Here is a 144,179-nt window from a genome sequence, read left to right as displayed (position 1 = left end):
AGCACACACATATCTGCCCCTGGCATAAAGCAAATCAGGATTCTCAGGAAGGGATAAGGTTAAATTACTCTAATGGCAAAGGGAAAAACATCTAAAAGAGAGCTAATCTAAAGTGATGGTTTGCTTCTTGCACAGGAGAGATATTTAACTGCTGCACACAGAACTGCATGCTTCTCTGATCCTATAAAAGATGTAACTTCCTTCTAACCAGAAAAAACTCAGAAGTCTTTCCCCAACCAAGATTCCCACCGAAGGAGTTGCAGAATGAAGATTTGTTTCTCACTGCATGAGGCAAATAACCCATATAATTCTCTAAGCAAGGCAAGCATGCATGAAGTAAGTAAGACTCTTCCCAGGATTCAGTTGTTCTCCTAGATTCCTGGAAATGTTGGTGCTTTGTCATCATGTAATAGCAGAGCATAAAGATATGCAGATTCCGAGCAGTGACCACACCTAATGCTGGGAGTAAATATGAGAGTATGTGTTATAAAACACCCACATCGCTGCTAATGGCTCCTCTGTATTTTTAGAGAAAGCACCAATCCATATTGTTTCAGTTCTATGTTGTTAGTGTATCTATAGACAATGAGAGAATATCTATCAGCTCTGGAAAAAAGGAAATTGCTTTGCACCCAACACCTCCCTGCACAAAACATCCTCAATTTCTAGATCAAACAGATCAAGTTTGCTTGTATCCCAGCCAAAAGGGCAGTGTTGCCTTAAAGATATTGCTTGGGTAAAATATTAGGATGTGACCTAGTACAAAGGTAAATATCCAGGACTACATGGTTCTCTTCAGGTTAAGGATTTTGAACAAGTAGACATGTAGTTGATTTCACACAGTCTCACTATGTTCTCCTATGAATGTAAGAAAAAAACATATATAAAAGTAAACTTCCATACTTACAGCCATGAAAAAGTACAGAAAAAACATGAGTTTCACTGATTCCATGCAAGAGAGGAGCCAACAAAAATTATCAAGGGTAAGAGATAATTGCAGAATAGTTGCTTTAACATTTATGAATCAATATGTGACATCACCCACATACTCACATAGTTCTATGTGTAGAGTCCCAAATATCAGTGAAACATTCAGTTTAAAGTATTTGTTCTGCACATGAAAACTGAATGGTTGTGTGGACTTGAGCAGCTTGCAACAGGAGAGCTAAGATTTTATTTAACCTGGTCAGAGATGGATGGCTCATCTGGGGTAAGCTAAGACATAAAATTAGAGTTTAAGAATTAATTTCAGGTTTTCTCCACTTCCATGTGAGATCAGTCATCAAAAAGAATAATTTTCTATCACATTTCTGGATGCATTAGAAGTCTGAAAAGTAAAAATTTTCACTACTTAGCCTGTAAGTACCTGATTAGAATAGACAGATATCTCAGAGGCAGACCCTAAATGAAGCTGCTGGCAGAGAAGGAAAAGGAGTCTGTATAAGAATTTCCCTCTGTCATCCTCGTGGCACTTAGGAGGGTGTTTCAAAGTAGGGGTGGTCTTTTTTCTTTCACCTCAGAGAAAAACTAACATCCATTTCCAGGTATTTTATCTTTCACCACAGGTGGTACGCTGCCTCTCCCAGTCCCAGGACTCGGTGCTTCCTTGCTCATCTCCAGATGCTCAGGTCACACTATCACCCAGCCAATAGGTTTTCTGGTAAGTCTACCCCTTATAACTAACTTGCTAACACACAAACCCAGAGATAAACGTAGGAAAAAAATCCTGACTATTCTGCCCTGTAAGAGTCATGAGGAACAGGAATTTTATTGCAGTGGTGGGAAATAACTAATTTTAGGAGCTCTAAACTTCCCATAGAAGTATTACAAGATAAAGCTGCACATTACTTGTTATCATAAGGATTTAGCACACCTATTAAATTCTCCACTAACTTAATCCAACCACCCAGAGTGAATGCTACAGCTTGGTCTGAACACCTCGGGTGGACCCAGCTATAAAAGTTGACTTAGATACAGACTTGAATAGCCTGCTTAGCACCACAGGAGAGCCCAGCTTTGCCCATGGCAACAAAATGCCTGACTTGCAGTTGCCTCAATGGGGGGGTGAATGCAAGACTCATTTTGAAAAGTAAAAACAAAAAATCCATTTGCAAAGTAAAAAGCAAGAGGTGTGAAAAAGGAGAGAGCAGCAACAACATCCCTCCCATGCACACTGATGCCTCTCCAGGAAGGCAAGGTGCCCCTGCAGTCCTCATCCCCAGGCTAGGCTGGGTCCCACCCAACCCACACTTTAGTGGATGCAGGGCTGGGTCCCACCCAACTGGCACTTTGGGGGATGCATATGGCCGGGCAGGAGCCATTCCAGCCCCAAGGTCAGAAGTAGGGTCTGAGCAGTTCCCCTTATGCCCACTCACCACAGGCACAATTTACAGGCAACACGCACTTGAGGTTTATGGGTTGTCAGACTCTATGGAGTGCCAAATCACAGCTCAAAAGCATTTTCTATCACCATGAGCCTTGCAAGGTACTTGCAATATCTGTGTTTGCTCATGTAAAAACCATAGTGGAGCCCAGCTCTGCCCTGGTTGCAGACTTTCTCTTTTGCAGGTAGGTGACACCAATCTTACCAATAATGCACTGAGTACCTCTCTCCCCATTCCCATCATCTTTGCCATGCTGTGGGCACCTGCCCCGTCTGTAGCCAAGCTACCTTTGTATGTCCACAGACCTCTGGGTGGACAGCAAGGGGATCTCTGTTGCAAGTACAGCTGAGGATGGCAGGGATAGAGAGGTTCAGTGATGGTGAGAGACAGGCTTTGGTCTGGAGGGTGTTTGGTGAGGAAAGAAGCATATGGATGCTTGTCCAGAGAGAGGGGAGAGCTCTCCACACTCCTTCTGCCACAGAGGGCTGAATCCTCATGTGAGGATCTGCAGGCTCATTTTAATTCAGATGTGAAATGTGATGAAGAGCAACTTTACTCCTCGGCCCCTGCCATGATCCCCCACAGCACATTAGCACATGAAAGCAGAGAGAAGGAGAGCAGCCGGAAAGCCAGGAGAGATTGCTTGAACAGTTATGCAGCCTTTCCTGAGACAACAGGGAGAAACTAATGTAGGAAGATTTCCCCAGCAGATAACAAAGGCAATCTGGCCATAAAAAGGTACAGTTTCTACACATTAAAGGCAGTTTACAATTGCAGGCTTTTCGGCAGCCTTCCACAGATGCAAAGAGTTGCTCATATACATGAATATGTGCGGAATCAGAGCCCTACTCCTGTTCACACACCAAACCATAAGATACCTGCATAGGCTTATTTTGTCAGGGCTTGCAAGAGCTTGGCCAATACCAAGAAAATATTTGGCAGAAAATTTGCTTGTCTGCTGTGCTCTGCATTGGGTCCCAGTTTCTCTATAAGATTCTTTATTTCTTGCCTTTTTATTTGCAGCGCTGCTCCTAATTTAGGCAAATAGGTTTTATAAGGAAAGAGAGAGACTTTATATGGAAATCTCAAAAAAATCAGTGAAGTGGGGGAAGTGGTGAGGCAGAAAGGCAGGGCAGCTCCCCACTCCTGCAGAGGTGCAGCAGTGAGAGGCAGGGAGGGTTAGAGGTACTACTTAAAAATCTGCTGCTACATCCATGTGAGAAATTGCTCAGCCATCACATTCACTCTGAGCACTCTGTTCCCCACTTGTGATAAGTGGAGGTCTCAGGCTGTTTCCATGCTCTAAGGTGCACCATGGCAAAGCACAGGCCACAGGCAAGCTGAGATCTGCCAAGAGAGATAAAGGCATCAGTTAAGAAGCAAGGCTGCACCAGCCCAGTGTAATAAAGAACAAGAGCATCTCTGAACAATGCTCCTAGATCAGGCCTCTCCAAAAAGCAATCCTCTTGGGCTTGACTGAGCTCTCCCTTATGCAGGCACCTTCTAGTTGCTCTTCAACTTTTATTTCAATACACAGAGGCTTTTCACATGTGCCTTTAAATAAAACATCAATGGCTGTATATAAACAATCAGGTGCCTGGTAGGCCAGAATAATTCCTTTGTTGCTTTTTAAAAAATTATTAAAAGCATAAGTTGTAATGGAGCTGAGAATTGCAAATGTTCAGGCTCTAAAATCCTAAAACACTTCACAATAAGCAGCTCACACTGAATCACTCTACCGTGTGATTATTTTATTGGGGTTTTGTTTCATTTCTACTGAAACTGTTCATGGACCTGTAAATAATTTTATCCAATCTGTTATTTACTGAAATTAATTAAATGCAGTCTTTAGACACAGATAAAGTCTACCTTATACTTACTACTAATTTCATTTCCACTTGTATATCAATACTTTGGGGACTCAAATTTTTTCTCTTAGTGGGATATTTGCACTGACTCTGTTCCGTTTAAAATGTAAAAGGTGTCTGTGACTAAAGCCTGCCAGTTTCCCTGGAATAAAGTTTAAAAATCCTTAAAAAGACTGCAAAAAAAAAAAAAAAATCCTTCACAGGTTACAGATGAAGACGGTTACCAGTCATTGTCTCCACAATTAAAGCCAACAGCTGTCTTTTGTTTGCATAGTGACTTAGAATAAATAAATATTTCTGCGAACTGTGACTCTTGTTCTACTTTTCTGTGCCACTCTTCGAAGTTCCAGCTCCGTCCCTCTCCTTTCAGTCAGCTTTGCACTTCCTCTTCTTGCCCTCAGCTGGATGGTTTTTTTAAAGCAGTCACCCAGAGTGAGGAAAGTCTTTGAGCAATCACTGAAAAAGAGTAGGAGTATGTGCTCTTTAGCCTTCAGAGAGAGGAAAAGGACATTACTAAAACATAAGGACCAGACAACAGCTATGCAAGCTTATGCTGTCAGGAGGGAATTGGCTTCATCTAAATTTATCCTTTCAGAAGTTTCTGCCTGCTCTAAAACAGTCAGCTGGCATCCGTCTGCAGCCAACAAGGCATAGCTGGAGAAGAATTCCTCTGCAATCAGCATCTGAGACTGCTAGAAGGATTCCCCACTCCCAAGTGTGTTTATCTCTACCCACTGATTTAGAAGAAGTCTTGTTTTAGGAGGTCCAGGGTTTGACTGTGGACACAAAGCTCTGTTGTCATGCTGGGTGAGTTTCCCTTCCACTGTCCCTGATGTACGAGGTTCCCTTCCACTGTCCCTGATGTATGAGGTTGTAGGCCAGGTCCAACCATCCTCCTCAGAGGGTAGTAAAAGAACAGAGTGAGCAGAAAGGTTGGACATTAAAACAGCATGCAGCAGCACTGCCCTTTGTACCCATGCAGATGGCAAAAATCACATTGTCTGCACCTCTCTTCAAGACCCTATTCAAGGAAGCCAGTGGGTACACAGCCACACTGCTGGCTCCACATGTCCCCAGTCCCCTGCGAGACAGGTGGAGGTCACCTGTCAGAGGTGGTCATCTCCACCCTGCCCACTGGGACGTGAGCTTGGCAGCATTCTGTCAACTCTACCTTGCCTGCCCATGTACTGGAGGACAGTCCAAACGCAGCTCAGCCTCAAAACATTCCCTTAGCAAAGAACAAGCTCCCTCTGCCTGCTGGGCAACTGCCTGTAAGGCTTCTCCAAGCTGCCCCCATCCAACCCCACTGGTTAGACCCAACAGCCTGGGGAGTGCATGGGCACACCCAGGGGTCTTCTCTGTCCTTGAGAAATGATATCAGCCCAAACCAGGTGTAAGCATAAAGAGGCCAGGCTGAGCACTGGGAAGGAAGGCTGTGGCTCCTGCCAGCATTTCAGCTGCAGCACTTTGAACGGGCCAGCCACCCTGGCACCACCTCATGGCTGCACATGCCAGCAAGTGTCTTGGGCTCTTCCCCAGTGGAACAGGAAACTCTTGTCTTAATGTTCTGACAATTGCCAGCAGAGCTCACCTCAGGATACAGGATTTTCAAAGACACCCTGAGCCATCCTAACCATGATGCCCAACTGCTTCTGCAGCTCCTTCTTCAGAAGGACACTGCTTGTTGTCCAGATATTTGCATTCAGTATGGGCAAAAGGTAAAGCCTGAAATTTGTCTTCAAATCTCTCAAAGACTGAAAAGGAATCACACTTCACCATCTAACCACTTGGGAGCTGGACGGCCATTGGGCAGAGATATCTCCTCCGATCCAGTTGTTGTCATGGGGCTGCAGAGGAAGAGTGTTGTATGACATCCTGACCTATTGTCCCATAAAAGCAAAGTTCTCCTCAAATTAACTGCTCCTCTGTAAAAAGCCAGTACCATCACTGTAAACAAAGAAGAAATATTGTCTGACTTTCTCAGCAGCAATTTTTCTCTTTTTCTCAGACAGTAACCTGAGGAAACATTGAGGCTTTTAATCAGTCATCCTGGTGGGCCATGCATTGATCAAAGACTGCAAAATATCTTCTCCACTGAAACCCTTCTGTGAAGAAGCTATTTATTCATAAGAGGTTGCAGCTCATAAACATTTGAAGGAAGAAACTATTTGGTGCCTTGCAACTAAATTGTACTAAAGATTAGGGGACCCAGAGCTCTTGAGACAACAATGACTTGAAAGTAAGATTGAGTGCAGAAATAACCCAGAAATGACTGGGCAAATTATAGTGTTCCCTTACTTTCTATGACATCACTGGCACTTCATTTCTCAAGGAATGATTAAGACTTAAGGGGTTGCATCCTACTTTCCTGCACCAGCGGAGATACTTTTTCCCAGTGGAATGCAGTGTGAATTTCCTCTCTTTCTGAGAAAGACTACACATGCCCCAAGGGCTGCCTTTATCCTCACCACATCTCGGAGTGCAAGCAGTGGCTGGACTTAGGCCTGCACTCCCAGTGCCAGACACAGTTTGGCTAAGATGAGTTGATGATACTTTTAGCTGCAGGTAAGTGTGGATGTGGATGGTGCTGTGGGCATGCCAGGGACTGCTGGTAGCTCTGTGCACACTTATATTGCATGGTGGAGTTTGGGACAGAGATCCTTAGGCATAACACAGCCAGCATGAAGGGAGTAAGGTTTTTTCATGGTGCTATGTACTACGTCAGAGAGACACCACTTGAGGTAATCTTGGCTGCTCTTCCCCGTGTGGCACTATACAGTGTGTACACTTGCTGTCAGGCATGCCTTCACATTTCTGCCTACCCCAGATGCTCACACTACAGGCTTGAACTGATTTTTTTATACATTTCTGGGTTGTGTAATTTTCTTTCGCTCAGCAACTTCACCAGCCAGAATCCAGAGAAAAGGCTGGAGAAACACAGAGGGTAATAGACTAAAAATAATTGCAGTATCAGCTGTAGTACTTACACTACAGAACTGTGGAGACCATGTGCTATATTTTTAGGAGCACAAAACACTGAAAAACGCATGTGTTTTCCAGGATAACCAGCTCCCCACCGCCCAGAGTGGACCACAACTACACGGGAGACAGTGGGGTCTTCAGAGGGTGAAGCACAGGTTTGGGTCTCAAAGGAAGGTGTCTGGGTTCTGCCCATGGCTTTATCAGCCAGTGTACAACACACATAGGTCACGTGCAAGCTTCTCTCTGCTCAGTAACTTCTGTCAGTGAAACACAGATGCTCATAATTTTTAGCAAAACTCTTTCTTACATACTGGTGGATAGCCTTCTCCAAGACCAAGATGTTAATGTGCTACTTCTGTTCTGGGAGAGACATCACTCTGGTGATCCCTCTAGAAAGTGTCTTACTGGTTTTGAGAAAGACTGCTTAGTTTAGGTTTTGTGTGCCATATCTAAGGCAGTACACAAACAAGAGCAACACAAGGGTCTCAGTGCTGCTCCTGAGACAGCTCATCCACACCCATTTCCTCCCAGAAGCAATGCCACTGCAGCACTGAACAAGAATTTTTTGGGAAGGCTTCAGTCCAACGCAGTCTGCAGCTGCTGAATGACAAGTGACAACCAAGTGAGGACTGCTACCTGCAGTAGCAGTTTGGGAGAATCACAGCATCGCTTCCATTTTTTTTCTCCTACCCTCTCATTCTGCCTGCTGTTACTCTGTACCCAGACATTGAAGTTCTGAATCTGCTGGGATTTTACTTCACATTTTTAAAGAAATCAGGTTTTTGGACTTCTGCCTCTTTGTTGGCTGATGAAGGTGGATGAAGAAGTATGGGATCCTTTGCAGCATGTCAGACAGTGCTGCAAGCCTTTGCTTGGACAGCTGTCACTTGAGGTTGACAATCTGGCAAAGACAGACTTGCACAAACTTCCATATTGTGGTTAAGGCTGTGATGTATTAGAAAAGCTTGATGTTCTCATTTAGTTGGCTTCAGCTTTGCTTACATCCCTGAGATTACACAGATGGCTCTGGCTTGCAATCTGCTCCAGGCTGTATCCGCGAATGAGCTCCCAAAGTGGTATCTGTAGAGCTCCCTGATGACTTTGGCATCTTTGATCACCAGGTGCCATCACCTGTCTGCCTTCCCCTGAGCAGGGATGCCTTGCTAGGACAGTTGGGGTTGTTCCTCAGAGACCCCAAAAGGCCATGAGGGATACAACCAGATTTAAAATTTTCAAAGTTGACAAAGATGCTCAGTCAAGCAAACACCATTCATTTCAGCTGGGAGCTGCTATTAAAATCCCAATTCACACTAAACCATCAGGGCTGTTTAAGTAACAAATTATTCTGAAATATACTTTAACACACTAGGCTCCTAAAATGGAATGTGGCTGGATTTTTCTTACTATAACAGGTCCCTGCATCGTCATATCACTGTGTTGCAAGAAATACACTGAATCCATACTTGCAGTGGTTAAGGGGTTTTTCCACTCTTGGAAACAACACTGTGTTAAGTATTAAATATGGTTGTGTGTGAATGTACACACACACACAAATAATACATACATACATATATATATATCCTGTCTAAAATGGGTTCACCCTGATTTTCCTGATTTTTTTAATCCAATCAACTCTAAAATGCTGCAACATAAAAAAGCAATCACTTAACAGACAGAGCTGTAAAAAAAACCTACAGACACTTTGAGATCAGATGGCACCAATGTGCGCAAGTTAAAACTTTATGTACTATGCAGTATTAGGAGAAGAGTGGGAATAAAAATATGAGAGAAATCTGTAGCTTAAAGATAATGGTGTGTCATTTTTTTATTTTTAACAAGGTAAAAAAACAGTGCCCATATGGGCAGAATGGCATATTGATGTACTAGCCTTTTGTTTTCCAAAATAACTGTTTTCTCAAAGAGCACTAAAGACTTAAATATATAAGTTCTGGTAATGCACATATATATCTGTATGCTACAGAAACTAGGGGGCATTGATTTTACTATGTATATTATTAGAATCTCTATGGCAAGTCTTGCCAAAACAAAAGAAAAAATATGAAAACATTGGAGTGGTTTTGCTGTTTTGGCACTATCCAAGATAATAAAAGCACATTAACTGAAAGCTGGGGCCCAACACAATTTAAACAATTCACACCCTTTTCTTTAAAGCCATGTTGGGCAGCTCAGTAGTCTCCCTGCATGTTCCCTCTGAAATGGCATTTTCTCTTCCACCCAGCAGCTGACACTTGAATCCTTTTAGGGATCCAAGAGAGCTGCAAAAATCCCAGAGAAATTGCACCTTATTGCCCAGTTTTGAGGCACCTCATTTCATGTGGTAGTTGTTCCAATGCCCAAGATTCCAGCACACTTCTTTAGGGAGCACACCAATCCAATACAGGGAGGCTGACCACACTGCTTTGGCACTTTTCTGGATTCCCATTTTCCCATGCAATTACAGTAAACAATTCCAGGAGGGCCTCACATACCCAGTTAGCAGGAGCGGTGCTGCTGTGCGCTATAAGTAACAAACATCCTTTACACTACTTGTTCAAAGATGCTTGTGTTTGCCACTGGTAGACTCTCACTCTGATCCCAGAGACTAGGCTGTTGCCTTCAATTTCATGTTTTCTTGACCAAGCCTGCAGGTAGGACACAGGTCTGTTATGAGGTTCCTAAAGTTCATGGCTCACAGAGAACTCAGAATTAGTCAACCATCTTTAAAAAACAAAGTGACTGAATCAGTAACGAAGTAATTTCTACAGTTTGGCTTCCCACTGCAGACCAACTAAGCAACAACATTTGTTTCTCATTAAGTTTCTGTGGTTTATTTTTCTTAGCTCAATGGATAACCAGGCAGAGGAGGGTACAGAAGGGAACTGTAGTCTCTGAATGAATCACAATCTCAGATATCAAATTGTTATCCTGTACTAAGTCTCCTGCTACCCAGACCTCAGCTGCAACAAACTGAAGCCATTGTTTTCAATCTGCAATCCTCAACAGTTATTCCTGTGAAGATAGAATACCATTATAAAATTCACAGATGGGCTGCTGTAGAACTGATGTATTTATTTATTTTTCATTTTAAACAGGCCCTTCAGCAGTAAATTCACAAATAACAAGAACTGAGGTTTCTAAACTGTGAACTGGAGCCAGGTGCTTCTGGTGGCAGACAGATGAAGAGGTCATCAGCTCTCTCAGCATAGAATCATAGAACTGTTATGTTGGAAAAGATCTTTAAGATCATTGAATCCAATGGTATCATCAAAGATGGCAACAAGGTAGGAACTGTTTTCAGCATTTAGAAAAGACCACTCCTGAAGTCGATAAGCACATATGGCAAGAAGGCAGAACAACATAAAAATCTTCTCTTAGATCATGCTTATTTTCAACACTATTATTCCTTCACTATAGTAGACATGGAAAGCATCTTACACCAATGGGTATATCCAAGGTTTGCTTACATGGAATCTCTGTACACTTTGCTGGAGATTAGAATTTATCTTATTAGCTGATATGGCCAACTGCCTGGATCTTGCCAATCAAGGTTTATTGACAAAGGCATTTGAGTCTGTTTGGCCCCAGCTAGTCTGACCTAGAGTTTACTTCCAATCTACTTCAGTGCCAGGTTGGTTATTGATGAGAGCCTATTTACAAGAGTGCGTAGTGAGAGGAGAAGGGGGGATGTTTTTAAACTCAGAGTAGGTTTAGATCAGATATGAGGAAAACATTCTTTACTGTGAAGGTGATGAGGCACTGGAACACGTAGCTCAGAGAAGTTCTGAATGCCCCTCTTCTGGAAGTGTTCAAGGCCAGGATGGATGGTGCTCTGAAGTGGTAGGCATCCCTACCCATGGCAGAGGCATTGGAACTAGATGATCTTTAGAGTCCCTTTCAACCCAAACCGTTCCATGATTCTCTGATTCTATTATATCAGAAATCACTCTAAGTTATGGAGACATGCTTTAAAGCAAGCCACAGACACTGTTTTACACCACCCCCAATCAAAATGTTATTGACTAATTTGGTTAAGTTCAGAGAGCCTAAAATCAGAGTTGAAAATTATATTTTTTCATTCAGGTTCTGTTGTGTTCTAAAACAACATTGTATTAAAGCACTTAACATTCCCTTCCATGCTGAAGGGAACCACCCTGTTCACTGTGTGGCTGCACTTCATGCTACACAAATTTGCTCTTCCTTGTTTGCTTTGGAAACTCGTTGGCAGGAAGCCATCTCCAACTGTATGAGGCATCTGGAGCTCAGGCTTTGATTCAGGGAGTTTGTCTCACACTACTCTGGATGAAAAGGGCAGCTCAGTCAAGCAGGTATTTTCTTCTTCAGTTCCCAGTGCCATGGCAGCAGCCTCCTTCCCTTGTTCAAAACATATAATTTAAAGATGCACTTTCAGATTTCTATGATGCAAAGGAGGAGGCAGTTAAACTCACCTCCTTTACCAAACTCCAGAAAAAAAAAACCTTAATGCAAAACAAATAATGACATGCAGCATCTGCACACTTTTTGGGTGCTACTCTTAATTTTTTATTCAATCTCTAGTAACTGAATCAAAATAAAAAATGCCAGGAATCTAGAAATAATGTTCTTTCAGAGCTTGCTGCTATCTATTTTTTTCAGCCTCCTTTCTAAAGGAAAAAAAAATCTGCAATTTTATTGTATTACACTGTTTGGTCCTGGGTATCCCCTTGTTCCTCACCTCCACTATACCTCCCTCCAACACACCAAACCTTAAATAATTTAGTTATTTCCATCAAATTTTATATGAAGATCAAAACTGCAGTAATACTAAGACCCAACCAGTTTTTATGGGACTAGCCTAACAAGTAAAGGGAGAGATTGTTAAAAACACACTAACCAAGGAGAGGCCCCTGGCAGTAGCTCAACCCATCAACCACAGGAAATTGCACCTGATAAATATTATGAATAGCCCACCCCAGAGAAAAAACCTCAGATCACTGCTTCAACTTTATTAGACACCTGAGAATCCAGCCGTGAGATGCAAGTCCTCTGGCAAAGCACGCTTTGCTGCTTCTCCTGCTGCTAGAGCTGCTCATTTGAAAACAAGCATTAAGAAAATATCTCACTCCTTTCTTCCATCCATGTGACTTCTTTGACCTCACTGAATTCCAGCATCTGCACCTATCCTTCACTCTTTCAGGCTCATTTCTTTACCTGATGCCAGCTGATAATGGTTAGGCGGGTAGAAAACCAGATAAGGCTCATTTCTTTCCCCAGCACTTACCACTTAATGAGGGACAAACCAGACAAAAAAATATTCAACAGAACCTATGTTCACAAGTTCTGCACTCAGCTATCCTATGTAAAGAAAAAGTGCTATATGTTTTTTGTGGGTGGGTGAAGCCTTTCCCATTTAATGGTTTGGATTTTTTACAGGATTTTTCTAAATGAGCATGCCTTTCTGAGGACAATAACATAATTAAATGTTAAGGAGAGTATTTTCTTTGCCTTCCGCCTTCCCCATACATTTTTCATTATTTCTGAGTACCTTACCTAAGACTTGTTTTGTTACTATCTTCTATTCTCTTGCACATTCTTTGGCTGCTTTTCATGCTTGTTATTTACATTTTGACTTCAAACTAACCAATCTGTCCTGCTCTTAATTCCTGGGAAACTCCAGTGACACAGCTGAGCTTGTCATGCAAAGATTTCATTTCTGGGCAGCTCCTGACTCATTGGGCCTCAGGAGTACACCTACACTGGCAGTTCAGATCCAAACTGTGCTTTTTGTGCTGATCTCCTGGCTATCTCCTCCACCCATGTTTTTCCTTGGCCTCTAATGGAAAAACATTAGAGGCCAAGGAAAAACGTAGTGCCCATTAATGGGCATCCAGACGGTGGGACAAAGGTAGAACTAGTTCAAAGAAAAAATTCCCAGCAATGCATCCTGTGTGGCTGTCATTTCCTGAGGACCAACTGTTTTGTTCTACAAATTCATTTTAACACAACCTCTTCCAGTGATAGTACACACCACTGGATGCAAGAGGAGAAATTGTCCTAGAATTTCCAAGGAGCATTTATATAATTTTAAAACATCAGTGTTTATAACTAACCCAGGTGTACCCTCAGCATATTTTTGCTGTTCATTTGACTTGTTTGCTGTACATGAGGGTGAGTTTGCTGCTTCCTGAGCCCATTTTGTGACTACATTGCTCTCCAAGTTCAAGTTCATTAATAATCGTCAGATTTTAATCCAGCTGAATGGGATGTAGTCAGTCTGGCAGGGTTAAAGCTATATTGCCTCCAGGGAAATAAAATATAGAAAGCAAAATACAGAGAAAGATTTCAAAACTGAGGTTAGTTCTGTGGCTTGGGAATGTAAAAATGACATCCTTGTTCCCTGTATCAAATTGACTGGCTAAAGGAAAGGTTGAGCTGGGTTTTTTAGTCTGCTTGATCTTGCAGCAACTTCGATGATCACATGCATCAAGTTACACAAAATAATTTAAAAAGGACTGTCAGAGGCCAAGCTGTGATACCAGTAGGCTAGGTTACTGTTACACTTGTGATACATTGAGACCTATATTCTCTTGATTTCACTATTACTGATTCTGACACTCATAGAACTACAGTGATAGCTAAGTAAATAAAATAAATGGCAGTAATTTCTCAGGGTATTCTTGGGTGTGGTGTTTTTATTATTTATCAGTGTGTCATATTTCTGTGTAATGATATTTATGAAGTTACAATGCTGAAGACAAGATATAAAGAGACATCAGCGTTCCTCAGTGCTACTGCACAGAAAAAACCAAACTCCTAAAAGCACTTACTGTGGTTACTTTTCTGAGGTTTATTCTCTTTTGTATGGAACTAGAGTCTGTAAATAAAAATTCAGAATATCAAATTAATGACATTGAAAGGAATTACAGAGGCATCTGGGTTACACATTTATCTAACCATATATGAGTTCCCCTTAAATGGCACTTTACATTTTTGCAAATTGAATTAGACACAATCTCATGGTGTACATTAGCAGAAATTAAATACTGAACTAGTTCCAGAGAAGCTACATTCACCACATGTCCCCCAAACCATTTTATTGATGAGCATGAAACAGTTTATGCAGGTTCAACAATAGCCATGCATCTTTATTAAGATGAGTGAATTTTACACAAGAAACAAATCACAATTACAGGAAACATGAATTCCCATCATTATCTGACCTTGTCAGCCTGACCTCCCCAAGGGCCCACAAGGTTAGCTCTGGGTTTCCACTGAGCTTCACATAATGTAAAACCTGTGGAGCAAAGACATTTTTCTTCATGGCTTCAATCACAATAGCACACAGCTGTGGCCTGAGAGCCAGGGAGATAGCTGCAGGACAGAAACACTCACCACAGGTCCTTCTCCCCAAAGCTCTGCATGCTCAGTTTGGGGCTTATGACAGCTTGGCAAAGAGTTGCCATAATTAGTTTGCACTGATTTAGAGTATAAACTTTCTGTTATGGCTTTTTTTTTTTTTTTGTTGTTTGGTTGCTCTAGGGGTGGATTTGAGGTTTGTTTGTTCTCCAGAATTTATCCCAGTAGTCTATGTTTACAATCCTTAACATTGACCAAGAAGCATGGAAGGGCAAGAAGCACACAGCAGCTGACATACCCTCCTGCTTTTAACCTCTGGTCACATGCTCACTATAACTGTGCTCCAAAGTTTAAAAAACTACAGTTTGATAAGACTGTGAATGTACTGAAGTGAGTGCCTGCCTCCCAGCAGATGACAGTTATTAAGAGAAGGGTAGGGAATTTTTCCATGAAAAAAGTCCCTTGGATATAATTAATGCTCCTTATATTGAAGCCCTCTGTTCCTCCATTCCTGTTTATTCATTTTGCCTTGTTCTGGATTGTGAAGCGATGACCACTGCAAGGAAATACTTAAGCTGGAAAAAGAAAGAGCACAGAGAAAAGGGGGTTTCAGCCAAGATGTACTAGTCAAGGTATTACCTGAACTGAAACTGGAAGGTAACAAGAAGCATCTGGCATTTAATGCAGCCACAGAACAACTGCTCCTGATGTAAATATCAAGGCACACTGGTCAACTTCTTGCTCTAAATCGCAGACTACTGCCAAGCTGTAGTGGCAAAGCTAAATGGACCTCAATGATAACAAAACAGCATGTGTCAGCATGCACTCACTTTGATAGAGGTGTCTGACAGAAGTGGAGGTGCAGGCAGGAGAAAAAAAAGGCAAATACTGATACAGAATAGAGATTTCTTCACCTTAGTCACTCTCTGCAAGACTACGAGAGCTTGAGGGCTTCCCAAGTGCAAGAGTTTGTTTCTCGAATGGCATTTTTTCCTTCTAGTGTCTCAAATGTGGACATAAAATATTTGAATGAAGTGGGAATTCTAATAATGTCCTGTCAGACCTGTCTTAAAACCAACATGGTCAATTCCCTGTTGTTTATCTAAAGGAATTCAAATCAACACAAGTCTGACAGCTTTTCCTCCCAAACCTTGTTAATGGGAATCTGCTTCAAATGAGGCCATTCATGCTACACTGCCTCTTACATGGATAGCTTTGAATTTTAAATGCTTTATTCTCCTTTGTATTCTTCCACATTGCAGCTAACATTTTGCACAAAGCCAGCCATATTCCTGCATTACCAAGCAGATCCTCAGTGATGTATTGGGGGAATAGTTAGCTTTGTCCACTCTTATCAATGGATTAGGTTCATACACATCTCTTGGCAGCATTTCTCTATAAATGTAGCTTTCTGAATGTTTTTTGGTTTTTTTTTCCTATCTTTGGACCACTCTGCTGTATGCTTCACTGTTCTCCCACTGCTGCTCACTGAATCACCATGTAATGTACTACTTGTAGGACTATCAGTACTATTTTGAAGCCAGTGGTCCATGTGCACCCAAGAGGTGTAAAATAGGAGAAAAAGCAGAACCATTTTGCCTTAAGTATCTGTAGTGGTTTCTCTGGACAACTGTGTAAGTTGTGATTCTCCCTGGTTTTCTCCTGGGTTCTCAGCTGCCTCTGTTCTCTCCTGTTACTTTTCTTCTTATGTTTACAGGTGACAAACCATTGGTTTGCATGAGCCAGAAGCAGATGTGCTGCTGTAGCTGCATGAAGCTCTGAAGCTCTGCTGCTCCATGTGCTGCCTCCGGACTGAGTGCAGAACAGACACTGATGAAAGCTATTTCATAGAGCTCAGGTAACAGACAGATGTAGCTCCCTCAGGTGTTCCCACCCCATCTTGTCACCAGTGCTTGAAACCACCTCTGCTCAGACTGGTTAGCAGAAGAAAGCACCAAAATGTTCCCTGATACATTAAGGAAAAGGCAGCTGCTGCATGGGGGGCTGAGTTACAGGCTTCTGCTAAAGCTCACCTGCACTACTCAGCCATCTCAGTTTTGGGGAAGGTGACCTACAGCAAAGCAACAGGGATAAGGGGCTGGGGAAGGAAGGAAGGAAGAAGCAGCACAAATGTCACAGATGAGTGCCATGTAACAACATGAGTGCCCACAGGGTCCAGCAATAACCACATTTTTGTCTTAAACTCTCAGGCTGGTGGTACTCAAACACAAACTGGTGAATACAAATACATACTGAAGAAGATTAAGGACTCTTTGTGCAATATCCTGTCACATTCAACCACCGTGAGGGGTGGTCCCCATGCCAGGTAACACCTAAGAAGCTAATTAGGAACAAGATAAAGTCAAGAAATGGTGGGACAGGAAGATGATGCATCCCTGGTAGACCCTGTCAGTAGTGACAGAGCAAGGACATCTATCCTCAGAGAGATCCATAAAGAAAACAAGGAAAAAAACTCTTATGAATTGTTCTACAAAACCTTGTCCACTATTGTGTGCGGGTAGGATTAGGTTCAGAATGTGAAAGGCAGAGTACCACCACTGGAGTACCACCTAGTGAGCAGGCTTTGGTTAAAAGCAGATTTCATGGAAACTTCCTTGACCAGAAGTATCCAACCACGATCCAGAATACTCCCTTTTTTGGTGAAGGCCATGCAATATCCTGCTGTCCTTGAGACAGGCAGGTTGCTTGCAAAGCTTGATCTCATATCTGGGGCAGCCAATAAATTGAACAACGATTTCTCTTTTTAAATTCTACATGCATGTAACTCACTTGGTCACTAACCTGATTTTTAAAAATCACATGCATTTTTTTCAAGTGAAAGAAATGTTTAAAAAGAAATATCATAAAATGAGGCAGTTTTACTGTCAGATTTGCCACACTGGATCCAAGAAAGATAAGAAAGCTGTACTTTCAATTCTATGTATAATGTCACTTGCTGATTCCATTCCAAATACCATTTATGTTCACTCTTCATTCAAAAAAGGGAGCAAAACTTTAAATATTCACTATACATACTATTCTCTGCATTACTAGTTTTCAAAATAATGCTGTATTTATAGGGATTTATATCTAACAGCAAATTCAACTATAACGTAGGAAATATGCATAAGCAGTCTTTTTGTACTAAAATAAGAACTAATCCTTAGAAGCCTACCAAAAATATGCTGAATTGTCCAAACTTGCAAACAATGGAGTTACTAGAAATGGAAACATTTTTTATTACTGAAATCTTTAAAAAGAACATTCTGCCACATGAGACATAGGCAATGAGGATGAATGAGCTGTGTAGCTGGACCAAGTGCACATCTATTCTGGATGGTTATTTTAAATGGGAAACAGACAATTTAGACTAATTTTTTCCAGGGTATAAATCTATTAGCATTAATGGTGTTTTGACTTCTTGTACCAAAATCAAACTTGTCCATATCTTTCAAAGACGGAACTAGTTAACTATGATTTTTAAAGTTGTAACCTGAGCTAGCAGCATTAGGAAGAATAAGTGTGCAGGTACAACTTGTCAGGAGCTTTTTCTTCTGAAAAGGAGGAACAAAGTGAACTCCCTTGAGTGCAAGATAAACAGGAACCATGAGAAAGCAAAGGAGGCCAGATGCTTACAGCCTTCAGCGAGAAGCAAACTACCCATGGCTAGGGTTGAATTGAGAAGGGTGAGTGAAGTGACTACGGTACACGGTAAGTAAAACAAGGGAGCTGGAAGGAAGAAATGGAAGAGAAAAAAGCCTGCTCAGGGAAGGTTGAATGTGTTCAGGGGTAGAAGCCATGCCTGCAGCCCTTGAGGACCAGGATGCCAGTGCAGCCAGCAGAGATGCATATCTAAGGAACAGGGAAAGGCCCTTCCACTTTGGAACAAGGCCAAGCAGCTCCTAGCCCAGGCTATGCTGGCTGAAATACAGAAATGGGTCTGCATCTGGGCATATCCAAGGAAAGTTCTGTATTGAACACAATGGGGAGGATAAAGTAAGCACAATATGAAATCTTCCTTCCCTAAGAAAAATTACCCCAAAGCCAGATAAGCAGTTACTGAATCTGAAACTTGCTAGGGCTGCAGAATGGTGTTGTTTGTGGGGTCTGCACCCACCTTCCTAACAGCAGAGTCAGGAAGGAGGACTCTCAGAAGGAGGAATGATGGTTTTGAGCAAGTATATTTCAACTTGACTACAGGTCCTTCAATCTGTCATACTGTGACTGGCTGGTTTGGATGCTAATGATGCAGACATTTATAGGACTTTGTCCTAAATTTTCAGCAGCTTTTTCCAGCCTGTCACAAAATTAAGATTTTGCCTTTGTAGAAGAAATATCTGATAGTGTGGATGAGTATTTCATTTTTAATAAAGGTAACAGAAGACCTTCAGTTAATGAACTCTTCTGGAACAGCCCTGCAACAGCCCCCCTCAGCCATATGTTTGTTAGTGGGCAGTATTTCACAGTCACAGAATGTTTGAGGTTGGAAAGGACCCCTGGAAATCATTTAGTCATTTGCTCCTTAGCAAAAGGATGACAAGTTCTGCAGCAGTTCACTGGAGGCAACTAGAAACTCATGTTTCTTTCAATATAATGTGCTAATAATCCTGACAGATTTCCCAATTAAGTAAAACCATTTCAGGGAACACAGTGTTAAACTCCCATTTAGATAGCAGCAATGCCAGGTCTCTTCCATCTGCACATTTTTCGAGTCTTTTGAAGAAATGATGTCTGGAGTAAGATAACCACCTTAACCATAGTGCTACTTACTCATTTTTCTTGCATCTTCTCCTATGCATGGCTTCTGTCACAGGAAGCATGACCGGTGATAAAAGACATTTATAGCACAGCATTTGTCCAAGGCAGTTTTTGGCTGCAATTTTGCTTCTAAACACTTCATCTGCATTCAGACACCCTGCACTGTTTTAAAGCAGACAAAATGGTTCAAGACTATGGAACTGGCAAATGGCTGTAGGCAGGTCTAAAGTATACTGTTTTTAAGAAGCTCCTTGCTCAGAATGGAAAATGACATCAGTTATTCAAGTGTAAGCCAAAATAAATCCATTTTTAAATGGTGATGTCTCTCACTGAATAAAAATTGAAGGACTATACTCTGACAATGGAGAACAGCCACCTACTTATGGCATGTCAGGACAGCAATAAGTGACTCACTCACCCACCTACATTCCAAGGACACCAGGGCCTGATGTCTCTATCACAAAGTTGTCACAACACTGAATTTAGACAAACAGTTTTTCCTACTGCCCACAGTCTGTACAGTACTTACCGCTTGCTCACTTTTCCAGGTCATCAATTCCTAAAATACCTCAAGGTGAAAATAAGTGGGAGTGACACTACACAAACACTTCCCTTTTATTAGTAAGCCTGTACTAATATTTGCTTTAAAATCTGTTTGTTGATAAATGCTAATTAAATACCAGCTCAAAGCTTTATTTTGACCTTCTCCTGGGGTCTTTTGGACTCCTTAATTTGCAGGGCAAACAACAAATCTCACCTAAAGTTTTCTGTAAGGTGAATAAAACCACCAATAGAGGGGAAGAAAAAAAAAAAAGAATTTTATATAGTGGGAATAAAGTGGAGAGAAACATCTGGAGCTGAGAGATGAGTTCCCAGCTGTGCCACAGTTTGTTGGGGATGTGAAAATGAAGTACAGCCATGGCTCTTTTGTGTGATGGTCGATGATCTGCAAAGAATATTCTATCTGCAAAGAGATTCAATGACTGGTTTGTCCAACAAAAAATCAGCCAATGCTTCTTTTATTCTTTGAGAGGCAGGTATCTGCCAGGAGTTAGTGCGCTACCTAATTATGCTGAGTGTTATATGGATGTGAGAATTAGAGTGAAAGTTTTATGCAGGTAAGAAAAATTAGGTTTTTTGTTCACTGTGTGGACAAAGAAAATTAGGTGAAGAAGAGAATATAAATGAAAGACATAAAACTCATGGGTTAAACAGAAGTGTGAAAGGACAGAAATTCAGCCTCAGAGGCTACTTGTATAATAATCAATAAAATACACCAGGCCCAATCTCTGCAGGCTATTAGGACAGTGGTACTCACTTTTGAAGAGCTAAACTGTCTCTTTCATAATTCCCTCCCAAAAATCTGGTACACATTATGGTCCAAATAATTGGCCAAATATAGCCTGAAAGACTGGTAGGTGGCATCAACCAAAACAATATTTGGGACCAAAAACTGAGCTAAAAATTAAGCATTCCAGGTGATCATATGCCCACGGTTTATTTCTGCTTTGTTTTTAAGCATGGAGGAGTCAAGGAAGACAGACTTCTGCACCAAGGATTGCATCAGTCAAACTGAGTCATGTGATATTTACATAACATACTCTCATGTAAGTTCCCAGTTTCCCAGAAAAACCTCATAGCTTCATGCATACCTGCTAAAAGGTAGGATTTCAGGCCTGGCAGCCAGTGACCACTACTTCATGACAATAGATGAAGCCCCTTTTATGAAGCACTCTTTACCTTCTGTGTTCTTAGATCCTCACTCAGATGTTAAATCCTCAGTATACCAGCACAAGTGTAACCCCTCAGGCTCACCCTGCATGCACAGCAGAAGCAGAAGCTTCTCTGTCCCTCTGACAGAGTGAGACATCTTTTCCATCCCAAATCAGCTCCCTTGTGGTGAAGCTGGAGGGTAACTCTTCAGCTCCAGGGGCATTGTCTAAATTGTTGATCATTTCAGTATAAACAGGCACCAGCAGTGGAACTGCAGCTCGAGTCCGGCTGTCTCCTCTTGCCACTCTCTCCCCCCACTGACATAGCTTTGGAATCTGAAGAGGGATTAGGTAGTTTTCATGGTTTTAGGCAGAGAACAAATACGTGCTATAGGATTTGAACCAGTTTGTTCTGACAGGTGATGAAAAATAATAATCCTTAAGCCCCCAAATACTCAGATTGTGTTATTACTTGAGAATATCAGTTTTCATATAAATACTAAAGCAGGAATTTAGAACTGATTGCATGAAAATAAGTCCCAACATTCCAAATACAAGTAAAAAAGCCCCACATATGCTATTTTTCTTCTGTACGTTATGGGAGCTTAGGGAACAAAAAGATTCACTTTTATACGCCTTGCATTAGCAGTCTGATACAAAAATGCTCGTATCTAGGAAATCGGAAAATAATTTTCTAAGGGCAGGCAGGAGGTACCAAAAAGTGTGTGGAGAGTGTGACAAAAAAGATCAGAGTACATAGAATAAATGGTGGTGAGGTGAAATTCAAAAATATGGATGAGTTTGAGAGAAATTATAGAGGCCAAAGCAGGAGAGTGGGTGAGGAGGAGTGCAGAGAGCCATGGTATAAGTTTAGGAGATATTCTAATTAGCCTCCAAAGTGCAGAAAGCCAAATTTATGCCAAGAGCTGTATGAGGTAGCTCGGTGTTGATAGCCTACATTTGGGAACAGTGATCATACACCAGATGCACATTAGACTGAGAAAACTCCACTTCTGCTGATAGAACTTGTTGCTGACCTTACGAGAAAAAAAAATCATTCTGTAAAAGAGCACTTTTGCTGATATGTCTTAATCCATACTAGAGGGTTCTGCTGGCACAGCTGTGCTGGCTGCAGATCACACTTCAGCACTCCCCTGATTGATGCACATACCTTGCAACAGTTTGTCATGCTGCTGGCCAAGGCCTGTGTTAGAAAAAAGGGAGCTAGAGGAGCAGGAAAGGAGGGTCAGAAAGCAGAAGAGCAGAGAGATTTTCATATTGTAACCAAGCAGAGAGTGAATAATAGTGGATAAAAAAATCAACAAATCAAGAATAAACAGAATAAGCAGTACTCACCAGGGTTTGTTTTTTTTTTTTTTTTTTAAAAAAAAGTCTTGTTTTCATTGCTGTGTTAGCTATCTGGTGTTTTGTTGAAAGAGAATGATAAACTTGAAAGCCTGTGGCTGTTGAATACACAGGTCTTTAAAAATTGTGGGCTAGTGCTTCATTATACATAAAAATTGCTTTATTTTGATCAAAACATTGTGTTGCCATTGTAATTCTCCTACACCCTTTAAACATATTATGCTGGCTGCTCTTCAAATTTCTCCTAACTACTGTTGATACACCACCCTTTCATTGGCATACCTTGTGGTTTCCCACATCTTATTTATTTAAAAATTAGTTATCTCAAGTCCACTGCTTTTTGCAAGCAAGGCATACAGGAGCTTGAGTTGCAGTTTGAAATAATAGTCTTTGCTTAATGAATGTAACTAAATTACTAGAAGAAAGCAATGGTCTATAGAAATCTCTCAGATTACAATATCTTAACTACACACAGCAGATTACTACATCTATGAACAACATCAGAAGTCACCCTGTACATCTTGCAGAAATTGGTCCAGTGTGTGTCCACACAGACTGTGTATGCATACAATAGGTGCACGTGTGTGTTTTCATATTGTGCACATATGGTGGGTGCTGTATATTACATATAGAGACTATTTATGGTCACTCTCATTCAGGTAGGGATTAGTAGTGTTACCTGGTAATATAAAAACACAGACAATAAAAACCTGTTTAAATAAGGCCAGGAAGAGTAAGCAGGGAAAGGAAAGAAACATGGATCACTGACACAGCTGACAAAGCAGAAGCAGCAATTTCCCGAGTCAATAAACCAGCACAGCACCATGGAAGCGCTGTTATGGGGAAGTGGTTGGAACTTTCAGCTTCTGGAGAACAGGGTGGAAGGAATATCAATTTTTTCCACCACTGACAGTTACTTCCGGATCAGACGAGAGCCAGCACTAATCCTCTGTTTTCCAAACACAGCAAAAGCTAGTTGATTACAAAAAGCCTTCCCTCCCATTTAAATATACTGTCTTCTGCCTTATATACAAATCTTATACAGTCTTAATATTCACTGCATTAGTGAATGCTGAATTAGAAGTCATTTTTCAGCTGTTTCTGTGATATACATTTCCTGATATAACTGATGCTTACATACACACTCTACACCTTGACTAGCTATTGCTTGCTACATCATGGAGATGTCTACAGAAGTCACTACACACAGAGGATTGCACCAGGAAAAAGACCCAAACAAACCACCAAAAACCAAATAATGAGTCTCTCTGAATCTTTATAGATTTTCAATCTGTTGGGAAATTATAGTGAATTTGTAAGTTAGAATTGGTCTCTCTACCCACTTCAGTAGAAGTCAGAGCAGATCTGTTCTAGTACTGCAGAAACATCTGCTTAGTTGTTAAAAGCAAGTCTCCACTGAAGTTCATTCGTTTTAGTAGGCCAAAAGGATGAGTTGTTCTTATGGTCAGTGGCATATAATATAAACAGAAACAGTAAGTTTGACATACACCCCAGTGTTCTTAAAGTATGTAGCAAACAAATGTATATTTGGATCTTGGCATTTAGACATGAATTTGGACACAAGGATTAAAAACAGGACTAGTCAGAAGCTTGTGTTGCTCTACTACGATTTTCTACCCTGGACTATATTATTTTATAGATAGCCTGAACTAGTCCCAAAGCACTGCTTTAGATGAAATATTTTTCAGGATGCAAATCGTTAAAATACTGCATTTGCTAGTTTCTCTGGTGATAGTAGCAGACACATAAGAAGCCTGCAAGCTTCCAGACCAGCTAGAATGGCCCCAGCTACCAAGATGAGTGCTGCAGAGTCAGGGATCCCATAATTTAGGGTATCCTTTGCTGCCGGGGCAAGTGGAAAAGCAGACTGGGCAAACCTCCCCCTAAGCAGTATCACAAGACTCGTGACAAACCCAGCAGGTACCACTGAAAATGCTGCCTTAATTTCAGCAAAAGCTCTCCAGGCTACTAGATTTCAAACAGTAGTTATGCTCAATGAACCAGATTTTTTCCCAATCAGTTCTACTTACAGATGAGCTCCCCAAAGGCGGGAAAGTCACCCTTTCACTCGCCTGCTGTTGAGGTTTTTTCTTCCTTTTCTTTTCAAATTTGGTTGTTTACAGCCCATTTACACCATTTTGTACTAAGCCTGGCCATTTTGAGCCAGCTCTAGGCAAGAGACAATCAATCAGTGATGCCCTAGACCCTCAGCAGACTGAAAGAAACACTCGCCTTCCCAGAAGGAGTAAGAGCCTGCAGCTACCTCTTTGCATCTGAGCTGAATAGAAGTCTTGTTTTGCCGTGCAGAGTCACAAAATCCAGAGGAAAATCTGGCTCTAGTGACTAGCCAGCAAGAAAACATTGGCTTGCACAACTTTCTCTTCAAGAAATCCTGACTAACAATCAAACAGCAAAAGAGCCCCAGCCTCCCTTTGTTAATTCTCCAGTGAAGGCACAGCAAGCTCTCCTCAGACAAATTCTTGTAAAAACTCATTCAAGCATCTTTAATTACCTTTTTTGGGCTAAGTTTTTTTAAGAAATCTAGATATAGAAAAATATAAGCATGAGGAGTCACTAAACATCTCTTAATTTGAAGAGACACCCAATTTGGCATTCAGGAACAATATCATGAGTCAGTATTTTCTTTCTAGAGAGATGTGAAATATGTTTTGACTCCACGCATACAGGAAATCCCACAGCAGCTCCTATACAAAGACAATCACTTCAAGTGCTTGGTGTTAAAATTACCAAGATTTTTAAAAGTCATAGGATTGCTTTAAGAATCACAGTGTTTCCAAAAACATTAACTTAAGTCTTTTTATATTATCTTCTTTATTTTCTGCTTCTTTTATCCAACCATATTTTTTTGCCTTAGCAAGCTGAGCTTGTTGCAAGATCCCATTATGCAAGGATTTTCAGCTTTAAGAACAGCAACAAATACTGTGAGACTCACCATGAAATAGCAAGAGTTGGCAGCTCCACAGTAAGGATATTAACTTTCATTTCCTCACAAACTGCAGTTTCTATAAATAGCATGTCTACTTTGACTCCTGCAGTTAATTACATAGGTTTTCCTGCATTTCCTCTTCTGCAGTGCCCCTGTGTATGAGTATGTTAGTTAGTTGACGGACTGAAGCAATGCTTGGGGATTTCCCCCTGTAAATGCCTTGGGCATTAAAAACAAAAAAAAAAGCATTTCTGTGAGTGGCAATGTTAAGTAGGTAAAGAGCTGTCTCTGATTTTCCACTGCTTAAGGGGACAACTTGCCACTGTGTATTATATTTTTTGGCTGGTGTGCCAGGCACAGCTGAGTGGCCACAGGATTCTTACACGGCTGGGGTTTCTCCTGCACTCATATTGTGAGTGCCCCATCCAATTCAACCTTGTATTTTACAGTGGAGTGTTGGTTACTCTGCTGTGTACTGGCTTGGGCAAGATATAAAGGAGCAAGTTTACTTTGCCTAGCTTTGGATACCACCAAGGAAACACCTTCCTCTGCACTAATCACTTATGACTTCTGCAGTCAGTGGAAAGTGAAGTGTTTTTTTGAGCGTGGGCTTCACTGATCCATTTACCTACTGACACATTTTGGGATGTTCTTGATGCCCTAGAAGTGGCAGTCTTTCTCCACCAACTGTGGCAGCACTTTTTCAGTTGAGATTACTAGAGGAAACTTCCAGATCTGAAAGCTCTAAATGCTGATCAGTGGCTCTGTATGGCCACTTATTCCTTACATCTCAAATATTACTTGTTATTAAGCATTTGCAAAATGGTATTTTTCATGCCAACAAGCTAACTACAGATATCTGAATGCTTCATGTCTTCAATTTACAGCTGTCCTACACCTTGACTAGTTTTTTATGTAGTTTATTATACCATACTACCAATTTCCAAATCTGCCATTCCTGAGGCTTAACAGGCCAGTTAGCTCATTTCCCAGGAGTCTCCATGTGAGTAGAATGGACATGGCTGTTCAGGTGGTGGAGGAAAGGACATAGCATCCCTCTACTCTCTGAACAGGCTTCTTTCCACACAAGACACCAATCAAAGGCATGCATTCTACAGTGTTGTAGCCTCCTTCCCCCTCCAGCCCCTTGCACACCAGACAGCCTCTATGAATCCATCATCTGATGGAACAGCTGGGTGTGGTGGAGCAGATCCTGCAACATGTAGCTGGCAGGATGCAAGATGCCGGTGCCCTTGGAGCATGGTAGATGGGAAAGACATTTCAGTGAAATGTATGCAGAATGTGAGAGGCTTGCAAAGCAGCACTGCTCTCCCTTCCAAAAGCTAGAAGCTGTTCCTCAGTAATGTCTTACCTTTGCACTGAAAAGGTCCAGCAAGGCTGCTCAGGCCCTGAACAAGATTGACTTCCCTTAGTGCTCCAACACTGAACACACCTCTGTCACATGGCTCCTGCTCACCTTGGGATACAAATCTCCCCTCTCTGCCCATTGAGAAACAAAGGAGTGGGATTTCTCTGGATGTAGACAGAGTTGTTCTCAACGGCTCTATGTCCAGGTGGAGGTCAGTGATGGGTGGTGTCCCTCAGGGCTCTGTCTCAGGACCAATATTCTTCAATACCTTCATCAATTACATGGATAGTGAGATTGAGTTGCCAAGGTGACACAAAGTTATGCAGTACAGTTGACAAGACTGAAGGAGCGGATGCCATCCTGAGAGACCTGGAAAACCTTGAGAAGTGGGCCCACAAGAACCTCATGAGGCTCAACAAGATCAAGTGAAATGTGCTGCATCAGAGTCAGAGCAATCCCAGAGATGAGTACAGATTGGAAGAATTTATTGAAGGCAGCCCTGCAGAGAATGACTAGGGGGTTCTGGTGGAGTTAAAAACTGGACATGACCTGTCAATATGCACCTGACAAGTCAACCACATTCTGGGCTGAACCAAAGGAGGTGTGGCCAGCAGGTCAAGGGAGGTGATTCTGCCCCTCCACTCTTGTGAGACTCCACCTGGAGGATTGCGTCCAGCTCTGGACTGAGTCCTCAGCACAAGAAAGACAGGGACATGTTTAAACAGGACCATAGGAGGGGCATGAAGATGATCAGAGGGCTGAAACACCTCTTCTAAAAAGTCAGGATAAGACAACTGGGGTTGATCAGTCTGGAGAAGAGAATGCTCTAGGGAGACCTCATTGTATTCTTCCAGTACTTAAAGGGGGTTTATAAAAAAGAGGGACAGTGACTTTTTACATGGCCAAATATTGAAAGAACATGGGGTAATGGTTCTAAACTAAAAAACAAGAGATTGGGTGTTAGGAAGAAATTCTTCTTAGGCGCTGGGACAGGTTGTCCAGAGAAGCTGTGGATGCCCCATCCCTGGCAGGATGCTCAGGATCAATTTGAATGGAGCAACCTCTTCTTGTGGGTGGCATCCCTGCCCATGATGGTGAGATTAGAACTAGATGATCTTTAAGGTCCCTTCCAATCCAAGCCATTCTGTGAGACTGCTTGTGGTGTATATATACATAAACACACACACACATATAGGTTCTGGATGTGCATGTGTGTGTATCTATGTATCTCCTGCAGACTAGAAGGAAATGAGGAAAAATGCCATTTTGGCTGCTGTCTCGCCTCATCAAATTCTGGCATTTTCAGCAGGCTGTTCACACTGAAAGCCTCTTGCCTTTTTTCTGCTTGTTCAAAACATGTATGCCTGTCCCCTTTACAGAAAGCCAGATGGGATACGTCTCATCTGCAAAGGGCAGAACAGATTTTGTCTGATGTGTGGTACCATGTCTTTACAGTTATTTTTATAGTTCTTAAAGTCCTAGTTCCAACTAAGGCCTCTGGGTGGTTCCATAATATTAAGCATGTTAATATTAAAACAACTTCTCTGGACCAAAGGAGAATCACAAGTAATTTGACAGATGTTTCTGGCAATATCCAACATGGGAAATCTTTATTTTAGGATCATATAAATATTACAAACGTGGTCTAGTAAATTACAGTATGTTAAAATTAGGTTTGCTTCACTTTCGTATGATAGGAAGAAGCTAATTGTTAAAATAGAATAATGGTAACTCCAAGCTTTCAAAAACAATGACAAGTCAAATCAGGAGTTACTATATCAGTAATGTATATATGATCTTATCTCTGTGTCTACGGTGTTTTCATCCTTAGCATCCAGCATTGTAGATGACAATTTCAAACTGTTTCACACAACCATCAGGATAAAGGCATTTTTTGGTTGACGTTATGATTCTTGCATACTGACAAAACCCCATGCCATAAAAAATAGTTCAAACGTAATCAAGGCTGAGGACCCTCAGAAGAGGAATAAAACTGGTTATCTGGTCTCTGAGCAACCAGTCTGTTCACATAATAGTTCAATAATGATTTCAAGCTCTAGCACGTGTGGCATCTAAAAGGCCAAGTTAATACAGTATCTTGGGCTAGAAAATCCTGTAGTTCCTTCTAGCTTTAAAGGCAGTGCCATACCTTAAGGCTCAGCTTTTAGTGGCCCAGGCTATCAAACAGCTCACTATTATCATCATAAGTGATGCTTACAACATCTCTCCTTTTTCAATTTTAGTCTTTGATCTGAAGAAAATGCGCACAGTTGACAAAAAGAGTCAGGCACTGGGAAAGGCTCTGGAGAGAGCTTGAAATTCAAGAGATATTGGGCATCAGAGGCTGGAATCAGGTTAATGGCAGAAGAAATAAGAGAGCAGATACCAATCAAAATGCAGTGAGATTAAGGATGCTGAGAATAAGCCATGTGACAACAAAGGAAGAGCTCTGGACAGGAAGGAGACATCAATGGGTGCAGGGAGCAATTAGAGCACAGAGCAATCTCCAGACATCACCTTGGCTGAGTGCTTCACTCCAATGACCCTGAAAAACAGTGAAGTGTCCACTCTTGGCTCCTCTGGCTTTTCAAAAGAGTTTACTTCTGTTTCTTGAGGGTGATACTTTGTAGGATCCATGCATCATCCAGAATGATTTAAAGCCAATTTCTTTTCACCTCCTTTCCTCCAGAAGACTCCATAAAAAGGAGATGCAGGTGTACTGCAGTTGACAACAAAAGCAACATACTTGTCCTTTTGTACTCAAAAGCTAAAGCCAGACTAGTGCATGTGTTTTTTGTACCAGTTGTAAGCTGAATTTGCTGCCTGCCTGCCTCTTATTTCCAACCTCACATACTTGAACTGTGTGGGTAGGGAGAGGTCAGATATGAGTTTAGATACAAATATTTGTGCTTTCTTAAACCCTTTCTGCACAGTTTTATTTCCAAATGGAAAGGAAGGACTAAATTATTGGGAGTGTCTACATTGACAAAATTTTTGGCTAGAAAAACCTAACAAACATTAGGCTTAAAACACTTTTTAAAGTAAGGTTAACTCTTGTTTTTATTTTTATTATGGATTACATTTTGTCAGGTTTTAGTATAAATATCCAGAATTTTGGATTCCTCATGTGACTACACAGAACACAGAGAGGTGCCACATCCTTTCCACGTGGCACTGCCTTGCAATACTTTAGCTTGCCTGTGTCATTAAAAAGCAATTTACTAGCAACAAAGAAAGTCCTGGTCAATGATATGAGAAGAGCTTTTTAGCTCTTGACTAGTAGGGTGTGGCATACTTTCTACTTTTTTTTATAGTGAAACTTTCCAAGGGTGGCACTTAACTCTGTCAATACATACTCAAATACAAAGGCTTTAAATTGCTTTTAAATAAACAATTTAGCAAACAAATGCATAATTTTTCAGAGGCTCCCACCCAACTGTTTGTTATCTTTCTGCTGCTATATCTGTTTGTAAAACTCAGCTCATAGGAATTACATAAAAACTTTCAGCTTCTGTTCAATATCTTTAAGTTTCTCTCCTGTTATTCTGTTCCAAAAAAAATCTTGTTAATGTGAATCCTGACCACTCCAAAACTATGCAAGTAAAACAGGTTTTAAAGTCTAGCCCACTGACTTATAGACAATTTCTTGTAATTGTGGGATTATAAGTGTCAATTTTGGGATATCTGGTGTCACAGGTTTGGCCAATACCACTACGTATAAGCACAATTCATTCCAGGTTAGGCTCTCCAAACTTGCACAGGTGTTTTCCTTAAACAAGCAGCTTAAAGGGAATGTGAGAATTGTCTTTTCTTACATTGCCTTGAGCACTCTGAAAGTTTAATGTTACTACACATCTAACCCTTAATTTACTTTCAGTTACAGAAAGTTTGCTGAATATGCACTGCTAGACCTGATCTAGACACCATTTTTTGATGATTTACACATCATTTTTATGTGGTGGACTCAGTGACTGAGCAACTGGCGTACTTCTCCTGCCAGCACAGGCTTTCACTACTCCACAACACTTTTGTGTGCACCATCTTTCCACTCAGATGTGCTATGCTCAAGCCATTTGAGTACACCTGGAATGCCACATGAGTCACCTGGCATTGATAAGGATATGAACAGTTTATTCTAAGAGGTGCTGTGCTTTGGCAAGAGAAAGGAACAATATTACTGTTGCTTCTCCTCTAATCTGTGTAAACAAGTTGGTGGGCCGCTTAGAGGAAAAATGAAGCCTGAACAGTGCTTCAGCTCCTGGAGGCCTGGGATGAACCAGAGACCTACAAAACAGTGGCCTGCAGTGGCTGGCAGGCCAGTGGCAAAAATCCCAGCAATTCACTTTTTGGAGTATCCGCTGCTGCCTGCAAAGAACCCTTGGATGGGTGAAGCTCAGTTTATGGGAATATTGCACAATGATAAAATGTCCTCCTCATTCCACTTCAGCATTTCCAAAGCACAGAAAAAGGATGTTTGTTCATTCCAGCTTCCCCTTTAAGTTAACCCAAGTGTAAGCAAACAAAGAAACAAAGAAACAAACAAACAAACAAACAAAACCAAAAAACCCACATAAAGTTGAAATTAGGAGGGATTTTTAAATTTGTCTTGTTTTTTTTTTCTCTTAACATTTTGTTCTTTATCCTTTTTTCCTTATCAACAAAGGAACAGACTTTGCAAAAAAAAAAAAAAAAAAAAAACCCCCCCAAAACAGGCCAATTTTGCCTTTTTCCCATGCACTAACTAAAACCTTGTTGTGTCTATATTCCAAGAGCTGAGAAACCCAGGAAATCCCTGCTAAGTTTAAAGTAGCATCAGAAGAGTAGACAGCAGATTAGTAAAGGTTTTGTGGCTTCACAGTACCAGGTCATGGGCTGAACTAGCACTCACATAGTGCCTCAGGGGCTGAAATGGGCTCCTAATTAACTGGACATTTCAAAGAGCAATTACAAACATACTGCAAATGGGAGAAGGAAGGATGAAAACACAGCAGCACATACAATCTGTGAGGTAATGGCTTTCACTGCTTGGTCTTTATGGAATTTGCCATGGCAGCACCTGAGTTGTGGGACTGGGTACTTTCCCAGAAAATGCCAGGTCAGTCAGTACTGTCCTGACCTGACCTCATATCAAAACTAGATGTTTATACTCTATGCCTATTTTCTGTGACAACAAGAAACATGCTGACAGGTATGAAAGGCTAGCTTTTGTACTCAGTATGATCCCACCTTGGGATATCATGGGATCAGGACCAATAAAATGCATCTGTACTACAAGTTAGACACAGCCTGGAGTGATTTGTGGTAGCTTTTCACGCTGCCTGCGGAATCCCATATCCAAAGGGTCTGCTCTTAAATCCCAGCCTAAAGCGATGCAGTAAAGACTCATGCCACCTAGCAGCAAAAATTTAATTATTCTCTTATTATGTGTTTTTTAAATCTCTGCATTTATTCACTACATTTGTTCACTTGAGATTTTAGACTAAATCTTTCAATCTAAATTATCTTCTCTTCTGCATTTCTTGTCTATCCATCATGACCCATAACTGTATCTTTCTCTAGAAAGTGCAGAGCGTAAACCACAGAGCAAGAGATTGGCATTTTCCAGTCCTCGCTGGTGAGACCTGCCCTACCACAAGGGAAGAGGAAAATCCACAGAGGCGAACGTGCGCTAGAACACACCACTGCCAGGGCGTGTGCGGAGGTGGCAGTGCCTAATGCTTTCCATCGGAAACCTCATTTTTCTGGTTCCCACCTGTGGGGCTGTCCCAGGCACCAAGGCCGCCACAACAGAGCCGGCGTACCCGACAGACGTGAAGAGCCGGGAGATGTTGTGCTCTAGCTTCCAGGCTAAGCACGGGGATGGGTATCAACGTGGCACACGGATTCAGGCAGAAAGTGGAGTGTTTCGCCGTGAGTCAGCTGGTAAAAACTCCCACCAGCTGCTGCTGGGGCACCGTGGCTAAAGGCCAGTGCGCAGCGCCGACGCTTCAGTGGGAATTTTCTCTTTCCCCGCTCGAACCTCTTTCCCCGTCCCACACGTAACTCAAAGTCAAAAGCCGCCGCCGAAGTGTCCTGCCGGGTGTGTCCGGCGGGGCGGACGGCGCTCGGGGCAGGCTGTGCGCGGAAGGGCCGCTCCCGTTTCCCGCTCCCCGGCCCTGCCCGCGCCCGGCCGCGGGACGGCGGCCCCGCATCCCCCGCGCCTGGGACGGGGAGAGGCCCGCGGGAGGAGGGCTCGGCTCCCCGCCTGCCCACGTCCCCTCCCCGGCCTGGAGGAGGAGGAGAAAGCGAGAGAGGTCCCGGCAGAGCGGCTAGGAGCGGGTTCGAGAGAGCCCTCCTCCCCCCGCCCGCCCCCGGAGGGGAAGAGGAAAGGAGAGCCGTGGCGGGCGGCGGAGGATGATAACTTAGGGCCGTGCCTGCCCGTGGGAGCTGCCCGCCCTGCCCGGGCGAGGACACCGGGGCGGCAGCGATGTCCCAGGGCACGGCAGGAGGAGAGGGAGCGCCCCAGGTGCTGCCGGAGGGAAAGGAGAGGCAGAGGAAGAGGAGGCGGAGGAAGAAGAAGGAGAGTAAGACACGGCTGGTGCGCTCCAGCCTGCTGTTACCTGAGGCCGAGCCGGAGAAGTCCAAGGGGACGGTCCTGGCCTGCAACCGGCTCAAGACCACCAAGTACACGGCATTGTCCTTCCTGCCCAAGAACCTCTTCGAGCAGTTCCACCGCCTGGCCAACGTCTACTTTGTGTTCATCGCCCTCCTCAACTTCGTGCCAGCCGTCAATGCCTTCCAGCCGGAGCTGGCCTTGGCCCCCGTGCTCTTCATCCTGGCGGTCACCGCCATCAAGGACCTCTGGGAGGATTACAGCCGCTACCGCTCCGACAAGGAGATCAACCACATGGAGTGCCTGGTGTACAGCAGGTGAGGCAGGGCGGGTGAGGGCACGGGACGGCAGCGCCCTGGGGCAGACAGCGCTGGGGTCCCGCCTGCCACCAGCTCTCAGAGGATGCAGGGCACCGAGCAGGTCCATTGTGGAGGGCTTTCGTTTCTACTTTAAGTGCAAAGAAACTTCCAGTTCTCGTGGAGCTAGTGTCTCCCAACTCTTAGCTCAGAACTGCCGGAGTTCAAACAGTCCTGTACCTACAGGTGAAAGTGAATCCGCTCTGACCAGTGGGGTCTGGCAGTAAATCACTTTATGCAAACACTTCCCAGTATGCAGTAAATTACACTCGTGTATAATTTCAGGCATTAATTTCATTATAATTACATGAGAAGTCATGCAGTCTGCTATTAAATCTTCAATGAGTGAAGGAAAGGTAGAGGCTAGAGGCTTCTGAATTTCAGTTAGGTGTGAGATTTCATTACATGAAATTAGTGAACCCAAACTTTGCCTTTCTAAAGAATGAGCCAGCCTTTCCATTGAACACTTACTTTTAAGCGAATGTTTCTTATATATAATTTCAAGTGTCATCATTCCCTGTGACTGCTATTTCCCAGTGCTTGTGATGGAGCATTAGGTCATTTATGTCTCTCAGAATTAGTTTTTCTAATGATCTGGGCAATACATTTAGAGCACTGCCTTACTGTTTGTAAATCAGACTGAAATGATTTTGCATCAACATTTATGTGCTTAGAAGCCAGCTTTACAAAATTTTTTGTTTTGCTTTCCTCCAAGTGCCTGTCATCTCCTAGTAGTCTCAGGCTAAGGTTTCCTGCGGAATGAGAGAAGAATATATTTTCTGAGAAAGCAGATTTAGTTTCATTTCTGATGCTTCTAAGTCTAAAAGAAATGAAACACGTGCCAAGAAACTTACACTCAGATTCCACAGTCTGTCTGGGAGGGTCTTCTGGGCTGACGTAAGCATGAGACAGAGAGCAACTCTCCTATTGCAAGAAAGGCATGAGAAAAAAAATACACTGAAAAAGAACTCGGAAGAGGCTGCATTTTCAACATCAGCAGGCTCAACTTATTTCACAAACAGGTATCATGTAAGAAATCTCACCCAGAGATATTCCTCCACCAGTAGATATGCATGCATGAAAACATAAGTAAAATGGCCCTATTTCTGTAAACTAAACCAAAAACAACACAGTCAAGTCACACACATAGTTACTGCTAACCTGTGCCTGTGCCTAGTGCCTTGCTTGTCTGTAGAACTCTGAACACTTCTGCTGTTGAGGAAGATTGATTGCTGAAGGTCTTCTAAGGAACTATTCATGTAGAAAATAAAAGAGTGATAATAAGGATGGTTAAACAAAATCAGTTTAGAAATAAGCTCTTGTGTCTCCTGGATTGAAAAGCACTAAGTGCCCAGTGCAGAAGATGTTCAAAATATTAACAAATACCAGTACTAGGATATTAATCCTGGAATGTTTTTCCCCCAGCAATTTTCCAATCCCTCCCTGCTGCCAAAAAGTAAATGTATGACTATGAGAAAAGGTGTACCTTTGATGTTAGTATCACTTGAGGTCTTTTGTGAGTCCCAGCTAAGTGCACTACCCTTTGTCATGCTTGTGCTTTTACAGAGTAAGTCAGAATTGTTCCTTTTACTGCAGAGTTCAGATTGCTGCTGAGTGACACTTACACAGATTAATTTGGGAGTGGTTTTCCTTTGCATTGGCATCAAAGGCCCATGTGAGCCAAATCCCTGTGGGGCAGCAAACATGGAAGTGTGAGAGCTCTGTCACCTATTCAGACACAGCTTTCTGGCTGGCTGCAGAGCTGAATGGTGTGTGCTCACGGCCCACAGCAGAAGCGTGGTCTCCAGCAGCAGCTCACCTATTTTCACCTTCCAGCAGTTCCTAGGGAAGGCTTCCCTCTCACAATTAAAAAATACAGTCAAAACATGTGGTTAAAGTAATTTGCTAGCGCATTTTTAATCTGCCCACTTTTTGTTCTTTTGTAGCTTTTTATAAACTTTACCAAGTTACCTTTTTAAACACCCTCCAGCTCCAGTGAGCGAGATGAAACTAGAAACTTGCTACTTCTGCAGATAAGAGCTCAGATTCTTGCTAACTCCTGTGAAGGGGTACCAAGATTGAGAGATTTGTATCAAGGTCATTGAAGTTGCTGGGCGTGAGTTTAGAAAAGCTGTTTTCTTAGAGAGGTGTCATGCCAGGAGAAACACGAGGGATTGATCCTGACTTTTACTTTGTTTCCGTAGTCTCTTTGTTTCTGGAAAAATGTTGAAGCGTGTCACATAAGGAAGTAATAAATGACAGCTTTCTCCTCAGATGGATTTAATGCTGATCCCTTATCAGTTTCACTACCTTTCAAGCAAACCAGACTGTCTCTCCCTCCCCCTACTTGCCGCTTCCTGTGGTAGGGGCAGACTTTGATGCAAATGCTGTCCTCGATAGAAATGCTACTGTAAGTTAATGAACGCTGCTGTAGTCCTGTGTTCCCCTAGGACTGTCAGGGAGCAGTAACTCTTGCTGGTGAGTTGTTCATAGCTTGGAAAGAGGCCTTCTGCAAGATGGGATGTATCTGCGTTCCAGGACTCTGTGCTGTGGTGGGCTCCCTTTCCTGCCAGCCTTCCATACAGCTGCTACAGCCACCTCAAATACAGACTACAGTGTTCAACCACACTGCAGCAAAATAACATTGAATTATAAGTCAGCAAATGGAAACAGGGACTTTTGCTTCAGTAGTAGAGAAAAGTCCTCTGTCTCATGTTCCATGTTGTTTAGTCACCAAGTAAAGATTCAGGTTGGATACTGTGTGTTTTGCCATGTATCCTTTTTATGTATAATCCATACATGGTTTCTGGCTGCTGAAGTACCCGTCCTCTGTTAGATTCAGGCAGCATTTAGTGATGCAAAAGGTTCAGGACAGAAAGAATGCAGGGATAAGCAGAGCCTAGGGCAGCTCATCAGGAGGAGGTTCTACACAACTCCATCAGTGTCCACTGTCTGGTACTCTGGCACAGCCTGCACAGGCAGATCATGTCAAGAACTGTTCTGGGGGAAAATACTGTTCTCTGCTCTGCTGACTGCTTGACAGCTGGCCTTCTTCCTCCTGCCTGCCCAGTGGACTCAGATGACCCATTCTCATACAGCCACTGCAGAATCAATGACTCTGTGGCTCAGAGTTGGCAACACTTATGAGACAACAAAACAGTGAAGGATGATGCAATCTAAAGTAAGAAGTTGAAGAGCAATGCAGCTTGTTTTGACAGAAACAAGACAGTTTTCATTTAGGAATCCTGGATGTTGTGGAGAGTGGAAAATACCTGAGAAGATTATTGCTTTCTAGAGTAGGATGGAAAAGGAAAAGACCTGATTCTTTGAATAAATTGAAAGAAGCTATTGAGTTTGAATTGGTAGCTTATGTAGAGGAGAGGAAACACACAGGAGAATTGCAGACTTGTGTTGCTCTGTGATGGACTTTGCAGGTCTGTCTATAAGAGCAGGCAGGATTTTGAGGAAGATTTCTTAGCCAAGAGGAGCTAATAGGGCCTCTCTCCAGAGGCCTTTGGGCACCTCTCATTTGGCGATACAGAGGAAATGAGGCACTTACTTTAGGAGGATGGCTTCACAGGTCACCTAGAATTTCAATTCTGTACAGGTGCTTAAGCTAGCAATGCTGGATGACAGCCAAAACTCTTAGTAGATTTAAATGGAGATTTCTTAGAGCCTAGCCTGCAGAAAATTGTTTTTGCAAACCTGTGATTACCTTAGTCTCCTCTTTTTGTTCCTCTTCCTCATTTCTATCACCCATTGATTGAGGTTGAAGACTGGAGATTACAAATTTGCAATCCTAACAGTGAAATCTGTGTTACTATCTTGGACTTGGGAGGATGGAAGTGTGATGTTTTTCTTTGCAGTTTCTGTCCTCCAGTGCTCACCGGCTCTCACTGGAGTTGTGGATGGCACATGTAAATGTCGGCTGTTAAATATTTGATAGAACTAAATTTGTCACTGGGGCAGAAGCTTTGATTTCAGTGTGCTGTTACAAAATATGGTATATGTTTACCTGACATGGAAATAGAAAATGAATAGTGATAACTACAATCACGACAAATAATGGCACTTGTCCATCATGGAATTACTTTTTATGGCTGTCTCAGGGCTGTGCTGGTGAAATAATCTCTGCTAACATTTTCCTAGGAGCCATATGTTCAAAACCAAAGGGCTTTGCTTTTTAAATCTATTCTTTAACTCTTGCTGTGTCCATCGAAGAGTACTGCTAAAGAGTGCAATACCTCTACACACTGATCAGAGAGTGATAACTGCTTCTTGTGTCAACCTGTGACTTAGAAAAGCCATGAAAAATTGCAATTTATGACCAGATACTTGTCACCCCTGAGGTGTGAAAAATGTTTAATGGGGCATTCAGACAGCTATCAAAGCAGGCTGTTTTACATTAAGTGTTAATTTCTTTCTGCAAAACTGAAGGGGCTGAGAGAAGAGAGTTTGATGTGGGGAATATTTCCTATAATTTCAAAAATACAGTCCCTTCTTCCCTTTGCCAACCCACCTGTGAAAGCAATTCCAGCCTTGGAGGAAAAAGATACAGTGGTATTACCAGATACTCATGAAGGCACAGTAGATCCCACTCATGGCCTCAAAAATAGCCAGATGATAACTTGCTTGCAACCACTTCACCTCTTAGGTGCCTTATTTTGTTGGCAACACCAGTCAAATTAGGTTGCATCTGCCACTACTACCATAGTCAAGACCAGCTTCTTGTCCCAAAACGTGCTGGCAGATAAGACATTTCTCAGTAGAAGAAACAAGCTTGTCCCCCTTCCAAAACGCAAATGTCACTAGATGTGATTCAAAAGGAAACTACCTGGGATTACTCAGTTTCCTTTTGTGAGTGAATTCAGTGCACAAAGAGCTGAAAGCAGGAAGTAGTGACCTGAATCTGTTGAAGTCGGTGTTCCTTCCTTGAGTTTCAGAAAGATGCATCTCTGTTCATCTTACTGTATCTTTGTGCTTCACTTCAGTTTGAGCCAGGATGGCAGTGAATGAACTCAGTGAGTGATGTAGTAGAGGCTCCTCTGTTAGACTGGTAGGGAGCAGTTTTATTCTGCAGTAGAGTTTGTCCAAGTAGCAAGGGATGTCTGTGCTAATCTTCTGAGATGTAGCCAGCTGGAATGCACAGGAGAGCCCATCTCTCTGTCCAACTGTATGCATGCAGTTTATTTGCTGTTCAGTGTAGGGTAAATTTTCTAAGTGCCTGAGCTTCTTTTTTAGAAAAGAAAAATGCTTGACTCTTGTTGCTAAGCTCTTTCATTTGTATTGGATGTCATGAGAGCCGTTGTAGGCTGTTTCACATGCCTCTGGCTGACTGCCAAAGAAGATGCTGTTAATCTCCACTGAAAGACCTGGTGATGTCCCCAAATAAATTTTTGTTGTTACACACTGCCCCTCCAGAGAGACACCATAATCTCTTCTGCTAAGCAGACCACAGCCCAGAATAATAGGTGACCACCTTGTGTGCAGATCTTCTTGCTGTTGTGTGTCTTTATTAACTTGAGACCGTGATTATTGTTAGAGGTGGCCAGAAGAATAACAGCTCTATTTGATTCTGTCAGAGTGCTTTTCCAAAGAAAATACACAAGAGAAAAAAATTGCATGTACTGTTAAACTCTGCCTGGTATTGTGATTCCACCTTCCATGTGTCACGTCGTCAGCAGAACTGAAAACCAGAATTGAAACCCTTGACAGCCATGCAAAAATCAATATTTATGGAACTGCTTACTAGCTAGCATGGCATAATTTAGCCAGGACATTCCTCTCACAAGCAGATCAGAAGTACTAATTAGAGAAAGAAAGGTCCCCGTCACTGGGCAGGACTTTTACAGGTACCTGCTCCAGGCTTACACAACCCTCATGGATAGGCAGGTTGCTTACCTTGACACAGCACCAGGAGAAGTCCAAGTGCCTCATCTTCCTGCTATGTGATCCAGCATGCTTCCAATTTGTGGGGTAGTTATCTATGCAAGAGCAGCCTCAGGGGTACTTCTCCTGTTTCCCTGCAGCACCAGGCCTTTTAGGAATGTGGTGCTTTTGTGTATGGACACAGTAAGGTCAATACAACTGGGAAGCCAAAAGCATAGCTTCAGAATTACATCCAGTTTGCAGGATTTATGCTGTACAGGCTTGGTTTTAGCAATTGCATATATTGAAAGCAATTAAGTAAGTGAAAAGCAGAACAATTTCTTTCACTTCACATAATTGTGGAGGTGAACCAGTTTCCATGGCTTACCTTCAGACTTAGTGTTCTTACTTTGGGAGTTGTCACTAATGTGGCTGTGCTAGCATCCAGTCATGTTTGTACCCAGAAGACATCCACAGCAGGAACTTGAGGCACTGCCTCACTTTGTCTCACCAGAATGTGGAAACAAGACATTCTCCATGCAGTGGACCAGGGAGAGTGCATTTCAGTGGATGGCATAAAGTGAGGAGCCTGCTAAAAACCAGGCAGTTGCCTCTATAGGTAAATTTGGTAGTTATGGGCAGCAGCTTCCTCTGTTGCACATCAAGCACAAAAGTTGACTCACTGCCAAAATTCAGCCACAATGCATACTTGTGAAAGATGCTAGCTTATAGCTTCTCCTAAGGTGCTAGTGGTGGTGTGCAGGGGAGAAGAAGTGCAAAGGAAGAGCCTGAATAGCCCTAACATTGAGATCAGCTGAGAAAATGTACATTTCCAAATGTATCCTTGATTCAGAAAAAATTAGATAAAGCAAACCTCAGATTTAGTTGGGGATGACCTGCATGTTTCTGAGCATATTGGTTTAATCTTTTGTCTGTACAGGAAGTGGGAGTGAGGGGGCTTCAAAGTAAGAGCTTACAGTGCCTGTCAGATGTGAGCTGAGAGGAACATCTTTCTCTTTTTTAGTCTTTCAAGGACACAGATACACAACCTGTCCATAATAGGCTAGCCACCCAGCTGATAGGGTGTTCTGTCCTGTGGGCTGCTGGGGATGATCTAACCCTTTGGAGCTGTCAAACTACCATCTAGTTCTTTGCTCCAACAGGAGCAATATTTTAACTCTGTTTTGGTACAGTTGCAGGTGAGCATCTGTGCCATGGTTAGCCCACATTCTTCAGGCCACACTGGTTAAAGGACAGTCCTGATCTGGCAAGGCGTGCGTTTTCAGGGGTGGGAAACATCTTCCATCTCCAGTGCTATTTTGTTACAATTTTATTCTTGTCTGACCACAATTTCTCAAGAGTGACAAGCAGGCCACTCTTCTTCTGTCTTCAGTGGCCAACATTTGCATCATGCCCAGTCATTTTATAAACCCACACTCTGCTGAAGATTTATTTTAACAGGCATGGAGGTCACTTTTTTTTTTTTTACATTCTGGTTGTCTGGAAGTACTGACCTACTTCAAGGAAGAGTTTAACTCCTTGAGTGATAACTGACTTCAGTTCTGACATGTTTGTGCTGCCACCTCAACACTGAGTATGTGAACACTATTGCGGAATATTTTGTATTTCTGTATTTCCACGGAGGTTTTACTTTTGACTTTTTCAATAGTCCAAGAGAAAGTCCATTATGAAGTGACAGCTTTTGTAAGCAGAGGTCTTTTATCTTTGTGTATTACCTTATGCTTCCTGGGCTTTTTCTGGGTCTCACAGCCATGTACCTATATCCTCAGATCCTGTCTTTTCACCTTCCCACCTTCCAGCAGCAACCTGAATATGCCTGTTTTGGCCATGTTAGCTGATTTTGTGTGTTCACTAGCAAGTCACTGGGAAGCTTGTTGTGAAATCTCCCAAAATATTGATGCCAACACCGGAAGGTCAGAACAGCAGTCACCTTAATACATCTGTGAGTATGTTCTCAATATCTAGACATGGAATAAGATGCCTCAGAAAATATTCTAGTAAACAAATTTTTAAATTTTAGCAGGCAGATTAGCAGCCAAATCCTTAGAGATGCAGAAAGTTCATTAACTATGTTAGAAAGATGTAACCTGTTTTGGGCAAATGTAGATTAAAAGAAATCAATTATGATTCCACAGTTGTAGTGCATTATTTTTGCATTGGCCTACACTTATATTTGGAGGTTAGGATGGTTCTTGTATTTTTTTTCCCTCCCTTTTTAGGATTCCCATATTCTCATTGTCAGCTTCCCCTTGCTATACTTCGCTCTGCTGTATAACTGCAGAGCTGTGAAGCTAAAGCTTGATCTTACACCATTTACCAGAATAAAGACATACATTGGTTTTATCTGCATGTTTGAGAGCATGTAGATCTTTCTTCCTTCACAGTCCTAGGTTCCAGTTTTATCAGAGAAGCATGGACTGGCGTACCTGTTTCTCAAGAGAGCCACTGATTTGCATCTTGACTCTTCTGCAAATGCCAGTAGTTGCTTCCCCTGTAAACAGTAGTGAGCCAATGAGTGTACCTTACTTTCAAGAAGCCCTCTTAAATGCTACTTAGGTTCTCTCTTACCTGACAAGGGAATCTTGATATTTTGGGGATCTTACTTGTTCTTTAACTTCTAAAATGCCGAGCACAGTTATGTGTTTGACATAATTATGATACAAGATGCTACAAGAATGAAAGTGGGGCTTCATTGTCAGGTGTCTCATAAATATCAGATAATGGACTGAACAATCCATTATGTATCTTCTGTTTGAGGAATACCACAGTGGACTGATACCTGCCAGCTCATTCCACAAAAATGTGTGTGAGACCAGTAAGAGCCATCTGTAAAGAATATTGCAGTGTAGGATGCCCAGACTGACATTGTATCTCTGCATGTAGAGCTAACGAAGCTAGCACTGAACTGCAGTCTAGGTTGGAAACCCAACAACCAGTGGATTTTTTTTTATATTTGCAAAGTGTTTGGTTGTTAATGTGGTTTTTATTTTGTTGGTTTTGTGTGTGTGTGTGTGTGTTTGTTTTTTCTTCCAGTTAATAAAAAGTAGAAATTATCATTTAATACCCCAATTTCAAAACTGTTGAAGAATCAGCCTGATCTTTACCAATTCCACTAAAGATAAAACTAATGAGAAAACTTATGTCCAAAATACTTATTTCCTTTTAAACTGAAGAAGTAAAGTACTGAAGAAGAATCTAGAATGATTAATAGTGTCTTTGAAGCACATACAGTCTTTAACTTTTAAAGCATTTGCTCTGCATTTAAGTGTAAGATTTCTCTAAAATTCCCTATGGTTGTTCTAAATTCAATCCTCCTTGGAATGCAGGGAGCAGAAAAGGGGGAGAGTTCCTGAGTTTATTTTCAATGGCATTTGGTTTGGCTCAGAGGATTTTTATAATGCTAATTTGGTCCTTCCATATTAATTCATGTTCTTCCTCTACTACTCCTAAATTGGAAACTTTCCATTTTACATCTGGCAGTCTTGTCCTCAGTTGTTTAACCTTTATGCTTTATCACTAGAAATAGCTGTTTTGTGCATGGAATTCAGCCTCTTAGTCATAATAACATTCCCTTCAGCTATCCTATCTGGCAACTTCTAGAAAGGTTTTCAAGTTTGGGTGCTTTTTTTTTGTTTTGGTTTGGTTTTTTAACCATTATTTGCATTCTCAGAAAGCATGCCTGAGTTGATGATGCTGCACCCTAGCAAAAAGTTTCAAGCAAGAAAACTACAAAGGATACTCTTTACTACTGGTAGGAAGTATAGAAAGACAAATGTAGACACAGAAGTGGTCAAGACCTGGGATCCATCATCCCTGGTACGTGAGCAGTATTCAAATTAGATGCAAACCTGATTGATGAGCACTTGGGAGCACAGTTTTTATTTTTTCTGTTACTGAGCATACATCCCATATGCCCAAGACATCTCTGGGATGTGTCCTCACTGATGTCTAACTCCTTTCTGACCTGTACTTGTAACTCATGAGCTCCAGTTAGATTCCACAGCAGTTCATTCCACTGAGAGCATAAGACAATATGAAAACACAGTCTGTGAAGAAGAGGTTCCCAGGCAGTGTCTTCTGTTACTTTTATTACTGTGCTGTAATTACTTTACACCTGTACATAGTTAATGGGACCTGTAAAGTGGTATGCAATATACACCAGGTAATTAGAAAGCTTAATCTTTGCATCTCTTTGCCCAGGTGTAACTCAAATAAGAGGCAAAACCCAGAAGAAGAAGTTTGTAAGTTCTTTTAAGTGTGACTTCTTACACAGCTGGTTACATGAGTGCCAGTTCTTAAAACTGTCAGCTGTGAAAGGTGTGTTTAAGCAGCACACAGTGAGCACGAATCACGGCTGTCTCAGCTGGTGTATCTCACCCTGAGAGCCCCATGCCGAGGTGCTTGCTGCTCTGGAAGCAATTTGGGTCATTACTGCTGTCCTGTCTCTTAGCAGGGTTTGTCAGCTCAAACACAGCCAAGTTCACATGACTAACATTTTCTCTGTGTGGGTGGGGCACAGCTGGTGGGGACAACCCTGAACCCTCCTCTAATTTATTGTCCTTAGACTGATAAAACCCAGTAAGAAAAAAATGTTCAGTAAATGCATATGCACATTACATGACTCTGCTTAATTTGGGGGAGGGTTATTTCAGTTTATCTGTGACCAAATGGATAGTAAACCATGTATCTGGCAGTTAATGCAGCACTGTTTCCTTAATAACTTTGGATCAGAAAGTAAATTTTATGAAATAAAATCCTGTCAAACACTCCTTTTCTTTTTAAGACATGCACAGATAATGAGTGTGATTTGCTACATCAGCACATACCAAATTACCAGGAGACTGATGATTAAGGGTTGAAAAGCAAATTAAACAAGCTGGCTGTAAGTTTAAGGTATTCAAGTGAAGCATATGTAAGCAAGTGCAACTGCAAGTTGTTATCCTTATATCATATTTCTGCCATCTTAATTCATTTTTACTGAGAACTTAAGTGGAAAAGCTGCTGTTAAATTCTTAGGAATGCAGCACAACATTCTTAGGAGTTTTATGAAGCTTCAAAAAAGTCGCCTGATCGTGTCACAGCAGCGTAGGCAGCGCATGTTCCAGAGTAATGTTTACCCTGCAAGAAGTCTTCAGGAGAACTCTATTTGAGCCATGACTTTTCACCTGGCTTTCAGAAACAAGACACTTTTTGCAAGTCAGACCTTCCTTATGATTTACAGGGCCACCTCCCATGGCCTTAAACATCACTGGCTTTCATACTTGACGTCTGTGTGAATCTGTCTCTGTTGTAGGGACAGTCCCTGGTGATTTGTGTGGGGAACTCAGAGGCACATTCATTCCACCTTGCAGGTCTGGATGGGCACTGCAGCAGGCTGCCGTGTTGGTGTGGGCACAACCCTGCACAGAATGCCTCTGATGAGCATCTCTGAGCTGCTCAGTAAATACTGACAGCCAGCGTGAGGCACGGAACGCCTTGGCACAGTCACACTGCTTGGAGAGAAGAGCTTGCTGTTCAGAAGTCTCCAACTGGAGTTTCAGGATTATTTTGCACCTCAGAAGACTCTCTGAGTCTGGTTTACAAACACCAATCAAGTAGAAATATTGAGGTTACAATGTTTACAGCTGTATATAGCACCATGAAATCAACAGCCCTTGGACTGAGAAAGTATTGAAAATATGATTGGGAGTTTAATAAGTCTTTAAATGAATATAAGTGTAGTGATAGTTTTTTCTCTGTAAGGAAGGAGAGGGTGTTTTTCAAACATCAGTCAGGTGCATTACAACAGGGTAGGTACAAGAGAAAATGGTCAGGGTGACAGTTTTGCTGTCTTGTTAAGAGAAAGTGTGGCTTCACACATAGCAAGTTAGCAGTTTGTATGCTGGGACAGCTGTCTTTTTTTCATAACTGTGCTGTATCAAGAAATCTCTGAGTAATAAACAGCAAACAGCCACTTTTGGGGAGCTATGATAAAATAGCAGAGGTAGGTCTTTTTCCACAGGCCTTCAGTGTCCAGAAACTGATGGCTGGAATAACCAGTGTTTTCATGGTATTGAAAATAGGCAACACACAACAGCCAAGAAATTGGAAATCCAGTATTTTTGTCATATCCCAGGATTATTCTTTGGCCAGCTCAAGCATTTGATCCTGATTTTACATTTCCAAGAGAGGCACTTTACTTCTGAAGTTGTGTTTTGAACTCTTTTGGCACAGAGAGGGCTGATAGTTAACAAAGAGATCAGTCTGAAAGGGTGGTACGGGCAGTCCTTAATTCAACCTGCTTGGAGAAGGAAGAACAGAGCCAAACTTCATGCATCAGTAGCACTGACTCTGTCTCCTGTTTCAAGTTATTAAAATAACACTTCAGTGTTTTTTTTAAAAGGCATTTTCCTAAATGCTCTCTAATACCCATAACAATTTTAGATGCTGGGAAGTAAATATTTTTTTTGCTACTGGTAGGTTTGTTTTCTTTTCTTTTGTTTTTCCACCACTTGGCAAGCACTGGTATTTGGGGGGTTTTGTATTTTGTTTTGGTTGTTCTTCTCCAATATTTTGGGTGAACTAGAAATTAGCTTTGCTACCAACACCTTGCAGGTACACACGCACAAAATACTTTAACTTGCCAAAACAAGTTATTTTTTGCATCAGAATTCTTGAGTTTATTTTCTGCTTGCATGTTTTCACAAACAGAATGCTTATTCCCAGCTGCTGTGGGAAGAACAAGACATTGTATCTGCAAGATTGAAAAACCAGTGGCTTTTTAGTTAGTACTGTAGACATCAGCTATGGAAGTTGAAGAAAAATAATGCAAAATTTGATTATTATAAGGCCCCTTAAGACCGATGTTAAGATAAACTAAAAGCTAAGGAAAAGACAAATGTGGTTCCAGCCTCTAATATCAGTAAAATTAATTCTTAATGCTTTATATCTGGGTCTTGAAATGAGCCCTGGGAGTAAACTAGGGCTCTGGGGTTTTGATTTACATCCAACCCTTGATTTCTTTTTTGACAGACACTTTTCTATATCATGACAAATTAATTTCACCTCACAAGCACATGAACTCTCCTTGCAGCCAGGTGGGAACATCACCTGTATGAAAAATCAGCAGTCCCAAGGCAAGCTATATTCTCCCCCCAAGTCAGAGCTTCAAGGGCATCAGTGAATGAAGATGTGCTTACTGTTTCCTTCCTGTTCACCCAGAACACGTTTAAGTAACCCATTTGTGCAAGAAATGTGTTCCCTCCTACCCCTTTTTTTCCTTTTCTTGTTTGGTCTAGTGTCTTACTGAATTGCTGAAAGGATTTGGCAGTCATTTTTGGAAAGAGGACAATGTTGAATCTTAAAGACACTTACAGGGAGTCACCAAGTCTCCACTCGGGTCTTCAAAGGGCATGACCATCCCTGTGTGTCAAAGTCATAGTCCTCAAAATGGGAAAACTGTGATTTATTTCATAGAGTTTTTGCAGTTTGAGCCAGGACTTTTAAAAGAGGTCTTTGTTGTGATTTGATTCCCCTTAAAGCTGAATGAGAGTTCAGAGTTTTGATTTTCTCATTTCAGCAATATTCAGCATAAGATCTGCTATCTTATGTGAAAATGTCTGATTTTTTTTTTTTTCTTGGATTTTTGGGTTGTGATCTGATTTCACAACCTTTTCAAATGGAGTAGCAAATAGGTTATGGGAAAATTACAGTTTCAGTTATAAAGAAATCTGTGTCTGCCATCTGTAAGGGCCAGGTGAGTCCCAACACTGCTGTGGTAAATGGATTATCATTATTGTACTTCTCCCACAATCCTCAGGGAAACTCTGAAATTAAAAAAAAAAAGTTAAAAGAGCATTGTCAGGCACCCCAGACAAAAAGGTAGGCATTTAGTTAAGACAAAGCAAAACATTTGGAGGTGCCATGTGCAGAAATAACCACTTCAGAAATGCCTCTTTACTGAAGAAATGTTACTGCACAATAACAGTTGCCAGCTGGTAGAGATGGAACGCTTTGGAAGTAGAGGTGCAATTCAGAATAAAAACGTATGTACAGTAACAAATTACAGGCAGAAAGAGAGAATATTTCAAGTTCTCCATCATGTTCCTTAGCTACAAATAATCCTGTGAAATATTTGTTCCAAAGGTCAAATAAAAAAAGACTTCAAAGCAAAAAGGGTAATACTGAAACTGTCTCTAGAATGTTTATTCTGAAAATATTTCAGGAGTTGAGAAACTTTTCTCATGCAATAGTCTCACAGGTTTTAACTCTAGGTAATGAGGAGTTCTGCAGACACCCAGGCATGAGGACCACTTATGCCATCAGACTGAAAATAAGGGGGAGTGGTTTTCAAAAACTTGTTTGAAGAAAGCCCTGATAAGTGACAGAAACACTAAGCTAAATTCAGTGTTCACTTACCTTCCCCTGGGTTGGACTATGCAACAGTTTTAAACTCCAAGATTAGATTGGACATTAAGAAGAGATTCTTTAAGGGTTGTGAGTCAGTGGAACAGGTTGCCCAGAGAAGCTGTGGGTGCCCAATCCCTGGAAGTGTTCAAGGCCAGGTTGGATGGGGCTTTAAGCAACCTGGTTCAGTTGAAGGCATACCTCCCCACAGCTGAGAGGTTGGACTAGATCATCTTTGAAGATCCCTTCCAGTCTAAACCAGCCTCTAATTATGTGCAGCAAAATAAATTACTTGAACGTAAATATCTGCTCAGAGGGAAAGCTGGGATTCTCAGAAAGGGTGAGATTAAGGCATAAATTAGCCTCTGTATCCACCAGCCAACCTGTGTTTATACCATTGAAGTTGTTTGGTGTTCTCTGAAGTCACCTAGATCAACATGAGATTTCTCTTGCAAGTCTTAAGCTATTTGGATATTAGACATCCTGTCCCACTAAACTTGTAGTCCTTCACACTGTCCTGAGCAAAAAGATGGGCATTTCCAGAGATCTGTTGGTCCTATCCATCTTCTGCTAAGAATCACCCACCAAAGGTGTCCTCCCCTGTCTTGCCATCTGCTGTGGAGACATCTAAGCACGTAGGACAGATGAGCTCCCTCACATCTGGACAGCTTGAATAAGGTGGATTGAAAACCTTATGTCATCGGGGGGGCAGATGTGGATGTGCATAAAGGTGGTCTTAACAGGACAGTATTTTATCTTTATACTGATGATTAAAATATTGAATCATACTAACAGACCCATGCCCTGTTTGTTGTAAATATCAAACTTTGTTAACAGTTTTAACCTAAATATTAGCAATTTTTAGGCCTAATTAGTGCTGTTCTATTGCTTTATACAAGCTGGGATGTACAGGTCTTCTCAAGTAGCTGCAAGTATCACTAAGATGTTTTTTAGTACTTAATCCTGTCCTCCGTTATAGGCCAAATTTTGTCAAAACTCCTGTATTTTGTTAGTGTACCTCCTGTTTTTCTAGCAGTTGTCATACTGCATTTTTCACTGGAGAGACCTTACTTTTCCTATCAAGTGTGATTGACGCTAGCGAACCGATCAGCAAGTCCAGACCCAGCCTGCATCAGCATGGTGCCAAGGGAGCCCTCCAATGTCAGCCTCGTGTTTCTAGTGGATGGAGCCTTTCTTCCTGTGTACTCTGCCACCATTCTCACTGAAGAAACACAGGCTTTCAAAAGCTGTGAGCATATCTGAGTCCTAATATGCCTATAGAAGAGCTTTGGACTATAGCAGTGCAGGTATAGAAGTACTCAAATGCTGGGACTCAGCAGTGTTAGTCTGTTCCTTTTCCCAGCTCTGACAGTCGGCCTGTGTGCTCTTGGACATCTCCTGAAATGCACCCAGCAGTAATTTTCCACCTGCATCTACACAAATCCCAGGAGGTGCGGGAGGCATTACACACAGGTTCCGTGAAAGATAAAAACAAGCTTGTTATCAGTAGGCTTGAAGTGCTGGGTCTGTACTTCACGAGAAAAATGCTTATGCATAAAAAACAAGAGAAATCACAAAAACCTCTGCTATCACTTATGCCAAGTAAGAGAGTAAATTTCCTGCTGTCTTGCATTTGGGACTGCAGCTGCTTCCAGTTTGCTTTGAACACTGCAAAGACTATGAGACAGTCGCCTTATTTGATCCTATCCAGTTCAGCTATTTTGATTCATCTCAGCTAAGTTGCTGCCCCAGCACCCTTTTGTACAATTTTGGAACATTGCAAATATAACAAGTGGATAGAATCTAATTTAGTGCATTCTACTGGGAAAAAAAAAACCCTGTACTCAATAATCTCTGTTATCACACCTACGGCTGTCATGCCGTTGTTTATTTCCAGATAGGGCAGTGTTGAACAAAAGAGGTTTTTGGTGTTTCTTCAGGGTGAGAAGCTGTAAGTTTATTCTACAAATACAACACCTAAACTGACTTGCACATTTTCTTTAAGCATGGCTGTGTGGCATGCCTCAAATAGAGAGATCTTTACTCAACAGGTAAGGGTGATGAGTTAAGCCTCTTTACTCCAGAGAGTACTTAATTGCTTTCTCTTGGGGAAAAAAAAAATTGCCAAACAAATAAACAGAAAATGGAAGTTTTCCAACTATCTGTAGAAGTTTCATTTTCACACTGTGCTTCAATCTCATTACAATTTTTGAGGAGTAATATTTGTAGTCAGACATTCCTCGGATGGGAAGTGATTAGAGTGCGAATTGCTGTAGAAAAGCACTATTTCCAGTAATAACACAGCAGGTGTTTTGAAAGAAAGCTGCCTTAACCTTTCAGATTGCAGAGGCATCCCAGTAATTCTGAGAATCACAATCAACAAATGCCTAATTTCACTACTGTTTTCCTAATTAAGAGGGAAAATGGTGTAAGGAACCTGAATTTTAAAGACATTCTCCTACAAATTAGCAGTTTCCTATTTCTGATCTGTCACTAGAAATAAAGTCATTTACATGTAGCTTCAAGACCTCCATGCTGGAGCATAGCATGTTGCTAGCATCGATGGGCACACCAGGTACAAAAACCTATGTTTTTATCAGTCAAAAAAATACACAGGCAGTGCACCATGGAAAACAGATTACAGTTAGTGATATCAAGATAATTGTTTTCTGATAATTATGCTGTCTTCAAGACATGGGATTCAACTTTTAAAAAATTTCTTCATCATTTGCTGTTTGATGCGGAAAATTTTGTCTTAAAGATTACAACTGAATGCAAATCCTTTTGAAGTCATTCTGATGGTACAATGAAAAACTTGCACATTGTTTTCTGTCTGAACTTCGTTTAGATTTAGGTCTTAACCAGCGTACCTTGTTTTTTCCTTGCCTCATCACTTCCCTTAGAAAGCTCTGCAACCAATAGCTCTTAACAAGTTTTGATCAGGTCAATTCTTGTCCTTAATTAATTAATTTAATTGACCCATGGTATAGAAACTTGGCATTATCCCCATTATGCAAAAGGTTAAGGTGTAGTTAGATTTTCCTCCTACACAGCTGCATATTATATGTTGGGATTACTAAGCAAAGTTCTTCACTTAACTGTTAATCAATTCTTGACAACCCAAATTATGAATAATACCAAAAGAATCTAGAGGTTTGTCCTGCTTGGACTGAATAGCACAAGTCTCAGTATTCCTAATAGATGCAAGATTAGTTTCCTCTTTTTGCATTATAAAATCGTAAGCATCAGGAGAAATGCAAACAGTTAAAGTAAATTATTCTATTTGTCATGTTTTAAGACCGTAGATTACACATTACTTTGCATATGTTCTGTTTTTCACTACTATATTTTGCCTAATAGCCTGTCATCTATTAATGTAGGGGAAAATTTGCAGTGTCAGACATTGTGCAAGATATTCTGAGTACATTCCCATCCATCCTAGCATAGGGGTTAGTTCAGAGACTTTTGCTTGACAGAAGTTTGAATGCAGCAGAGATCTGCTTCAAAGCACACAGAACTCACTGTGAAAAACCTCAGTGACATCAGTGAGTTTGGGATAAAGCACTGGAATTTCCTGAAAGGAAAATAAATGGCAAATATTTCTAATTGTAAGTAATTTTAAAGCAGACCACTTTGTTCTCCAAAATCACTTTTAAGGAGCTGCTAGAAACCAATAACATGTATAATTTGATTAGTTTGATGTCTACGATATTTTTTTTTCCTGCTTACTCTTTTTAGTTGATGGAAAAAAAATTCTCTTTACTCCTGATTGATCACAGATAATTAAAGAGCTTTGATGTGGCCAGCAAAGCATACTTACTGATCTAATAACAAATACAAATGTTTTTGGAAAAAAAAGCTCTTGGGCGTATACTGAAATTACATGTTTGTTTTTCTCCCCTCTTTTGAGTAATAAAAAAATCAGACCTTTTTTTTTTTTTTGAGGAATGTTTCCTCAAGCTGATTGTTCTACTTCAGCTATGCACACACTCTATAGTAGAAGGGATAAACAAGCACAGCTTTGTACTTGTTCCAGAACAAGAAAACCTACATTCAAAACTGTTTTCATAAAAGCCACTGAAAACTTAACCTGTCTTGCAAGGTTGCTCTTGCTTGGCCTTTCTTGCATGTAAGGCTTTCTAATACCAGGCCTATTTGCTCTTATGAGTCCCAGTTTTAAGGAAGAATATATAGAGATTAGTAAATTCTCTTGTTTTTTTCTTCCAAAATTCAAGGCTAAGTGATCAAATTTACATTCCTCAGGTTTTTGTTAGTCTGTGTCCTATAAAGGGGGGAGCTGTGAATTACAGCAATGCCTGATGATAAGTTCCTGTGTGCTCTTTTAGCTGAGCATTTTAAAATTGCTGGTGCTCAGCATATCAGAAAATAAGGTACTGGAAAGACATGGGTGTCAAATGCCTTACTGAGCTCGGTAAGGATGGAAACTTTCCTGCCAGTAGAAGCCCAGGGCTGTCTAGGTTTCCCTATAATGTCAGGCTCTTCATTTTCAGAAACTGTTACTGTGTGGCTGAGATGACATGACATGTCATGTCATGTGGCTCATGGCACCGTGTCCATGCTACCTGTCAAGCCACCTCCTTCATGAGTGCACCACACTCTGCCTTGAAGTGCCTGTGCACCCACTGCTATGAGAAGGGTGCCCTCCTGCACCATCCCCCAGTCCTCAGAAATCCCATTCTTTCCAGCCTTAGTTTTTTCATGGACACTTCTCTACTTGGTCTTATCCAAGGATTTACCCCCTTGTGGTTAACACCCATTCGCTTCCTCTCAAACTTGCTCTGATGGGAGTAATTGAGCAACTCGCTTGGCTTTGTTTTGCTGCCCAGGAAAAGCAAACACAGTGGAAAAGAAATGTGTCTTTGGTTTACTTTTAGATCATTTTAGAAAGTCAAAATGAAATCAGAAGCTTTCTAATGAACACAAAAGGATCACAAAAAAAACTTGAAGTTGTTCTTCATTCTGGATGAAGGCCAGGTTCATTCAAGGCCAGGATGGATGGGGCCCTGAGCAATCTGATTTAATGAATGGCATCCCTGCCCATGGCGGAGTGTTTGGAATGAGATGGTCTTTAAGGTCCCGTCCAACCCCAATCATGAGCAACTGAAATCATTAGGGAAGAGCAATTTGAAACAAAAATGACTGTAAACCAGAAAAGCATCCCACTTGTGAAAATGACAATTTGTCTGCCATCAGGCATCTTTAAGATTCACAGTGTGCTGTGAAATAGCCTTCTCTTGAATTTTTCGTTCTAAGGTAATCACTGTTTTTCTTCTCTACTAATTTCATGCCTCCCCTCTGGACTCTCTAATGCTAATTTTTTGCTGACCTCCTTTCTTCCCCTACCCACTGAGCCCTGTGTACATACAGCAGGGCCTTGTATCCTCAAAATATTGCTTTTCTACCTGTCTTTGACACAATGGCTTTCGGAGCCCTGGGGTTTGGATGGATAAGGCCTCTCTAATATTCAACTTGTAGTAAATTATCAGCTGGTTTTGAAAATGCAAACTCCTGCCTTCCAGTGTTTAAATTCCTTTTGGAGAATTTTGGGTATAATTTGATCCTGTTGTCATTTTTGTTGGGAAATAACTTATCTGTGTGCTGAATGAACAGTGGCTGGTTTTATTGAAAACTAGAAGCCCAAGTGGGTTTTTTTGTTATTTTGGTATTCCTTTTTTTTAATCCCCTGAAGCTATCTAGTTAATTTCTGTTGTGGCTGGCTCCAGAACTCCTAATGAAAACCAGAAAAAAAAAAAAAAGTTTTTGGGAGACACATAAACCTAATATTAGTTTGGAAGGAGTAAATATTTATCCAGGCAGAAGGAGATGACTTATTTAAAGACTGACCTAATTTATTATTTAGGAAAACCACCTTTCTGTATCCACCCTGCAGCCAAGAATTGTCCTTTTTTCTCTCTGGGGAATATTTTAGTTTAAGAAATGAGCCACACAGCCCAGAATATACTGGCAGGGGCAGTCTCCCAGAATGGAACTACTCATTAAACTCATTTATCCTCCTAACAGAGCATTCTGAGTGTGTTGCAGTGCATTAGGGACAAAGCTGTGACCTTTCAGCAGTGACTGAAAGGTCATAGCTCTCAAAGCCACTTGCTGTAGTGGAAGTCACTCTGGTCAGGGTTGGGTTTGTACTAACAGTTCAGAGATGCTTGTCCATGACAGACATCTTCCTTTTGCAGTTGTGTTCAACACCTCATTTTTGAGCTACGTGCCAAGTAAACCTCCAGAAAAAATAAGTCTTGGAGAATGTGGAGGGGTCAGGGAGGTTGTTTTTGTTTTCCTCATGTCATACTCAGTTAAGGTAAAATAATAGATGAGGCAGGGTATCATAAACATGGTAGAGTTTCTTATTTGAGGCGGATTGTTTGGTTTTGTTTGTACGGTTCTTTTTTAATCCTGTGCAGACCGGTAACAATAAGGAGCATTCCTTATTTGCTGGTAGTAATTGAGGTGTTGGATAGTTTGTGGTCCTAACTTAGTGAGCAGTGGACAGGCCACCACAATTACTGGAAACTGTGATGCCTTCTCAGCCAAAAGGGCTTGCACAGGCTGGAAGAAAGAATTGCTTGCCTCCAGCAGAAACATCCTCTGTGACAGAAAGCAGAGGACAGCAGTGTGGTTACACATCCTGTTCTAGTTTCAGCTGAGCACTGCAGGTCTGGTTGCCCCCAGGACCCCCTTCCACTCTCTCAGCTGCTCAGTTTAGTTGCTCTTAAGTTTTCTTCCTAGCATAATTCAGTCAAAATGATCTAGAAGAGCTGCAGCACTTCTAGTAGGGGAATTATTTTTTGTTCCTAACTGACCTGACCTAAGAAGCAGCAGTTGTTCCAGCCATTGCAGTGATGATCAGTCACATCTCACAGGAAGGCAGCGGTGAGCTGTCTGTGGTGAGCTGCAGAGAGTAACCATTGAACTTGCTCCAGCTGTACTCAGAGCAGGCAAAGCCCTGTATTTCTAAATCAGCACAAGGCAAACATGAAGTAACATAAAGTAAGTTTTTATCAAAGTGTATGGGCGTTGTGCTGCTTGGGCACAATAGCAGTCCTGGTCTTGTAGCCCCAATGGTTTATATTTGTGTATTTGCTGCCCAGTTGCAGCAGATGGTCCTCTGAATGGATTTTCATTCTTTTACTCTATCTGTGCCTCTTTGTACCACACTTAAAATGCCTTCCCTCTTTCACTTGACAGCTCCGGTATTTGTAAGGTTATCACACCTCTGCAAGTGATTTGAATGCACTGTGCAACATACTGAGTTATTTTTATATTTCCTAATAAAGATCTTGCCATGTTTGTGTTCTCTGAACTCTGCCCAGATTCTCATCCCTTTCATTCCAGGCACTGCTGAGGTCCCTGGCAATATTTCAAACTTCAGAGCAGTCAGAGGAATAGAAATCCTTGCTATGATGGAATAATCTCTGTGTTCAGCTATAAATTTTGCTGACCCTCAACTGCTGTGTTTAAAGGTAGCATTGCCATCCACACCCTCATCTTGTGTAAGTGGGACTTGTGCTTTGGTGTGTTCTCATGTCCTAATCCCTGTATCATCTACACCTGTGATATAACCAGTGGATATCACAGCCCTCTTCCCCACACAGTCTGAAAGTCCATGCTTTTGTGTTGTATTTAGGAGTTTATTTAATTTCTGCTTCATATGAATCATTTTCAGAGGGTTTTCAGGAGAGCAGTAGCATCTTTTTGCAAGCACTGAATTAAGAACCCCTTTCTGAAATGGGAGAGCTGAAATGAAGGAGCTGTCTTAAAACTGGACTCAATACAGCCTAGTGCTAACAAAACCATCAGTTTAATTTAACATGGCTATGCCTGTGTAATAAAGCAGATTGAAGATAACTTACCTCAGTAGGTCCTGTACTTTGATAGGTCTAGTTTGCCATGATGCATGCACTGCCTACAGATCATTAGCTTTAATGGTGACTAAAACTGGAGTTAGCAAGCATTCCTCTGTGACTCTCTTCCTACTGCATATGATGTAGTTTATTATTAACCTGTGTCAACAGCTCTTCCAGTAATTTATAAGTCATATTACACTGCTCTTTACATCTGATGCTATTAAAAGTAACATTTTCAAAAATTTTTTGTGAAATACTATATTGATGACAGCGCCTAGTCAGACTTTTATGCCTTGTCTTTTCTTTTCATACTTTAAAGCTTTTGGAAATGCAATCACATTGAGAATTACGTCCTTGTAGGTGTTTTTCTGCAGTTGTTTAATGCCAGAAAGGTCAGCCAAAAATCTGCAGTTGTCATCAGTGAGAATTTTGACATGAACCTCTTTGAGAAGTCTGTGATTCTTTTGATGCTGTTATTCATTCTGACATTTAATGTATTTCATGTGTTATACCATCACCCTAAAAATATGATTGCAAGTTTTGAAACTCATAGTCTTTTTTTAAACTAAAAAAAAAAAAACCCAACCAAACCCAAGAAGATTTTGAGTGTATCTGTATACTCTATTACTGGTAACAAAATCTAGACTCACATCTCTCATAATGCTACTTCAGTTAACATATGTCATTTTGACCACCATAATAGTTCACATCTTTACATAAACTCCAGTTTCTCAGAGACTGCAAAAAAATTTTTTTTTTTTTGTTAAAAATTGGCCAGACACTATCAAATAACAATCAGTACAATACAATCAGTAGTTTTATTCACAGGGATTTATTAGTTTAGCCAAGGACATACATGGTAACTTTGCTGAGTCATCTACTTTAGGCACAGAGTTGAATGAGATGTGTTAACAGTTAAAATAGTCTGTAAACAGTCTGTAGACAATTATATCTGTTCTCATTTTTCCACTAAGCTGTTTTAAAAAAATAGCATATGATTCTGCTTGAAGAAATGATTGAATATCTTTGAATAAATAGGAGCCATAGGCTTTTAGTGTAAAGAAATAAGAGAATTTATATTTACCTCCGTAGATTGTAGACATTATTACTGAACTTCGGCTAATTTCTTAGATTTGGTCAAAGTAATTGGTTAAACTCAGATTAACACCTTTTTGTATTTTCTGAGCTATATGCAATAGGTTTTGTTAGACTAGGAATCTAGTGATGCATATAGATGGTATTCCATCCTCTATTGAGATACAGACATTCTGTCTATCAGGAAGCCTTTAAGACAGGTTTCCATTAAAAGCAAAATGACAGCAAGATCATTAAAATGTCCTAGGTTTTTTTGGACAGGGAGATCTGCCATCTGAGGAGAATATGTAAACCTACTTATGCAGGTTTGTTTAAAGTGAGATTACATTATTTTAAAATACTTTGTTCCAGTGTTTTATGATCTGGCAACTTTGATTGTTTTCTACTATTTCATACATTTCTTGCTTTTAGAAAACCAGGTGTCATCTTTTTTCATTTTCTCTGTATTTCAGATGATGATGGTTTTAGACTTGTGCCAAACACAACTTGTTTTGGTTTAGGCTAAGCAGTCAGTTCTAAGCACATCCTGTCACTACTTTGACACTTCTGTAGCTGGTAGATGCTGGAGTTTGGCTAAGGCTCTCTCAGTTCTAGTGCTTTGCTGGACAGATTCACAGTCTGTGATAAACATAAGACTGCCAGAGTACCACACCTATATTTAAAACCTTTCATTTTTAAGCAGTTCAAGTGCATGCTAGCTCAAATAAATTATCACAATGCAAATAGGTTTTGTAGTCCAGTCTGGGGTTGTGTGGCTTGAAATGTCTTGTAATGCTTTGCTGGGGAATTACTGAGTCCAGCCTGAGTGCTAAGTACCTGAGTCCAGCTAAATACTGGGTAACTTGCTGGGTCAGCTGATAGAGCTCTGCTGAGCTCAGCACTGAAGTTTGAGGTGGCCAAGCGGAGCACAGAACATTCACTCCACTGCAAGGTTAAATCATTTGAGGCTTTCTAACTCAAACATAGCTGTCAGTATGCACGTGTGAAAAGACAAAATATTTTCACAGAAAAATGGCATCCTGCTGGATTCCTGCTTTCCCATAAGCTGCCATGATTTACTTGCATCTCTGTTAAGGATTGAAGGAGACACAGAGATTACTATATCTGAGCTGACCAGCTAGAATGATACAGTCTCGTCTTAGTTTTGATTGCTGGATTTCTTTACATAAAATTCACTCTAATAAGAAATAGTCTACTGATGAACCACATTAATTTTAAAATCCCAATCTATGGGTTATATCATTTTACCTCTATCCTTTGGTAAGACTTTTTAGTCTTGCCATCCTCATTTTCCAGATTGATTAAAAATGCATTCAAATTCATTCTAAATCAAAGCAGGAAAAATGGATCTATAAATTTTCTGTAACGTTTCCCAATTGAACTGATGTGGAAGTAAAATGTGATTGATAACAAAATGTAGTAGAATTTATTGTACATATTGGGCATACAATTATTCCTGTTTCCTTTACTTTTATATATCATTAAATGTACAGAACTAAAGATGCTTTACCAAGTGAACTAAGGCTGGCTGTGAAAGACACAAATAGAGAAATCTCTTTTACCTTCCTGTGTTTCTTGGGAGTAACTGCACAAGTCTCTCTGCTCCAAGGTGGATCTTTGCAACATTGGCAGTAAAGTACATTTTGCTTTAGTCTCTCTCTGAAAACTAGCATGCCCTGTATGTGAAGCAGAATGTGAATAGTCCATTGAGATTATCTTTAATGTCTCCTGTTGGCTTGGATGAAAGTCACTTCAAAAGTGCAGCCCTCAACATATATTCAGCATGTAAGTTTATTTCAAAGTCTGTATCTCCAAAGACCATTGTGGCCCACAAACTGGTAGGGTCTCAAAAACTAACAACAGATCCAGAAGACAGAGCTGCACAGTACTGCCCTGTTTTGCAGGCTAAGCAATAAAGCTCAGAAGTCCCCAGCAAAAGTAGAGTCACAGAGATAATCTTTTATTGCTAACCAGCCTTAGTTTCTCCCCACTTTCAAACTGGACTGAATTTTTCCTAAACCAAAACTTTTGTGATCTTGCTTCAGTTAAATTATTTCCTTAATAACCCTTCCTCTTACGTTTTCAAGTGGCCACTAGTTCCTTTTCTCTGCTTTTAACCTTCTTTACACTTTGCTCCATGTATACCTCACAATTTTCTCTTCTGTGTGTATCTCATGTACCTCTTCTCAATTCTCATACACTTCTCATTTCTCTGTTCCCTTCTAGCAGATTCTTCTGCTGTCTGTCTCTTCATCGGTGTCTGACACGTGTAAAATCAGAGTTCTCCTAGAAAGATATCAATCTATCCTGGGAGGGATCTGCTTATTGATGCAAAGATGGTAAGAAAGGAGAGAAATTCTTCATCTTCCTAGTCAAGGGCTAAGGATTAGGACTAGAAGCCCTCTTTTAGTCTGGATTGAAACGTAGTTGCATTTTAACTGCTGGTTTGATTCCACAGGTACCATTCCCAAATGTGGCCCAAAGTATCAAACGGAGTTTCTTGCAGGACTCCCATTTGGTGCTGCCTCAGACTTACTCTGCATTACAAACAGTGGTCTACTCTTCTCTAGTGGGTTGCCAGCTGCAGTGGAGCAGTTTATGGGCAGTAGCACAGGCTGTAAAACCTGTTTGCTAGAGAATGCCTCCCTTTCTAGTGGTCCATTTGATAGTCTCCAGAATCTAAATATTCCTGTCATTAATATGTTCTAACAAAAACTGTATGTTAGAAATTAATATGTATACAACAAGCCCTTTAACCTTTTCAGAACTCAGTGGTTTGCTTTTGTTTTTAGAATTTATCAGGTTGGATTTTTTAAGGCATTTTCTGTAGTCACAGGACTACATTTGGAGATGCCTGTAGCAGTTTCCACCCAGATTAAGATCATGTCACTGTTTCTGCTGTGCCTTGTTTGAAAAGATGAAGGAAAATAATGCTGTGTATGTAGAGTTCTCAAACAAGGTTTTGAGCCAACAGCAATTTTTTTTAAACTCATCTTAAACAAAAAATGACTAAAGATTCTTTCAAGTGCTTTGTAAAACATTCTAGTTATTTTTATGCAGAATAAATGACTATAAGTCTAAAAATGTCTAGGAAAAATGCTTGTTTTGATTACATTAAAAAATTTAGATAGCTTAACCCTGAAGAATTTATACATCTTTCTCATACCACACTCTCGCTCTGATGTCACAGTTTATATGTAAGGGTTTCTGAAAGTGCCAGTGTGTATGGCTTTTGTCTCCGTAGACAGACCAAGCTGTAGGCAGCACCAAGCTGTAGGCAGCCAGTAGCATGCTGACAGAGTGACCTGATGTATTTTGGAACGTGTCTAGACTGGATTTCTGTCCTGGTGGCAGAAGTAACTCTTGACATATGTTTACATAAGAAATGGATTGTGTCGAGGGTAGTCAAGAAAGCATTTGCAGAATTTGTGCTGTGCGTTTATAAAGCAGCTTGGTCTGAATTAGTGCCTGCAGATGAAAAATTCTTTTCCTCTGATGAGTAAGATCCACATCACAAGGGGATTGTAACCATGACTTTCAGTTTTAGGAATTTTAGAAGCTGGGGTGTCTTCCTTACAAAGGCTTGTCCTTGGTTAACCTCACTGATACGGAGCTAAATGCAATTCACTTAATGTCTGGAAAAGTGTTTTATCCACTAGAGAAGTCCTAAAAAAAAGGTACATAATCAATCAGGAGGTGCTAGGAAGAAAGATCACTGTCTACAGAGATATAGCAAACACTAGATAAGGAGGAGGAAGGTGTTTTGGAGAGGATTTAGCACTGAACTGGATGTAGCAATGAGGAGCCATTGTGTTCAAAGCCATTAATTGCTGCAGATAAAAAAGGAACATGTAGCAAAACAATTATGGAAAAAGGATGGAGAAAAGACTGGAAGTGAATGTCTTGATAAGAGTTTACTTTAGGGTGAGAGAGAAAGAAAGCCACACATTTAAGGTGTGGGTTTTTTTTAGGATGGGGTCCGAGTGAAAAATAACCCTCAGTTACAGCTTTGTGTAATGGTCATGTGCCAGCTCTAACAAGCTGAGATTCAAATATTTTAACTTCTTTTGAATTTCTTTCAGACTTGTGGGGAATGGTTCTGGGTAAAAATTGCTTTCATTATGTTCACAACTTTTATCTGCAGGATTAGACTGGTTTAATTTGGAATACCATATTGTGAGATCAGATTGAAGTTCAGTTTTAAAACTAATACTCTCTCCTTTAAACTAGCTTCTGCTTAGAGGTTGTGAGACAAACGTCTTGGTCTTTGTCTGCCAGGCTGCTTAATACTGTTTTTTTCTGTCTATGGACAGGGTGGCTGCCACATGCTGAGGTGCTTCAGACCTCTTGAGCTCTTTTAGAACCTCTTTTAGGCTGCCTGTTCCCCTTCCATGATTCAAACCCTGTCAATAAACAGTCTCTTTGAAATTGCTTGCTCTAAGCTCTGTTTCTGGGTGTTTCAAAACCTAGTCACTTTCTTCTTCTGGCTACAAAAAAGGCCTTGAAATGTGTTTTATTCCAGGATACTGAATTTCAGTGCTCTATCATTTTTCCCGCAAGGAAGGTATGAATGTGAACTACAGAGAAGTTGTCATTATGGAGTTTGGCCAGAAAGAGTGCTTTTCTGCCTGAGTTTAGACATCTGTTTAGATATGTTTCTGAATTTGGGCCAAGATTTGTAGCCAGGTTTTGGAGTTCAGTAAACAATAAGTGAAAATCATGCATGGAAATTATTTTTTTAATGTTTTTCTAAATGTAAGAACAATATTTGTCAACAAATGATACAGTCATTTCCAAGAAAGACTGAGCTTGATGAGGCAACCTTTCATGTAAAAAGAAGCAAAGGACAATATCCATTCCTATTAGTTCGTCTGCTTAGATTTTAAATTCTTCAAAATTAATTTTAAAAGAGTTCCTGTGAAACAGTGTTCACAGATGACACTATTTCTTTGTAATAGGGCAATAGTGAAAAAGTGTATATTTACAAGCTTTTTGTTTAAATATGTAAAAATCTGTCAACTAAAAAGCTCTTGAAAATATCTGGGTTATAGCTGACAGTGATTTTTTAGAAGTGTGGATAATTGCTGTGGGAATCATTATGGTAACATACACTTCATTTTGAAAATGAATTGTCTGGTAAAGTGATGGAAATAGGCTATCAAAATTTGTACTGATGGTGTATTTTTCTTTATGAATTACCTTTTTATTGATGGTAGTTCAGTAGTTGTGGACAAGTGGAAAAGATGACGTGCTTCCCTGCAGAACTCTATAATTACAAGGTCTCTGAAGAACTATGTTAACAGGGTGAGATGTACTGTCTGCATGAGCTGACTGTATCTCATAATGCCATTGGAATTATGAGCTACATAACTCATAGTAATTTTGATTGTAAATCAGTGGGACAGGAAGGGACTACATTTCTCTCTGTGAAAACATTATTGTGAAAAGTATTATTCTAGCTTAGTATTTCATATTCAGCTATAGTCATTGACTGGCTACAGTAAGTTTGGAATATTAATAAGATCATCATCCTTAATTCTGAGGAAGCTGCAGGTAGTGTGAAAACAGTCAAGTTGACATTAAAAGCTTTAAATGAATTTTTATCCTGATTATTTTTTGTGTAGATACCTGCAGTATCAGTCTAGCTTTGAATCCGAACTACTCAAATGTTACTAAAGGTAACCTACATTTCCTTTATATAGTAGAATTTTACATTTCCTGGTTCTCACTTCTTCAATATCTCTATTATTTACTTTCACCAAGAATTTTGAATATAAAATTTGCATCTCTAGGCATACTTGTTTTGACTCAAACCTTCAAAGATTCATATCACTGCATATGATTTGCATGGAGTTTGGTCTTCTAATTCTTCTTTGATGGAAGTGAGGAACATGTTTATATTCTGTGAATTTCTGTAAGATGGCCTTATATAAGGCTGAATTCAAATTGCATTAGGACTTAAAGCATAGCAAATTGAGGCTTACACACACCCAGATTTCAGTCTAATGTAGGATCCAACCCAGTCTGTGTGCTCAGGTAGGAGTGTTGGGAAGTGCTCCCAGGACACAGTTTAGATGGACTTTAATGATCGTCATTAAGAAAGCATTTTTGGGAAATATGTCGTTATTATTTTATACCAGAATTTTAGAGGTTTTCAGATTTTTAAATTTTGTTTTGAGAACAATATGCTAATTTAAACATGTCTTAGTACTAAGATAGAGCCTGAGGCTGTTTGCTTTTCCTTGCATTTGTATTCTTGTCTTGTTGGGGCAAGCAGTGATCCAGAAATGTAAAGACAGGCTGTATAACCTATGAGAGCAGCTGAACACAGAAAAGTTGGCCAGATACAGCATAAGATAAGTCACTACATTTAAAACTTCAACTGTGCTTCTCAGATCAGCCTGAAGTACAAGTTAAGGCTTATTCTCTACCAGCTTCTGAGTTGTGGTGCCTTTTACTGCTCCTTCCCTCTTGCAAATGTACTGATGCTGAAGATGTTTCTGCTTCAGATCAGGTGGTCACAGTGTTTGTGCATCAGATCAGGGATTCGTGATAGAATCATTGAGTCTGACTTTGTCCAAGATTGGACAAGATTGTTGAGACCAACTGTAGCACTGCCAAGCCCATCACTAAACCACATCCCCTAGTACCCCATCTGCATGTCTTAAATACCTCCAGGGATGGTGACTCCACACTTCCCTGAGCAGCCTCTTCCGATGCCTAACCACCCTTTCAGTTAACCAATCTTACTGAACAGCCAACGTAAGAATTCCCTGGCAGAGCTTGAAGCCATTTCCTCTTGTCCTGTCTCTGGCTGCCTGGAAAAAGAGGACAACCCCCACCTGGCTACAACCTCCTTTCAGGGGAAAGAGCAATTAATTCCCCCTGAGCCTTGTTTTCTTGAGCTTCAACAACCCCAGCTCTCTCAGCCTCCTCTCATGCTGCCTGTGCTCCAGAGCCCTCACCAGCTCCATTGCCCTTCTTTGGACACACTCCAGCAACTCAGTGTCTTTCTTCTCACGCAGTGACTTCATAGAGCTAAATGTAAAATGTCAGGCAGCTCTCTGGCTACCAGTGCAAGCATTAGTGCAAGCACTTCAGGAACCTGCTGCTCTTCCATGTTTGGTTCTGTCAGCATAATAGAGATGTCTCTTCCAAGAAGTCTCATAGCTCTTGTGTGTAAGAAACTGCATGGAAAAATAGCAGCAAAGAAGAGATAGTAATAGTAATTATAATTATAATAAAAAAAGCTTTCAAAGAAAGATCTTCGTATTTCAGGTCCCTAGCCATCTGTTCTGTTCCTCCAGATTAGGAAGAGACTTCTGAGAACTCAGTTACCACAGACTTGTTGCCCTCCATTCTGCTGAGCCACAGCCAGTTACAAGAACATTAGTATGATGGCCAGGAGCAGTGGCTCACAAGTGAAGTTTTATCTCACCCCACTGGGAATTCATCTCAAGGCATAGGACAGCCAGTCATACCAGTGGCAGAGTTCTAAAAACAGTGTGCAGCATCTGATAACAAAAGTTTGCCAGATGCTATTGTGATACACATTTTGGCTGACATCTGACTATTCTGGGGCCTCTTTCATTTTCAAGTTAGCATTGCAAATGAAAGGTCAGTGTTTACCTACAAATCCTGCCAAACCTTTCCCCATCACCATTAGAAGCACACAGAAGTGTCCCAGTTTGCTTGGCCTGATAGCCAAGACATGCACAATGGCCAGGTTATACTGCCCCTTTTGTTGTACCTGCCTGGGGGTGTTGGGTGCAGACCTCTAACTGAATGTTTAATTTTGTGTGGTGTGGCACTGTAATAGCAAAGTCTGGTGCATGGGCTAAAGCTAATTTCTGGAACTGCTGCCAGAGGAAACTCTGAGGTAACAATATAATGTCAATTGTTCTGAATGTAAGCATTGCACCCTGGAACCCACTGAGATCTGAGCTGGTACTCAGTATTTTTCCTGCCTTCAACCTGTACTTTAGATTGTCCAGATGAACACAGATGAGAACATCCAAATGAGATGGATGTCATGGATGTATGTTGCCCAGACAAGAACAGAACTGGAAGGAAAATGTAGAACTTAATAGCTTTAGGAGGAGCTAGAGAAGGTTGAATGCTTATATTTGGTCTGAGATGTTGGTTTTGCCTGTTAAATGTGAAAATGATAAATGATTAATGTTCTGGTTAACATTAAATAGCCAAACTATATTAACTTCTAGAGTGCTTTACTGCAGTGATTAGGTAAAATGTGGCCTTCAGAGTTTTAAATGAGATGTATGGCACAGTTACATCCAGAAAAAGTCTCCCAAGCTGAGTATCACCGAACAACTCCATCAAGACTGTGAATGTAGTTAGCCGTGAATACCTTTCCTGATAACAAAATCTTTCTGTTTTTACATGTTTATTTAAAACAACTGGAATACTTTTTTTTCAAATAAAACCAGCTGCACTTCTTAAGAAGTACTTGTTTTTAGAAGGTCTTTGTAAATGGCTTTTTGTGTATACCTAGTGAATACATTAATGCTTTTTTTTATGTCCTGGGTCAGCCTGTCCTGAGATCAAATGAGGCAGATGTGCAGAGCAAGAGGAATGATAAGGAATAAAATTTCCACTGAAGTGTCTGAAACTCTTAAAGAATGGGATTTTCCTCAGTAACTGTGCAGATCTATGGTTAATTTACCTTTTGAAATGCACCTTTAAGATATGAAGAGCTCCTTTGGAATCGTCATGTGATTGCACTGCCTTAAATGTAGCGGGGATGCACCAAAAGGAGGATGTAGTCCACCAGATTTGTTCATCTGTCTCGAACCTGAATTTTAGGCACTCAGACAGTATTCCTAAGTCTCCTCAAGCCATTAATTATTCATTTAGAGAACAAGGACCCTGGAAAGCTCCTACACAGAGCTCATATCTTACCAAAATTTGGCATCTAAGTTCTCCCTAGGAAGAGTTCCTGCTCTTTCTTTAATTTTTTAGGCAGCAGGCACATATGCAGGAGGTTTGTGTCATTAGGTAGCTACTATTTCAGTGGGTTCCCTTTAGCAGGGTGTTATTTCTTCTTCTATGTTTTCTGAACACTGAGCTCTGCTGAATCTTTTTGCAGTGGCTTGTAGCAGAACTTTAATGGAAATATTCAATGTTAATATCTGTGATGGCTCTGAAAATCAGGATGAGAATCTTACCTGGCTGTGAGCCACGTCACATCCAGGCTGTTCTTCCACTTCCACCTCCTTGTGTGATACTGTTCAGAAAGCCTCAATACTAACCATGATCTATCTGTCCTGCTATATATAAAGCAACTGATACTCTTCTCTCCCAATATATGTGTTTACTGGAAGAGTGACAGGACTTTTTTAGCATTTTTGGCAGCAACCATAAGAGGTTGAGAATCATGCCACTTACAAAAACCCTAATACTAGATGTCTCTCTGGAACAGTCATGTTTTAAAATCAAGTTCTAGAAGACATCTTGGCTTTCTTCAGTTTGTGTAAAGTCTCATTACATGTTCTGCTTTTATGTTTCATATTGTTATCACAACAAGTTTCTTGGCTGAAAAATAATTTTTTCCGGGTAGTAAATGTTTCATTATAGTTAACAATAGTGAGGTTTCTTTCAACATGAGGTATAATGGAGATAACAATGCCAAGAGAAGTTAAATTACTACTTCCACATCATAAGCCTGAATTGTTGAGGTCTCTTTGGTACCTTTTCATAGCAAGTTTCACTTGTAGCAAAAAAAATATCAGCTTCCAGAAAGTATGAATTTGATAAAAGGCACCTTTATACCTGTGTATGCAGATTTGCTTCTAGCAGCTGTAACATACATTTGCACATGCTCATCCTCCTAAAAATAAAAAAAAAAAAAGGATATTTGAAGTGCATAAAAATAATGCCCCTAAAATAATGTGAAGATTATGGAGTCTATTTAGAAACTTCAATTATGGAGAGATTTCCTTCTCTTCAGTGTTTCTCAAAAACACACTCTACTAATCTGTTTTGTCTGATTAGTATCAGATTCAGAGTCTCTTAGTGATTTATTTTCATAGAAACAGATGTTATCATTTGTGGTGGAATGGAGACATATTCTGGGCATTATGTAACCTCCTTTGGCATAAACTTATGCTACATGTTTTTCCTTCATTTTGCCATAACATTGTAATTGTACCCAAATGGTTCTCAACATGTTTCCATAGATACTTGACATGTTCAGACTTTGTGCAATGTACGCCTTGGTCTCGCAGATAGCACTTGTTTTTAAACTCTGAGATCTGCTACACCCATAGTTTTCAAATCATAATTGATACTGGTTATAACACAGCAGTTTTGTTCACATATTTCAGTGCTGTCCACCAGCTCTTATTTTGTATCTTTGCAACATCTCTGCTTGCCACACAAGTGTTCATAGAGTGCTAAGGGCTCCCTTAGTGGGAACCCTCTCCACACCAGCAGGTCTAGGGAAGGTGAAGGCTCCAGACCAGGCAAGAGAAAGAACAAATGATTTGGGAAAACCGTATGAGCATAAAGGACCTATGGAGAAACAGCTAGATGCTGGAGCCTCCCTAAAGATAGTCTGGCCTAATGTGATACTTCTGTGTTTGCATTAGTCTGAGGTCCTCCTTCAGACGTTCCTGCTCTGCTTTGGGCCTGCTAATTACCTCCCAAGTTTTTTCAGTTAGCTCGTACCTAACCAGAAGATTTGTCACAGCACTTATAGGCCATTGATTGGAACATACTTTAAATCACTGGGAGCAGAGATGTACCTGAGTCATTCTTTTGTGCTACCCCAATCTATTTCTACCTCCTGAGATGAAAAGGAAGGACATGGCTGACATCAAGAACAGATACAAAGTATGCTTTGTACATGCACAACAGCTCTTTGACTGTCTTTTGTGGAGGGCTTTTTCTCTTCCACAGGCTTAATTTCTTGCTGTTTCTTTAAAATCCTACTGGCCAACCTCAGCTGGCAGGCAAGGCAAAGGAGTCAGATTTCTTTTGAAGTAAAGACGATTGTTACTTCAAAAGCAGGTCAGCGGATGGGCTTGGACTGGGAAATTACATTTTATCTGGATGTTTTGAGAGGCTCAAAAACCTCTGGGTTGCAGCTGGAATGCATGCAGGAAGGGGTATGCTCTATAAGCCAGGTCTCTGTAAGCCAGGTCAAACAGGCTGAACACCCCAAAAAGTACAAGAGAACATCTTCCCAACTTCTGGTACATGTGTTTTACAAGCCCTGCTGAGGTGGATGTAGGAGCCTGTGCTGGGGACTAAGCTAAGGCAGCACTACTTAGAAGCACAGGTGCCCCAGTCACTGGATCTGATGGAGCAAATCTGCATCAACCATTTTCACTCATTAAGTGTAATTTCTGTCAGTGGAGAAGTACATGAAGTAAGAAATGATTACCTATTAGTCCCCATCCTCTCAATTTAATGTATAAAATTTCTAGCATGCAGACCTTACACGAGTGGAACAGATTACAGCTGCATGGCCTTCATACTTCTTTGCAAAGTATTGCTTATGATAATGTTCCCAAACTTAAAAAATAAATTCTAGAGAAAAGGCAAGACATATTTTATCTTGTTATATATATATGTTATCTTAAGTAATTTTTAATAATTCCTTATTGTGCCAAAAAAATTTAAAATACATTCAAAAGAAGTAAACTATTATTTTTGTGATTTCTGAATGGAGACAGCTTGAAAATCTTCAGCCTTTTGCAGATATCAAGTCTCCACTTGATAGTCTGTCTTCTGGACAGTCTACATGTCCAGAAAGCAAAACTATGAGCATGATCTTTATCAGCTCGTGTTGCAAAGGGGACCAGATGAAGGAAAAGCATAACTAATATGTAAAGAAAGTGTCATTTATGAGTTTCTAAATTAGAAACTGTCATTAAAAAAAAAAAAGAATCAATAGTTTTGGTTTGTTCAGTTTTTGCTGAACAAAGTAGCAGTTTTGCTGCTAACTGAAGTCAGTCTCAAGTTTGGCACTCACCTGTAGGCTGTTCTGCTTCAAAATATAGCATTGGCCAAATATATGCAATAGACTAATGGTAAACTAATATAAATTTTTAATACCAAAGAAAGTATTTTTCTCTGTGTTCATACACTTAAAAGGATGTTTCAGACTTTTTGTGTGCATATTCAAGAGCAGATATGCTAGGATAATGGCACTTTATCATTACAATTTGACACCTGTCAGGGCCACATTTGCTGTTGGCTAATAAAAGTGTTGATGTCAATCAGCTGTATCAGCTGACTTTTCAGCTATTCATCTTTAGATTTCTGTCAATGTTTACCTGTAACAACATGCTCAGAAATGTGAAAGCACTGGAAAGTTCTACTTCCAATTGTGGCAGAGACAAGCATGAAGATTTACGTGACTGTGGGTTTAAACCACAGCTGACAGATACATTCTTTGCATGCAAGTATATTGATAAAGATTAGGTTGTGTGCAGGAGGATGCACATTTTTAATATTTGAGTTCAACAGAACTATAGTAGCTGGGCATAGCTGTCTGAAATTAATAGCTCATCATTGTGATTTAACTAGATAATAAAAACAATATCTATTCCTTCTGCAGAACAGGATTAGTTCATGGCAGCATATTGATTTTTAGGACTTTTATCTAACTCTCCAAGCTTGAAAGATTTAGTATCTCTGACCTCTTCCTGTGGTTCATCATGGTTTGCAGCATTCATGTCTTGTAGCATCAGCCTTAAGTATATTGTAGGTAATAAAATGTATCTTCAGGCTCATGTTAAATGAGGGCAGGTAGAGCTGGTATTGTGGAGTGTCAGCTTCTGGCCTAGATATCCATGCCACAGTTTCCTGTGACCATTGTAGGGGACTAGACTCACTGAGATGCTGCCTCCCATTCCTGTGTTCCTGCCAGAATTCTTTGAGCCTTTCAGCAAAATGTTCTAGGAGGTTTGATGATGTTAAAGTAAACTTGCCAGAAGCTTTTGTTAACAAGTCCCTGCAAACAGTGCCTGCAGCTGTCACAAATGAGTGGTTTAGGCCACTTCAAGAGTAACAGTCAAAGGTATTACCAAAAGCAGGTTTTAATAAAAATCTGAAAGCATGACTTAAAAGAGTTTCACTCTATTACTACAGAGATGAAGCATACAGGGAAAGTATAATTATAATGAATTTCACATATTTTACACAAGGACCATGGTAAGGGTACATAAGGTAAGGGAGATTTCCCCATTGAGTCATGAGTTATGGAGTGGAGTTATGCGTTATAGCCCCCTTGCTTTCTAAACTTCTGAGGAGCCTAAGTGCAACTCAATCCAAACTTCATCTCAGTCTTCATCCATGGGATATCTAAAGGATTTAATGGGGAAATCCTGCTGTTGGGTTACAAGATTTAGAATGGACTCCCTTGCTTTCTGACCTTCAGCTGCAGCCTGGGTGTGGCTGAGTGCAGCTGTAGCATCAGACCTGGGAAATGATGTATGTCTGAAGCATTTAGCAGCACTCAGTAATCTACTAATTTAATATTTACAAAGTGATTTAATAGGACTAACCTTAATCAAAATAGTAACCCTAGTTAGTTATCTAATAGTTATCTGTAGGGTGTTTAAATCAATTCATACATGCACGCTCACAGACACAAAGATGTGTGTGCACATGTGTGTATATATTTATATATAGGCACAAAGATACTTGTTAAAAGTTCCACTTTGTTTCACTGCAGTGTCAGTGAATTACTCACATTAAGTATCTTGGCATTTCTCAGTGGGAGAGACTTGAGTGTCAAGGACTTGGGGTGTTGGCCCAGGCCAATTAATCAGCTTTTGATGACAATCCTCTGAGTCTTGATAGTTTGCAAGCTCTGAGTGACATCCCACTCTGAGGGACATGCTGGTACTGCCTGCTGTGGTCTCAGAGGGCCTCACGTAGGACCACTGTCTATAAGGTCACAAGATGACTGGCATTTTTTTCATTGGTCCATTTCCACCCTGACTGTAACCCAAGTTGATAATTACTGAAATGATTCAAAAGCCCAGTTTCACTGGAGTTATGATTCAGGTGGGTAACATTCCAAGGGTATTAGGGGATGACTCATTGCCCTCCTTGGTCAGACAGCACATGTCCCTGATATGAGCGGTACCACTCCACCTTAGCCGTGCAAGGGTTCCTGATGTGGTCAAGGGACATTTCACCACCCAACTCATTACACAAAAGCCAAGGCCTAATGAGAATTATTGAAATTGTAAGACAGGCTTGAGGAGGTAGAGCAGACCACGGCGGGGGTAGGGAATGCACCACCACAGAAGCCCTGTACTGAGACTGCAGAGGACTGCCATCCTTTTGGGCTCCATCTCTTGTAGAAAGTCTGGCTTTTCTAACTCTCTATATTATATAATCTTACTGGCACAATGTAATAGCAAGAATAAACATTTAGTAGGTAATATAAATCTTGGACAACTAATTCCTGTCTCTGCAGAATCAATGGAAAAAGCTTACCTTATCAATGGGGTCACTTATGTGTTTGTACTGGCTGCAGAATATGATGTGTGTCTCAAGGTGATCTAATCTGCATGTTCAGAGGACTAGGCTGAGAATGTTAAAGGAAAGCTTCATAGGGCCTGATGTAGTCATGGTCCAGATAGTTTCTGAACCACCCCATGTAAGGACAGTATCATGCCATACTCTGCAGAGAAGGCTTGCAGTGACCACTCACTGGCTGCAGTGAAACAAGTCTCAGTTCAGAGCTCTGCTAGAGGACACACAGCAACCCAGTCTAAAGAGGATTAGAAAGTAATTTTCCATGAAGACAGTAATTTTCCATCCACTATTGACCCTTGTTAGCAAAGAGCTGATCAAGTGAAATATGGGGCCAAATTGTTCCCGTGTGCCTAATGAAGGGGGCTGTGCCCTGGGCCCTGGTGCATGTCCAAGAGGTCTTATATTCACAGATTTATTGAATCACAGAATGGTTTGGCTTGGTAAGGACCTTTAAAGATCGCTTAGTCCAATACTTCTGCCAGGAGCAGGGACACTCTTCAATATATCAGGTGGCTCAAAGCCCCATTTTGAGCACTTTGAGGGATGGGGCATCCACAGCTTCACTGGGCAACCTGTTCTAGTGTCCCAGCAGCCTCACCATAAGAAATTTCTCCCTTAAGTTTCATCTAAACCTATCCTTTTTCAGTTTAAAACCATTACCCCTTGTCCTGTGGCTATCGGCACTGGTAATAATTGGTTTTTTTACAAGTCCCCTTTATGTATTGAAAGACCACAGTAAGGTCTCCCTGCAGCCTTCTGTTTTCCAGGCTGAACAATTTCATTTATTCCAGCAGAGCCATTTGGCCTTGTGTTGCTTAATATCCACCCTTCCTGCCACCGTGTATATAGTTGTGGCAGTTGCTAAGCATGTGAGGGATGAGGAAATGCTAAAATAGCAATGCTATTTCAAACAATAGAAATTAAATAAAAAATAGTAGTGCTTATAGCATAGTATGGGACTATTTGCTATTTTTATCCTGATCGTGCTTTTGTGCTGCTGCTTCTTGTACATGCATTTGTACATCACCCAGTTTCACAGTTAAATTATAAAGGATGAAGAACAACAGACACATTTAAAGGGATTTGGAGTTACAACAAACCCTTCAGATCTGCAGTGCGGTAATTTGTACTGTATTATGGCACACTGGGTTTCAAAGCAATTCATACTCATTAGCAGAGAAAGTTAAATGTTTGTTTCAGCCTGATTATGAAGAAAATGTGTCATTTCAGCACCTAGTAGGTGTATTACTTGCCTTTGTTAGAGATTATCATGTTTTACATTTGGTACAAACTAATCCTTTTCAGGTTTTAGCAAAGTAGAAATCACAGCCATAATTTTCATTCTTACCCTTATAAACTAGATGTTAAAGTGAAGAAATTCTGGGGGATATAACCTGATCTGATATCTGACCCTTTATTGTTCAGGATTTTGGCTAAATACATGAATAAATGCCAATTTAGTTACTAATTCTTCTAACACCAGTGAAGGCATAACAACATTGTCAGGATTTCCCTGTTTCCACTTTGTTACAAATCTATTCACATTACTGCTGAAAATGATGTTTTTAAGAATAATATACTTCAAACAAGATAAAACAGCTGCTGCCACCTATCTCCACCCCTCATCAGAATCCCATTCTGCCAATTAAAGTGCTGTCCCAGGAGACAGTCTCTGGTGACAGTGCCAGCATTGACAATTATCTTGGTCCTCACACAGCAGAACGCCTTCTAATGGCTTAGAAAAGTGTCAGTATATTAGCTTTCCATTTTCAGGTGGTATTTTAATGAGTCAATATTGGGGCTGTTTTGAAATTGATTTCTTTCAAAATCACAACAGAATAAATCACTTTCCATAAATGCCAAGAAAGCACTTGAGTCTGTGCCTGCTGTAAAACTAAAATCTGATATTTTTGCTAAAATTAATTTAGCAGTCACCTGCTCCTTTTTCCTCTTGCTCTCAAAAAAAAAGTTAAAAACTAAAAAAGTAGCAAACTAGCATGGCCTTTAAAACTATAGAGGTTTAGTGCTTGTACTCCAAAACGAAAAGTTCAGGGTAACTAAGCAGGAATCAGCTATGTAACAGACTGCGCTCTGACTAGAATGGGAATAGCATAGAAATACTTAAAATAAATTAGAGTGTCCTTTCCCAGTAGAGTTGTTAGGATTGCATTTTACCATACATGCCCTTGTAGTTCTAGGTTTAGTGGTGAAATTCCTCTCAGTTAGGGATCTTTGTCCAGGCTATGATGTACAGCAGTATACAGAGTTTCTCCCGGTTGGAAAAAGGGAACAAGGGGAAGCTATGTGAGGGTGCATCAGAGGGTGGCACATGAAGGGAGAACATTCAGGAGTCATTCCAAGCAGGTGTCCTGGGCCTAGACCTGTTCTCATGTCTCCTAAAAGTGACTCCTTTTCACACAATATGGGCACGCCTCTCCTTCTTGGAGTCATATGGTGACTCAAAGCATACAGGGAGAGAAAGGAGAATGTGTGAAGCTCCTGTTTACCCTGCTTAGTCAAGTCTGACATCAACATGTTTTCCTCTGCATTTTAAAAGAGGGTCTTGGTAACTCAGACCTGTTTCTGAGTCACTGGAAAATGGCCTCTTGTCACTCTGCATTGACTTTTCCCAGAGTAACTTGAGGGTTCCTGAGGACCTTCCAAAGGCAGTCCTGTAGCAGGTATTCCTCTTTCAAATCAAACCAGATTTATCAGAAGCATGTCAATCTGTGCAATTGTTTTCATTAAAAGGCTTGTATATATTTTTTATTTCAGAACTGAGAAGAAATATATAAGCAGATACTGGAAAGAAGTGAAAGTCGGAGACTTTGTGCAGCTTCGTTGTAATGAAATTATACCAGCTGACATATTGCTGCTCTCCTCAAGTGATCCCGACGGGCTATGCCACATAGAAACAGCCAACCTGGATGGTGAAACTAACTTAAAACAAAGACAGGTGGTGAGGAGGTTCTTAGAGCTGGTAAGTCTCCATTCCTAACTCGTATTTAAGATAAGAATTTCTTTCAAGAAAGTAGCTGGTTACCAATACGCTCCACACCAGCTAAATCTGCTTGATCTAATAGTGCTGATGAACTATGGTTATGGTTGTCATTAAAATGCTAGCACTTGCCAACAACTGACCTCATCACAGTATCAGAAGTTTTACCATCATTTTTCCCTGAATCTGAATAGGAATTATTTGGGGCAATTGTGTGTGGTTGGAAAATGTTAGAGGATTTTAATGGCTTCTATTGTAGCTTGATTCTTGAAAACACATTTTAACTGCCCAAGGAGAAGATACTTAAATATAAACATGTACTTTTTCTGCCTGCAAACCAGATCAGTTTCAATTAGGAATCTGCCTCAAACTCTGTGTTGGAGAATATCCCTCCAGCACTTGGAGCATTAAAGCTTGTAAGATTTAAAGGGACAGCAAGCATTTGTTCTGGAGGTATCTGTGCTCAAAAACTGTTTTACTCTTCTCTCACTGTGCTTATCTCTCCCCAACAGCACTATTTTGAAACAAAACATAATCCACATCAGTTACTGTCAGCAGAATTAGAGGAAATTACCTGAAGTTTTACTTGCTTTAATGATCTTATTGAAATAGTATTTATTTGTATGCCCTCCTCTCCCATCCCTCTTGCCAGCTAACTCCAGCTTCCTGTATTTGTCAGGGGGAAAAAAAATTATTTAGAACTCAGCTACATTGGTTCTCCTAGTAGCACTTCTAATTTGAGGGATTTTGCAAACAATGGGAGCTGTTGCCCTTAGCACTGTCATCAAAGGTAACTACAGGAGCCTGTGGTTGTACTGAGAAAGATCAGCATTAATGACGTTATTATCCAACCAACAGGATAAAAGTCAATATGCCTTCCAAATAATTGTTTATGGTAAGTAGACCTTTTCACTAAATAGCCTGTAAAAATGTGGCATAAGGACTTGTTTAATGATCAATGATTTTCCACACAGAATTTAGACATGACATGGCACTTACCACTGTGGCAACAAGCTAAATCAGCTACAGGCCAAATGTTTCAAAAACTCTTGTTTCAAAGTTAATTGGATTGCTACTCAAACCTCCCATCCTGTTCCTGCTGAGAGGAAATCTCTCCCATTGGACAGAGCTTCAGGGAGGTGCTCAGATATGTATCACAGTTTTCTGCCGATACAGACTTCTTATGTGACTTCAGGTACCTTATGTAGGACAAAAACTGTAGATTTCATTCAGGTAACTGAGCACAGGTGTGTTTTTGCATTTGTGGGTACAGTTATAAGCTAAGGGCACATTCCAGCTCTGCCTCAAAGGGAAGGCACCAGGTCCTCCACTCATTTAGAGCAGATGGTTGGATTTCTGTGATATGAGACTACTGGACACACATCATTAGGTATTGGTAAACATGGTGAAAAGAATCAATATGTCCAACTACAAATTATCAGAAAACTGGCTTTGAAGACCCTTGCTGCCCAAAGGAGTTTTTTATACTGTCTTGGGATCCCCAGCTCCATGGCAGCAGAGTAGTGATTCAGCATTCCTGGAAGCTGTCAGGCTGAGAAGACACCTGCCAACCCCACAGACTGCCCTGCTCCTGTGAGCTGTGGCACCTAGATGTGTGCCTGAGCCCATCAGTTGTGGAGTCACTTCTGTGTCTTCAACCAGCAATCCCATGGATGCATTAACACAGCAGGAAAACCAGGAGGGACTACCCCACCAACATTATGTTTGGCATACTCAATGAGGTTTAAATTGCTGATCCAAACCAGGCAGCTAAAGACTTCAGCTCTGGAGTTTGTACAGTTTGGCAAGACCTGCAACCTTTAGGCTGTTGTGTGGAAGTGAGTGGCCATTTCCTCCTCAAACAGTTAAAGATTATCAAAGACTGAATTGGGCCTAATTGAGGAAGAAGGCTGAGGAAACAGTTCCTACCTAGGGAAGCATAGCTAGCTGTATGTGCCAAGGACATCACAGTATATGTGGCATGGCTAGCTCACATACCCTGCTTTACTGAGGAAATGAGTTGTCTTGTAGATACTTGAAGTCAGTTTTGTAGACACCTAGCACACCTTGGATCTCCAGCCCATCCTCCTTCCATATCTTAGTTCTTTGAATCATAAGATGATTATGGAACTTTTCTATCTCAGAAGTGGGCTCAGAAAAATGTGGATAAATATTTTTTTAAAATAAATTTAAGATCACAAGGTGCCAAGCACAGTAGCTGTGAGGTCCATAGTAAATTGTCAGAGGTTAAACTGAGGTCAGTGACAAAAAGCTCATTCAATCCCAATGAAAACAGGACTGGTCCTCAAGGAGGCAAGTATTGAAAGAGAACTTGTAAGAAAACCACATGTGATTGCCTGCCCTCTCTTAAAATAGCTGAGAAAGCAGGAAATATCCAAGCCTGGGTTCCTACATCAACTGAGCAGTAGGCAAAGTGCACGCTCGCAAGAAGTCTTCAGCAGCTGCAGCATCACAGAACCTCTCTGTAACAGCACCCCATACGTTATCCAGCAGAATACTTGCCATCCTCATTAAAATCCTGGCCAAAACCTCTCTAAGCATACTGTTAATTTAATTCATGCAGCAGCATTAGCTTTCACACTCCATACTAGTAAGGATAGGCTCTTACTGATTCTTGAAGGTATTGCCTTGCTGAGAGATACTTAGCAGTGGGATGAAGGGAGGTGCTTGGAAAATGTTGGACGAATAGTAGGAGGACAGCCAAGTAGCATGAAATAAGAAGGTGATGCCTGTCTGTTGGATTGAAGTGCACTTCCTATCTGGATATGTCTTAAGTTGTCACAACTGGAGAGAACTTAGCGCTAGATCTCATAAAATACTTTGCATGACCAAAATTTTCTTGCACCTAATGCTAACCCTCCTTTTGCCAAGGCTTAGAGAAGCTTATTCCCAAGTCTCTTACAAGACCTGCATCACAACCTGTTCATGCATTGGCTGAGTATGCTTTTACATTTTTGTATTTGCACTCTCCTCAGCAGAACAACTCTCAGTTATGTTCATAACTGTTTGGTTCTGTGCCATTCTGCAGCCCTGTTGTTCAAGCAGGAAAACAAATAAATTATGTAGTCCTGACCCCCTCTTTCCCACACTGCTAAATACTTTCCCCACCTCCCTTACAGAATGACGTGCCTTGTCATGTGGCTTATCACGGGACACAAACCAGATTTTTTGGAAGCTTCTTTTCAAAGTATCAGCTTTTAATAGCTGTCTTTGAATAATGTCTCTGTCTCAGTATCTCAAGTTTTTAAAATCAACTTTTACAAAGGTTGGCTTGTCTGTGCTTCATATATGAGCTAACTGATAACTTTGGAGCACATGCCTGTGAAGCAGGTCAATGAAGGATAGCTATTTCTATACCTGTCACTCAGCTGGGCATGGGAATGGAGTGGGGGTGGCAGCAGGAGCTGTTGTTTTAAGCTAATGCTGTGCTTTCTTGATTCTGTTCCTGCCTTGTGTGCTCCCACACAATTTACAGCCTCGCAGGTCTGTGCTGAGCTCTCAGCCAGCCTGGCTGCCAATTTGGGGTCGCTGAAGTGGCATGTGCACTGGGCAGTCCTCTTGCAGCCACTACATTTTCTCCAAGGCCAGCAAGGCCGCACTGTTTTGTTGGGTACAACTGTCCTATGGAAAGGCCACTGTTCCTCCAGCATCCTCTGAAGGATCTTTGTGTGTTTCTTTCCAGCAGTAACTGCATATAAGGTCCATAGTCTCAGAGAGGAAAAGGCCTTACGGTTTCCCTCTTCCAAACCTTTGTTCAGAAAATTAGCATTCTGATACCATTTTTAACCTGATTCTTGCAGAAGCCATAAGAAATTATAGAAGCTTTTCTCTATCCTTGTCTCCAGTGCTTTGCAGGCATTATTTTACTCTGAACATATGCTCAGAAGGTTCAGGATTAGCATTTGTGGGCTTGGATTGCATCTCCCCACTTGTGAATTCCAGGAAACTATTTTCTTTTATAGTGCAAGTGACCATAAATACTGCTTATTTTAGTGCTGCTTTGAGTTGTCTGAGTAATTTGTAGTAGACTGGGGACATACTGCTTGTTAGCTTTGCATGTTTGTTAACGAATGCAGTCTGTCAGACATAAACCTGTACTTTGTGTATGTGATTCTACACCTTATCAACGCACAAGCTGTGAGAAGAGTCACTGATAAATTCCTCTGGCTTCCATGTCTGAAGACACTAGTTTGAATTATACCTTGTTGTTGTAGACTCAAAATAGACAAGAGAAAAGAAAATCACTCAGTGAGTAGATTTAAAAAAGAAAAAAAAAAAAGAAAACAGGAGATTTTACAAAGGCCTTGACATTTTTTCCTCCAAGACTTTAAATACTGTTTTCTTGTTATTCTGTTATACAGCAACAGGATGTGTTAGAAATGTTTAAAATAGCTATAAACATACTTCTGCATGCTATGTTTTTAAAATGAACAGGATAGTGGACTGTCTTCACCCTGAAATACAGATCAGGTTCATGTGTGCAGCATGACTCACTGGCAAGTGCAGCTAGGAGAAAGCACTGTGCTAAACCCCACTGTTTGTGGTCTAACAGTGTTAGCCATGACCAGTAAACATCTCTTGGAAAAAAAAGAAACCAAACAAAAACCAAACCAGCTCTTTGTAGATATTCTGCCCATTTCCTCCTAATTTCAAACCCACCCTCACTGCTGCCAAGTCACAGCAGCCATTTCTGGTGCACTGGAACTAACAGGAGACACAGTAGGCAGGAGGAATCAATGTGTTTTCTGTGCTACTCTGCAAGCTGCTGTGCCACCACACCCTCTGCAGTTGCTTATGGAATGTTTTTCATCCATCTGAGACGTCATGTCAGCCGCTCTTCAGAGAGTGGATAAGCAGATACAGCTTGGGCTGCGAGAGCTCAAAACTCCCTTTCAGATTTCATAAACTTGATTTAGGATATTTTGATAGTATGAATCTAGACTCATGAAAAACATTTACATTTCCGTGCTTCACTGTTTTTACTCAGTATGCCTTTTAACAAAATCCACAAAGACTCACTGTGGATTCTGGAGCAGCTTATGGTTTATTAACCACTGCCCCTGTCCTGGATGTTTATGTGGAAAGCTTCAGTTCAGCTGAAAGCTAAGCTAAATGTAGTAGCTGCCATCCCCTGTGAGAAGGTGCATGTATCCCTGTGGGGGCTGGTGGGGGTAGGAGATGCATTTTTTCCCTTCTGATTTTCCCCTAAGAGTAGAACTTCGTTCAAAACAAACTTATTACTAGCATGATTAAACAGGTTTAGATAAGCCTTGCAAATTACTTTGTGACTGCTTATTTACTTCGTCTGAAAAGCTCATCTGAATTTGGTGTCTGCCTGTTTAGGAGGTTCATTTGCATGCAGACTAGCACCAAAATAACTGATGAATCTGATTTCCTCACAAGTCAGTTTGTGAACACTTCTGGAATATGTATAAATGCAGAGCCTATGCTTACTGCAGGCATATTTTTTCATCAGTCTCAGCCTGCAAGTTGGGCTAAATTGACAGATCCAGCTTTCATTCCAGCCCTTCCTGGTCCTGCACTGTGCTGGAAATACATTGGCTACAGCTGGACTTAGAGAAACAATCCCACAGCTCCCTGTTCCAAGCATTAAGCCATTTATACAATTTCTTTTTTTCCCTGTGAGTCCCAGGCAGAAGCTGCCCCAGAAGAGAATATTGGTTTCTAGATGGGCTGCACTGTAAGCTTGACTTGGTGGATCCAGGCTGCTCTGTGTATGAGGTACTTTGGCAAGGGCAACTCATGCTGATTGTGTGTAAACAGCTCACAGGGCAGCCTTGGTATCTCAGTGCAGACGTTGCTTTTTACACTCTCAAAGAAAAATTAAAAAAAAAAAAAAGAGTAAATAAAGCAATTTTCAAATGTCAGTTTAGCCTAAACTGAGCTAAGATTTCTTGTGTAGTAATCTGCATTGTCTAAACGAGCCCAGTTTGAGGGAACAGTTGAAGTTAAACCAGCTCAACTTCTAGGCAGACTAGTTTTCAACTTAACCTGTTGATATGAGTTTCTTATCTCAGAGTCTGAATGAGTCTTCTACAGAAAGACAAGAGAGGCATAGCTATATTCTCCCTGTTACTTCTTGTCTGACTGGTACCCTCAGGCAACCATCCACCTGCAATTAGTGGGAATAGTACACTATTATAATCTAGTAGATGGGAATTAATCAGCGTACGCACTGAGTTGTTTGACTCAGTGTTGTTTTGACTGTATTTTAATAAGATAGAATCAAGCCACAATAACAGCAACTGCCTCTCTAGCATCTTTTTGGGAGTTATCTCTTGTGCAGTTCTTTTTTGCAGTATTTGGAGAAGGTTCAGAAAGTGATGAAAATTGGCTTGAAAATTCCAAACATGCACATGTTAAAACATCAGATTACTGCTCCATCCCGCAGGTGTTGCCAAAATTAATTTTCCAAAGGGAAAAGAAAGTTTAAAAAAATTAAAACAAACAAGCAAAAGTAAACAATGTTTTTTGCGATGCACTACCAGAATATTAAATTAAAACCTACTGGTTTTTAGTTTTACAGTTTAGCTGAAGATTTTAGAGAAAAAAGTCCTGTAAAAAGACTTGTGTTTGTCACTGCAAGATTCAAGCATGTCACACCCTGAGAAAGACTTCTGTCTGAGGTAATGCACTGAACATTCAGTAGGTTTCTTTGATAGGGGTGAATTGTTATGAAAATCTCTACACCTATATTGTTGTATCTTTTTTTAGTATATTGTTCAGAGATGACTTGTGTGGAAACTGTGGGCATGTCTAGCTGAAGAGGAAGCAACTGCTGTCTCTCTAACAGAGAAACAAACATATAACAGATGCGTGCAGAACAGCCTGGTGCAGAGAAGGACCCAAGTCAGTGCTGTGGCAAAACTCTGAGCTAAACGTGCTAAAGGAAGGCTGAGAACAATTTTTCACTCCACACTTAACCATGGCACTTAGTCAGCAGTCCCACACTTGGAGGCATGGGGAAATTAAAAAAAAAACTCAAGAATGATGGTTCACTTCCTCTTTGGTCAGCTTTGGGCACCGTTATCACCTCCTTCTAGTTTCCATTGCACAGGTGTCCAGGCCACAAGTTTTTGAGAGAGCTTCATTAGAGAGACAAATAATTTAAATAACTGTAAGAGAAAATTTTGGCTATAGTAATCTAAGCAATAGCAGGGAGGGGAAGTGTATGAGGAAAAGTCCTGAGAGTTTGAAGAGTGTTGAGTAGTTGACTTTTGCAATTAGCATTAGTTGTTTGGTTTTGTGTTTAAATGTAGGTTAAAGGGGCTAAATTGATGAATCTAAGTTTGAGTGTCATGGCTATGAAGGACTTCTCATCCCTAGGGTAATCCTTCCAGCACTGGTGGAACAGCAGTGAATCCATGTAAGGAAATGTATTACGCCAGTGCTTGTGCTGCATTAAAGCTCTGTAGAGGCAGGAAATTTCATTCTCTTTATCAATAACCCAGGATTTCTCCATTTTGCTGCTTCCCTGAAAAAGTATTAGAAAACAAAAGAGCATTTCAGGTCCATAGAGAAAATAAAATGCTATACTGCTTTTCTGTTATAGAAAAGTAAACATTTACATTTAAAGCAAGTTAAGAAGAGATTTTCCTTTTTTTTTTTTTTCCTGTCTTGACTTTTCTGATATAGCCTAATTCAATTTTACTGAGTAAATGTTTATTTCTAGAACTGTTTATTTCTTAGCCATTCATTGGCCTGAGAACAGGAAATACCTGGAATATATGTTCTTGGAAATGAGTTTTTGTAATGCAGCACTGAGAACTCATGATTTTAGGGCCAGGATTTTTGAGCTGGAAACACGTCATGTTACACTGGTCTGTGAAACCACAACTCCAGATGGCAGTATCAGTGGTTAGGAAGGGATGGGAAGACCTTCTTTTCCAGAGCAGAAGGGTTCACAGTATTGAGCCATATGTAACCCCAATTACATGGGTATGGTCTCACTTTCCTTTGAGAGTACTGAGGAGGAGAAGGGGTCTGCTTTTCTGCCAGAAAATGCAGAGGAACAGTATGAGGAACTCCTGTATTTATTTCAGCATCAAAGATGTGAATCTCATCCCACTTCTCTTTTCTCCACCTGCTGCTACCCTCCAAGTCTTTTACACAGTTTAGTGGTGATAAGCCATGGTGGTCATTAGAAATTTGCATTGAAATGTTACTTACATGGGAACTGGCTGGCTGTATGTCTCAAAACTGATATTTCAATGAAACCATTAACATTTCTGTTCATTGGTTATCCTTGGGTTCATACTTTCAAGCTCTGCTATGACTCTGTGATGGTCAGATACTTTCCATTACATGTGTGTGCTCATGGGAGAGAGAGAGGGAGCTGTGATTGTCCTGCAGGTACGTGACTGGACAAGATATTCTTCTCCACACAGCACTATAATGCTTACACTTCTATTTGGTGTTGAATTAAAAATATCAGTAGTGCATGGAGATTTATAGGCAGAAGTGCTAATACCCTAATTCAGCTTTCTTAATGGTACAGAAAATAGACTGGTTTACATCAAAGCAGGAAACACAGCCTTTTTACTTCCAAGAGAAAGATAATTTGATTTGAAATACATATTAGTGTCTTAAGCATTTTCCCTTCTTCTCATTAACTTTTCCAAGCTTCTCTACATACTATATTTTTTGTATGACTTGATTTAAAAACAGATTTAAAACTATACCCCAAATGGCCTCATATACTTGTACAGCAATGTGGCCTGTATGGCTGAGATCATGGGGATCTGACTTCCAGGCTGCTGCAATGTAATAGGAAGGGCTAAAAATTACTTTGTCCTGCTAGTCGCTGCATGGAGGTGGGTCATGTCAGCTACTAAGAAACCAAAAGCTGTCTCCTGGTACTTCATAGGAAATTTGTGATCTTTAGGTTAGATAACTGATAATGACATGGCAGAAAAATGAAACAAACTGTTTCATCAATTGATGTTCTCCCTGTTGGTCTTTTGTGTGACATTTGTTCTCATTGTTGCCCTTCAACATCTCACATTTTTTGAATGCTTATAATAATGAATATATGCATAAGAATCATATAATCATGGGGTAATTTGGGTTCTAAGGGAACCCTTAAAGACCATTTAATCCAACACTCCTGCTAAAGGCAGGGACATCTTTCATTAGATCAGTGTTCTCAAAGCCCTGTTTAACTTGAATCTGAAACCTCTGTGATGGGATATCCACAGCTTCTCTAGGCAAACTGTTTCAGTATTTTACCATCCTTTTAGTAAAAAAAATGTATATTTTTGTCTAATCTAAATCTGCTCTCAGTTTTAAAATGTTGCCTCTTGTCCTGTCACTGCAAACCTTGGTAAAAGGTTTTTCTCTTTGTCTTTCTTAAAAGCTGCTTTTATATATTGAAAGGTCTCAATGAGGTCTGTCTGGAGCCTTCTCCAGGCTCAACCACAGCTCTCTCAACCTTTTGTCATAGGAAAAGTATTCCAGCCCTTGGATCCTTTTTATGGCTCTCTTCTGAAACCAGTCTTACCTGTTACACATCTTACTTATATCAGAGATGGACACAGCACTTCAGGTGGGGTCTCATAAGAGTGGAGTAGAAGGGAAGAATCACCTCTCTCAACTTGCCGGCCACACTTTTTTGATGCAACCCAGGATACAGCTGGCTTTCTGGGTTGCCAGAACACAAGTCCAGCTCCTGTCCAGTTTTTCATCCATTGGTATCTCCAGCGCTACTCCGCAGGGCTGCTATCAATCCATTCATCCCCCGGTCTGTACTGATAGTGGTAATTGGCCCAACCCACATGCACATGGCCTTATTCATGAGGTTGGTATAGACCCTCCCCTTCAGCATGCCAAACACAGCACACAGCTTGGTGTCATCTGCAGACTTCTGAGAGTGCATTCAATGCCACTGTCTGTGCCACTGATAATAGTACTGGTCCCCAGTACAAACCCTTGAGGATCACCATTTACTGGTTTCCATCTGGATACCAAACCGTTGACTATAACTCCTTGGACATGGCCATCCAGATAATTCCTTACCCATCTAAAAGGCCAAATCAAGGCAGAAGACCATATCAAAGCAGAAGTCCAAGTAGTTGACTTCTACACAGAGGGTAAGACAGGTGGTGAGGAAAGCCTGCACAGGAGTAATAGACTCTGCTGTGCTGCTGTGATCTAATTTAACAGGTCATACTCATATACATGTACATATTCGTGTATGTATGATTCCCACACTTATCTGAAAAAAGCATACAGACTATTGAAGACAACTATGCAGGAACTTCGTAGTCATTGTGCTTGCCTGAAGTATGAGGCTCTCTAGAGAACTAAAAAGGGAAGCAAACCTCAGTCCCTGCCATAACGATACATTTTTGTTCCACTCAGCTCATTGGCTAGTTTTGGAACTGACAAGGCCATTGTGAGTTTCCTTTCATAAGATTCATGCAATCAGCTGGTGTCTGAAAAATAAAACACCCTTGAATTCCTTGAGAAGGTGTTCTTCATTTTGCTAGTGGTAACTTTAACATGTTGATTGCAAAGGAGCATGTTCAGTAGAATAGATAGCAGATGAAAATAGACCAGAGGGGAAACTGCTAACCAAAGTGATCTGCAGCCATCCCAACTTCTCCCCTGTGCTGTGTATGCCAACCACAGCCTGCTGGCCTCAGACTGACTGTTAATCTTCACAGCTGCACCTCCACCCTCTCCACAGAGCCAAGAGACAAGAACAGAAACAGCTGGGATTAAGCAAAGAAGGTTCACTCTGAATGCCATGTTTGCAGTAGGACAGGCAGGTGATGGTAAATGTTGATAAAAAATATGAGTCCAAGAGAAGACAGCATGCCCAAGCTGGACAAGAAGTGTCCAGCCTGGGGAGTTTTTACTTGATTGTAACACCTTTTCACACTGGAGATGCTCCTGGAAAGGCTGACAAAACTGTGATAGTGCTGATACAAATGCTGCTCTGTAGTATTTGGAATAAAAGGTGTCTTTTCATTAGGACTGCTTCTTTCCCTCTGTGCTCCCCTGCAGTTGCCAGGAGCCAGAGTCTCTCAGTTCCTTAGGCAGTTGTTGTATGTTACAGGTTTCCCTCACATCCTAGAGACATTTCTTAAACATGATACTTTGTAAGGTGAAGCTGCTTTTATCCAGATTCCCTGTCTTCAGGCTGAGGTAGGGTCATCAAGCTTTGGTGTGTTTAACTGCATCCTGACGCTGCAGCTGCTACTGTTAGGTTTTACTGTTCACAAGAAAACCCTTGGTGGCATTACTAACCACTCTCTTTCCCGTCAGGACTCTGATGTTTTGGGTTTTATTTGTGGAATGATGTAAGAGCAGTGCTTGGCATTTCTCTCTTCTGGGTGAAGGATCTTAGTCCTTCCCATAGCCATTTCTTGTGGCAGAACTCATCCCACAAGAAGTCAGAGTGTCCAGCAGTCTGGACTAGTGCAGGAGCAGTGCAAGGTATACTCAGAAGCTGACCTGACCTGTTGTGCTAATACTTTAAAATGACTGTGCAGTGTTTTTGCCACTAATCAATGGAAGTTTTCTTCCAGCATGTAAGAAATGAAGCAGAAAGACTGCTAGAAATCTTTCCAGGAAGGAGAAAGCACTGGAGCATGGGGAGAATTACATCTGTCTGTTAGTGTGAAGCAAGTGCTGCAGTAGCAGCATGGGTTGTACACAGAGTTTTGGGAGCCCTTTAGAGGCTTGGTTAGTGGTTTATTTGAAGTGCTGAGCTAATACTGAAGTTGGTTCTTAAAGACTATGCACCCATTCATTTATTTCAGTGACTAGCTTTTGGAACAGGCAGATACCACTTTCTTAATTGTCCAGATTGAGGTCTGTATTTCAGTTTTGACATACACTCTTCCCTTACCACTCTCCAGCACTACTATAGTCCATAATTTTCAGTGCATTGCTAAGGGTGGCCATCATCCTGAGGCACATTAAAACTTGCGTGTTTGTATTTTCAGTGTTGTTGACATATATTTTTGGTACTTTTGTTCCGTGATTGACGAACAGCAGATTCTTCAGCTGGCTGTTACAGAATTACTAGGATCTTCCTAGGCCCTTTAAGCAATACATTTTCTTTCCTGAAACCAGAATATTGCACTGTTCCCCCATATTATTTTCTACAAACAGGAAAACTTTGGTCAGCCAGAGGAAGATCAGCTCCCTAAAATGTACTTGACTTGCTCAGTTGTTCCAGTGTTTCTGGATAATGAACATGTGTTACTTTCAAACAAACAATACTGAAAAAAAAATCCAATTATAGTAGTAGTTTTAAGTGTGAAAAATAGAATAGTTAAATTCTGATGTACAGCTGGATCTTCTTAGTTCCTAAACAGCATAGATCCAACTGTTTCTTCCTTTTCTTGTGAATTAGTGGCACAGATAAATTGTACCATAGAGACTAATGCAGTTTAGACATGAAAACATTTCACTCTTTCAGTATATAAACAGTTCATATGCTTTGGATGCATACTGTCAGTATGTAATTCCAGTAATAAAAGGTCAGATTAATTTTATATGATAAAGACTATATAAAGCAGTAACAGGATAGACCTATGCATTAACAGGCTGAGTTCTTAGTGCACTTAAAAGCTTTTAAATTGGAAAAGCTATTTTTCTGGCTGAGGCAGATTTTTGACCATTAAATATTTTCTTTGAGTTGTCCCCATGACTCCATTTCTCCTTTTTTTATTTCCTCCAGACATACACGCCAAAACAAATCCCAGAGCCCTCATCAGCCCTGCACTGCAGGGAAAAGTCTGGATAAGATCCCCAGCCTAGCCAGTAAACACAATGTGATAAGCGGGTAGCTGTCACTGTCACCCAAAGGCATCCTGGGTACCCATTACTGTCCTATTGGAGGGAAGGACTGAACATCAAAGTCAGGTTTCTGCAGCAGTAAAGTAGGGCAGATGAATAAAGGAAAACATTTTAATAACTATGCATTATTAATATCACTAGCAGGCTATTAAATCACCCATACAACAGGCATTTAATGAAGGGAAATATGTTGTTTGAACATTGTGTAATTGTCAAACTGACTCATCTGGCATGCTTTGCTTCTTGAGCTATGACAGTTTCGTGAGGTTGCCAGCAGAACTGAAAAGGTTGGCATTTCACTGTGGAGATTCAGAATCATCTTACAGCTAAAGCTACAAAGTCATATTGGAGACAGCTAAATTCCGTCTGCTTTTTTGTGACAAATCTTTATACTGTCTTCATCTGTCTACCTGTTGGTTTCCCACTCTATGAAGATATTGTAACATTTTCTTCCCCTCAACGCTTTGTCTTTTAGGGTATAAGACACAGCCCAATTATTGCAGACCTAAGATATTGTTTTAAATTGAAACTTTGGTCAGTTTTCATAGCTAGTGCATTGTTAAAAGGCTACTCACAAAACCCTTTGCATCTGCAATTTAACTTTAATTTGAAATTCAACTTTGAAGGAACCAATATTTAGCAGGTTTTTGCAGTTTGGCTAGGTCTGCTTATGTAAGGAAAAGAAGCTTTTCCATTGCTGCATTTAGAATAAGAATGAATTTCCCAAGGCTTTAAGAAAGTGGAAGAAATAGGATATATGTAGAAAGTGGAAGAAATAGGATATATGTATAGGCTGTTAAACATTTTTCTAGCAAGAGGAGTCCTGAAGAAATGAAATACATTCCATGGAGTCCCTGAGTATATAAAATACCCAATGTAAGTATTACCATGTGTCGTCTTGACAAATTTTAAACTTTCAGAAATACCTGTGAAGGTTTCTGACTTCCTAAGAAGTCAGCAATTTTTTTCCAAGAAAAGCAGTGGACTAAAGCTGTCTTGGCAAAATCAAAAAGTGAAGTCAGGATTTGATGGAAGTCAGTTTCTTATTGAATCAAAGCCCTTCTTTTTTTTCTTTTTTTTTTTTTTTCATTTTGATATGACATAATATGGCAGAAGAGTTGAGCAAGAAGTGGGTTTTACTCCTCCAATCTATCTCTTCTGAAGCATAGTAAATTATTAAAGCAGGGGTCTGGGCTCTAGGTTAAGCACTACCTAGTAGCAAAACATCTGCCTTGAGTGAAAGCAGTAAGTTTTGCTTTACTTTATTTTATGGGGGCTTATCCTTAGAAATAGTCATAGCAAGTAAAATGTACATTGTGGCAAAAGTAGAACTGGTTGTTCAACAGAAATAATGTGACTGACATGAACAGAATTTAGCCTGGCCTTTGCTACCCTACAGTTTTGTAAAATACTCTGGGGAACTTATGTGCAATCAGTGAATCTCTCCCCAGTTTTTATCAGCCAGAGTCAGTTGTTTAGGGCAGTGGTGCACAAGGCAAAAGTTTAGGACAGCTGCCGAGGTACCAGATAAAAAATTATATATACCTTCAGAATATTAAAAAAAAATGACCCCAGCTGCTTTTTGTGCCTGACCCAGCCTTGTTGATGCACACAGGAGGATGATGAGAACACCACAGAAGTCAAGATTTCAGGGAGATTAGGCACTGGAAAGCCTCATCTCAGACTGCAGTCTGTCTAGGCATGGAGCTTTTCATCCCTCTTGGTACTGGGACAGCTTTAATGCCCAGCAGTTCTCTAAGTAGGAAGTAAGATGCACAAAATCAGGCACATCAGGTAACTACTGCACAAAGCTCTGGGCCAGTTCAATGTTTGACCATATTTTGATCTTGTTTCTCATGTCTTAACAGTGATGCAGAAATTCAGTGTAAGAGAAAAATAAAGGTAGTGGGGAGAATTTTTTTTGTTTTCATGGACTTTTACAAAGAAAAAAGAGCAAATCTGTGCGCTGTAAAAGCAACAGTTTTGGCTTTAACTTCTGTCGAGTTGCAGCTTCTCTTAGCTGCTAATACATGAGAACATCATCATGAGTTTGTGTTTCAATTGCTGCTGAAGTGTGAGTATCAGCATTAAAAAGAGCTAAACTTTGATCACTGCGAAATCTTGCATTAAATTTGTGCTTATTTGTAACCACTAAAAGCAGTCACACACAGACTGTGTTTAACATATTTGTTCTTTCATTTACCAAAAGGTATTTTCACATCAAAACAGTGTCATCAGCTGTAATATACAGTGTATATTTGCCCTTCCATTTCACAGGGAAGAGATGGAGCAGTTTGATTTATTAATAAACCAAAGAGCTTTTGCCATAAATCAGAATTCATCAGCTTTTTTTCCTTACGTAAACTACTATTCTAATTGGATTTTCACTCCCAGATATTATCTGGGTAAAGACCATAATCACATATTTCAAATTAATTGTAACAGAACACAAATATACCGACAGATTTAATGATAAAGGACTTTTAGTTCCAAAACTGAGTCATAAATGAAAAGAAATCAACAAACAAAGGAGGGAAAAGACAATATTGCATGGTACTGATGGGGAGGTCGGGTACATTTAGTTCTCTCTGATCTTGACAAGATCTGTCTTTTTTTGTGAAGACTTTAGGAGATTTAGATTTAAGGTACTTTAGGTACTTTAGATTTAAGTACCTTTTTTTTTATCTTTACTTGTGAAATATCAACCTTCATGGCAGGTTTTCTTAGCAGAAAGGGAATTCAGCTGCCCAACTGTTCTAGAAGGTAATGTGTCCAACCACATTCTGTCTCCTGAGTTCAGCAGCCATACAAAACCTGCATTTGATTACATTGGGCTTCGTTATTAGGTGTCTCTAGGATACTCTCACAGACATTCATCAAAGATGTTAGGATTTATTTCTTCTCTCTTTTTAAGACCATTGAGTGAAATTTTGTGCTAAATTAAATGTGTTATATATATTATGTTATAATAAGGAGAAAAGAAATGTTTCCCATTCCATCCAATTTATAGATGCAGTTTAAGCGACAGTGGTGAATATTTGTAGATTATTTTTCCTATACTTTTTATTTTTTTCCTTCTGCCAAGGAACATATTGGGGCAAGGAAGGAAAAGATCATCTGGGACAACAAGCAGGTGTTATTTCTTGCTGAGGCTCAGGTTCTTGACTGCCAAGCTTGATGTAATTTGGGGAGTCTGATTCTCAGCAAATCAGTCCCAACTCAGAGCTGTCCTTTGTTTTTACTACTTTTTTTTCCCCCTTGTTTACAAGCTGAATTCTGCATGTCAAAATTTTTCATTCCTCCAGTGGGCTGTAGCTGTCTCTAAGTGACAGCCCATTTTCACAGTTCTCTTTATCATCTCATGTTTCTTGAAAATACAGAAAAGGTTTTCAAAAGTCTCAGGTGTGGGTGGTTTGAATTGTCACATATATAGTGTAAGTCTGTCTTTCTTCCAGGTGTAACCAGCAGAAAAAAAGGAGGGTGTTGGTTTTGATCCTGACATATCCTCTAGTTTCTTTTATCTCTTACTCAAAATCTGGTTTCTTTCACCTGAGAAGAGTCAACATCAAAATACCCCAGAGACACCTGTGTGTTTCAGAGAAACTGGAAATAAGATTGTGTCTGTCCTGGGATTACTGATTCTCAGTCAACCATTCTCACAAGTTTACTCTAAAAAGTAGTGGTTGGGGTCTCCAGCAGCTCAGCAAAACCATTATATAATATAACATACGAAGTGCTGTCACTATTGAAATAATAGTGACTTAATAATATGAGAATTCACGATTAGTCCTTTGCTTCAAATGCTATGCGAAGCTGTTTTATGAAAGTCGTCCTCATTGACTGAGATAAACAGCCTTCTCTGTAGCACCAGGATCAGATATATCTGCTTTCAATGTGTAGTTTGAGCTAGCAAAAAAAGGAGAACCTTGATTTTTATTTAACAAAGTAATTCTGCTGTGATGTGATGTTTTTCCTCAAACACAACAAGGTGCTAACTACAGATAAAGTTAAACAGTCAGCAACAATACCAGTTTCAGAGTAATGAGCTAGACAATCAAGAAGGTTTTTAAGTGATAATTAAGAAAAAGTTATTCTGCTATATGTGTAATTTACTATAGTAGACTAATTCATCTCTGTTGGCATGAAACAATTAAGAAGGCTTGCTAATATTTCAGAAGCTCATGTTAGCATTTTTGATAATTGGCAGTGTATTGACTTATATTGTTCTAAATTTTTGCTGGCTTCACTGAACATGAAGGATAATGATAATGTTTAAGATTTTGAGATTTTTCAGGTAAATTTCATTTTTCCACTGCAGACCAAAATCATTTGGCATATTCCAGTTGCAGAACAGAAGTGATCCTTGTAAGGGAGATTTTGGGAGGCATCTTTGGAATTTTTTTCCTGGGTCCCTTTGATTTTCAGTGCCAGTGGTCTGCATCTTTGCTTTCAGTGCCAGTGGTCTGCATCTTTGCTTTCATTACCTTTGGGGAAAAAAATGGACTTTATAATATTTCAAAAACTAGAAAAGAAAGTGATTTTGGACAAAATTTTCACATCTTTGCTCTAAATAATGAACACTCTTATTATTCTAGGACACAGAATTTGACCCCTTGAAGTTCACCAGTGTGATTGAATGTGAGAAGCCAAACAATGACTTAAGTAGGTTTCGAGGTTACATGTGAGTATTTCATATAGTATCCTTCAGTATACACTTCTCTAATATGGAATAAAATATATATATATATCTGCTTGTTTGCTTTGTGCTGTCTTCTGTAAGTTGCATCATCATCTCATCTGAATAGGGCTGCATATTTAAGGCTCTTTTAGATGATCCTCTCTTCAAGGTGAGATGGGAACCTCATGTTTCCATTCCTTAGGATGGATTTATTTGCTACCTTCAATCAGCTTACACTACAGAAATAAATGTATGAAGCAGTGCATTTACAGGCACTCTTCTCCTATTTCCTCCATGGATCAAAAAAGCCCATCTGGAAATGGGAAGAAATAGAAAACAAGTCCAAGAGAGGCAACAAACAAGCACAATCTGTTGTACACTTTCATGAAGATGGGTCTGTTGAATGTTTCTTTTAATACATGTGTCTTACATGTTCTTTCTTCTATTCAGATAAAATAATACATGTGTTTTAATACATTTTCTTTCATCTATTCAGATAAAATGAAATTACTGGCTCACACAGTGGGTATTCCTGTGCATTACCACATCACTTATGCTCACTTGACTTAATTCTAAACAAACAGAACTACATTAACAGGGCGCTCATTTCTGGCCAATCAGTCCTGCTCAGAAACAAATGTTTTAAGATGTGCAAATGTTTTAGGATTTGCTTCTTATGTAGCCTGGTCTGTAGTGTAAAGGTATGTTGATTGTGGTGGCTTAGGAGATGCACTCTTGCGTGACTTATTTTTCTACAGTCTGTTAACCACATGGAGAGTGAGAGCCCAGGATACATAATTTTTGCCCAAATTTTAACAACAGCAGTTAAACTGACACTAATTCCATTTCAAATACAATGATTTACCACCCATGTTGATTAGGAATGATAAGCAGTATTAAGTTGTGTAAATGTCACAAGGTAAATTGCTGGAGCTCAGGGAGTTTTTTATAGTGATGCCATTTACCACCATAGTTACTACTCTCAGATGTCACAGATTGTGTAGGATGTACTGTCAACTGGTGTAAATCAGGACAGTTTCTTTAAACTACATCAAGTTGTAGTGTGGGAAAATGTGTTCCTTTATTTAGCAGCACAAAGCTTTACAGTTCATGTGAAGAAAAAAGTTTAGTATTAGACATTACTGCATGAGGGTTTGTAATAGAGAGCCTGCTCTACTGTAGACATGCCATTTCCAGATATGGAAATGGAAAGTTTGGCAGCTTTTCTAGCACACTTTATATGTGAATCTTAGTCCCCAAAATATTGAGCAGAATACTGTAGAAAAGATGCATAAATTTTTCTTCCATTTTATATTTACTTATTTACTCCATGTGGAAAAGGCCTGTGACATGTAAGTTACAGAACCATTTGAATTACATAGCAGAAAACATGGTATTATCTTTTTGATGACTATTGTTTAGTATTGATTATATTTAATCTTCTTTGTATTTTATAGTTTCACAAATGAGGAGAATATGTTTTGACACAAATTCTGAATCTGGCAAAAGCATCAGGTGATTTCCACCCTCTCATCAGCTATGTTCCAAGAGATTTACAGCTAAAGGCCCATGGGCCATTAGAATTAGAGAGTGGGGAACAACCCCTCAGCAAATAAATTCTCAATCCCCTAATTTATCACAGAAGTAGGCTTTTCCCCCACTTTTTAGAGTTCCTTCATTAGTATAATGGAATCAGGAATCTATTTCAAATCATTCATTAACAAGATGAATAGCAATTAACATATCTAAATTGAAACATGTCATTGTCATGTCAAACTCAGATCTTAATTCTTCAAAATTTTACCAGTAGTTGCTGCTTGAAATAATGGATCAGATAGCTACCAGCCAATAATAGCTCGACTGAAATGGTACCAAAATATTAAATAGTAATCCCATGAAATAATAGACTTTCAACAGATCCATAGGTAAAAGCTGTGCTGAAACATTGCTACCAAAGTTTCCTAGACATGTTGACTAGGTTTTAATAGGTTTCTAGTTTTGATTCAGATTTTTTTTCCTGTATGAAATGTGGTCTTTGGTTTTAATGTCAGTGCTGAGAAATCTTTTAGGAAATAGAAATATTTTTTTTGTGTGTATGCTGTAAACATGTAAAAAAATCTGTTCTCCACAGTTTTACTGAAATAAAATCACTATAGGCAGTCAATGTAGCATGGAAAAAAGGATACATGATATTTAAAAAAAAAAAAAAAAGATACTTCAAAATGCATTGAGATGGGCCTAGCCCTATCCTATATCTGAAAAAGTGTACATGTACATTGCTGCATCTGAATTCTTCAGCTGTGTTGCCACAATCTGCATTGAACACACTCGGGGTGTGCAGATGCACAGGCAAGCACCAGTTTTATTCAGGTGCTTGCTTTAATTCTCTTTTGCAGTTTCTGCACTCCCAAATAACTCAAGCACTTTCCCTCACTTTTATTTCCCTTATAAACATATTCTGTGTAAGAAGAGTAGAACAAAACCTAACATGCCCCCTGCCCGTATGTGTCTAGCCAGATTATGTACAGTATGCATGGCAAACATTCAAAAATCCAATTCCAGGTTCCAAAAATAGCCATATTTGCTTTAAAATCTTGTTTGTACCTTTTTGTGTGTATATGGGCAAGGGAAAAAGAGAAGTTGTAATTGGGAATCTGACTTTTCAGCTTTTTGAAAATAATAATTTTATTCTTAGACAAGAACATAAAATTTTATCTGATCATACCAAAATAAGTATAGCTTGGAATTGGAAGAAGAAGAAGGAGATGAATACATGTGTGTATTTCTGTTTCAAAGGTTGTCCAAATTAATATAAAACCATGTTACAACTTTTTTAAGAAAAAACAAATATAAATCTATAGTGATGTCTCTTTAATGTGCTATAGTAACAGCTCCACTCCTGGAATAAAAAACCAAAGCAACCTCAACTAATTTTCATCAATTGAAAGTCAGGAAGTTTCTGACTGGTAATGTTCACTGATATCATGTTTAAGATTGTTGAATATTTTCTTTGGGAGTGTCAAGCCTTGGAAAGTAATGCCAGCTCTACCATTTCTTTTGTAAGACACTTGATAAACCAAAATGTGAAAGAAACTACTCTCTTTTGAATACAGTTATCATTGGTTACCTTGTCATTTAATGGTGATAGACACATAACATGTTAAAACATAATAGAAAGCTGAAGCAAGCTACCATCAGGGTAATTTTTGCATTGCTGTATTAAACCATAGGCTTACTTCTGTATAAAGACTTTCAGAGTGCTGTAGCATAATAGTAGTTAACTGCAAATGATCTGCTCACTTCTCCTAATTTGTGGTACATTTGTATTTTAGATCTGAAGATACCACATTTTTGCAGTGTCATCCATGTGAGAAATTGCAGAGAAAAAGAGCGTTGCACCCACACTTACCAGTGCATTTCCTCACGGCTTAGCCTTTGCATTCCAGGAATCTGAGTGGCTTCAGCCAGACACTGTTCTAAAGAATGACAGAGCAAATCTTCCTTCTTTGCCTGTAACTTACACTGGCCAGAATCCAAAAAGGGGAAAAACAGACTCTTCAGCCTTTGTAATGAGCTTAAGGTTTATAAATCTCCAGGGCTAGAAATGGGAACTAGGCTGTCTGTTGACCCAGACTCGAAGTTTACAATTGGCAGGTTTGTTATTAAAGTGAGCAGTTTTATCTAACTCTAGTTTTCATTATTTTTTAATCCAGACCTTTATGTCTGCAATTTTTCCTTCCTTTTGTCATCAGTGCCCAACTGTTTTATGTGTATGTTGTGTTACTAAGTCACTGGGAGTGACTGGAGACAAGAGGCAAGTTGAGTTTCCTCCAGCCTCTGCTGGTGTCTTTCTTCCAGATTTTGATTTCATCCATGTTTTCTAAAGTTCTTGTGAGCAACAGTTGAGTTCTCTGACTTCATTTGGATATGGGAAAGTAAAAAGCAGTACCAAATGCATGTAAGGATGAGATGTGCTAAGAAGGCTCAGCCTGTGGGTGAGAGCAGTAGATTGGGGTTTTAACACCTACAGGTTAACTTCAGATGTTGCACAATTGTTTTGGAGCTGTTTTGTAAGCTAAGATAGTAAGAACAAATATATAATTGTATGGGACAAATATACAAGTAATAATATATGACATTTGCCATGTGCAATATACCTGGCACAGTCCACTGTTCCTGTGAAGTGTAAAGAATTAACAAAGGTTATAAAACGATAAGCCAAAGCAAGTACCACTTAAGTAGGTTTATCTCTAAAAGTCCCATTTATTAACCGGAATCATAGCTATCATTTTGAGATTTTATTGGAAATTAAACATTCTCATGATTTATAAGAAAGCCTAATGCAGAATTTAGCCTTAAAAATCAGAGGAATGACAGAATTCTGGTAGCAGTGTAATTTTGACAGTATGGAATCATTAAGAAATTATTTCCCATAGTTCAAGCACAGACAAATTGACACCTACTGACATTCTGCCAGAGGGATGTTGGGCAGCCCCCCAACTGATGCCACTTTGGCAAAAGGTGGATTAAGGAGGTTTGCTGAAAAGAACAGAAGTAAAAGCTCTGTTCTTCTCTCTGAGACTGGCAGGGAGGATGGGCTGAGCAGGGGAAGTTGTCTCCTGACTAAAAAATCACCTTTGACTTTCGTGTCAGAATTGCAAATTTGGTGTTATCCACTTCTTTCTTTCTCTGTTTCTGGCCTCTAGTCAGATGTTATCACTGCTGCTGCTACCTCAGCAGTCAAACCCAGTGTTTTTTCTCCATCCTTGCAGAGAAAAGCTAAGCATACTTATTGAAGTACCAATACTTTTAATATATATGCATATATTTTGAGCAGAGGGTGGGTATAATATACTGTGCTGAACTAAAAAAGGCTGTATATGTGTGTGTGTATACACACAGGTACATTCTGCTCACTAAAAGCTTTGACTATTGAGGTTATGTAGCATAACCAGTATTACAGAATATTCTGCAAGTGGTCTGACTAGACTTGGACAAGTACAAAGGACTCACCAATGTGAATCTTTTCTTCTTACAAATCTCAGAGTATTTGGTGTAGTTCCTAGGCCTGGATCCTAGAAGTATGTACTTAAATTACAATTTTGGTCCTCATTTAGAAAAAGAGAAGAACCTAAGAGGGAAAAGCATGTGTATATAACCCAGATGTGAAGGCTTAGAAAACAGGAAGCAAATAAAAAGAACTCCACCTTTACATAAAAAGGACAGTTTAAAGCCAGTTTGCAGATTTCAGGGGACAGAGAATTTTAAGTGCTCAAATCCAGGTAGACATAAGATTTGGTGTTGCAGCAGCACAATGTTAATTTTAGTGTAGCATATTGAAAGTGTGATGATTTTGATGGTCTGAAAGCGAGGACATTTAAACAATTCAGATTTGCTTTAATCTTCTCTGAGGCATTGGGGTACTTCAGTTGATAAAATGAAATTTTATTCATTTGAAAGTGGTTTTAAATTATTATTTGTCTTTTTTACATAGTAAAAATTCTAATATAATTTTTAATTTCTATTATTTTTTAGCATTTCCCTGTTAATTCTCATAAGGCTATTTTCTGTATTTCTCTGTCAGCTGAAATTTCAGTTAGTCCATGCCTAGCAGATAATAAATTGTAGTAGAAATGTGACTTCATTCCATTTTTCTCCTGTGTTTTGGTGTTAGTCAACAAGAATCCTCAGGGTGCAGGCCATTCTTAGACAGTTGAAGAATCGTGTTGCCTGATAGTTGGTGAGACAGTTCTGAAAATAATTTCTCTTGTTTTCATTGATACATGGAATAAAAACATGGAATATTTTTCCTTTTCTTTTCACTGAAGTAATGTGTCTTATCCCTGGCACATCTTCCTTAGTATCACTACTTCTGAAGCACAGTCATTTCCTAGTTTCACCATATTGCTTTCTAGGATTCCTTTAGTAAGCACATGTGAATAGTGGGTTAATTCTATCCAGTACACAGCTGCTTTGAGGTGGACTGGATTAACTGTGATTGCTCAGTCAGTTTACACATGCACAGGAAGTCCAGTGCATTTTCCAAGCATTAGCTAGGCTGCACACATGCTGTCGATTTGGCCCACGTGTCTCTAGTGAGCATTTGTCCAGGACATTTGTATATCCAACAGCAACTGGTGCTGCTCCAGCTGGGCTGCTGCATGTCGGGGATCCTTGGGTAAGTCATTTCAAAGTCGAACAAAGGAGAACCTTCCCAGGAGGAAGATGCGATGAAATATTTTGCCATCAAACTGAAAAAACTTCTTAAATGCTGAAGATGTTTCCTGGACTCGTTGCATTACAAGTAAGATGTAACAAGCTTGATGTTTTGACATGCTGTGTTTTGTTCTGTTTTTAAATTTTCCGTAGTATTCATAAAAGTGGAAAAAAGGATGGACTGTTCAAAGAGAATCTTTTGTTACGTGGATGTACCATTAGAAACACAGAAGAAGTTGCAGGAATAGTAATCTATGCAGGTAAGAGCTGCTTTTCTGTCTTATAGGGCATACCACCTTTTGTAGCTATAAAATAATAGCCAAGTTCCATATGACATGTTTGGTGCAATTCTTTCTGCAGGCCATGAGACCAAAGCTTTGTTAAATAATAATGGACCACGTTACAAGCGCAGTAAGCTTGAAAGGCAGATGAATGCTGATGTCCTTTGGTGTGTCCTCATACTTCTTATCATGTGTCTGTTTTCTGCCATTGGTAAGTGTTCTTTACTAGTAGAAACACTGCTGTTTAAGTTAAGTATTACACTGTCTTGGGATTCACGTGCTTAGCTTTATCAGAAACGTATGTGTCTTTCAAAACATAAAGTCCATAAAGCTGTCTCCATTCTTATTTTTGTCAAAAATTAAAATGTCTTGATGCACAACCTGATCAAAATACCTTCTTAATCTCAATTAAATATATGCTATTAGTACCAGAGATCTGAAGGCTTAGATTATACTCCCCTTGATAGCATCCAAAAATGTCAAGCCCAAAAAAGCCCTCAGTTTATAGTAGTCCCCTCAAAATTACAGGTGGCAGAGTGTAACTTATCATTAATCAGGCAGTAGAGTAATTTATGAGCAGAGAGTAAACAAAATCAGCACAGTGATATTCCCCAGTACTACTTATTAAATTGAGGGCACAGTGCACGACATAGACTCACTGTCCCTAAGGCTGCAGCCATAACATAGAAGAAGTAAGCAAAAGTCTGCATAAATCCAAGCAGAATATTCTCTAAACTTCAAGTGTTCAAGGAAATGCTGCAGTTCAGGTTATGTCTCCTCAGGCCTTTTTTCTGTTGATTTGTGAGAAAGAATTGAGTTTTACGTTTGGCACAAGAAATGATTTTTTATATATGGCATGTGAATTCCATTTCCTTAATATTTGTGTGTTCTGTAATGTTTGCATGTGAGTCATATGGCATAAACACCAGAATGTTTCTTAACAACCACGGTGTAGCTTAATAACAATCTTATGCCACTTTAATATATCTCTCTGTGCCTTTTTCCAGGTATTGTTAAATGCTTAAAGATGAGTATTTCCAGCTGTGAACCAGCCAGCTTATTTGTTTCCACTGAGTTCATGACACACTTTTGTAGTGTTGGGGAGCCCAGTCGTCAGGGCTGAAGTGTCGTGGTGGGGCTTCACAGCAGGGAGCTACCGCCTGCAGCTGTCCCCTCTGCCAGTGCCACTGTCCCCAGAGCAGCCGCAGCAGCGGGTGTGTGCCCTGTGAGTGGCTTCAGCCCAGCTGGGGCTCCCCAGAGGTGGCACTCAGTAGGTGACAAGTGCACCTTCCCTTCTGTCCCGTGTGCCACAAGGCTGGAAGCCGCCAGCAGAGGGCCAGAGAAAACTGCTCGAGGTGCTGACAGCCACAAACTGCTGGGCAGGAATTTGCTGGAGCCCTTTGAGTTGCCTGGTGCTCTGCAGAAATCAGACCATTTTTGCGCCTTCTGTCGATAAAGTATAACTGGAGATATTACACTTAATTCTTTCGAAAATCTAAGGGTATTTATAAAACAAACCTTAATGTAGGTCATTCTCAGTGTGGAGCTTTCTGTTTTTGCTTTCAAGAATAAAAATATATGCATCTATATAAATATACATCATGCGTGTGATCTCATATTGGTACTGTAGGGTCAAAATAATGTGCTCACCTATGTGTTTTTATTTTTCAAGCACTCAGTACTGGGTTTATGCATCAATATGTAAAGGATCTTGTCAAAGAATGACTTACAGAAGATTACTTTTAAAGTAGACCTTTGTCCTTTATTTCTGATTTTCAGAATCAGAAAATTTTTCACTATATAGTGATAGCTTGAATGCTTTTTGTTGCAGAAGAATTCTTCCTTGTTTTTTACACCTTAAAAACATCAGGCATACCATTTTAGGGATTTTAGGATTTTAAATCTTAGTGCTGTACTTAAAAAGGCAGCCTTCTGTCTCTCTAGCAAGAATGTAATTTTCCCAAAACAATAAAAATCTTATATTTATTTAGGTATCAACATAATCAATTAAAAAAAAAAAAGTTTTGAGCAAGACCTAGAATTTCTTTTGCTCTTCATTCCTCAGCTTCCATGCTGTTGACTCCATTGATACTGTTATTTCATTAGTTCTGTGCATGTGGTGGATATAATTCACACAGTAAAATTAAAGTTTCTTCTAAAGCTAGTTTACTGATAGCTGACTGGTACATACATCTAGTGCAGTCAGTTGAGTTCTTTCATTTTAACACACAGCATATCATTGATAATTTTCTGAAGAAGTGTAGTTTTCTTTGGTGATTACAGAAAGAGTCTAAACTAGTAATTTAGACTAGCCAGCTCACTTTATTTAGATAAAGTTATGAGAAATTAGTCTTGCATGGCTTAAAGACAGCCAAAGCCGTTTCTCAAATCCCAAATCCCAAGGTAGAAAAACCCAAGGCTTTAGGGCATTTTTCAGAAGTCATGAAGAATATTTGAAAACAAATAACAATTTCCTACAGAACTCTTAAGAACAAGGTCATACCATAAGCATTTTTGCTTGGAGTTAATTTGCTTTTTTCTCTCTGCCAATTTTTCTGCAGGTCACGGTCTGTGGGTGTGGCAATATGGTGAGAAGAAGAAACCAATTTTTGATGTTCCAGGGCCCGATGGCAAATATTTGTCACCTGTTTTAGCTGCAGTATATTTATTTCTGACGATGATCATAGTGTTCCAGGTAATCAAGTTGTACGTGCTGTCACCTCTGTTCCTAGCTGGCTGCAATAAAATTATATATGTAGTATTTGTTTCACCACTAAGGCATGTAAGAAGCTAATCAAGCCCTAAAAAGATCCTAGAGGGTTGTAATCAGTAGCACAGGGTCTACTTGGAGGCCTGTCACTAGTGATGTCCCCCAAGGTTCAATACTGGGCCCAGTGTTGTTTAACTTACTCACCAATAACTTGTATGAAGGGCAGATGCCTCCTCAGCAAGTTCACTGACACCAAGCTGGGAGGAGTGGCCAATGGCCCAGAGGGTTGTGCAGCCCTTCAGAAGAACCTTGTCAGGTTGGAGAGATGCTCAGAGGAAGTCTGCCTGAAATTCAACAAAGGCAAGTGCAGGGTTCTGCACCTGGGGAGGAACAACCCCGTGAACCAGGAAACAAGCTTTGCTCTTCATGTCTGCCCACTGTGAAACAACACCTCAGAGACTGAGGAAGCCACTTTGGGTACTGTGTTGTGGTATGAAAATTAATTTTATACTTTTTAACAGTTTTTCAGATATATTTCTCTTAGCAAAACCATATGTCAGCCAGGTAACACACTATGTTAAAAGCTTCTTGGTCCTGAGGAGAAATATATTGAATGGTTAAGTTCAGAGAAGTAAAAGAACCTCATGTCACTGAGATATATGGAAGTTTGCCTAATGGGACACTGGAGGAGGTTGCTTTACTGGAGACAGCAACTTGTTTATCAAAGGGAATGAAAAAGACTGTAAAAATAATTTTTACCCTGAGGGATTGGGTTATGATATTGGTTAAGAAAATTCACCACTGATTTCTTTAAACACCTACATTTCACTGTTGTTTTTGTTTAAATGACCATATTCACCACCCACAGCCATGCTATAATTTCTCCCACGTATCTAATTCAGAAAACTAAACAATGTATGCAGTCAGGAATTTCTATCCTGAAAAAAAAAAATCTGCAGAGAAAAACTCAAGTACAAATTAGGTATTTTCTGTAGTTTTGACAATCCTCAAGAAACAGTTGAAAGTCTTTTCATGTCTTCTTCTCCAGCACTTATAAAACATGATCTTCATTCAGATAATTTGCAGTACAAAAGTCAAGGTCAAAGATACTGTTCCTATGGAGAGATTAACATTTTTCATTTTGTTTCTTGTATTCCTGCAAAGTGAATTTGTAAACAGTCTATTATTCATGCAGAACAATTTTATTAAATCCTTTCACATCTACAGTATTCTGATTGTATGGTCTGATTTGGGTTGGGGTTTTTTTTCTTTTCCTTCCCCAACTAGTTTAAAGCTCAGTTTATTAGCCTAAGAAATATTTGCTTCTGTTTGTGTTTTGATGATCAGTTTTCTGGACATAATAATGCATTCCAGCTCTGCAATTCACCATAGGTTTTCCTCATCTAACACAGTAAATAAACTCTTTAAGCACGATAATAACTTTAGAGTAGATGTTTAAAGTAAATAGCCTCTTTATGTTCCAGTCAAGTGCAAAGTTAACTAACTTTAATAATTGATTGTGTCCTTGCTTCTGTTTTCTCCTAATTCTCTTTCCTTTTGTGTACTCTAGGTTCTGATTCCAATTTCTTTGTATGTATCTATTGAAATAGTTAAAATCTGCCAAGTATACTTTATTCATCAAGATAAAGATTTATATGATGAAGAAACAGACTCTCAACTGCAGTGCCGAGCTTTAAATATCACAGAAGACTTGGGTCAGGTGCAGTTTATATTTTCAGACAAGACTGGGACACTTACTGAAAACAAGATGGTTTTCCGAAGATGTACTGTTTCTGGAATAGAGTATTCCCACGATGATAACGGTGAGCTCATGGTCACGTTTTCTATCTAACAGTTGTACTTTGGGCAAACTGAAGTAGTCATAAAAGTTGATGTAATCTTAAATCAAAAAGGAAAACAAAAGAAATTTAACAGCTGTTGTCAGATCAGTGTAATTCAATGGCTGTGTTCAGCTAGCAATGACAATCTTACTAGAGTGTTCTGTAATATATACAGTATGTTTCGAGACATTTAAAGCTTTTGGCTTTAGCTCCTGATGTAATAAAGCACTTGAGCACATGGCTGATGTAAGAAAATTGAATGATGCTGCTGGTATCCCACTTCTTTGGTGTGTTTGAAGTATGCAGTGTAAAATAATGCTTTTAAGCATACAGACAGATTAGTGTCTGATTGAATACTTGCAATGAGATTATCCTTTTGTACTGAGAAATAAATGCAGACAAAGATGCCAGTTGTCATATTAAAAAGAAACATAATCTGATAGAATTGCATATTTTATGTTACTTTAGTCAGATTCTTATCAGTGCTCCTGTGTGAAAAGTGTCTGTGTCAGGTATGTTTGCTCTATGAACACTGCAGTTGAGACAACATTCACATTCAAGTATCAACCTCTTAAAACAGTAAAAGATTACTGTTTTTCACAAGGCAATGTGAGAGTTGTCATCCCGTGTTATTTCTTCATCCTTTTAAAATTATAATTTCCTATTTTATGATGTTTGTAGGTTGTGTTATTTTTCTCTAGCATACTATCATTATCATTTTTGAAAGAACAGATCTAAACAATTCAAATCATATTTCTGTAGGAAAATATTGACAACTACAATATTCTTGTTTGCAAAAAATAAGTTTCTTATTCTACACAACACATAAAGATCTCTTCTTAAAGAACACTACAGAATTTCAGCTTACAAATAAGATACAGAATAAGATAAAGAATCAAAATAGACTGGGAACTCTAAAACATGCTTTAAAAAGAGGACAAGATCTTAAAGCGGAAAAAGATATTTTGAAGTAGCAGATTGTTGGGTTTTTCTCTCCTACTTTAAATAGTACTGAGACCTTAAATTTAAGGCACATTTTTCAAGAAACCAGACCTTTGGTAGTGTTACAAGTGTTATGGAAAGGACTTAGGGAGAACCTGTGACTTTCTACCTCTGTACAGTAGGTAAGAAAGAGAAGAGAATTAGAACTTACAGTACGTTGCTGGATTCCTAAATCTGATTGTGACACTCTGGTTATTTATTCTTTTTTGCTTCTTCTGTGTCCTTGATTGTTTGCTTGTTTGTACTAATTTAAAAGTGTATTCTGTTCCTCACAAGAATATTATTGACAATTCAAACAGTGCAGACAGAGTATTTTTATGTGCTTGCTATCATCTGATGATATATGTCAGCTGAACTCAGGCCTTTAAGTTTGAGTGTTGAATGTTCAGATCTTTTTTCTTCAGATTAGTGAATTTAACAGAAATCTATGTTTGTGCATGCTTTCCTCTTAAGATTTCATATTACAATATAAAAGTTAATGAAAACAGAGTGAATGTCACTACAAACAAAAGTGTCAGATACATAAACTGATCAATTTTTTTCAGTCATTCTTTTCACCTATGGCTTTGTTTGGGCTTCATTGTAACTCCAGTCAATATAAAATTTATGAAAAATATAATTTTTTAATTGACACAATATTTATATTTTATTCTTTTGAGGTTTTTTCTCTCTAAGGAAAATAGGTCTTTCTCTATGATTCTTTATATAAATGTTGATAATTTCTATTTATTTTGTTCTCTATAATCAGTATAAATACCACAATAAATACTATTCTTCATTCAAGTATTTTGTTAACCCTATTCTGCAGTTTGATTTTATAGCCATCTGTTATCTTTTCTGCTGCTGAAGCCTTCTTGTTTAGATATGATAAAACGTCTATCACAGCTCTTTCTGGTTTTAGGGTGTGCATCAACAACATTTCATTGCTATGTGCTTACTTGCAAATTATTTGTCAGCCACTTTTCTGTGTCTTATACCAGAGTATCTGAATTTCCTGCTTATGTTAAAACTGATGCCATCCTACTCTACACCTCAGGTTTTGCTGAGGATTTAGTGAAGTAGAAAATTCTCAAATCTTTCACTTAGGGGATGATCTGGGTCTGGCATATATGCTAGAAAGTCAAGTAAAATGCATTTGCCTTTTGTGATCTGTTTCAGAGATGACACTATATCTTCACATATCCAAGTATTTTTTTCATGCACAGTAGTTTATTACTTGGAATCAAACTTTGAGTAGAACTTTATATGAAGAAATTAATTCAAAATTAGTGTACATGGGTCAGGATGCAAAGCTGTTGATAACAGGTGATTTTCCACTGTAAAAGTAGATGTCTAAGGATGGAAATAACCTTGCTCTGAGCTCTTTGGTTTAATTTTGTTATTCTGCTACGGTGGGGTAGCAGTGCCTGTCATTCCAGTTACTTGACCCTGCTCATGATAAGATCCTGTTTTCAGTTTTGGATAGCTGTACAAAACTTTAAACTATTCTTTCAAATTTGTCATGCCAGATGTTTGCCTCAGGCATAAATTTTAGGAGAGAAATTTCAGTTATAACAGCACCATTCAGCCATATCCAAGAACAAGGCTAAGATGTAGCAGACTTTTTTTCCCATGGCAAGATTTTCTGGCAAGTTTTCCGCTGAAGTCAGTTGGAGGTCCTATATTCTTGGGCTAAGCCATGCACACACACAGAGCAGGAGAGTTGTGTCTACACTGGCAAACTGAGGTCTGAAATTTCTGAACTTTTGAACTTTCATTCTCTTTTAAAGCATTTTTTTCTGCATAATCTAGGACTACTGCATATCTGTTAATTACTCAACCAACAGATTGTGAATAGCCATCATAAATTTTCTCTATGCTGCTTTATAAGCTCTTCTCCCTAAAATTTATTCAGAGTTATGAGAAATTATCCCATTCTTTTCTGTTCTACTTGTTACTATACTGCATTTGACATTGTCATATCTCAGTTCCTTGCACTCAGGGAGTGCATTAAGCAATGCACATGAATTCCCTGCCATGTAGATTGATCTTTCCCCTTCTTCCTCTCTCTATACATGCAGTACACAATTTTGAAGGGTTGGGGGCTACTTTAAAGGTGTGTGTTCAGTTTGGCATATTTGAGGCAGCATGTCTTTTTCTTGAATGGTGGGAGTATCCTTTTTTCCTTAGAAATTCATGCCACAAAGCTGTATAAATTCCCCATGTGAAAGTTGAGCTTTATGATTATGGAGAAGAATTCTGTTTTGCATGAAACATGGACATGTTAATTAATGATTTTCATCACAGAGGTCTATCCAGACCTTATGCAGAGTTGAAGCAATTATTGCATGCTTTAACATAAAAACAGAAACCCTGAGCAAGACAATACATTTTTAGGTATGGGAAGCAAGTTTTCATTAATGTTCTGGAGAAAACATTTTTCTCCAGAATTCTCTATAACCTCTACATTTCTTATGATAGGTGGATGGTGCTTTGCCTAGGAGTATTGCATTGTTTTAGTCTAGACAAGAGGTGACAAAAACATAAATAATAATGGACAATAAATTGCACTAGTGTTGGATAGCATCAGCTGAAGGTAGTACAAAGTATTACTCATAGGTTCTGCTACGCAAAAGCTTAGCACTGAAGAGGAATCCAGGAACGTAGCATACATAATAAGAGTTCCATGATGGAAGCACTATGAAATACTCATCACTGTTGAGGTCACTTACCATATTTTGGTGGTGGATTATGCACTGATTTGGATCAAACTATGGGAATTTGCACTGCACATTTAGTTCCTGTGGAGACTATTGACAAGAATGGGATACTAGTTACCTAATTGCTGATATGTGCATGGAGGATAGTAATCCGATAAGTTTACATTCACTGGAGAAAATTAAACATTTGGGGGATGTATTTTATCAGATTTTTTTAAACATCTATGGTGGTTCTCTAATACGTTCCTATTTCTCTGTGGTGTAGAATTCTCTGTACAAAGAAAGATAATTCCCACCTCACATCTGTGTGACTATTATCTTCTCCAAAGGTTTTTCTTAACTGGCAGAGCGTTAATTCAGGAGCAGGGTATGTCATGGACCACTCTCTGTAGAAGAATGATTGTCCCTTTCATAAGTGTCTTGGGTATTTAGAGAATACCCATTGGCACTACACTCTGCTTAAATCCCAGAATTACTCTTCCAATCAGTACTAGCTTCTAGCCCAAAAGAATGTTAGCACAAAAAAAGAGAAAATGTGTTGTTTCCCTACATGTCAAATTGCATGGCCATACCAGCACTCTTCATTCAGGCTAGGAGACAGCTCCTAACAATTCTTGGAGCTGGCCATGCCCCAAGTTTGCCTGCTAGTCACAGAGACAGTAGGTGCCCAAAAGCCCACTGTGCTTCTGAAAGTCCTTACATGATTTAGCTACAACCAGATGGTCTTGGCCTGACATTTGTCGTAGTTGTTTTCCAAATGCTGCACTAATTACCCTCTTGCCTATGGGATGTGATCTCTGTTTTTCTAGTTTTAGCTACCCATTGTATGAAGCTGTTGACAAAACACAAATTGAATCTTCTGAATACAACCACAAAGACCTGAAAAATCTGAATTTTTCATTCTTTTAATTCCTTCCACTTCCTTCCAATGACTGAAAGAACTATAGACAACATAAGAATAAGAGAAGTTTATGGAAGTGAAGCTAGATGATAAAAACCTCAGTGATTTTTTTCTTGTTTAACAAAGTTTCATAATCACTAAATCTGAGAGAGAATGAGTTTCTTTATGCTGTCCAGTTTTTCTTGATGAAGGCTGGCTAGCAACTGATTTTTACAGGAAAATACATTATGTTAAAAAAATCTTTCCTAGTTCAGGGGGCAGTTTTGTAGTGGAATTTTCTTACTCTTTTTGTGTGTAGTCATGAGACCATAGCCTGCATAGTCCAGCCATATTAGAGAATTACTTTTTTTTTAAGCCATAGAAATTGAACCTTTTCTATAAATGTAGTAGTTGCTTCCAAAGGGATTTCTCATCTGCCACCTTTAAAATCTGATGAGCTTCAGAAATCAGAATAGTCCATCTAGCTTTCCTGGAAAGCTGAAAATCTTCAGCAGAACTGGGTGATTTAGGCATTCTGTGTAGCTTTTTTGTAGTTTCTCTTTACCTTTCTTACTGCTTTTTTGAAAATTTCTAATTGGTAACTAAGAAGAGAGCTGTATGAGCAGATGTAGAACTCAGTACATAGGGAGTGCCCCATTTTAAATCCTGTAAAAGACAGAATAGCTCTCCCCTAGGGACAAGTACTACTTCTCTCTAACCATATACCTACACTGACAATTTCTCTGAAAAATCTCAAGAAAAAAGGAATCATCTCAGTTTCTGAGTAAAGGGTTCTTAATAAAGGTCTTAAGGTTATTAAGCCCCTGGTGATGTCAAAAGGTTTGAGGAGGGGAAATCTTGGTGCTTTCTTAAGGCTTGCTTTTATGGGCAAGTTCTTGCAAAGTAAATTAAGATTATGTTAGCCAACTTGTACAAATTTATAGCATTTTAGCTGCTTGTCTCAATCTTTATGTAGACACTAGAGTGCACTTCAAAGTGAAATAAACTGGCACTTATAAAATAATAAGGAAATAAGGTGGTGTGATGGTGTAAGTGCTGCACATACAGATTTACTTTGTGACAGTTCAGTAGCAGCCTTATTGACTGGTTTGAGGCAAAATGGAATTTTTCCATGGTGAAATAGTGCCCACACAATGGCAGTTTAAGTATTCTGGCTTAAGGGGTCTGCAGTTTTATGCTGCTTGAAGAGAAATTCTTCACAGGTTCCCAATCTCACATTTCAAGTTAGTGGAACACCTGGATGTGTGGCAACAGTGTCTCTGTCAGCCTGCAAAATGGACTCCTTGTCATAGAGCATATATGGCATGAAAGGTAAAACAGAAAAAAAAAAAAAAAAAAAAAAAAACCCAAAAAAAAAAATCAAAATTAAATTGAAGAAAAGAATTTTTAAAATAAAATAATTTATCTTCCAGAAGATAAAGAATTTATCTTCTCAATACTTGGCAGCTACTACAGGAGTTTTATTTATAGCTTCCTGCTGTCTTATGAAAGATAAAAGAGGGTTAATGGAATAAGTATTAACTGTTGTTTCTTCTTTGTGTCATAAATATAAAGTGAAGTACAGGATAGTGAAATTTGACTTTCATAAATTGCTTGCTGTGTTACCAAAGTTGTTTGTGTCTTTGCCCTTAATAAGAAACTGGATAGAAAAAAAGATCAAGGCCATCAATTTTCAGTGCTGAAACTGAAAAGTATCCCACAACAATGTCTCTCAGGTTATAGTGTTCACAGGAAAAGGTTCTCAATTGGAGGGAGCTGAGTGGGTGGAGAGAACAGCATGTTCCCAGAGAGGCACACACTGCACAGCTGAAGCAATGTGAACCTTAGCCACAGCATAACGATTAAAGTGGGTTTCATTATTTCTTTAAACTCCTCAATTCTTGCTGCATAATGTGTAAGACTGCACTTGAGAAAATGTTGAAAGGTGCTCAGGCTTGTTTTTTGTTGTTGCTGTCACGTTTCCCTTGGTATAAACTGAAATAACACCATTTGTATCAAAAGAATTGCATTTGATTTGGTTAAATGAGATTCTAGTCTTGTTCCTACTTTCCCTTTTACTCATTTTTCTCAGGGGCAAGGACAATTAAATGGATGTGTTACAATAAAACCTATATAGGGAGCAAGTGATAGCTATTATTATAGAGACTAAAAAGACCCACGCTATCAGTGTAATGCTAATAAATAAACTGCTGCATTAGGAAACAGCTTTTGCTGTGTTGAATAAACAAAATATGTTTAGATGTAATGCAAGAAAGAAGAAAGGGCAATGAGGAATCCAGAGATATGGTATGCGGGCATAACTGTGTATTGTACATGAAATGCATTCTCTGCTTAACCATAGAGGTTTTTATACAGAGAATAAAATTATATTCAGGATCTTTGAAGTCTTATATCTCAAGACATATTTTCAGAGCAGAAACCTAAAGTAGGTGTGATTATTAAGGAAAATATATCCTTTTTAAAAAACCTCTGCTTGGAAGGGAGTTGGACCAATTGAGTGGCACATTTTGCAAAGCTGAAGTAGTTGTAACATCCCTTTACCTGTTATGAGAAGAAGCAGCTCAGATTTCTGTCTAGCATTCAAATGTCCAGCATCTATGGTGAAAATATTATCCCTGTGGCAAATCCAGAGTTTTCTTATGCTTTGCCTGAGAGTGGCCATGTCCATACGTGACACCAGCTCTGCTTGAGACTGGTTTTCCTGCTGAGGGCTCTAGAGAAAATGAGCCACAAAAATGTTTTTCTTACAATTTCTTAAATCTTAAATGTTGGTAAAGCATGGAAAACCTTACTACTGTGTCATCTTGAGCAATGTTTTTTCAGCCTGGCATTAGCAGCATGTAGCAAGGAACCTGCAGAAGATCGTGAAGGCAGAAGTTGCACTGCCTGACTGGGCAGTGCCCTCACACAGGCCTCATCCTGGGGTGTGCACTCCATCAAACCTCCACAGTGGAGAGAAGGACAAAACCCCTTCAGTGTGATGCTCCATTCTGGTTCTTGAGGCATCATCTTAAATTAACATCCTGTGATATTCCCATCCTTCCTTCCTTCCTTCCTTCCTTCCTTCCTTCCCTCCCTCCCTCCCTCCTTTCTTCCCTCCCACTTCCTTCCTTTTGGGCCCTCAGTGTAGACTGCTTCTGATACAGACAAGCCTATGATCAGTTGAATTAAATTCACACTAAAGGGATTTGTATTTCCACTGGGAAAATACACAGTAGGTTACAGAGCAGAAAAAAGTGGGAATTAGTGGGCAAGAGTGATAGGAGAGGTTAGAACTGCACTGGCCCAAAGCACATGAATGAAATTGCAGGAAGCAGCCTTTGGAGGTGAAATAAACTTCATTTACTTGCAGGTCATTACCATGCAACAGAAGGACGAAGGGTACTGGTGACTTCTCTAATTCTTTGAGCTGTCCTGTAGGTTCTGTAATACAAATCAGAGAACTCGGCAGGTACTGAAAGGATAAGGCAGCAGTGCTGTGCTATTCTCTTGGAAGCTGTGTGGCTCAAGGAGCAGCTGCCTTCACTGCAATGAACGTGATGTTGCTCAACGTCTTTCCCTCCACATGACACAGAGGAACATGCATCCCACCAAATAATGCTAATGAAGGAAACTCCCCAGTCATTCACCATTAGTCTACATCAGCCTCAGGACCTGGGCTGTACAGCTCTATTCAACGTGTGGGGCAGAAGTGAACTGCAGTGTGTCCTTTGTGTCTCCAAATGTGCTATGGTCCTTTCTGAATCCATGGTCTGAATTTTTTGCCAGGAGGAGCCAGAGTGCAGTGGAGGAATTGCATATTGGCACAGAGTTAGAGCAGTGACTAGGTGAGCAGTCACAGCCAGGACTGAGAAACTCCCATTCTTCAGACAAAGCCCATGTTTCAAATGTAGTTGAAAAAACCTCTGATGCATGATACTGTAGTGATAGAGCTATCACCATGTACTGTGTGTGGTCTGCTTTCAATTCCTCCAGCTGCTTTTTGACAGCTAAAACTTAGTTTGGAAATTGCAGTGGATAGTGAGGGTGGGTTTTTCTTTGTTTGTAAAGCTAGCTAAATTAGAAGCAATCATGTGCCAAACTCACCCTATTATGCAAGATTATTCTCAGGAAGTATTTTGAAATAATTTCTTTGTTTGTTAAAGGCCTGAGTAATTAACGTACATCATAGTGATTTATCATTTGGTATTAGGAAAATCTAATTTGTTACACTGGAGAACCGAAGCAAACTGAGCCACAAGTATGTAACTTGTACTGTATGGTGTGGATTACTTTGAAAGCATAATGAAAAGCTTTTCAATGAATACATGATGAAGGAATAAATAGATACCTGTTGGAGTGGCATTTGCCTGCCTAATGAATCACCCAGATTACTAAATGCCCACGGTCCTTAGGAATGAAAAAATATGTTGTACATGAGTTAGAGCTAAACAGCCTGTCATTAGAGGGGCAGGATTCCACAGCTGTTTCACACCTCTGCTTTCTGTTTCCTTTTTGATTTCTGTATATCCAACTGCCAGGATTGTTTTCTAGCATAATTGGCTTGGTTGGATTCTTCACTGAGGAAATATTCATCTAAAATATATCATTTGGAAGAACTCTTTCATTCTGTGTAAACCAGGAATTGGTCACTGCAGCAGATAGTGGTAGGAAAAAGTGTTGCTGTAGGTGAGGGTCCCCTCTTTTCACACTGCATGCTGCATTGTCCTGTCTCATGCAGAGAAGAAGGGACAGGCTCCACAGTGGTTTTAACACTAGGCTAACAGTCAAGGATCTGGGTTCATGTCTCCACTCTGCAGCAAATGGCCCTGACATTAAGCAAGGCTTTTATGCTGTCTGTAACCTCTGTGTGTAAAACAAAGGCAGTAGTTCTCTGTAGGCATGCTGTTCTGGGTGCATTTCAGGTATCAGTAACTGGTACTTAGTAGTAATAATACTAAGTAAAGTATTTAAAATACTTTATTTTAAATTTGTGTTGGAAATGACAGGAAAAATTTCTGGATTGTTTATTTCCTACTCAGATTTCAAGTGAAGACCAAATTCTTTGGTTGATTTCATCAGGCAGAGCTAGAGAATAGTCCTCAGGGATGCACTGATTTACTGCAGAGTCTAACTGCCTTTCAGAGAAAATGTGATGATAAGGGAGGCTGCCTTTGCTTTGTGTTACATTTCTAATTATGTTATCTGCATCCTCCATTAGATGCTGCCATTCAATTAAGACTACATTATATCTCCTGGTAGTGGAATTATTCATTGTTACTGAGAAAGCACAGCATAATATTAAAATCAGATCACCTGAAAACCATGTCCCTCTCCCTATTTCTTTCTAAGCCGCTTTTAACGTACGCAACATTTGTCCCTCTTTGTTTTTACTCGATAGCCAAACGCTTAGCGATGTACCAAGAACCTGATTCAGAAGAAGAAGAGGCAGCCCCAAAAGGAGGAACTCTGTCCCAGCGTGACAGTATCTGCAGCCATCAGAGCCTCAAAGTGATACACAGGAGCCAGAGCACCAAAACCCACCGGCGCACGGGTAGCAGAGCTGAAGCAAAAAGAGCAAGCATACTCTCGAAACACACTGCATTCAGTAGCCCAATGGTAAGTCATGAGAACTAAATGCACAGTGTGCTGTATCTTGTTATAGAGCCATGTCCTGGAAAGGAGAAGGTAAAGAAATCTGCAGAACATTCTGTGACTCTTTATAGATTTCATCTTGGTGATTTTACTTCTGTAGTCACAGCTGTTTGTACAAAAACAATGAAGTGTTGGCATAGAACTTATCTAAATGCCTTGTCTGTGTGAACAAGCTGAAGGTAATGACAATCTGAAACGTTGGTTTGAGTTATAGTTTGAGTTTGGAAAGAAATGTATGTCTTCCTTTTATCTGCAGAAGCTGAGAATAGCATTGAGATCAAGGATTTGAATTTTTCTGCATATGCAAATTCTTTTCTCTTTTGTCAGAGGATTTTAAAACTATCAAGTGCAGGGGTGGACACCATGTATTACAATTCTTAGACACTGTTGACATACAACATAGCATAGTTTTTAGTATGTTTCAGTGGTTATCAGTTGACTGCATATGTTGTATTTTAAAAACTAAACATTTTTACATTTCAAAATGTTGGTAACTTTATGTCCTTACAACTTCATGTGGCTTATTTTACACTGTTGTAACTCTGTGTAAGTTTTCCATCAGGTAAATGGCAATAAGAGGACAGAGGAGCCAAGCTGTGTCTATTCAGGGGGTTTGCCTTGTTGCACTGTTGACACAAATTCACCCTTAAAGCAAATTACAAATATAAACAAAGAAAGATGCTGTTTGCAGTGGTAGACTTTCTTTATTTCAGTCAAGAAGAGTAAGCTCTTTTGATAAAATTGCAAGCTGCAGTTTTTATACCTGGAGTTCTTTGGTTGCTTGTATTCATCAGCTGCTGAGCATCAAGAGATAAAATTCTACTGAGAAAAGAAGCTTAGATCAGTTTATCTTTTAATCTTTTGTATCCTTGCCTCCCTCTGTGTTACAAAATACTGGAGTTTGCTCTCACAAGAATTATATTAAATAAGTGGGAAATACTAATGAAAGATAGTTAAAAGGGCTCAATGTTTCAGTGTAAAAAACCTTCATGAATTAACTTCAAATGGATGGTTGTTCTCTAAGAAACAATTAAAGATGGTTTCCTTTTCTTGTGCTGATGTAAAGCCAAACTTTAAATGTCATTGCTGTCTATTTTTTCCACACTTCCGGTCTCTGCAGTGTACCATACCTTAGTATTAGTTAATAAATGTCTTGAATTAAACAGGAAGGAATGAGGAAAATTAGGATGTAACTCTCCTCCTTTTCACTACCTCCAAAGTAGATAAATATTGCTGCTATAAATATTTCACATAGTTTCTAACAGTAGGCTCATTGTTAACTGTTTATTGTCTAGAATGGGTATGTTACAGTTCTCTCTACCTCTACTCTGTGGTGTAAGGCCACCCCAAAACTCTTGATATTGACACTGCTGTGGATGCTTTAATTGCATGTTGCTGCTTTGGAAATGTGGAAGTAGACATATTAAACACTGCTATTTGTTACTAGGAGAAGGACATCACACCTGACCCCAGGTTGTTAGAAAAGGTGAATGAATGTGCAAAGCACCTGGAGGTCATGAGGAGCCACGAGCAGCCTTTATCTCATCTGAGTCCAGAACTGTGCGACGTTTTCGACTTCTTCATAGCTTTGACTATATGTAACACAGTCGTGGTTACTGCACCTAATCAGCCCCGACAGAAGGTAAGTTAAAGAAAAAGGAGAAGAGAGTTCAGGCTTCCTTTGCCTTGATACTAAATTATCTGGTAAGCTAGGGAAATGAAAAACCTCATATTCTAGTGAGAAACAGCTAGAGTTGTGATGACTCGTAGAACCACTATGTGACTGAGTGAGTTTAATAATGCATTAGCTGAGAGGAGTATGTCAGCTATTTCACTTGCCTCCATGACAAGATATTCTTTCATTGGCAATTTCAAGATATTTCTGAAACTCTCTGGATTTCTTGTACTGTAATTTATTCATTTAATAAGCATAAATATGTAAGCATGTGTAGAAACTAATTTGTAAATGTGCAAAACATACCAGAAAGGGATATAAGCTGTCAGTGAATAAATATTTCATATACAGATTAAATTAAGGGTGAGACATTTTTTAAAAGTTTAAAAAGAGAAATACACTTGAAAAACATTACTTAAAACTTTCAAATTATGTAAAAGATGCATCTTAAGCTCATTATGAGAAATAATGATCGTTAGGGCTTAAATTGGCCTTTAACTAGTGTCATTGATGAATGAGAATTTCGAGAACACATTCCCAAGATGATCTGTAAGACAAAACTATAATGGAATGTAATATTAAAGCTCGCCAGCAGCTGGAATTTCCATTCTGGAGAAAATTCTGCGTTTTGCTTCTGTTCCAGCTTGGACTAAAAAGTGAACTAGTCTGCAAAATGATGTGGTTTTGTGCCAAGGAAACATTTGGAGAATGCTCAGTTCTGCTGTTTAAGGAATGCTACAGTGTTACACAATAATATAATATATATTACTATGAATATGCTATTACTAGTAATGCTACTGTATCTTTAGAACAGATCTGTGTGAACTGAGATGAATGGTAAGTCTGAAGCAAAATGCTTCAATGATGAAAGCGATGGGGGAAATTACTTATTGCAACGTGTATTTTGAGAATATTTTCAACATTGGCATATTCTCATTAAACTTTACGAGATACCACCCTTCTCAACAAAAAAATACTGCATTAACTTTTTTTCACTACCTTCACTGAATATGCACAAACTATGAGAAGCTCATACTAATGGTAGCTTCTAGTATGCTCTGCAGATGGTGATAGTGCAGCATTGATAGACTATCCATTAGTCATATCTGAGGAAGTGAAAGAAGAAAAAACTGTTTTAATACAAATATATGTGTTTTCATACACAGGTATAATTTTGAAATTCTAGTGAGTTATTTTGTTGTTGGGTCAGTGTTGTCCATTTACTTTCCTTTCTCAAAATACTAATACTATTACTTTGTGCCCTCAAAGAAATTTTACTCTTTAGTTGCAGATGCATAGACTGACTATCAGTGTCAGAACTTTTCTTTGGTGTTTGTTCATTGGTGGGTTTTCTTCATCTCAAGGTTAGAGACCGATTTGAACTAAAATCTCCAGTAAAAACCATTGAAGACTTCATACGAAGATTCACTCCAAGTCGCTTGACCTCTGGATCTAACAGCAGCAGTTCCTCTAGTCTAGCTACAAGCAAATCAATGCACAGATTTGGTCTAAGCACGCTTTCGTCTACATCTACGGACAGCACTTTAATGAAACTGGAAGAGAAGCTGGCATACTCTGCACAGATGAATAACAATGGCTACAGCTCCCAGCAAGGCAGGATGGCTGTGGGGGGCGCACCTGAGGAAGGAGAACTCCGTTATGAAGCAGAGAGTCCAGATGAAGCTGCTCTCGTCTATGCAGCAAGGGCATATAACTGTTCTCTGGTTGGAAGGCTGTCTGACCAGGTATCAGTGGAGCTACCTCACCTGGGAACCTTAAGCTTTGAAGTATTACATACGCTGGGCTTTGATTCCGTCAGGAAGAGGATGTCGGTAGTGGTCAGGCATCCTCTCACAGATGAAATAAATGTTTACACTAAAGGAGCAGATTCAGTTGTTATGGATCTTCTTCTCCCCTGCTCTTCAGGTACACCTCTTACTTACCTTTGGGGGGGAGTTGGGAGGCAATTAGTTGCTGAAGATCTCATCATATCTTACTGCCTTGTTTAGCAAGTAGACTTGCATGCTTTTAATATTGTAAATTGGCAATCATTACCCTTCTTTTATAATACTTTGTAATTATTGCAAATTTTCTGTTACAAATTACTGGTTCTTTACCTCACAAGAATGAGTGAAGATAATTTCTGTAGAAGATCTTCTACTTGCAAGCTTTATTTTAAAGGAATTCCTTACAACTCAGCCAAAGCAATTTACATTTCTTTATGAAAACCTGCCTGGCAGTGCTTGGAAAATTGAGTATTTCATATGAAACTGAAGTACTTTTTATTGCTGCTTCCCTCTGTTTCATTTGTAAGTCCTTACATCCTTTTGCTGAAATATGTTGCATTAAGCAGCACATTTTTTCATGTTCAACTATGATGCTAAAGGGCAGTGTGAATCAGCCATCAAAACAGAAAGGTTGTGGCAAAAGACAGAGAGATGTTGTTCAGACAAGAAATCTTGGCTTCAAATACATAATTGACTAGCAAGCAATAGACACGTAGCTGTGAACATGGAATTTCCCTAAAGCATGTAGAATTCTCCAGCACCCAAATGTCCTAGGAAGCAGGGACAGCTTTAAATAGCTAATTGTAATCAGTTTGTCTCAAGAAGAATCCTGTAAGTTTTCAGAAGTTAGAGGAAACTCATGGGTTTCAGTTTGCATTAATCAGTTTGCATCTAATTTACTGCATTTTCAACACTGAATTTCATGCAGTGTTTAAAGATTTTCCCAACATGAATGGACAGAGCCCCAAAGTGCTAGAGGTACTTCCCATGTTTCACTAAAGCATTGACTTTGTGGTTATTTTGACATTAGTTGGAGTAAACAATTGTGAAAGGCTTATACTGTGTAATTTTAGTTTAACGAAACACAGAAAAAATGTTGGCATTAGTTTTCTGGTTTCAGCCATATAAATCAAAGCTGAGCCAAAAAAATTAAGAACAACTTGTCCTTAACTGACAATAAAGTATTCATGAATAATTTTCTAGCAAAGATCTGATATCAAGAAGGCATGTAGAGCATCTATGGAAACGTCTTTCCTTCCAAACTACTAATAGAGAAATTTTAGCACTAAAAATTTCTAATACCAAGAAAATAATGATTGGAAATGAGTTTCTCACAGTGACAACTAAGCATTTAGAAAAGAAAAAATATTTTATGCCAGGTCTTAAATTTTTTGCCACCATATAACAGACTGTGTTCAAAGCTGCAATTTCCCTTCACAGTAGACTCAATGGATTAAGGAATTTTCAGGAAATTTCAGGGAAAATTTTACCTAGGACCCACCTAGATAAAAACAGTAAGGCCAGTTAGAAAATTTAAAAATGGCAACATCATCAAAGGTGAAGGAAAATATACATTAGATATTAGGAAAAAGTTTTTCATGGAAAGAGTGATAAAGTACTGGAATGGTCTGCCTGGGGAGGTGGTGGAGTCACCATCCCTGGATGTGTTTAAAAAAAGACTGGATGTGGCACCATGGTTTAGTTAAGGGGTCAGGGAACAGGTTGGACTTGATGATCTTGAAGGTCTCTTCCAACCTATTGATTCTGTGATTCTGTGATAAATGTTAGAAAAGAAGCAGAGTTCCTGAAGGTCACTGTGGGAATGAGCAGTGTCTGTAGCTGGGCAAATACAGATTCCACCATCATTACAGGCAAGCAAATTGAAAGTGGTTCTGAAATTTTGCGGGAAGTTTTTTGTTTTGATTTGGGCTTTTTGTTTGTTTGGGGTTTCTTTAGCCAAATTGAACTATGAGTTCTGGTGTGCTTTGTTTTTGCAAGCAATGTAAAGTGCAGCCACTAGAACACCATAAGCTGTTCCCCTTGTTTTTTCTAGTTCTCTTGAGCCCCTGCTGTCTTCAGTAATTCTGTATGTTTCAGCAGATCTCTCTGAAAATCATTTGCCATTTCTCTTGAGTGTCTTTCATGCCTAGAACTGAATTTGCTGTCTCTGCCTGCAGTATCCTAGTGTCAATGGATGTAGAGGGAACCTCAAAAGATTTATGCTGTGGCTGTTATCTATATCGTGGGGTCTGTCATTGGTTTTATCCAGTTCACTGGTGATGGTGGAACATGTGTATGAGAGGAGATGTAATGCTACAAGAATTCAGTCATTTATCATTTTAAGGAAATAACTAAAAAGTGAATGGAGACGACAGCTAGTCCCCCAACTTGGTCTTTGCTCTTGTAGTGCTTCAGGGACATGTGAACTGTACACTAGTCAAGAGTGTGTCTTCAGACTTCTGCCCTTAGACTGAAGGACCAAGGCAGCACCATGTCTGTAATCTCCCAGCTCAAATGCCACATGGCATGAAATAAAGATTCCTGTTTGTAAGAATAAGTATTTTATAATATGATGAGAGAAGCAGCCTGAAATCAGAAGCAGAAGTATTATGTTTTAGCTTCCTTGTGTCTTATAGAAAAGTATAAAATGTCATGAGCCTCAAAATTAAAAAAGATTATTAATTGACTCCATTTGCTCTGCCTGTATATCTGACTCTGGTTAAGACTGCGGAACTTTGTGTATTCTGATAGCAAATAGATATTTCCAAAAGCCTTGAAATTATTCCCAAGAGTGTATTGTTTTCACTTTATCTCAACAGTCACCATGTTCATAAATAAGAAAGTTACTGTGTGAGTCAATACGCAGCTCGCACAGGAGCTGTGAACATAAATCATTGAGAAAACAATGATTGCAGTGGCTTGCTGCAGCTCAAGATTATGGAAGGAAATGAAGAAGTAGAAGGCCACTAGCTCTCTATCATTCTTCTGGAGGAGACTTCCTTGCTGTTCACTGACATGGGGCATGTGGTCACACTGCTCAGAGCAGACACTTCATCCCAGCTAAAAAAAAATCTCCACAGCTGGGTTTTGTCAGCAAAAGATACCTTCCCTCCTTCTAACTTCTGAGCACAAGATAAATGTAGGGTAGGACTGATAAGGCATATGAACAGCTGTAAGGGGCTTTAGCTGTCATTGGCATGCTGGAAATGAGAACTTGCACAGAAAATAGTATACACGTCTCTACTGTACAGTTGCTGTCTTTGTTCACCGAAGGAGGTATGAGCATTTAACATTATGATCACTGCATTAGCACCTGTGGTATTTAGACAGATCTGAAGTGATTAACACTACTTAACCTTAAAGGGATAGAAACAGCTTTTGATGTATTTAAGCACCTATTGAAGTTTGCATCATTTAAAGTCAGTGAGCCACTGAAATAGCCACTCCCATAAGAAGATTTCTTGTGGGATATGCAAAAAATATGGCATTTTTCTCTAGAATGTTAATATATCACAATAAATTGGGAAGAATGCTTGCCTGCTTTATTGTTCTAAAGTTAAAAAAAAAAGCTCACTAATACAAGAAGCCTCAAAGAAGGTTTGCTTGAGTACTTCTCCCAGAAAAAAAAAAAAAATCTTACATTATACAGCAAAGTCACATGTGCCAAAAAGGTTATAATGCACTAATAGAAAAAGTAGCAAATACAATGCACTAATAGAAAAAGTAGCAAAATGAAACTGTTTCTTATATGCATATTTCTGTGTAGAGTGTAAGAAAGGGCTTTCCAATTGCAAATAATCCTTGTAGGGATGTCCTTCTGGAATAATATATCTGTATTGTCCCTTTGAGACAATCAGTGGTGACAGCATAGGTAGTATTAATAGGTAGATGGGCAGGCCCAAGAGAATATTCCTACCAGTCAGTATTCACCAGATGACCTTAATCAGATTGAACTGAGATGAACATATGCAGGAAATACCACAATCTTCACAGAGTCCCTTAGGAACAACTATGTACGTATATTCCAAGCTTTGCAGACCTAGAGAGGACAGAAAACTCTTTAAAGGTGAGAAAGTAGCTGTACAGTGAGTTGGATGTTCTGATACGTGGTTGAGATAAATGGAACAAAACCCAAATATTTGGATTCTGAACTCACTGTTCCCTTATTTCTATAAAATCAATATATGTGTCTGTGCTGAAGCATCTGAATGCCCAATTACACACTCTGCTGCTGTATAAATATATATAAGTTCTGAATGCTATGTAACTTTGTAGACAGACAGATATATGTATGCAGTCAACATATAGCAAGATCAAAGTCACTATGAGTGCACACTGGGTAAACGGGCACTGAAAAGTATAAACAGTAAGATACTTATGCCATCTAGTTTATATACCTGTATTAAGTGTTTAATATAATGGCATAGCACCCGTAGGCTCTCAGTATGAGAGGTGAGCACATTCAGTGCTGTATGTAGTAGGTCTCTCAAAGTGCCCAGACTTTGGGTGAGAAGTGGTTACCTGACTCAGTTACTAATTACTGTGCAAGTACTAGTAACTCAAATATTGCACTTAGGAACAGCTCCAGTTACAGAATTATATCCTGAAATTATTCTACATCCCCCTAAAATATTCAGACTTTAGTAAAAAAAAATCTATCACATCAGGGAGTAGGAAAACCTGCCAGAAGGTACCAGTCATTCTCACTCAATGGCTCCAATCTAAAAATTACCCCCTTGTATGTTTACTTAAGTGCTAACCTTGAAATTCATATTATTAAAGATTACTACTACAGTACCTTTTTCATGAACTTGTCTTAATCCTAGATTATAAAAAAGATACATCATTGCTTGTTTTTAATTTTCTGAGACATCATTTTTTGTAATAAGATAGAACAAAATGTGCAGCCATCATATTTAGTACTCTATGTTGATCACAGAGTGAGCACACTGCACCAGTCCTTGTTAAGGAGAGAAAAGAAACAGATGCTCAGTCCTCATTTTGAGTAGTTACACATGGCTTTAAGTGGAGGGTTAAGCTAAGTGGAAGTTTTGCTGATGCATCCAAGTAGAAGCTAGCTGTGAGGTCTGCAAGTGCAAATTCTGCTCTAAATGAAATCACAGTCACACCCAGAATTTCTTGTGTTGATTCAGGCTGATAGGAAGTATCAGTACAGCAGTAACAGACAAAAGGACCTTCATGCACTTAGATATCTGAAACAGAGCACTGTTTCCACTTCTTTCAAGATATTAGCCTAGGTGGAAGACTGAGTGCTATTTTTAAGTGTTGTTTTTCTGCACATGATGAGATGTGAAGAAATGGAAAAAACATTTGCTAGTAGCGTATTTGAAATCATACTTCTATTTCTGACAGTATTGTTTGCTGTGAAGATTATCATGATTTCTTAAAATACTCAGGTGGAAGAAATACTTGAGTAAAAAAAAAAAAAGTCTTTCTCACATACATTCACTGTGACTTTTTTGAAGAAGGAAAACAGAGAAGAGAAAAGAACAAAAAGACTTTTTTTTTTTAAGTGAGTGTTTTACTTGACTTTCCCAGGAAATATCAACACCTCATTAAAAGTATCAGTTATAAAGTGCTGGTACAGTAAGCACTGTATACAAGTTTTTATTCTCTGAGGCAATTCAGCTGCTGTTATTTTTCAACAAGTAATTTATGGTTTTACTCTTATCTAGATGACCCTCGGGGCAAACATCAAAAAAAAATCCGAAGCAAAACCCAGAATTACCTTAATCTTTATGCTGTAGATGGGCTGCGGACTCTCTGTATTGCAAAAAGAGTAAGTAAATGCAGGCTTTTACTTTGCTTTTAAGGAGAATCTTTACGAAGATTACTGAAGGTATTTATTATTTTATTGTTCTTGATTCATAAGTTCTTTTTGATTTTATTCAGTAAAGTATGAATGCCCTTGTATCATATTGACTGTGTCCTCACATACTCTTTGTGATAGGTTCTCAGCAAGGAAGAGTATGGCTGCTGGTTAAAAACTCATTTAGAAGCAGAATCCTCTATTGAAAATCGCGAAGAACTTCTGTTTCAGTCAGCACTGCGGATAGAGAAGAATCTGCATCTGCTAGGTAATGAAATGAGAGCTGGACATGAAATTAAAATGTGATAAAAATTCTGAAAGCTTGGCTATGAAATCCGTTCTTTCACTTAGATTGTTTCTGACAGTATAGAAATTGGCTTTCGTGGGACTTTATCATGGCTGTCATGTGCAGCACCACAAAGGAGTAGGATCTAATTAACATAAAAGACATACTCTGTTTTCCTTGCTCCTGCCAACATTAGATCACTAATGAAATAAGTGGAGTAATACCAGGGATGAATTTGACACAATCTCCTAAATGGGAACTGCTGCTCTAAAGACGAAGAGGACTTGGCCCAAGCTATGTACAGAATTTCATTAGTTCAGTGCTGCTTCAACATGCCAGAGACTTCTCTGACTCCAGGGGCACCAGAGACATGCACAAAGCAAAGCTCACAAACTGCATCTGTGAGAGGCATCAACTTTCATATACATCAGGTTCAGCACATGCACCTGGGGCCTTGTATCCTGTGGCAAGGGGTTGCAGTTAAAATGAGTGTATGTAAAAAAGTATTGCAAGAGCCAAATCATACTCTTTTGAGTTGAGATGCTGAAAGACCTTTACTAATTGCCAGCATGGATCTGGGAGACAGATCCACCTCACCCAACTTTTAATGCATCTACTACAGGTCTCTAAGGCTCAACATATAACCAATGGAGAGACAAAAAAAAGTGTAGTTCATTTGGTCTGACGTAGATATCTGCATTAGGATTAGATGAGTCATGCCCTGGAAGTGTCTGGTTCTCTTCCCTGACCTAAAGGGAGGGCATGAGTTGCCTAATTCAGACCAGAGAAATCAAGATCCCACCATGGGTGTACCTGTTAGCTCTGGCTGCAGTCTGACCTAAAAAAAATGAAAAAAAAAAGTGAAATTGAGCTGCCGGACAAGTAATTGAGCTCTGGCCAGTGGTAAACTATCAGTTCAGTCATTCCCCAAGAACCTCATACTGTGGTTTGTAGCTTGCAATGATCAGCCATCATTAGGTTGTGGGAATAAAAATTCAGCCTGGAATATATTTTTCTTTATTTAGATAGCAATAGCTTTCCCAACATTGCCCTAAGAATGTGTTTTCATGTAAATGGCTGGTGCTCAGACTTAAGGGGACTTCTGTTGTTAATGCTTTTTTTTTCAAGGAACAAACATAGAATAAATAATTAGCTGAGAAAAGTTTGTTTTGTTTTTCCTGTTGTTCCAAGTAACTTGCATGCCGGTCACTTCCTCATTTGCTAGTGGCAGGGCTTCCATTTCCTCACATTGAGTCTCTCTGGCACTCAGTGGAGCACTGATGTACCAGTGGTGACACTGATCTTGGTCCTGAGTGGCTTTTTACCACTTCTCTTATATATAAGTATCTTGCCTCAGTCAATTGATTTCTGTAAGCTTAAAACAGATACCCAGTCTTTTATAACAGGTAGAAAGATGCATTGAAAGCATGAAAATACACATTTTACTCTCACATCATGGTCAACAGATTTATGATTTATTCTCTGCTATATCTCATTTGGTCACCAGCATCTTTCTGCATGAACAAAGAGCAGCAACAAGGCACTAAAAGGTTTATATTTGCAGTCTAATCTGCTGTTGCCAAGCTGCAGTCCTGCTGTTAGTCCCCTTTAAAAGATGAATTTCTAGTGACCCACTTTCTTCTTGCTGAGAAAAGGCAGTTAAGACCTTTAGGAATGGAACTGATCTCCAAGATCCAATAGCTTCTCTAGCAACATTCAGCAGAAATTACATAGATACGAAGCATAGAGACAATAAGCCTTGTGAACCTCTGGGACTAGGAGTGGCATCTGGTGGCTTTTGACATTTTGAATTCTGGATTTGTTATTTACAACTGTTTACCACAGCTACTTTCCTTTCTTCCTCATCAATACCCCCAAAAAGCTGCCCAAATCTTGCAACCATTGGTAGTTTAGCTGTCTCCCACTAAAAGTGGCTGCTGGTCTGTTTGTTTTGGGTTTTGGTTTGTTGGTTTCTTTTTTTTTTTTTTTTTGTAATCTAATCTTAAAATTTAAGGGCAACCCTTGATGTTCATTTAATATGGAATATTTTGCTTTTTTATGTGCTTAGGTGCAACTGGCATAGAAGACCGTTTGCAGGATGGTGTTCCAGAAACCATTGCAAGCTTGCGCAAAGCTGGGTTGCAGATTTGGGTTCTTACTGGAGACAAGCAAGAAACAGCTGTTAATATCGCATATGCCTGCAAGCTACTAGACCACGATGAAGAAATCATCACTTTGAATGCTGAATCACCAGTAAGCAGATCTAGTATACAAGTTGACTAATTAACTAGTTTTGCTTTATTTTCGACTTGTACAATTAAAAGTTTGATGGCTTTTTTCCTTTTCCTTTTTTTGTCTTTTTTTTTTTTTTTTTTACTTTTTCTTTTTTTTTTTCTTTTTTTTTTTTTTTTTTTTTTGCTTCTTTTCCTGCTTCAGCTATAATTTTCAGGTAGGACATGTCTTTGAATACTTTTCAGTGAATCATGCTTCTAAACCATCTATCATCACCTTACTGAAAACATGTAACTGTGTGTAGTGAACTTCACCATGAATGAAAATATACCATATCAGCATAAATCACTTTCTTCAGTATGCATTCTCAAAACATCCCTGTTTCTCTGTATTGGCACTAATGAGTCTAAAAGCAACCTGTTATTAAGTACATGTTGAGAAATAAAGCAACTGATAACCTGTTGAGAAATTGTGCTTTATTTTATGCCACTTAAATGTAATATTTAGATAACTCAGTCATTCATGTTTTCTCAGGTGGCTTTTTCTCTGGAGATAGAAGCAATATTTAAATTTTGATGCTAATAGTGAGAGGCAGAAAACCACATCTACAGTAATGCCTTGCTTCCTAACAAACCTTTTCTAATCCTTCTGAATTACTGATCTTTCCTGTGCTCACCTTGTTGCAAGCAGTCACAAAGGGTTTACTGATACAATACAAGGAACCAGACTGACAGTGTTGTAGTCTTTTTATGGGGTGATAAAATTGGACTTCAGATCAGCAGAGGAGAGGTAGGCCATCAGTATTCAGCTCCAATTTCTTTCAAAAAGGAGGAAGAGATAACAGTATTTTCCATTCTTGGGTGTATCTACTAGACTGGTAAATTAATTTTCCATGGTTTTTCTTTTTAGTCATACTTTGCTGTAAGACCAATAGCATTTCTTTTAAATGTTCATATATTCTCAATAACATCTTCTAGTTGAGTATGGCTAGGAGAGAGATTTCAGCTTAAATAACCTTTAATTGGCCTTTAACAATGCATAACTCTTTGATCTGAGTTGTGGGCGTATACATGGTGTTCATCACCATAATGGTGTTCATCACCATACTTAACTTGGTACCAATTATATATAATTTCTCAGCACTGTTATCCTGAGAAGGAGCTAAAAGAAATTTAGCATACAAAAGTGCATGTTAAAGAAGAGTTAGATTTTAAGCCTTTCTACTCTTTACTGTTGTCATACCTTCTGCAAGAATTAAGTGTGTTCAGAACAAGTAGAAGGTTATTAGAAATTAAAACTTAAACAGCACAGCAAATAATACATTCCCCATGTATAGTTATGCCTAAGCATACAGCAAACAGAAGCCTTTGAATGCATGTTCTTTTCTCTCAAGCATTTTTATTTTGAATTTCTTTTCAGGAGACATGTGCTGTCTTGCTGGAACAGTGTCTGCAATGCGTAGAGTCTAAATTTTCAAACAACACAATAGATGGAGCTACTGGAAACATGACTGTTGGGTTCACCCCTCTCTATCCACCCTCTTCCTCTGTGCTTTCCAGCTTGGGCCTAGTCATTGATGGAAGGACTCTAGCTTATGCCCTGGAACCCACACTAGAAGATAAATTTCTTGCACTAGCCAAGCGATGCCGTTCAGTCCTGTGCTGTCGCTCTACCCCACTCCAAAAGAGCATGGTAGTGAAACTAGTCAGAGACAAACTCAAAGCAATGACCTTGGCAATAGGTAATACCTCAGTTTATTCTAGTCTACCTTGATGTATACCTTGATGTATGCCTTGATGTGTCTTGAAAAATTTTTTTTTTTTTGACGTGCAACAGGACCCTCCCAGCTGCCTAACAACTGAAACAGCCTTTCAGTTTTGTCTGAAAACATGTTGGACAATTCTAATATATTTATTCTAACATATTTACTCAAAACCAACATAGAACTCTGGAACAGTATTTGGGATTTCTTCTTACAGAAGTTAGGTAATCAAGACTCCTTTATGCTAAGAGGTTTGGACATGTCTGAACACAGCTGTGAAGAATTTGGTTATCTTATGCTGTGCAAAACAGTGTTTTGCAAAACACCATTTTGCAAAAAATTTGTGCTCGGTGCTGTTTCATTTGGTCATGCCTAAACTCAAGGTTCTGTGTTTATCATCACAAGTCAGCCTTACTTGGCCTTGTCATTACAGAGAGTGGATTTACAACTGGTGTCATAACAACAGTTACACTTTTCCCCACCTAATCACTCAGCTGGCAAAGGGGAGACTTTGGCAGTCCATCTTTCTTGAGTTTGACAGGATCTTCCATGTTTCTATGATTTTTACACAAGTCAACCAGCTCTTCTTTTCCTATCTCAAGTTTAGGTTCATGTTTCATTAGAAGATACTATTTCAGCATATACTGTTAGAAATACAGTTGCTTTCATCTACCTGTATTGGTTAATTATAGCTGGAACACATATGGGTGGGACCTGCCCATGAGAAACCCTAAGTATGTATAATAATTGCCAGATTTGTGTGACATCAACATCACCAAGTATGTGCTGATTATCACAGTCTTCATGCTTAGTATATTATATCTTGCTCAAATATGCCTCCCTCCCTCCCACTGAATTTATATCTTTGGCTAACTGACTGTGGATGTAATAATTTGCATATGTTGTAAAAAACATCTGGCTTGTTAACTTGAATTATCCAGAATGCTTAAAAACGCTAGTGGAGACTAGGCAGCTTGAATGTTCATTCTTTCTGAGCATCTTGAGCCTACAAGTTGAGCTTCAGCTCCTGCTCTGGCTTAAAGCCTACCTGTATGCATCCTCCCTTTTAACCAACATGAGCTAACTTGGGTTGTAGCCTGAAGAAAAGGAGACTCAGGGGTGACCTTATCACTCTCTACAACTTCCTGAAAGGAAGGACTACTTCCTTGTAGTCAGGTGGGGGTTGGTCTCTTTCTCCAGGCAGCAACTGACAGAATGAGAGGTCACAGTCTTAAGCTGCACCAAGGGAAATATAGGTTGGACGTTAGGAAAAAGTTTTTTACGGAAAGAGTGATAAAGTTCTGGAATTGTCTGCCTGGGGAGGTAGTGGGGTCACCATCCCTGGATGTGTTTAAAAAAGATTGGATATGGCACTCAGTGCCATGGTTTAGTTGAGGTGTTAGGTCATGGGTTGGACTTGATCTTGAAGGTCTCTTCCAGCCTTGTGATTCTGTGAATTCTGTGATTCTGTATTACACATTCAGAAAGACATCACCTTTGTCTGGTGAGTGGATACCACTCTTACACATGCCAACAGCAGGGAAACTGATGACATTGGCTTTAGGCCTTCTTGCACATTTAATTCTTGTCATACATGATTGGAGGCAGACGCTTAACCAGGAAGCAGAAGTATTGTGGATGCTCATTCTCATCTTTCTACTGTTTACTATTGGTGCCGTTCAAGCCCGATACCTGAATTTTAGGTGTTATTAAAAAGAGATGGATTTGTGTTATTGTTTCTTTCCTGTGATAAAAAGGTCTAAAAAGATCAGAATGTCTTGGCAACTTTGCAAGCTTTGAACCTTATATTCTAAAGGTGTATCCTCTCCTACTGCACATCTCCCTTACTCTACCCAACCAACACTTAGTAAATGTCTCTCTTACTATACTCAACAACACTCAGTAGCAAGAGTTTTTCCTTTGGTTTTTTGCTACCAGCTGCTGTTGGTCTGCTAGTGACAACAAAACTGCATTTTGTCATCTTTAGGTGATGGTGCTAATGATGTCAGCATGATCCAAGTGGCAGATGTTGGTGTGGGGATTTCTGGTCAAGAAGGCATGCAGGTAATGTTGCTCATCCAGTGGAAAGCACTCCCATGAGGGCATGAAACAGCCACTTCCTGCAGGTCAGATTGTTCAGACTGCCTCTGGATAGTCAGTACAAATAAAGGAAAAGCACCAAGTTGTGCTGAGGAGTGCCAGTTTTGTCTTATAAGGGCTCTCACAGCTTGAGTTTGTGAGCTTGAGCTCACACTTGTTCTGAGATCTGCCATGAGTTTAGAAACACTCTGTCTTCTCAGGAAATTGAACTTATCAGCTCTCTAAGCAATATGATTAAATAATTAGCTAAATAATTGTTTAAGGGAGAAAAAAACCCCTCAGCTATGCACTAATTAGTAAATAAAGGTTCATCTTATTCCCCTCTCTCCTGTATTGCTTGGGTATACTTCTTCTATGGAGTGGCTGCATAAGCCAGTACAACTGATATAGCTATTTGCATGGTGTGGTGGTGACCTTTAGCCCAGCTACACACACATCTCAGTCACTCAGTTTATTCAGACAGGAAAACAGTAAAGAAAGTAGAAATTGTGGCCCTTTGCAGAGCCACTGCTCCTCACACCTTATAGCAAGTCTTGGTTTGGCCACATTTCCAGTCACAGGGAATAGCAGGATGAGGGTGCTTGCCTTGTAGTCTTCTGAATGTGTTCCACCTGTGATTACTGCATTTACCACTGTGTAAGAGGCACTTCTCTCATCCCCAGAAGAGAGGATGTATGTGTATAGGATGTATGTATTATCTCAGCCTCCTCTACTGCTAGTGCAGCTCAGTTGCAGTCTTAAGACCAGACGTGGCAGTAAGACACAGAGAATGAGGAGTATACCTTATTTCCACAACCTGCTTTGTATTTGGGCAGGCTGAGTGCAAGAGAAAACAGAGTAGCTGAGTATATGTCAAATAGCTCTACCAGGAAAGTGGGAAGTGTTTCCATCCTGAGGACCTGAGCAGATGAGCATGCTCCTTAACTTAGTTACCAGTGGGTGGTTCTCTGACCCAAATTGCATTTTTTGCAACATTGGCTGGATGTTTTGCTCAAAAGGGAAAGAGGCCTCCCTCACACAGTGCACAAGTTGGCTATAGAGTTTTATTTCATGGAATTTCATGAATGCTGTAATTTATTTGGGTCAACACACAAACTTATAAAACAAAAATTTAAGTGAGCTATGAACTTGGGTATCAACTTTATACATTTTCTGACTCCAGATCAGCAGAAGTGAGGACAGGTCACTGGATAAAAGTCTGTGGATATTTTTGTTATTTATCATACACTTTTCAATGTGTATGCATCTTCAAATCCTTCATAACTTCTGCAGTATCACTCTGCAGGCAGTCCAAGCTCCAGAGAGCTCAGAGAAAGCTGGTTTTGTGGGCTCCCCTCCAAACCTATAAATTCAAAAAAATATGCTACAAACATTTTTCTTGGGTCTTAACACCTCTTATGAACTTATCAGTAAGCTCCATAATCTATGTATTAATTCAGATACTTTTTTTCCTAATACAGGAATAAACTGTTCATAGCATTTTTTTGACTCCTTTCCCCTTTATGCCACTCTCAGTACTTATAATAAACGTTCCTCAAATCCCCCTGGCTTTTGCAGCGTATCCAGGTCTGAAAGCTGTTTTCTCATTAACTCATTAAACTACCTGGTTTTATTTCTAAATAAAAGTTCAGCAGAGTGGAAAATGTTTATAGATCCCTTCCCTTACTGCAAGTCCTAAGGAGCCACACAGACCTCTTTACTATAAACAAATGTCAGAATTGCACACATGCAGGTACTCAGAAGGCATTGAGCATTTAGATGCCTAAGACAGCAATACTGTCTGATTTATTTTCTTTCCACATTCTGTGGAAGCATGTGGAATTGGAAGAAAAAAAAAATAAATGTGAAAATCAAGTGGGTATTTTGAGCCTAAGTAAATATGCAAATGTAATTGGATAACATATCTTTCTCTTGGTGTTCCTCACCATAATACAAATGGAATAAAAAAAGAAAAGAATTGTGACACTTCTCACAGTCTGCTGAGAAGAACTATGTTAGAAGCACAAATGAAGCTAACGGTTTTGTTTTGACATTGGAATAGGCTGAGATGGGGTGGAGGACAAGGAAGCAGACATAGCATAGCTGTGTTCTCCTCAAACTGCAAGATAGCTGTATGTCTGCAAGACAAATCAGACTTCAGTGCAGGGAGGTTATAGCAAGTGTGTCTCAATACCTGAGAAATCCTAGGATGTGTCAACATATTAAAAAGTGTCTCAGTCCTTATATATATATCTACTGCTTAACTTGCAATGTATTCTTACACCTTCTCTTGCATACTGTTTTAAAGTTTATTTTAATAGCTTCTACAAGCACCTACTTGGGAAAACTGAGACCTTTTGATGTTCTACCAGGAAAGAGAATTAGGAAAACTTAAAAGGAAATATGTCTCTCATTTAAAAATACAGCCAAAATATACCCAGCAGAGTGTAAGGAAGAAACTGCTCCTTTGGAGGTTTTCACCTTTCCCCTTGTTTTCACTGATCTGAATTGTGAGAAGAAAGGTGATACCAAAATAGAAAATGAAATGTAAAATAATACTAAATTAAATCTCATTGTGATCCTAGGGATAAGGAAAATCATGAAACAGCTATGATAACACAAGTAGGTCTCATCTAGATCTACAGTACCCTGAAATTTAGTCAGAATTAGAGAGAAACCGTGATTCATTTTGTCAGTGTCATCTGACAGTCTGCACAGTCCCAGAGGAATCTCATCTAGTGTGATTTTTATTTCTAGACAGTTACTGAAAATGTGTGATTTTAAAAATCCCTCAAAATACTGATATCTCAGGACAGCCAAGTAAACTGTATAAACCAGGCCTGCAAATTAAATTAAAACTAATATTTTTATTGGTTTGTCTTTTAAAGTCAAATCATTATGATGCAACCACTTAATTATGCTGTTCGTATCTTATTCTCTGGAAATTCATTTTGCCCTGCAAGTATGCTGTAGTTTTTACAGAGAAAGATACAGCCACCATGGTCTTCACACATGAACTCTGGGCCCTTATGCTCGTGCAACTGCAATTGTCAGCCATTCTCCCACCTCTTGTTTTTTGCTGTAGCTTGTCACCATCTGCAATGTAAGCTGCAATCTCCTCTGGGTGAGGACCGGGTTGCCTTGCGTGTCCTTCCGCGTTTGCTCATGGGTGTTTCAAATCCATGCAGCAATAGCTGCACTTCATCAGCACTGCCATGGATTTCATTCTTCATGAGTACAACTTCCACTGTCTGTAGGAGTCGAGGAGATGACTAGATTCATTGTTAGTGTTGAAGGTGGTGCTTTACAATAATGATTCCAACCTTTGTTTCATTAAAGGCGGTGATGGCAAGCGACTTTGCAATCCCGAGGTTCAGGCATTTGGAGAAGCTTTTGCTTGTTCATGGCCACTGGTGTTATTCCCGACTCGCCAACATGGTGCTGTATTTCTTCTACAAAAATGCAGTAAGTGTTTGACTTGGCAGCTTTATGGCACCACATGGTTCCAAGGTTTATTTTGTGCTAAGTGAGCATTAGGTCAGCCTTCAAATGGTTTATAAATAAGCTGTAAAGAAATTTGCAGAGCTGAAAGACAGCTGGCTGCCATTTGCAGAAATACAGGACTCACTCCATAACAGCTACAGTGTGCTGCTGAATGTGCAAATTAGGTAACACAAATAACAAGCACTGCTGAAGAAAAGTTTCTTTACAGAGCAGTTTTGCAGAATTTAGCTGGCTGGATACAGGAGTCTTCAATGCCAAAGTCATCCAGCATTGGTCTCAAGTAGCAGTTGAGTGTGTTTTCTCTTCCTGACTATATCTCATCATTGTTTATGACTCACTGTACGTAGTTCCTAGTGACTTGAGATAATTTGAGTCCTCTCTGTGTCTCAGAGAGACTGGGAAGGTTTTTTTCCTTGATTTATCTTATTTCCAACTAATCAGAAGAGTTCATTAGAAAGGAAGCACACGGTGGTAACGAACAGACAATGGGTCTGTGTTTCTTCCCTGGTGTAGGAAACAGGACTCAATCCAGTACTGGGCATCGAGCCAGAAGCAGCTCAACTCCTTGGCCTCAACAAAGGCCCTTTGCATTGATCTTGGAGTACAAAGATGATTGATTGAAAACAGCCTAACGAGGAAACCAAGAATACCACCAGCTGGGTGGGAGTCACTGGCAGGCACATATATTTGCTCACTGGCAAACAGCTACAAATCACTTTGGGAGCAAGGCATATGAAGAAGTAAGAAAAAGAGGAGAGATAGAGCTCTCATATCTCTGTTTGCTTCAGAGGGCAGTAAACAGGAGACTGGATTTTGTCCTCAGTATCAGAAGAAAAGTGGCTTTCAGTTTTGTAAAGTTGCTTTCCAATTTTAATCTAATCCTCAGTTTTTAACAGAAGAAAACCATCATTTGCTCAAAATTTTGAACATCACCAGCATACCTAAGGGTGCTAAAGGATTAATGAAGTGTCTTTTTGCTAAAACAAGCATGTTAAAATACATTCTGGGGTCAGAGCAGGGACTGCATGCAAGTGCCCTTTCAGACACAGAAGAATGAAGGGATTTTGTAATCTGAGCTGCTGCTTGAGTCAGAAATAGCAAGCAGATTTAAGTAATGCTGCACTGAGTGGAGAGCCACCTGTTGAAGTACAGCAGTGAACGTGGTGGTGTTCAGATACATCAGTTTTAAGGCTTGATCCTGAATGTTGCTGAACATCTGTACTCCCGCCCCCAGTGCTGGATGTTTGCAAGATAACCATTGACAGTATCAAATCTGAACTTCCAAGAGGTGTATGCATGGCCATCTTATATTAAAAATTAAAAAAAAAATTAAACCCAGAAGTAATGCACATAAGACACTCCAGCAATCAGCAGCCAGAGATGCTGCTTATATATCAATGCTTTTGTTTGGCTTGGGTAAAATCTTCCATTTTCTGTGGTACAACTGCCCTTGATTACAAGTATTATTTCTCATGTCATTTTTAATAAAACATTTTCAGAAGCTACTGCCTCGAGGCTAGAAAAGAGATCTCTTTGTGTTGGCTGTGTTTTGGCAGCCTTCAAAGCCTCCTGAGAAATACTTGTTGCTTCTAACTCTAAACTGTACTTGGATATCCAGCATATAGACATGAATATGTCTGACACGGTGCCTGCCCTTAAGGAAAGATTGTTAAAAATGGAAAGATAGGAGCACCTGAACCTTCTGCAAGGAGACTATTCTGGAAGATTCTCCACAGAGAGTCAAGACAGCTACACTGCAGATCTTCTGCAAGTTTTCTGTTTGCTCAAGTGGTTTATTTTCCGCATTTGTTCATACTATGAAATTTTCCATTCTCCACTAGAACCTAGCTAATTTAAAATTTAAACCTCACATTGCTGCAAAAGCCATTTCAAAACTTAGATGACTTATCCAAGAAGATGTTTAGCTTCACGGAGATGATAAAAATACAAGTAAAATATAAAGTAAAACATAGCATGACTGGCAATATCTGAGCTTGATGAAAAGGGATTTTACGTAAACAAATTTTTACCTGCACAAGTATGCACATCTTCTTCCTGTTTATACATTGTCTCCGCAAGGCAGCACTGAAATTTTTTTAACATATACTTCATTCACTGAGAAATTCTCTCTGGGACCACATTCATAAAACAGTCTCATCTGGCAGGGGAGAGGTTTTTTCTTAAGTAAAAAAGGTTTCCTGAAGGGAAACCTTTTTTACTTAAGATATTCATGTAAATTTGTTTTGTCCTCTTCAGAGAGGTAATACACAGAGGCAAGAGAGAACATTTGAAATAAAATAAAAAACTTGTTTAATACAAAATAAAGTTTCAGGAGAAAAAAAAAATCTGATTTAAGCCTCATTTATTTGAATAGCTTTCTTCTACAGCACTATTAAGACCCATAGTAGAGCTGGTAGGAAGATTTTCAGCTGACTGTATTTTCATCAAGCCACCTATTTTTGCCAGAGCCATATTGCTTCCAAGACAGGTTAGCAAGGCTCTAGAGAGAAAATTTACTATGTCCAGGATTAGCTGCATTTTGTTTTAAAAGAGTGAGAAAAAAGTACATAAATTCACATATTTATTGTAATTTCTTTTTGAGAAATTACTCAAGAATTTTTTTTGTTTTGATGTGGAGAAGAAATAATTTTTAAAATGTGTTCAATTTTGGAATGAAACTGCCATGTCCCAGACAGCTGTACTGAAGAGGTTAAGCTTTGGTAACTCAGTCTTGTTTGGGCCATAGGAAGATATTTTTCTTGAAATACATTTACAGAAACATTTCTAGAGGTTGTGCTTAGAAAAACACTACCATTTAACGTTTCCTAGGGTAATTTATAGATTGGACTCACTAACAGTGAGGTGTATTTGCTGCCATATACAAGCCACTTCAATGTAGTATGTAAACTTTCTCTGACCATTTATCTACTTTATGTATATATGTGTGTGTCTATATTATATACATACATACGTGTATGTAAATTTGTGTACTTCAGGATTTTCCTCTTACTCTGTGGCAATTCCCCTTTACAACACAGGTTTTCTCTCCTTAAAGCAACTTTCACTGAGTAAGCACACCATAGCCTTTTTTACTCCTATGTTTCATTTTCAACCACATTTGGGCACACAGATAGAACGGATCTGTATTTTCCTCTGTATATCTAAAATTCATGAAGGGTTAACATTCTCCATCTGACTGAAAGCTTTTGGAGAACAGAATACAAAAAGAAGAGGAAGTGAAAGGAGAGGCCATTTCCCATCTTCATTTTTAAAAGGAGGAAAACCCTCAAGAGTTTCCAATGGTTTTCTGGTTTTAATCACTTTACAAAGAATAAAAATTTTAGTTTCAGGAGAACCAAGCCTGGGAATTTATTTTCTTCTCTAGGAAGCTGGCTATCTTTTTCTAGACCTCAAATCCTTCATCAGCATCTGAAATCAGTACCTTTATTGAGCCCTCTGGATTCTCCATGCTGAAGAGATTGTAGAAAAAATGAGTTGTGTGGTTTGTTTCTTTTTGGGTGATTCCAACCCAAGTAGATGAAGAACTCCTCTGCATCTGTGTATGCAGCTGATTTCTTCCTCAAATTGAAGAAGAAGGGAGATTGAGGAATCTTTACAACACTTGTAATTTGCTGAATGTCAAAGTGTAAAGATTGAATAGTTAAGACAACTTTTCTAGACCTTACAGTTTCACCTTCCTTACTGCTGCTGGTCTCATGTTGGTCTTGCAAAAAAGCTCTGCATTTATCTGTTGTAGACCGCAAAAGTCTCCCAAAACATCTCCAGCCAGCAGAGGATATTATTGTGGCAATTCTTGTTCATACAGTAGGGGTGTAAATGCTGCGACATCAGTACTCATTTACCTAGAGATCAGTGGTGGCTGGGAGAGCTTTTTACAGTTAGTCAAATTGCACCTCAGTGTTTCACTTGAACTGAAAGTTAATTTTGTATGATGTCCAAGATCTAAGGTTGCAGCGGCACAAAGAGTTGCAAGTGTGCCAGATGTTTGCAGTTTAGCCAAGTGGTCCATGCATCAAGAAGTGAGTTAAAGAGCAGGTATCCTCACAAGGATTGCTCATGTCTTCAGCATTCATAGATAAGTCCTTGCAGAGCTGGAAGCAGAATGATTTCAGAACACAGTGGGATGATGATCCTCCTTATCTTGTTATATTTACAGCATTGCTTGTTCTGTTTCAGATGTTTGTGGCCCTTCTCTTCTGGTACCAGTTCTACTGTGGGTTCTCTGGCTCATCAATGATTGATCAGTGGTATCTGATCTTCTTTAATTTATTCTTCTCTTCTCTTCCACAACTGATTACTGGTGTGCTGGATAAGGATGTGCCAGCTGAAGTGTTAATTGCTGTACCTCAGCTTTATAAAAGCGGACAGAATATGGAGGTAAAAACTTCTTGATTGCTGCAATTTCTTTCGTGAACATCTTTTGTTTCAACTGAAAACCAGCCCCGCTCCCAAAGGGTAGAGAGTGGTAAATACAGTCTGAGAAGTCTGTTATTACTCTGTGATAATTCTTATCTGAGTCAAAATGTCAAAAATACACCTAAACAAAAGACACACTAACAAAAAAAGCCCCAACCCGCCATATTTTTAATATGTATCAGGAGAGAAGGATGGATGATTTAATTCACCCTAAACTGAACACCTCCTTCATGGTCCAGGCTCACAAATAACCAAAAAATAAAACAGATTTCACCTTATAGCTAGTGCAGGCTTTTACAGAATAACCTCACAGTACTTACTCAGTTCCCAGCCCTTTACAAAAAGAAGAGAAAGATGGCCTTGGTAGTAAGCACAATAAACTTAGTCTCTGAGGGAGGTAGTCACAGATTCAGCTGAAATATCAGATGAAAACACCTTGTCCCCATCTGCTTGAATTGCACAATGAAAACAGAAGGAATTGCAGGAGGAATTTGAGCCAAACCATTCCTGGCAATTACAGGTACAGTGTGCTAGGGTAAAATCTTGCTGTTTGGCAAAACTATCTGTATGGGGAGGTTGTTTTGAAGGCAAAAGCCTTCCTAAAAGTGTCTTACAAAGCTGTCCTCTGAGAGGACACAGTAAGTGGTTTTTGCCTCCAAGTGTACACCTGTATTTGGTACCCCACACATGTAGTGGCATTGCTAGATACACTCCTGGAAAGATGAAAGGAGAATGTGAGTGTAACTTATTTTAGTCCATTAGTCCAAACTCAGTCCTTTTCATCTGTTCTCTGTTTTCTACATTTCTTCTGTTTCAGTGCATCACACTTGAAAGGTCTGTTCTATTAATACCTTCCTCTCTTGCACATTTTTAGGATGATAGAAATCTTGTAATGCCTTAAGGCTTGTTGAGAGGTTATGTCTGCCTGTCTTCAGCTGGCAAACTGAGAAGTCTCCCAGGTTCACATATCAGTTATTCCTCATAGAGAAGCCCAGAAATCATTCTAAGTTTTTTTTGTTTGTTTGGTTCGGGTTTTTTTGTTTGTTTTTTTTTGGGTCTTTTTAATCTGTTGATCGTATTCTCTTTATAGTTACCTAAAAAAGCATTTTAAAAACTTAAAAATCTTGTTTCAGGTGGGATCTCTTTCAAAAAGGGCCTATAGTATTATGGAATAGTTTAGATGGCTCTGGAGGCCATCTGATCCAGACCCCTGGTCAAAACAGCTTCAAACTGGGATGAGGTTTCTCAGGTCTTTAACTAGTCCAGTTTTGAATGTCCCAGCACTGGAGATTCCGCAATCCCTCTGATGCAGTATTAACCATGTTAGTTCAGGAGGCCAAGTAACACCGTAATTCTTTCTAAGCATCTTTCCATTCCCATTTTTAGTCTGTAATATTTTCCACAAAAGAAGGAAGACCTGATCAACCCAGTTGTTGGAGATGTAGAATATATACCAAAAATATCTAGGTCCCTTATATGACCATCCATCCTCCTGCAATTATATATTTCTGTAAACCAAAATGTTAGTTTAATATTGGTTTTAGCAAGCAATTTTATGCACATACTTAGAGATATGTGTGTGTGTATATATATGTATGTTTTATATAAATATTTGTAGCATATATTGCTGCATGAATTGCCACTAAAGATCTTTGTTGTAGATGTTCTCTAAGTACCTGTGCATTTTCTGTTTTCTCTTCTGCTAATAAATACCCTGTGCTTGTGCTTATGCTTATGTGATGTAGAACCCATTTATTCATGTTCATTAGTCTGACTGTAGTGCATAATAAAAAAGGGCACCTTCATAAATGTTTCCTGGACTGAGCATCAGATTAAAATTGCATCCTCTGCCAGGGAAAAAAAAAAAAAAAAAAAAAAAAAAAAAAAAAGCCAAAAACCACCACCTTTACCCCAGAACAGGTAGACTTGCAGGTAGACTGTTCCTGATTCATCCCTCAGGGTAGCTAAATGATTGGCAAAGTTACGAAGGTATTTTCCCAAGCCCTTGAAGCTGCCTTTGAAATATCCCTTTTAAAATATGTATCCTGGCAGATAGAATCTTAATTATGATCTGATTTTCCTATTTTTTTTTTAACAACACAGGAGTACCAACCACACATGTTTTGGATGAACATGATTGATGCTATGTATCAAAGCCTGGTTTGCTTCTTCATCCCCTATTTTGTAAGTGTTTGGTTTAAGCCATTCTATTTCAAGCATTTGGAGGAGAACTGGCAACACAGCTTGGGCTAAATTCTGTCTTCTTTCTTACAGACTTACTATGATTCAGAGGTGGATATCTTCTCCTGGGGAACTCCCATCACCACCATAGCTCTTTTCACCATCATCCTGCACTTGGCTATTGAAACCAAAACTTGGGTAAGGTACCCACAGCCTACATAGATGTATGCCAGCCACTGGCATAGGCAAAATTCTTCTCTTAGTGCCACCTTTCAAAAACATAAGATGGTTGCTTCTTTCCCTCAGCACCTTCTGTTTTTAGCAGGCATTTTAAAAAAGCATGGAAAGGGTTTTAAAATATGATCTGCAAACAGCTTTGTAGTGTTGTATTTATAATAAGGGTTTTTAAATATATAAGACTCTAAACTCTTTGCTGTGTATGGATTTGACTCCAGAAATTAAGAAGTTTTAATTGGATTAAGTCACAGCAAACTTCTCAAAATATAAAGAATCATTATACTTATGTTGTTTATTTTTTTGGTTTTGGTTCTAGACTTTTCTCCACTGGTCATCTTGCATCTTCAGTATCGTTTTATTTTTCTTTGTGGCTCTGGTTTACAATGCTTCTTGCCCAGTCTGCCATCCTCCATCCAATCCCTACTGGACCATGGAAAGGCTGATGGGAGACCCTATGTTCTATTTCACTTGCATTATATCACCAGTTGTTGCATTGCTGCCCAGGTATTGTATCTTCTCTCACGTGTTTTTTTGTATGTAAAGGCACTTCATGCATATGATTGAGAGAGCAAGAACATTTTCCACTCCCCATCTTTTGTTTTGCCTAACAGCCAAATGAGTTTCTGTCAGCAGCTGATTGTTTGAAGTCAGCTTGTCTAACCTATTCTGTGCTCCTGACCACAGGAACCGACACAGCTCCTGGCCAAGGACCACAGGACTGGGATAATTGTAGACTGTTGGTCAAACCTCCTGGCCATGCAGAGGGTTGCTACCCTGTGAGGTTTTCTGTGATGCTTCCAGATTCAGTCCATCCTCACATAAAATGCACAGTACCCAAATTCTGATAGTATGTTGTGAACATACTTGCTTATTTGTAGATGTAGGAAGCTTGCTCTGCAGACTTATCCCCATTGCCTTTCCTCAGCAGGAAAGATTAAAGACTGTGTGTAATCACAAGGTGGATCACTGGCTGAAGACACATGTATTACACTGCCTAATTAGGTCATTAATCACAATATTGGCACAGCATCCAGAGCTGTCCATCTGCAAGCTTTCTTGTGGGGAGCATAGGAGCAGCACATAGAACTGTCTTATTTTTCTGTGTTGTACTTTTGTCTTATATGTTTTCCCTTAATAACGTATTGGGTATTTCCTTCTTTCATTTCTTCTCACGTGCCCATTCTCATCTTGCAGATTCCTGTACAGAACCCTTCAGGGAACACTATTCCCAACCCAGCTTCAGCTTGGACGCCAGCTGAGTAAGCTGTCCCCAGAGACTCGCACCCAGCTTCTCACCGAGTTGAATGTAAAGGAGACAATGTGTCAGACACGACTCTTTGCAGACAGCTTCTCCCCGAGCCTCGCCTCAAATGCTAGTGATTGTTACAAGGCTGATAACCAAAGCGGTCCTTTGCCAGCCTCTCCTCAAACAAGGGAGTCACTTCTCCGAGAGGACACAAAGGCAGACCATAAAACAGATCAGACTGCGGCTGCCTCTCCCCAGGGTGCTGTGTTGTATGAGGAAAACAAGCTCCCCTCATCAGCAAGTGGTCTGGAAGGGTCCGTGGGGTTTCATGAAGTTCAATGTGGCACTTCAGAGGTGGAGTCGTTGCCTGTGGGAACAACATTCCCATGGAGCTCAGGAGTTGACCAAGCAGACTTCAGTTTGTTGAAGTGGATTACATCAACTCCACTGTTCAGTCACGTTGGGACTGTTTTACAGGTGTCATCAAGCAGTTTACAAAATGAAACACAGGACAGTATGTGTGTGCTTGGCTCTTCTTTGCATGTGGACTTCAAAGGCTTAAAAGAAGAGAGCTCAAATAACTTGCAGGACAAAATGAAAGGAAACCCAACTGATCATTGTAAAAATGACAATTCTGAGACCACCTTTTTATGATGTGGGCCATAAATATATTTATATATTTTCTATTTGCACACATTTATAGTGAGATTACTATATGTTTCCAGAGGTGAAACAGAAAATCAAAGGTACAGAATGATTATTTAAGAATGTTTAAATACAGTTTATTAAGAGCTTTAAATATAAAAAGAAACACTTGAAAGTTCCATTTATATTGTTTTATTTTTTCATCTCATTTTGTAAGGAAATGCCTTTTCTTTATTTTTCAGATGCTTCTCTTTTATTCTGACACATACTGTAAAAGCAAAGGATCTACCTACCATATTCAAAAGGATTAGATTCAGCAACAATTATTGATATCATTATAGGCCATTCAGTAATCAAAGAGGAAAAACCACAATAATAAAGAGTCACTATATTCCATCCATCATCTGCCTGCCAGTGTATTTTGTCACTGAGGCAAAGCTATGGAATTATTATACACCTCTCTGTAAATGTTAACAATATCTTACCACCGCATTAATAATACTGATATTTTATAAATGACACCATGTTCTGATATTGCAACCATAGCATTTAATGTGTCATGATAAAACAATAAATAAATGACCATCCATATTGCAAAGTGACTTCCCAGTCTGGCATTAATTGTAGCTCAGCCCTTCCCATGGAGTAGCTGGTGTTTGGCTGGGCATGGCCTTACATCATGCTGTACAAAAAGCTTGCTGTTCCTTTGTAAGGAAGGATTTGGTGGCAAAGACCTGGTGCCTCATGTCTGCTGTAGAGTTTGAGCTGGGAAGCCTGTGATCTTGGGTGCTGGAGCACTACCACAGCCACTGCTACTGAACAGGTCTGTTCTGCTTGCTGGTGGGGTGAAGGACTGGCGGAGTGGGATTTTGTGAGACACCTTTGCTGTTGTTTCAGTCAGCTTAATTCGAGTCCTTGGGGATGGTGAAGATGAGTGACGAGCTGTGAGGGTACATGCTGAGCAGAGCTATTTGAGCCTGGTGTAAAGCAGGCTATTTCCAGTCCCAAAAGCAAGAAGCTGCACTGCTTTCTGAGGTTGTCTCTGAGCTGACCTCACGTGGTTGTAAGCCCCAGACTGCCAGTGGTACATGGGTGTGCAGCTGTCCTGTGCCAGCCTGATGGATCCCAGGGGCTTTAACCTGGAATGTTGCTTGGTTCTTCCACACCTGGTCATCATGACCACATATGAACTATCTGCTGCACTTCTTTTCCTCATTGCAGGCTTTCATGGCCATTTCATTGCTTGCCATCAGTTTTTCTAAGGCCACAACTTGTTCGTGCCATGCTCTGTGCCTGGCAACCTGCCTGCCATGTGGATTGCCTCAGCGTGGTAAGACTCAGTACCCACCATCTGTCACTTGCTAATTCACTCAGGATCTTTTTTTTTTTTTCAAAGATTTATATACACTGGCCTCCTTCCCAAAGGCTGAATTGGTAATATGATACTGTAAAGTGCCAATGAAAGGAAGAGATGAAAGCAATGTAAATAAGAGCAGTCAGCCTGTAAATATGTTACCCTCATGAAACATGACACATCCACATGTAACTAAACTGCATTTTGGGATTAGAATTGACTAGGGACAGGAGAAAGGCACTAAGGGACTCACTATTGCAGTGTCCTGTGAAAAGCTTTTAGCATGATTGATTTGAAAAAAATGAAGCTGAACTTCTTCCTTTTACCCTTGAGATAAAGAGGAACGCTAGTTTGTATGTATGGGTTTAGTGGAGGAAAGCACACCTATTGTCTCATTTATTACTGGCTGAAAACGTGCTGGCACCCTCTGCTACATAAATTGTAATAGAAATGGGACAGTTCAAGTAGCCACTCAGTGTCCACAAAGGCAGGTGGCATCTGCCCTGTCAGTACATAAATTGTAATAGAAATGGGACAGTTCAAGTAGCCACTCGTCAATGCCAACAGAGCCAGGAGTGTGGGTCTCGGCACACCCCTCTGAAGCAGGGCAGATGCTGTGCTCTCACAGCACTCTCCACTCACTGGTGAGGAGCCTGCAGGACAGCTCAGCTGTAGAAACCTCCTTTGCAAAGGTTTCTAGCTGGGAGAAACAGCCCCTGCTCAGGTATCTCTGCTTGCTCTGCCACCCTGCTCGGTCTTGATAGTAACTGTTGGGATGACTTTGCAGGTAATTTTTTTGCAAGGTTAGCTGGCTAAATTTAACACATCCTGTGCAGAGATTGCCATTGTAAATAACTCATCTGTGTGGAGATGCATTGTCTTTTAATGTCAGAGGAGAAGTCAAATGACACTTTGAAATGTGTAAATGTTGCCATCTGGTTAGAAATCTTCATCTGCTTGTAAAACAGGATCTCACAGAAGGACACAGTGTCAGATACCAGGTGGGCAGAGTTTATAGTTCTGCAGGATGTTAAATTCAGTCTAAGAGTGTCACGGGGTCATAGCAGGAGCTTGCCAGGGATGTTGCAGGTGTGTGCCCTCTCTCAGTTACTGCAGCAGCCCTAACAGCCAGGTGAGGATCTCCTGAGCTTACTGACTCCTCTGCATCAGGAGTCACCTCCTTTTCACAGCAGGATTTGTGTCCCAGAGGCCTTTGCGGGATTTGCTGGCAGCAGAAAGGGCTGGAGCATCTCTGGAGTTTGGCTCAAGGCTGTATTTCATTATACTCTTTTCAGAAAGAACCTAAATTCCTCTCTGGCCATGCCTTTGCAGTACAAGATTTGGTTTAGTTGTTGTGCTTTCAGTGTTTCAAAGATTATTTTTGTAGGTAAGGCATGGAAGGATTCCTTTGGGACTGAGAGGTGCTCATGCACTGCCAGATAGATGTGTTAAGTTGCCACTGTGCGTGTGAGTTGTACATCTGCACCATATATTTAGGGAAACTGTAGATCTCAATCCTCAGCTGCTGCAACATCATAGCGTCTCCAGTATCTGCAAGCTGACTTACCCCAGCTGGGAATCAGGCCTCCATAACTGCTCTATTTTGTTGCAAAATAAAAATTTAAAAAAAATCTTTAGAGATGTATTTTGAAATACT

The 144,179-nt window shown here is 39.7% G+C and overlaps 1 protein-coding gene across 1 annotated transcript; it reads left to right on the top strand.

The window, feature by feature from the left end:
- Positions 1–32,950: 32,950 nt before the first annotated feature.
- On the top strand, positions 32,951–141,766 carry ATP10A (ATPase phospholipid transporting 10A (putative)). The gene is made up of 21 exons (XM_041418202.1): positions 32,951–33,647; positions 74,231–74,435; positions 91,901–91,986; positions 98,353–98,459; positions 98,560–98,691; positions 101,042–101,175; positions 102,761–103,013; positions 113,014–113,231; positions 114,715–114,909; positions 116,307–116,868; positions 122,426–122,529; positions 122,701–122,827; positions 124,914–125,098; positions 126,497–126,818; positions 128,827–128,903; positions 132,258–132,383; positions 136,620–136,820; positions 138,963–139,043; positions 139,134–139,238; positions 139,594–139,781; positions 140,472–141,766. Exons 1-21 carry the CDS (start codon positions 33,205–33,207, stop codon positions 141,175–141,177), a joined length of 4,557 nt encoding a protein of 1,518 aa, XP_041274136.1. The 5' UTR covers positions 32,951–33,204; the 3' UTR covers positions 141,178–141,766.
- Positions 141,767–144,179: the final 2,413 nt, after the last annotated feature.

The sequence above is a fragment of the Onychostruthus taczanowskii genome, unplaced genomic scaffold (genome assembly GCF_017590055.1).
Source record: "Onychostruthus taczanowskii isolate IOZ18803 unplaced genomic scaffold, ASM1759005v1 scaffold58, whole genome shotgun sequence".
In the NCBI taxonomy this organism is placed as follows: Eukaryota; Metazoa; Chordata; class Aves; order Passeriformes; family Passeridae; genus Onychostruthus; species Onychostruthus taczanowskii.
Note: the sequence above shows the minus strand (reverse complement) of the source record. Positions and strands in the feature narration are given on the sequence as shown.

Bases quoted from the DNA above. Each gene is read 5' to 3' on its own strand.
- ATP10A (XM_041418202.1), top strand. From the start codon at position 33,205: ATGTCCCAGGGCACGGCAGGAGGAGAGGGAGCGCCCCAGGTGCTGCCG. The intron at 98,460-98,559 runs GTAAGAGCTGCT...TTCTTTCTGCAG, and splicing joins AGGAATAGTAATCTATGCAG to GCCATGAGACCAAAGCTTTG. The intron at 139,044-139,133 runs GTAAGTGTTTGG...TCTTTCTTACAG, and splicing joins GCTTCTTCATCCCCTATTTT to ACTTACTATGATTCAGAGGT.